General features: G+C 39.0%; 1 protein-coding gene across 1 annotated transcript; it reads left to right on the top strand.

Moving 5' to 3' along the window:
- The first annotated feature begins 1988 nt into the window (after positions 1–1988).
- Positions 1989–118455, top strand: LOC149312289 (cystic fibrosis transmembrane conductance regulator-like). Its single transcript, XM_089527187.1, has 27 exons — positions 1989–2041; positions 25275–25385; positions 32832–32940; positions 42160–42375; positions 45128–45217; positions 47683–47846; positions 51703–51828; positions 56955–57201; positions 61117–61209; positions 62068–62250; positions 65382–65573; positions 69216–69310; positions 73134–73220; positions 75262–75982; positions 77389–77517; positions 80685–80719; positions 82477–82730; positions 85119–85198; positions 91158–91308; positions 92541–92768; positions 94296–94396; positions 99608–99850; positions 100670–100825; positions 109702–109791; positions 112903–113075; positions 114061–114166; positions 117690–118455. Exons 1-27 carry the CDS (start codon positions 1989–1991, stop codon positions 117894–117896), a joined length of 4440 nt encoding a protein of 1479 aa, XP_089383313.1. The 3' UTR covers positions 117897–118455.
- Positions 118456–118826: the final 371 nt, after the last annotated feature.

The raw sequence follows: 118826 nt of genomic DNA on the forward strand, positions 1-118826 counted from the left end.
GGGACATACTAAAACAAATGACAGTACTTGCCTATAGGGAAACCATACTTACCCACAGAGAGTCATTGGAGAATACTTGTCCATAGGGATTCATTGGAGAATACTTGCCCATAGGGAAACATAGGGCAAGTATTCACCACTGATTCCCTATGGGCAAGTATTCCCCTATGTTTCCCTATGAGCAAGTATTCTCCAATGTTTCCCAACAGGCAATTATTCCCCTATGTTTCTCTATGGGCAGTTATTCCCCTATGTTTCTCTATGGGCAAGTATTCACCTATGTTTCCCTATGGGTAATTATTCCTCTATGTTTCCCAATGGGCAAGTATTCCCCTATGTTTCCCTATGAGCAAGTATTCTCCAATGTTTCCCAACAGGCAATTATTCCCCTATGTTTCTCTATGGGCAGTTATTCCCCTATGTTTCTCTATGGGCAAGTATTCACCTATGTTTCCCTATGGGTAATTATTCCTCTATGTTTCCCAATGGGCAAGTATTCCCCTATGTTTCCCTATGAGCAAGTATTCTCCAATGTTTCCCAACAGGCAATTATTCCCCTATGTTTCTCTATGGGCAAGTATTCACCTATGTTTCCCTATGGGTAATTATTCCTCTATGTTTCTCAATGGGCAAGTATTCCCCTATGTTTCTCCATGGGCAATTATTCTCCAATGTTTCCCAACGGGCAAGTAATCCCCTATGTTTCTCTATGGGCAAATATTCCCCTATGTTTCCCTATGGGTAATTATTCCTCTATGTTTCCCAATGGGCAAGTATTCCCCTATGTTTCCCAATGGGCAAGTATTCCCCTATGTTTCCCTATGGGCAAGTATTCCCCTATGTTTCCCTATGGGCAAATATTCCCCTATGTTTCCCTATGGGTAATTATTCCTCTATGTTTCCCAATGGGCAAGTATTCCCCTATGTTTCCCTATGAGCATGCATTCTCCAATGATTCTCTATGGACATTGAATCTCTCTGCTCTGGGCTCCACAACAAACTCCCAACTCCCAGAAGTCCATAGCCTTGAGCCAGACAAAGAGTTAAAGCGGTGCCAAAACCGGGTTATTTCTCCAGTGTGGACGCAGCCGCTGAGGACACCGCTCCACCAAGTTGGAGAAGGAGGAGGAAAGGACCAGGCACCGAGGAAGGCAACCTGCTGCCCTGGGCAATCTCCCCAGGACTCAGGGGGCACACGAAGCAGAAGAAGGAGAAAGCGAAGGAGGAGGAAGAGAAGAGGCCCCTGGCGCGAAGGCGCTTGTGAGGCAGAGGATTATGTATAGAATGGGGTCCCCTTATATAAAATGGCAATAGCAGGGTTTGCTTTTTTGGTGTGTGTGTGTGTGTGTGTATTTTAAAAGCCGTGGATAAAATAAATAAATAGAGTCAGTGGATAGGGAAGGCTGCCTGCCTCAAGCCTTTTTGGTTCCTCATTCTTTACTGCACTATCCAGCCTTTAATACATGGAAAAATGGGGACTGAGGGCAGCCTCTTGCCTCCAGCCTGAGGGAGAAGGAGAGCTCTGCTTGGCAATATCCCTCGCTTGGCAAGGCTGGCCATCCTCCTCCTCAGAGGGAGGCTGGGCTGGGCACCTTCAAGGCTGGAGGAGGAAAGGGCCGGGCACCGAGTAACCTGCCCAGGGGAGCCTTCCCTGGGATTCAGGGAAGCTCTTGTGCGCGCCTCAAAGGAGAAGGAGGAGGAGGAGAAAGGCCAGGGAAGGCGAAGGGCCGTCTTCTGAAGGCGGGGAGAGGGGCAGGAGGAAAGAGGGAGGCGGTGGCCTCGGAGGGGAATAAGGGGGCAAAGACAACGGGACACAGAGGGAGAACCCTCCACTTGGGAATACAGGGCTCCGGGGGCTTTGAAGTTTGGGGTGTCTTTGGGGTCCTCCCCCTCCAAGGCTCTCTTCTTGAGGCAGCCTCCCTCCTTTGCTCCCCCTCTTTCCTTCTCTGCCCGAAGGAGCCCCCCTCGACGGCGGAGGGGAAGCCACCATGCAGAGGTCGCCGCTGGAGAAGGCGAACGTGTTCTCCAAGCTCTTCTTCAGGTAAGGCTGAAGGAGGCGGACGAAGGATGAGGAGGAGCCGGCGCCGCCGAATGTCGGGGAATGAATGCGCAAGAGCCCCAAAGAAATGGGGGGCTTGGCTCAAAGTAGAGAAAACATTCAGAGAACTAGGGCTGCTTCAGCCCTGAGGATGGAGGACGCCCGGGGATGCCTCCCGGATTGGAGGACGCGTCCTGGAAAAGGAGGACGAGGCGACAAGGAGGCGGCGGGGAGGCGAAAAGGGGAATGCGCAACTTTGCGCGCCCTTTTCCCTTCAGCCTCTTTCCCGAGGCAAGAATAAAAACCCCTCAGGGACCCCCTCTGGGCACCTGCTTCCTCTTGGCTGGAAGGAAGAGGTGATCTATTCCAGATTTTAAACACGCAACAACAACAAAATCCCTCCCGACAAAGCCGTGGTTAACGCCTGGCTTCTCGCGGGGGCCGTCGAAGCGCTGGAGGCGTCCTCCTTTTCCAGGACAGGCCCTACATTGCATCCTCCCTTCCCCTGGGCCCCACAACAACAAACTCCAACTCCCAGGATTCCATAGCCTTGAGCCAAGGCAATGAAAAGCGGTGCCAAACCGGGTTATTTCCCCAGTGTGGATGCAGCCCTAGGAATGTTTTGATAGGAATAGCAAATGGGGGCTTCTTCGCCCCGTTCCAAGAGGGTTTGGAGCTTTTATTGGGTCATGATCTCTTCCATTTCTCTGGGACGACCTCAATTTTGGGGTGAAAAGGAGAAGGCAATAGAGAGGGGTTCCCCCCCCCCAGAGGAAATTGCTCTTGTTCCCTTCTCTCTCTTCTGGGGCAATGGCCCCAAGATCCCCAGCTCAAGCAGATCCTCCTCCTCCCCCTCGATTAGTTAACCTTTGACGGAGGCGTCTTTGCTCACTTGCGGGATCTGCTCCTTGCTCATTCCGGGACAAGCCCTCGGAGGAGAGAGGAGAGGTTGCTGGATGCCGGTCTTCCCGCCCAGCCAGGTTCCCCGAAGCCTCTTGTTTGCTCACAGAGTCAAAGAGGACCGCTATGTCCACTCTAAGGAAGCTGCATGGCAGGCTTCAGAGAGAACTTGCCTGTATATATACTCGACTAAAAGTCAAACTCATGTATAAGTCAAGGGGCCAAAATTATGGATTTTGATCCAACTCATGGATAAGTTGAAGGGAAAACTTAGGCACATTAATGTAAAGAAGGATGAAAGAAGGAAGGAAAGGGAGAAATGTAAAGTACTGCACTTAGGGCGAAACAATGAAATGAACAGATATAGGATGGGGGACACCTGGCTGAATGAGAAAGGGATCTAGGAGTCCAAGTAGACCACAAATTGAACATGGGCCAACAGCTGAAAAGGCCAATGCGATTTTAGGCTGCATCAATAGAAGTATAGTGTCTAGATCAAGAGAAGTAATAGTGCCACTGTATTCTGCTCTGGTCAGACCCCCACCTGGAATATTGTGTCCAGTTCTGGGCCCCACAATTCAAAAAGGACATTGAGAAACTGGAGCGTGTCCAAAGGAGGGCAACTAAAATGGTGAAGGGTCTGGAAACCATGCCCTATGAGAAACGACTTAGGGAGCTGGGGGTGTTTAGCCTGGAGAAGAGGAGGTTAAGAAGTGATATGATAGCCTTGTTTAAATACGTGAAGGGATGTCATATTGAGGAGGCAGCAAACTTTTTTTCTGCTTCCCCAGAGACTAGAAATCGGAAAAATGGATGCAATCTACAGGAAAAGAGATTCCACCTCAACATTAGGAAGAACCTCCTGACAGTAAGGGCTGTTCAACAGTGGAACAAACTCCCTTGAAGTGTAGTGGAATCTCCTTCCCTGGAGGTCTTTAAACAGAGGCTGTATGGCCATCTGTCGGGGGTACTTTGAGATTTCCTGCATGGCAGAATGGGGTTGGACTGAATGGCCCTTGTGGGTCTCTTCCAGCTCTATGATTCTATGAAAGGAAAACGATGTCAAAGAACGATGCCAAAGAACAAAATTCCAGCAGGTGTAACTATTGGTGCACATACTAAAGGCTGCATGGATGAGAGAGTAGAATGAGTTGGTGCTTCCAGGTAGATTAAACTCTTGCCTTTCAATATATATATATATATATATATATATATATATATACTGTATATACTCAGGTATAAGTCTAAAAATTTAGACCAAAAATTTACCCCAAAAAACTGAATTAACTTATCCATGGGTCAATGGAAGTACAGTGGGGCCTCCGCATACGCGGACTTTTTAAAGTGGCTTTGAGCATACACGCTCAAGCCGCTGGGCACGCGCGGGGTGGAAGGGGCGGCGCGTCCCATTCAGTTGAATGGGTGCGCGCGCCCGTTGCGCCCCGCGCACCTCCGCGCCGCCGTCCATGAGCCCCATTGTTTACAATGGGGCTCGAGCATAGGCGGAAATCGCCATACGCGGTGGGATCCGGAACGGATCCCCCGCGTATGGCGAGGTTCCACTGTACAGTATTTTAACTCATTATATATATGGTGAAAGGCAAGTTTAATCTGCCCTGGAAGCACTCATACACCTCTACTGTCTCATCCATCAGGTCTTTAGCACAAATAGTTATGCCTGCAGGAATTTTGTTAGGTTCTTTGGCATTTTTTTTACCGTTGTTTCATCCTTTAGATCCTTTATTACATGACCCTAAGTTTTAAGTTTTACCCTCGACTTATCCACAGGTCATATCAAAATCCATAGTTTTGGCCCCAAAACTTGCACCAACTTATATATGAGTTTAACTTATAATCGAGTATAAATGGTATATATAATATGCATGTTAATATACAGTATTTACATTGACACATGGATAAGTCGACCCAGATTTTTGGGGTCAATTTTTTAACCTAAATTTCTAAACTTATACATGAGTATATTCAGTATGATCAATAAGGCCATGGGACCTTATGACACACAAGGCAAAGCGTCATCCAAACATCATGGAAACATGGCAGAAACGTTGCGGAAGCTCCAGGGATGTGATCATCTGTGGTGCTTCTAAAGTGTAATTGAGGCTTCCCGCTATGTTCCTTTTGCAGATAAGCTGGGAGGAGCCATTTTCTGAATAACGGGATATCCAGAAAATGGCATCCCTGCAAACGATTCCATGACAGGAACATAGCAGGAAGCCTAAATTTAGGCTTTAGAAGCTCCACGGATGATTACATCCCTGGTATTTCCACAATGTTTCCATGACATTTGGACCACATGTGATAAGGTCCATGAATTCAAAGATATCACCCTGTTAGTCTGTGGAATCAGTCTGGAGAGGGATCTTGTAGCAACTTTGAGACTCACTGAAAGAAAGACTAGTCTACGAAAGCTCACACTGTCACCTTCTTTCTTTAAGTAATTAGAGTTTGTCACACTGGGGCTGATTTCAGCATTAAAGAGAGATTAGAGCACATTTAAAGCATCCCGCAAATGAAGCGCAAAAATCATTGTCACTGAAATCCTGAAAGTAAAAAGGTGCACATTAATGCTTCTTGTGACCACTTTAATGGCAGGACTTGTGCGACGTCATGTGAAATTGTTATGTGTAATTACGTGATTTTTACTCCTGATCTCTTTCGTGTGATAAACTCCTTAGTATCAATGGTGCTACAAGATCTCTCTACATAATAATTACATGAGTTAGCTATTAGTTAGTATATTATTATTATTGTTATTATTTCAGAAGATAGCAATGGCAAACCCCATCTGAAGAAACTTATCAATAAAACCCCAAGATAGGTGCACCTTAGGGTCAGAATCAACTTATATTATAATAAAATAATAATAATAAGTATTATTACTGTGTGCCTTCAAGTCATTTCTAATTTATGACGAACCTATCACAGGCTTTTCTTGGCAAGTTTTGTCAGAGGGCGATTTATCACTTTGAGGCTGAGAGAGTGTGCTTTGCCCAAGGTCTGAGCAGTGATTTGAACCCTGGTCTCCAGAATCCTATTCCAGTGCTCAAACAACTACACCACACTGGCTCTCCATCATCATCATCATCATCATCATCATCATCATCATCATCATCATCAATTATATTCATTTATATCCTGCTTTCCCCCCACATTTGGGACTCAAAGTGCCTCACAGTTTAAATACAATTAAAAACGTATAAAAATTAGCATGAAAATAGAATCAAACTGTTACAGTATTTAAATCACCACAGATTAAAAGTCTAGATGCAGTTAAAAAGGATGAAAGCACTTTAAACAGTTCAGTTAAAACTGTGCATTACCCCCAACTCATTCTTTAAAAACTTTCTGTGTTATTCAGACCAACTGAATAAAAAGGAGGATGTATAGTGGCTTGAGTGTTAGACTGTGACTCTGGAGAATAGGGTTGGAATCTCCACTTGACCATGAAACCTCTGGGTGACTTTGAGCAAGTCACACACTCTCAGCCTGAGAGGATAGCAATGGCAAACTGCCTCTGAAGAAACTTGCCAAGAAAACCCATTAAAGGTTTGCCTTAGGGTTGTCATAAGTCGGAAACAACTTGAAAGCACACAACAACAATGAATAAAAAAGACACCTAGGAGGGGGCCATTCTGTCCTCCCTGGGAAGGGAGTTCCAGAGTCTAGGGCCAGCCACCGAAGAGGCCCTTTTTTCTGTCCCCACCAACCATGCCTGCAATAATAGAAGAGAAGGGCCTCTTCTAATAATATCAGAACCTGGGCCATCTCATACAGGGAGAATTTATCTCCCATCTTCCATCTGTCAGGGACATGAAGGTAAGACTGAGAGCAAGGAGCTCTCAGGTGTTCTCCCATCACTCCAGCACCCAGCTCAGGGCAAACTTAATTCCAGAAGAGTGGATCTCAGATCATGGTCCTTACAATAAATTCCCTAACTCTCCCCCATAATTTCTGTTTTAAACTAGAAGTGGGAATCATATATCTACCAATACAGCAGGTTCCATGGACCCCAGAATAGATGGAGCAGGAGGGGTTTGACCTCCCTGCTCCCACTAAGCTGATTCAAGTGGTCTGGAAACATTGTACTACTAAGAGCCCTATAAAAATGCTCAGAAGCTCCTTTCATGAATTCAGAGTAGCTTACTCCTAAGCAAGTATGCACAGGATATATCACAGGCAGGCTTTATTATTCTGTAAAAGGATGCAGTTGCTTAGTGGTTAAGATGCGAATTCTGACGATCGTAAGGTCAGCAGGTTGGCAGTTCGAGGCCTTGAGTACCACATGGTGGGGTGAGCTCCTTTCACTAGTCCCAGTTTCTGCCAACCTAGCAGTTCAAAAGCATGCAAATGCAAATAGATAAATAGGTATGATTTCAGTGGGAAGGTAAAAGTGTTCAGTGCAGTCATGCTGGCCACATGAACAGCAGAGCAGTCCTTGGACAACACTGGCTCTTTGGCTTAGTAAGGGAGATGAGCACTGCCCACTACAGTCAGTTACAACTAGACATTTGTGTCAAGGGTCTACAGGGCTCGACAGACCACCCCTAAGGAGCAGCCTGCAGGCGTCCTTTTTAGCACCAAATTGGGGCCGTGGCAACTACATGCTATGGCCCTGATCTGGCCTTTCCGTGACACAAAAAGCAGCTCCTTTTTGCGCCATGGAAAGGGCACTGTACTTGCTGGTGCCATTACTTTTTGGCACTTCTTTGGTGCTGTGTCATCTTGATGGAACACCAGAGGAGTGCCATGACATTGCCCACTGTTTGGTGCAGTGTGTGGCATCACGCTGGCATGGGGGTGGAGTTGGGGCATGCGTTGTTTGAACACTAGGCCCCACTCTGCCCCAGACTGGCCTTTATCACCAGTCTGTACACCCTGTACCTTATTACCTTTACCTAAAATTTCTGTGTAGATGAACATTCTCAGGAACTGTCAGTCAGAAGTGTACTAAACAAGCAAGCACTAAACTATTAAGATGGCTATTGTAGTTGAACCCTCTCAGAAATAATAAAGCCTGCCTATATGTCCTGAGCATACTTGCTTAGGATAAGCTACACTTAATTCATGGAGGGCACTTTTAAGCATGCATTGAGTCTTCATAGTGAAGGATATTTCAGTGATAGTTTATCCTCTTCCAGCAAGTAAACAAAAGTAATACCAACCAGCCTGCCAATGTTGAGATCCTCCTCATCTTATAAACATTTCTGGGGTTCTTGGCTGTAACTTCCAGCATTTTTCATCATTGGTTACTCTGGTTAGAGTTGCAGGGAGTTGTAGTCCAACATTGTCTGGTGGACCGTCTGGCTTCCACTCCTACATCAGTGCCAAAATACTTTGAACAAGATGGTGTCTTGTGGTGGGGAGAGGTAACTTGAGTATTTCTTCCTCTCTGGTTTGGAGGAAGAGAGAAGTATTTCTCATTCTGCCATAACTCTAGAACTCAGGGTTATGCAGTGAAATTGATTGGCAGTACATTCAAGATGGACTTGTACTACTCTATACAATACTGTGTTAATTTGTGGAATTCACTGCCACAAAGTATGGTGATGGTCACAAGATTGACATCCTTAAAAGGGGATAAATTCAGAGCTTGGGAAAATGCTCTTTGGGACTACTACAACATCCAGAATCCCTAGTTGGGTTGAATACTGTCCATGCTTGTTGGAGGATTATAGAATTTATGGTCCAAAAATGATCACGCCAAAAGAATTCTGAACAAGATAAGTTAATTAAGGAAAGCACTATCTATAGATCTTGGTAATATTGACTATATGCAATCAATATGTTGCTAAATACAAGTTCCTGGAGAGTACACAATGGTAGAGGCCACCTGTTGCTTTGAAGAGCTGAAGACATCTGGTTTGCCTCTGTGGAAATTTTGATGCTGGACTAGAAAGACCTCTGGTTTGACATAGTCCTCTAGTGTCCTTTAGATGATTTTAAAAATTTTAACAGCTGTCCTTTCCAGGCAATTTGTTTTCTGCTTGTGTGTAAATGTGGGGCGACAGAAATGCAACCCCTTGATTAGTTTTGCCCTCCAGACACACTGAACAACTGGTCTGCCCATATGTGCCAAGTTAAAGGGTGGCAAAGGAACAAGATGTGACTTAAGGGCACATTTATATGATAACAATCTTTATTAACTCAAAACAACTATCATCCCCAGTTCTGTGCTCACACAATTAAAGATTAGAATCATTATTCCACACACAAACATGCATTGAAAGAAAGGGGAAAATATCCACCTGTTTACTTCTGTTTTATGATCAACTATGCCTGTATGGAAAGGCTAAAATGCATGATCAGTGAACAACATAACAGGTGCAACAACAAATTCAAATGCCAAGTACAAAACCCAACCTAATGAACTAACACAAAAAATGATAAAATACAGAAAATTTAGAACCTGAAACCTGACAAGAAATAAAACAGAAGTTAATAGTAACATGTAATATGCAGTAAAATAGCAAAGATGCAAAAGGTTTTTCTGGGAAGGGGGAAAACAATGTTGACATTAGGCATGTTTCCCTGTGAAAGATATTTCATAACCAGGCTCTGCCACAGAGAAGGTCCTTTCTCTAACAGCCAACACTGAGAAGGAGGACTTCATAGGAGGTTCTCCATAGATGATCTTAAGGCACAAGTAGGCACTTACGGAAGGATTCAGGATTGAGGTCCAAAGTCATGAAGAACTTTATAGATGAAAGCCAGTGCTTTGAATTTCAACAAACTGGGAGCTAGGCAAATGAAAGAGGACTGGCACAATATTCAAACTGTCATGTTCTGCAGCAGCAATAGTTTCCAGATCTTCAAAGGCAGCTTTATATTCAACACATGGCAGTTTTCCTAATAGAAATGTACTAAATCATAGATTGCAGCTGTCCAATAATTAATTCCAGATAAGGCTGTGAGTGGGATACCAGCCTAAGCTGGTAGGATGTGCCATGCAACAGAGGCCACTTTAACATCTTACTACATTATTTGATCCAGAAGTATTTCTAAACTACAAACATGGTGGAATATTTCCAAAAGAAATTGATTCTCCAACATCCAGACCTAGAAACCAGCAGTGAGCTGTGCTACCATTTCATTTGGACTGAACCTCAGCTTGTTTGATATAGGTATGGAGTAATACAGAGAATAAGAGGGAACTGTGCAAACTTCAAAGCAAAGATGACATGAAACTGAACAGGAATCCTCCATTATTACCTTCTGGAATCAGCTATTCAATTAGGTGTAGAAGCAACACAAAATATTCTCATCCACACGTGCATTTGAGGATACAGAGTATTCAGATCTCACCTGCATCTTCTCTATGGTCAGGAACAGATGCAGTATCACCAGCAAAAACAACAGAGAGTTCTGTGGTATTTTACTAACAGATATATTATAGTACAAGCTTTTGTGAACTACAGCCAACTTTACTGGATTTGTTTTTCAAATTATAACCTGCCTTAAATCTCAGTATCATCATCATCATTGTTGTTGTTGTTGCCATTCAAAGATATAAAGGAATTTTGTAGTACCTTTGAGACTGGAAAACATAATTTTCTAGCATACATTTTGCAGACTTCAGTCCAAGTCATCAAATGCATCCTTTTCTCAATTTCAAAGAGGCTACAGGATTTAAATATATATATATATTAGGTAGAAACATCTAAAATGGCTATGTGTTTGAATGCTGTCATCTTCCAGAATCATACAGTACACATGATTGGGAATGTGATAGTAGAGACTGAAATTGAGGAAAATTAAATGAAGGAAGTACTGATAGTGACAATTATATTATTAATACTGGCCATGTAAGCTGTTATTCTGTAGAGTCTTATTCATGTGTAAGTTCCTTATCGAAGCAACTGGACATTTTTGACCAAGGTGGAACATTGACATTTAGTTCAGGTTTGTGTAAAAGTGGAATTGCACATGTGGTGTCATGGGCATTCTCTTCTGCCTTTGCTTGCACATTTGGTTGTATATTGGGCAATGTTGGCATTCAGCACAAGGGTTGCATAGCCCAATAAATGTGTAACTCCACATTTGGAGATTTATGTTATGCATCTCCAATGTAGGATCTCAACTACAATGAAATAATAATAATAATAATAGTAATAATAATTTCTTACCCACTTCTCCCCATGGATTAAGGCAGGGCACAATGACTGAGAAACAAACAACATCAGTTAAAACAAACATCAGTGTAAAAAGACAAATAAAATGTACACTTTATTAAAACAATCCACATTTAAATTCATCATTTAAAACTCACAATTTAAAAATCATCCATTACTAAGAATTTTGTATGGTGTGAAATGGGAGGAGGTCAATTGGAGGGTAGGGGTGACACCATGAGTTACCGCACTGGGTGACACCAGCCCTAGGGACGCTGAATTAATTGACAAAAACTCAAATGATTTGTTACTAGTTGACTATCCTTATTTATATTTTGTTATTCATGCCTTAGAACAGGGGTAGGCAACCTTTTTGAGCCGGGGGCCGGGTTGCTGTCCCTCAGACAACTGGGGGGCCGAAACCAAAAAATAAATAATGAAACAATTTTTTAAAAATTTAAATAAATAAATAAATAAACCGGGACAAATGTAGGACAACATTTTTCAAATGGTGGACACTTTTTTTAAAAATGTGGAGGACACGCAAAAAAAAATTGCTGATTTTTTAAAAAAATGTTAATATAAATGCATGTTTCTGAGGCATCTATAGACAATTGCCCCCCTTGCCCCTGCGCACGAGAGGCCAAAGGCCCCGGCGGCAATCGGCGGCAGGACCAGGCTGGGGCCGGTCCCAAGGCCTCGCCGGGCCGCATCCAGCCCGCGGGCCGCAGGTTGCCTACCCCTGCCTTAGAATAATATGTTTTAAACAAGCTAACATTGACACTTACTTACTTGGAATTAAATCCCATTCAGTAATGTGACTTCTTTGAACAAATGTATAGTGTCCTTCCCTTCGTCCTTAGAGGAATAAGACAAACCAGGGAACAGTGGATTTTCTTGGCAAGTTTAGAATGCTAAAGTCAAGATAGGCACTCTTGCAGTAAGTCAGGTATCTAAGAATATTTAGGACACTGAAGTCAAGACAGTAAACAGGTATCCAAAATATGTTAACTTTTTCTATAACAGAAGACAGCAACTTCCAATCATCCAGGAACCATTTTTTCACTCCTGGGACCTACTGAGGCCTCACCAGTCTGCAGCTTGTTTGGGGAGGGTAATCCTAGCCTTTTCATCCTCTTTCTCTATCCATCCTAATATCTCTATATTTGTAAGTCTTTCCCCAGAATTGGTTGAAAAATTAAAACATAAATTTGTGTCTAGGAGTCTTTAAAAAGAATACATAAATGTCATCCTTTTCTGTATTTTGACAATTTGACTGCAGGAAGAGATTGTGGGGCACTCCATTTTGCCATAAAAACACTGTTCCTGGCAGGATGAAAAGCAAGGTTTTTGATTTAAAAGACTCACCATACAACTTATCATTTGGCCACAAAAAAACTTTGGGGGCTGCATCCTTCCTGTTGGCCCAGATTTTGCCCCATGGAAAAGGTCAGTTCTAATGGATGGGGAGGAAATGTTTACATGCTACAGCTTCTCTTTTTTCAACTTCTCAAAGATGGACTACCAATTAACAATACATGTGAACATTTCCCCCTCAAAAACATAAATAATGAATTTACATAATAAACATTACACTGCATGAAACCAAAACTGCTCTTGCGTATGGGTTGATTGTTTTCATGTATACACTTTCCTTTTTTCCATTTCTAAAAATGACAACATGATGTACAAGGTACAAAATACATTAATAAACTAGAATATATTTGTTGTATCATTGGTCTCAAGTAGTTTGTAGCCAACATTTCCATTCGCTATCTCTGATTCACAGCTTAAACATATTACGTTTGTGTGAAACCGAACTTGGGAGGTGAAACAGACTCCCCATTCTCTGTTCAGCCTTCTTTGTTTATATTAAACAAGCTTTTTGTCCATCAAGGATGAGCTGTCGGTTAGTCTGGATACAACTGGTCCTATGCATAAAAGGCTGAGCCAGTGTAAACCTCTTCCTGCACATGAGAGAGAATACATCTTTTAGTTCAAGTACCTTCTGAATCTCAAGTTCCAGTACTAGATATATGTAGCTGCATCTGGAAGAAGGTCCTCAATGGCATCACTAGGGTTGTCATCACCTGGTGCAGTATTTTATGGTGTCACCCCGCATTGACTTCCTCCCATTCCACACCATAAAGGCATGCAGGCGAATGCCACTGCCTGTTTCTGCCAAAAGTCAGATGTTTGGGGAACAATGGTGTCATCCACCCCTAAGGTGTCACTTGATGCAGTGTGCGCCCCCCCCCCCCAACCCCTCTAGTCATTCCCTGGGAGTACTGGCAGGAGAACCATTTGAGTACATATCTTTTTTGACTCTCAAAGAATACTACTAAATGGATAGTAATTTGATAATTTAGGGTGGAAATGCTTCACGATAGGAGTAGTTTAATAGTCACTGGGAATTTTGAAACTGATAATCTTTCATTGAGAATTAATGTTTAATGGTAGTTTGTTCTTATATATAGTCGTAATGGAACTCCATTCAGAGCAAAGTACTAAAGTCTCAGTGAAAGTTTCACATCTTCCTTTACTTTTAATGGAATCTAAGTGACATGTTTTTGCCTTCTGCAGGCCTATTTGTGTTCATATAAGGTAACCAAATATGTTCCTTGATCCTTTTTTAAAACCTAGATATTAGCAGAGCTCTTCTGACTTTTGTTTATATAACTGCATTTCAGTATTGCAAATGAGACCTCACAAATTTCTTACATAAATATATTAAAATAGGACTGGAAAAGTCCTAAGATTTCAAATTACTAGAAGCTATAATTAGCATTGAACTGAAACACCTCTGTGTTGAAAAAGAAACTGTGGGCTATATCTAATTGTTAGTTCTTACTAGAATAGACGAGACTAATCAATGGGATTTACAAGTTTTGATTTGAGCAATTGTATTCACTTAATGAGTCTGCTTGAGCTATGACTTCCAGTCAGGATAATATTGTATGTAAGCCTCCAGTGTGTCATTTGTAGGTGGCTAGGGCAACTGGTTACTTGGAATATTGATTAGTTCTTTTGTAAGATATCCTAGTTGATTCCAGAATGTGTGTTGAAATGTATGTGGTAATCATCTTGTGCAGGAGTATTTCCTTGTTTGTTTGTAGTTCCTCATTCCTAGCTTCCCCTGAGACTGTCAGATTCTAAACTATTAGATTGAGTTCAGAAACTGTTTTACATTTTTTTTTGCCTAGCATACCTAACCATATGATGATCACATAAGCATAGGGTTCAAATGCAAGAACTGCAAAAATTATGAATAGCAGGGAACTAGTTTAATGCATCAGTGTTTTTGGTGAAATTACCATGGCAGATAAAATGGATCTGTTCCTTGTTGTTCTAACATCAAAGCCAAAGATACTCCCCCAGTGGAAAGCTTCAGCTGGATGCATCTGTTGCAGGTAGTTTGCTGGAATGGAAAACCAGCAGTTTTATTGTTGTGTACAACCCTGCACCAGCTTCACGGAGATAAAAATATGGATGAGGATGAGGCAAATGCTTTATCTGATTACCATGCTATGCATATTAGTCTGATAACTCTATTTTATGTTAGAAATTCCAGACTGCCAGTGCATCAGCTTGCATTTTGCAAGTAGTGTGCAAAATAAGACTATACATTGCCATTCTGCAAAAGCAACTGCAGATGTTGCTGCTTGGTTTATATTCATGAACTATGACTAAAATACTCTTTTAGTGTAAACTTGTTCTACCTAGAATTAGATTTGCATAATGCAAACTTTGATACAGTGAAAACTTGCTGAAGATCACTGCTTGAAATAAATTTCCCAAAATGTATAATGTATTAATCATAACATTTCATAATTGAGCTTCTTTGCTAGCTAAAGATAGCAATATACTTATGCTTTGCAGATCACGTGACAGATGTCTTTGCTTACAGCTAACATGTGCACAAGCAAAATTAATGTTTCTGATGGTCATTTTAGAAAACAAGTAGGCATTTGATGAGGTCATATATGAAATCAAACCACTGGTTTTTTGGGAGACCTGCCATGCTGCAGAAATAAAGCAAATTGACACCACTTTAACTTCATGGCTGTATCCTGTGGAATCGTGGGTTTTGTAGTTTGATGAGGTATTCAGTGTAGTCTATCAGAGAGCTCTGATGCCTCACCAAACTACAAATCTCAGGATTCTGTAGGATAGAATTATAGCAGTTAAAGTGGTGTCAAACTGCTTTATTTCTGCAGTGTAGATAGAGCCACAGTTTACTATAATGGATGGAAGTTATCCTTTTGTTTATTTGGCCAGCTTCTGTACTAGTGTTGTGAAAAACAGAGTCATTCTTGTTGTGCCTGAAGAAGGGTGGGTAATAAAATTACTTTTCTCTCCGCTTGAAAAGTGTGAGATAATTACATTGTCTTGTCTCTCACAATGGCCAGGGATCAGCCATTCCAATCAGGGACGGGAAATTCCTTTTGAAGCTCGTTCTTCCAAATGTCAGTGCTTTATAGCATCATTGCAGTAAAACCGCAGGGGTGCAAGAGGGTGTGAATTTTCGCACACTAGTGAAGCTGTTTTGCCAATGAGGTGTTGAGATTGTGTATTGTTGTTCTTTTTGTGATGAGTGGATTCAAATTTGCTAAGCTAAAACAGAAACTGTCACACAAAGGAGGGGGAGGAAGAGGTAGCTTGGTGTAGTTTATGAGGAAGAAGAGTGAAGAAGAAAAACTGGGATCAGTTTTGTCTACGAGTCCCATAGTTAGAAGGGGGATTGTGGGAGCTGTCCAAAATTTTTCCCAGCTTTGATTTTCTTTCTCTACCCTGCTCTCTCCAGCACAAACTAAAATGCACTGAACTCAGTGAAGTTTGCAAAGTTCCAGCAGCCCCTACCTGGTTTAGCCAGTGCTGAGAAATGCTGGGAGCTGCAGTCCTCCAACTACATCCAGAACTTGGAAGTCATGCAGGGTCAGTCAGACCTGGTTAGTACTTGGATGTGAGACTGCCAGGGGATACTAGGTGTCGTAGGCTAGCTTTCAGAGGAAGGAATCCACCTTTGAGGATTCCTTGCCTGAGAAAAGCCTAGGAAATTCACAGGACCACCCATACATTGATGGGCTTTTTGAAGATGCATGTGGACACACACAGTTCTCTCTCAGCCCCTGTAGCCTGGTCCTGTGGCATATCTGACCCAAGGCACCAGAGGAGGAGCAAAGGGAGAGTCTTAGAGTTGGAAGGGTCCCTCAAGGGCCATCCAGTCCCACCCCATTCTGCCATGCAGGAATACAGAGAATCCTAGAATTGGAAGGGCCCCTCAAGGGCCATCAAAGATCCAGTAGCTTAACAAAAGACCAGCTCCTGGAAATGTTAATAAAAGGGGATAAGAAATATTAAATCTTCCATGATTACCTGCTTCCGATTTATGGCAACCTTATTTTGAAGTCTTCTTGGCAAGGCTTGTTCAAAGGGAGGAGGCTTAGAAAGTGGGACTTTTGCTCATGGTCATTTCCCTCTCCTTCTGCCCTCCCACTGAAATTATCACAGAAGAGAATGGGGGTGGGGATGGGGTGAGGTAGCAATTCTCTTTACCAAGCAGAAATTCTGCAATGTATCCCAGTGGTCATCTAGTCCATCCCCTTCTGACATGAATACCTAAGATTCTAGAGTTCGAAGGGACTCATTGCCTTTCCCTGAGGCTGAGAGCCTGTGACTTCCCCAAGGTCACCCAGTGGGTTTCTATGGTAGATTGGGAGGCTAGGGTTCTAATCCCTGCTCAGCCATATAAACCCACTGGATGATCATGGTCAGGTCCATTTACTTAGCCTCAGGGACATTATGAACCATCCTTGCCAAGCAAACCCCATGATAGGTTTGCCTTAGGATCACTATGGGAGAGTATGACTTTGAAGGCTGTTGCTGCATGCCTTTGAGTCATTTTCATGACAACCCTAAAGCAAATCAATCATAGAGTTTTCTTGGCAAGGTTTCTTCAGAGGGTGTTTGCCTTTCTCTTCCCCGAGGCTGAGAGAGTGTGACTAAGACTATTGAGTGCCTTCGAGGTGTTTTTGACTCATGGCAACCCTAAGGCAATGTCCCTATCAGGGGGTTCTCTTGGCAAGGCTTGTTCAGAGGGTTTTTTGCCATGACCTTCCCCTGAAGCTGAGAGACTGTGACTTTGTACATAGTTGTTGTGATTGTATGCAGTGGCATTTCCAGCTGGGGTGTCACCCGGTGTGGGAGGTGGGACTTCCAAGGGGTGAGGCTTATGGAGGTGCTGCTGGATTTCAGAGCAAGGAACTGTCAAAACAACTTATTCCTTGACTAAGAGGCTGTACACACAGCTCGTAAGGGGCGGCTGTATACTGCCCCTAGAAGTGTTGGGTTGAGGACGCAGAGACTGCATGCCACACCCCCAACCTGGTGCAAAAAGTACATGCAAGTTGTGGGTTCTTTTTATGCCCCAGAAAGGACATCATAATTGCGGCGGCATGGCTTTTGGATGGCCTTTTGGCTCTGCATCATCTAGGTGCAGTGCCAGGGCTGCACCATGATGCCACATGCCATCTAGAAGGGTGCACGGTGTCATGGCACAAAAGGGCAGAGCTACAGTGTCCAGCGTTTGGATGCCGTGTCATGGCTCTACTTACAGGCTGGCACAAAGTGCCGGTTTGTAGAGCCCCTAAGAAACCCTAATTGTGTTGAACTACAACTCCCTTCATCTTCAGACAGTTTGATGATGCTTCATCTTGTAGTTGTTGTGTCCATCTAAATCATTACCAATTTATGTTGATTCTTAGGCAAACCAATCACAGGGTTTTCTAGGCAAGTTTCAGAGGGGATTTGCCATTCACATCCTCTGAGGCTGAAACAGTGTGACTTGTCCAAGGTCTCCCCATGACCAAGATGGAATTCAGACCTGGTCTCCAGAGTCCTACTGTTGCTTTCAGAGACTATAACTCTGTGCAAGTAGCACAGGGGCCAATTACTTTGTGCGAGATTAAATTCAACATTCCTTAATCTGAAAAGGGTGTAAAAAAACTAGTTTAACATACTCCACATACAATTGATTTTAGCATGTACAGTCAAAGGTTTTCTTGCTATAGATTTAGTTCTACATTACCAAAGGAAAGTAAAAACGTGTCTAGAAAAGAAAATTGCACTGGTATATGGCATTACTCATTGATCAACAAACAAAGTAAAACAAAACACTGATTACTTGCCTAGACTTTTCCATGAATATGTCTTATAAAGGTTAGCTGTTAAGTTCCTGGAGCTTTAAGCAGAACATTGATTCTTCCTTTATAAAGGGCTCAGTCTGCATTAGTACAGCTAAAGCTTTTCATTGTCAGATAGTAATTGACATTTGGAAAGAAAAATACAGTATTGCGCATTTTGATATTTTTGTAGCATATTTTGCAATGGTTTATTGCTTAGATTAGCCTGTACCACTTCAGATTTTGATGACAGATTTAGTAGCCATTTATAAAATAGTTCTTGAGAGGTAATAGGCAGTCAGAATTCTGAGTAGTGGCCTCTGTTCTCCTATGTAAAATAGTTGACTAGTATATCATTTTTTCATATAATTATACATTTGGAAAGGACCAAAATGCTACTTGCTTCAGTCTGTCACCTATCATGCACGTCCTGCTTTCCCCCCATATAATCTTGTCTGTCCCAATCCAGACCTCAATGTGCTACAAGTAGTCTCATAGAATAATCTTGAATAGAATATTCAAGAGTCTCATAGAATAATCTTGAATAGAATAATGACTTAACTTAAGTGAACAGAATCTTCCATAATCCCTTGAATATCCCTTAGGGAATATAGGAAAATCAGAATATGAATGAATGAATGAATGAATGAATGAATGAATGATAAAATCCACTGTGATAAAGCAGAATGACCAAATTGACCAGTGTTAGCCTGTAATGCTTTGTATATCTGAAATGCAGGCTTGGGAATTACCAAACCAATGTGAATATGTTTAATATAATTATTCTATTTATAAGATCAATAAATCTGAGAGCACTGAGGTAACTGCTAGAGAATTAATGTTATAGGAAGAAGGCATACTTACAATTGGTACATTTAATTGTGATATTCCCAGAGCAAAAACTACTGCTTTGGCCGGCATCCATAGTTTTTTGTGGGTTTTTCGGACTATGTGGCCATGTTCTAGAAAAGTTTCTTCCTGAAGTTTTGCCAGCATTCGCCACAGATGCTGGCGAAATGTCAGGAAGAAACTCATCTAGAACATGGCCACATAGCCCGAAAAACCCACAATAAACTATAGCTGAATATTATTTCAAAACTGTGACAAGATTGTGTTTTTGATTTCACTTGACATTTCAGCATACTCTCTCTTCTCTGCATGCACTCATGCATTGTGTGCATCATATGCAGATAATAGGTCATAAGACACATTCACCTTTGTCCACTCCTTGCCCCCCCCCCCCCAAAGATCTGCTAGCTAAAATAGTTGTCTCACTCTGCCATCTGGCCCAGCTAGTTACGATGACATTGGGGTGAAGCAGATGAGCCAAAAGGAATGGCCAGAGGCTGTTCCAGCTATGATTGCTCTGGGACTATGGTGACCAGACAGCCCATTCCCAAAACGGTCCACCACTGCAGTCCCAAACAGACTTCTGGCTGGAATGGATTTAATCAGCTCTTTTTGCCAGTGGCTTCGGGCTGCCTTAGGTGATCTCGGAATCACTTCCAGCCATGTCAGGGGCATGTGTAATCTAAACACCATGCCCCCGAAGTGTCTGGAAGTCACTCTGTTTGGCCTGTCTGTTTCAGGCCATTGAAAACTAAACTGGACTTAATCAGAAGTAAATGTGTTAAATATCTCCTTGTTCAATTTGTTGTGAAGCATCAGGCACAGTATTTTAAAGAAGAGACACTGGCTATAGCTAATCTTGGGATATATCAGCACTAATGTATGATAAATTCTGAAATGTAGGCATGGAAGTCCCCATAGCTATGCCTTTAAGGAGTGAGAAAGTTCGTGAAGCTGTATTGATCCATGTCTACAATCCAGTAGTAGCAGTTTTGATCTGCACCAGGGACAAGTTTTTTGTAAAGCTAATGGGTCTATATTACCCATTCACCAAAAACTTACAACAGAGATAACACAATAATATACAGTTGCTGGAATAATCCATTTCCTCAAGATCTACTTTGAGGCTTGAAGCTTAGCTGTGTGGAAATAGGGAAAGCCAAGAGGTATGGTATACTGTCCATGGTAATCAGTACGTCCCAGGGTTTCTTCCCTGCAAAACCTGGTCCCATAACCCAAATGGATATCAGATATTTTAAAAAGATGAGCAAGGTAGGAAGTTGCTATACCATATATAATTTAGAGCACTGATGAGAATTTATTTTAAAACTCCAAGCTTGTTAGAATTAGATTTCCTCATTCAACATTTCCTAGGAAAACACTGCTGCACTTTTTATGGATCAGGTTCTGTGAATAAAAGATCTGGCACAATAGCATTCCTGGCACACTTCTTTCTATGTCAAGCATTTTCATCGCCCAGAAGAAAAGGGAAGCTATCAGTCTGCCTGCATTACCTTTCTGACAATTAATTATTCTCATGTTAGGACAGTCTTCCAACAATCATTTATGTCAGTTATGTGAAGATTCATACTTAGCACTGATTATTGGTTCTCAGAGAGAGAGAAATTGACCTTGCTGGGATGAGAGATTTGCAGCTGCAAATGTCACAAGATAAAAACCTAAAGAGGAGGAGGAGGAGGAGGAGGAGGAGGAAAGGGAGGAGGAGAAAATTCTTGCTAAAGAAAATAGAATGTGTTTCAATTTGTTACACAGCAGGATCATCTGTTCTATTTTTAAGATGTGCATGTGGAGAGGGTTCATCATTGGCAGGCAGGTCATTATTAATTTTACCTACTTGCAGGTATGTTTTTATAAAACAACGAAAGCACCCAGTACCTTGCATTAAAATTACAATCCCAACCAGCAAAACTGTGTCAAAATAATAACTGAAGCATTACAAAGCTGATTTTTTTTAAAAAAATAGAATAAACATAATTAATATGTCAAGCAACTGAAAAAAATATGTAAGACTCTATTAAGTGAATGCCAACGTGCCTACACTGTTTCTTAACTTTTCTCTCCCCCCCCCCCCCCAACCATCACTTTAAAATCAAAAGCTGTGCAGATACGTTAGGACATAGAGGATCACACACATTGCATATACAGGAAAGGACACCAAAATGACCAAAGGAGTGGAGCAGCTTGCCTATGAAGAGAGATTTCATTGTTTATGGTTGTTTACTTTAGGGAAAAGTAAAGGGAGTAAAGGGAGACATGATAAAAAGGTATAAAAGTGTGTGATTCTCATAACCCTAGAGCTCAAGGACATACACTGAAAATGGTTCAATACAGAACATGGTTAAAACAGATTATAGTTTAAGTGTGGAATTCTCTGCTACAAGATATAGTGATGATTACTGAAAGAGAGTATAGATGTTTCCTAGGCCATCTGAGGGTCTACCTCCTGCTGCAATCTAGATTTTCCAGCCAGGCCATCACAATTGCTGTCAAAGTGCTTGAGAACACAGTCAGGAGCAGTTTTCTCCCATCTGTTATGCAATTATCCACAAATATCAAGTCTTTTGTAAGCACAATGTGTATTTAGAAATCCTCTTTATGGTCAGTGTAGCTAACTCCCTATTTATAGGACAGATTTTTTGCAGACTTTGGTATTCCTGAGAGAGTTCAGCTACAATAGTTGTCTTAATTTTTTTGTGTTAGCATGTGTTTTTCTTGATCATTTGCCAGAGTTCTGATTGATAATTTCTAAAGGGAATCAACTATATAGTAATCATGATGGTCCAATTTTGCATGATAATTTTTGCAAAGGATCAGCTCCCCCATCCTAGTATGTGGAGGAGGTGACTTAAGATCCAATCCTATTCTGGAGTCCATGTTATGTAGGATGGAGGCTGAGAAATCCTGGAACAGGCAGCACCAAAGATAGCAATAAAAGAAGGAAATGTTTCAAAGAAAAGAAAACTCATAGCTGCAAAGCAAATAAGAGAAAAGTTAAGACAATACCCCATGTACGTGGGAGCCTTGTATCATTCTTATGAGTGGTATTTTGTTACCAGACAGTGAAAAGAAGAGGTGGAACTTGTTTTCCTTCTTTTACCTATATAACTCCCTTGTTCCCTGTTGAGTTCTCTGAGTATGTGCCCATAATAACATCCCTAGTCATTGGCAAGACTCTGATGGCACTGATGTTTTCTCCGTTAAAATGTTTCTTTAAATGCCAGCTGGTAATCTGAAGAAATGTGCTATTTTAATGCATTAAAGGCGATCTTTGCATCTGACCCCCCCCCCCAAATGTGTGTGTGTCTTTGATTAATTGATTTGCCATTGGTACAAGGACCAAAAAAAAAAAAAAAAAAAAGTAAACGTAGGGCTGATATTTATAATTCTTTGCCAAGGGTGAAATTTAGAGAGTAATTGACACAATGATATAATGCTGATTGTTTCCTCTCTCACCACCTCATAATATCCAGCCTCCTAATGTCATTATCTCTTGAATTAGAATTGTACCTGATTTCGTATTACAAAACAGTAAAGATACATCATTAACTCTTTAATTTTCTTTTGCTTAGCCTTGTATTTACACTGTAGATATGCTCTATAAGAGTATCATCCAATTCATGTTCCGGGGTCATTCATGTTCTGAGGCTTTACTTTTAGAATCAATGGGAACTTTCCATTAGGAATGGACCTTGGAACTCAAAAAATCTAACTTTCCTAGTTAGACTGTGACTAGCAGGGGGAGACATTATAACTGTGACCATGATGGAGTCAAAGTTTTAAACCCTTTGCAAACCAAGTGATAAATGTAACATTTAGTTTCACATTTAGTGTAGCTATGCCTGGGCAGCAGATTGTACCTTTTCCTCATCCACTCCCCTATCTCAAACAAAAGATAATAGTAGTGAGTCTCTGCTCCTGATTTTTGGTATAAACCTGAAAGTTTCTTTGCAGAAATAGAGATGACTTGCTACATAACGACAAGCAGCTTTTAAACCATGATTGCACTAGGAAAGGAGGGACATTGGCCATACTCACTGAATGATGCTGCCTCTGACCCATAGCTAAAGCTGTCCCTGACATTCCTTTTCATTGATGGGGGAAACCGTCACTGCCCGTTTTTGCCCAAAGATAGGCGTTTGAAGAGCAGTGGTGTCACACTCCCCTTAGGATGTCACCTGGTGCAGCCCACACCCCCTTAGTGACACCACTGGCAAAAGGTACAGGTACTTGGACCACAAAACTGGCAAGGAAGGAGTCCACCTTGTGGCTGAATAAGCAATAAATGACCAAAGCTTACTAGAATTCAGGACATACTTTGGCATACTAAATCATTTTCACCTGGAGTGTCTGCCTTTTTAGAAATCTTGCACATTGTGGAATAGGCAAAGAGGTGAGAAGATCATTCCAAGAATCGCATATGACTTTAAATGTCCAGAGCAATATGACTATTTCTATTCCACAGTAGAGAAAGGACCTTTTACTGTTAAATTCCATCTCATGGAATAAGGATGGTTCTGTTCCTGTACATCAGCAAACAATCTGCTTTTGTTAATGTGCATATGACTAGAAGGTTTTGTGTTTTTTTTTGTAAGAATATTCCTTTACAAAGCATGAAACCCCCCTGCTCTCTTTTATCAAATACAATTTAGTAGAGTAATAACAACATGCCAGCATCATGCCTATAGCTGTGCCTGTCCAAACCTGTTATGTTATAATGGGACAATGTATATTAGGCACATAATTTGATGTACATCCAAGTTCTGCATCAAATTGCTTGTGAAATTACAGTCTTGGATGAATTGGGAGGGAACATAGTGTGTTCCTAGATAGATGTAAGAGTCACTTCGTAATTCATTTCGTCTTCAAGCTGGCAACTGTCTAGTTATATTCTAATGATAGAGGGAAACAAAGACAGTAACAATTAAGTGGAGAATGATGCTATAAAATATATGTAATGAAATGGTTAAGGCTAATTTATGCCCTTCCCAAAATATTGCTGAAAGTCTTAGTTTTATGTGCTGGCACCATGTTGGGGAATTACAGTGGAGTAAATTGGACGTGTACCATTACAACTCACTTTTTTGGTTGCTGTGGAATTAGGAATTTAGTTTTGATCATGCAACAAACAGAGCATAGCTGTGTTAGTCTGGCATATGAGTATGCAAAGGGATATTGTAGCATGTTTGGGACTCTCAAAGGTAGTTTAAAGGTGCTACAAGATGCCTTTGCATACATACAACAACCAAACTACCATTCCCCAAAACTTACCTTGTAAGCAACATAGCCCTTCAACATGGCTATTTCGATATTGCTGGAGAGTGAGAGCTTCAGTGGGGACATGCTCAGCTATTTTTCTGTATTTGGATAGCTGCAAGAATGTCATCCGTAGGACCTCCCAAAGACCCTTGTATGTCCCTCTAGATGCTGTCTACAGCACTCTAGCTACAGGAGAATACCCACTGATTCCTGTGCTGTTTGACAACATGGAAATGACTGTATGTGTGAGTGTATATGTGCACATATACAAGGTGGGTTTTATTGGATGGTATGACATTAGGAGATGTAGTTCCATGATGCATGTACATCTCTTTATTTTGTCTTCATTTTGCATTAGTTGCAGAAGCATATCATGTATTCCCTATATCTGTTTTATAAATGCTGCCATTATGCAGTTGCTTTTGTTATAGGAAATGTTAGAACATTTCCATATTTGAAGGACATGGATTATACTTTTTTTTGTACAGTGTCAACAGCTAACATGTTCCTCCACCACCTTTCATCCTTTTACAATTATAATACAACTACACACAAATATTTTAGTTGCATAATTATGAATTATATTTTAGGCTTTACGTATAAAATTTGTAAAATAGCTTGTTTTACATTCAAAGAATTATGCAGCTAAGGACTTGGTCATGCTCAAAAGTGACAGTGATGTTTCTTTCTTCGAGGAATAAATCTCCCATACTTTTGAACATCAGCTCAATTTCAAAACTAGTTCGTCCCTCAGAATTAGTATTTGTCCTGTGTTTGTCTGAGAAAGTCAAGGGCTTGCTAATCCAAACTAGTTACATAAGAAAATGTTTTCTTTCTGTTCTAGTCTATATTTTTTCTATGCTTGAAGATTAATTTCGGAAACTTGTTATTGTTTATTAGGTGGACAAAGCCTATTTTGAAGAAAGGTTACAGACAGCGCCTAGAACTATCGGACATTTATCAAATCCCTGCCACAGATTCTGCAAATAATCTTTCTGAAAAATTGGAAAGGTATGTATTAATGTTATTCTATGTTTTCTAAGGCAAGCAACTATAGAGGTTCAATGACTATTAGAAGCAGTTCAGTACAAGATGTACAGTAACCCCACAGATCTGGACTGGTATGTGCTTCATGTAGGAATTGGTATCAAGTGCACTGTAATTCAATTTATTTACTCAGGTGTAAGTCCTACTTGAGTTACTGTATACTTCAGCATCAGTTCTTCCACAGAACTAATTGGTTTGGTTAATCAACATTTCAGACTTCTTCTTCAATAAGGCATGCACAGGATAATATTACAAATCTCTTGTCCATATTATTTTACAATAGTCCATACATTTTCAGATTATATATTCTATGTAATTGTGAAAATTGCTTTCTTTGACAATTTTTTAAAATGGCACCCCTTTTAAAGCATTTCCAAAAGGGTAGTTACATTAGTTTGTTTCAACAGAAACAGTACAGCAGAACATAATGGCTCGCTTGAACAAAATACAGCACAATAGGGAAAGCACAAGACGTGCCTAAACCAAAAATTAGCAGTTATGAGAGTATTAGGCCATGTCTACATAGGCTGTTTAAACCTGTTTCTTCTTGCCTTGGCCATGACCTGTTTTCATGACAGGGGACCAAAACCCTGATTTGACTGCAGACTGTCTTCACCACGTGAGGCCAGTTCGGCACTGAATCTTGCTCATCCCTGCCTTAACCCTGTTTAAAATAACTTTTCTTTTGCTCTGGAATTTTCTGGAAAATCTGGACCACTCTGGAGTGATTCCAGGTGGCTGTTTACATAATGTCCCACTGTGCTGATTGGCATTGTTGCTGCTGGCACAAGTTGCTCCCAGTGAGGTCACAACCAGACGTTCAGCCATGTGATCGATGCTGTGCCTCTTTTTCAACTCCATAAGGAGTGACTTATGCCAGTGGTAGCCAGCAACCTGGCATCACCTCCGAGTGCACAGGTAATGGGGGAATTCGGGGATATTTTGAGGTTGTAATACTCTGGGAACAGGCCAGAATTTTCTGGCTAATGTAGACCTGTCCTTAGTGAAATAAAGGCTTCCTCTCAGAAATGGTTGCTGGGAATATTCTTTATTCTTTGAAAAAGTCCCTTTCCCCCAAAAAACAGATATGATCTGGAAATATGTTGTGCCGTATATATGTTTTGATTACATCATTCTTTATGTTACATATGCTTTGAATACATTATTCTATTCATACAATACTGCCTGTTTTTTTGGTTTTGACACTTCTGGTAGCTCTATTGTGGTTTGAGGATACTGACATCATAGCAATGGCCTCTTGTAGAATTTCTCATAAATGCCATCATGAGCCAAAAATGAATTGTTAATCTTTATCACAAAAGATTTATTACATTCACAGAACAAAATAGCATTTATTATTTAGAATATTTATTTAATTAGAATATTTATAACTCAACTTTCAGCTAAGAAGGTTCCCAGAGCAGCTTGCAGCAGGACATATAGTTCTCCATATCATCTTCTGTGCTAAATTTAATATCTGTCTAATAAAGAATTCCTATGAAAATACATTTGAACTTCACTCAAATGTATTCATTCCAAGAAATTTTTTAAAAAACTTAGTCTTAATTTTTCTTTCATAAAGGACTAGCGCTCTCCCCTGAAATATAGTATTAAAGCTTAGGCACTTAGCCTCCCGTGTGATAAACTCAAGGTGGATACATTCAGAGTATTAGGGACTTTACTGTTCAGCTCTTATATGATTGGGACTAATGGTATTCCTGATCTAGTTGGTTCTTCCTTCCTTCAGTTGAAAGCCTTCCATTAGGATATTGGAGAGGGGGGAGAGAAAAAAAATGAAAGAAAGAAACTGAACCGATATTCTAAACTGGGGCAGGCAAGTGTGGTGGATACAGTTGACAATATTTTTACCCTGTGGTCCTCCCCTTCCCATTTCTACCCCTCAAATATCCCTTGGAAGTTTTCCCTTTTCTGGAATTTTAAACCAAATTTAAGTGCTTTTGTGGGGGGTTGGGTTTAGGGTCTGTTGTGTTTGGAGCTAAATTGGTTATCAATTGGAGGTATTTTTTATCCCAGTTACATTTGGGGGTGGGGGCTGTGAGTTTCTGGGACCTTGAGTGTACACAAAGGGGGTTTGAGGTGGCGTGAAATAAGTGGTCTGCACTCTTCCATCCCTGTCCTTAAGTGCTCTCCCTGTATTAAATGCTTCCAGTACCCCAAAGTTAGCATAAGCTAATTTGAAAAAATAGTATCACCTCAAAGTAACAGACATTTGTAGAATTCTTAGAAATCTTAACATAATTTGTTTAAGACTAATTGCTCACTGGACATTACTCATTGGATTCCTGCCTGAGGTATAACCACATATATATGGAGCCATCTGTTTATCCTGTTAATTAATAAAAAATACGGGTTGATAAGACTCCAGACTCCAGGTTTTTACCATCTTCCATCATCTAAGTGACCTTGGCTTTATTTCAGAATTTTGGATTTTTGTTTGGTTGTCTTGAAACAATTAAACAGTCTGACAAAAACTGATGCCAAACAAATGCCTCCCAACTTGATAAATTGCAACCATAAAGCCATCTAACACTGGTGCTTTTATATTTCTTGGGAACCTAAACTGAAGTACTACTTCATTGGGAAAAATAGAGGCATGTTTAATTTTTATTTGTCTTCTAATAGAGGTTTGTCAGTTATTTAGCGAACCAAACTAGTGGAGCGATTTGAGTGTTGGAGTATTAATCAGAAGACAGGGTTCAATTCCCCACTGGGTCATGGAAATCCACTGGTCAAACACTCTCAGCCCCAGAAAAATGCACGATAACCTTAGGTATCTGTTAAATAATTCTGGGTGATACTGGAGACTGTTTTATACTCTCTGTTCAACCAGCAAATTACTCTATAGACTTTTTTACAAGGAGATTTTCCTTCTGTTTTCCCTTTGACTTAATTGCCTGCTGTTTATCTACTTTGGCTCTTGTCTCATGTATGTATGATATTATGATCGAGCCCATTATTTATGCTTTTAAATTTAATTGGGCACTATACTGGGCTCCTTTTGAAAATAGTAATTCACATTGACTATAATTCTCTTGGAGAGCCAGCATGGTGTAGTAGTTTGAACATTGGACTACAATTCAGCTTCATCTACCCGCTGGGCCATGGAAACCCACTGGGTGACCTTGAGCAAGTCACACATGCTCAGGTTTGCATGTCAGAAGTGACTTGAACACACACAACAGTAATTCTCTTGCTTTAATTTTTTATGTTGTAACAGAAGAGAATGTAGGAAAAGACTTTTACAGACATATCTCAGGCCCTAAGCAGATGGGCAGGATAGCACAGGCTAAGCCTGTGTCCTGCTCTAGATCAGTCTCCTGGCTGCTGCAGCAGTGGGCAGCTGTCTATATACCCAACTGCCACTGCACCATGGAGCCACTACCACTGTGTGCCCACTGTCTGCCTTGCTATCATGTTATCTGAGAAGACCCTTGTTGCATCCTGTCAGGGTGGAAATGGGGTATCTTGCTATACCCACATGGCCAGGTGTCCCCATCTGAATTCATAGACCATGACAGGGGTCTTCTCATCAGATGTGTCAATGAGGCAGGTTTGGGTCTATCAGCTCTCACCGGTGTGTCAGCTCTCGCCATGGAATTTCCTAGAAATTCCATGGCAAACAGCCTGTCTTTTTAGACTGTGGAGATTATCACATGATGGCCCTGGTGGCGCAGTGGGTAAATGCCTGTACTGCAGCCATTAACTTGAAACCACAAGGTTGCAAGTTCAAGACCAGCAAAAGGGCCCAAGCTCAACTCAGGCTTGCATCCTTCCGAGGTCACTAAAATGAGTACCCAGACTGTTGGGGGCAAATTAGCTTACTTGCTAATTAGCTTACTTGCTGTTCACCGCTATGATCTTTGGAATAGCGGTATATAAATAAAACAAATTATTATTATTATTATTATTATTATTATTAATTCAGCAGTAATCACAGCAGTGAAAATAATGAAAATAAAAAACAACAATAGTGCTATAGTGCTTGATGGTTTCACACAACCATGCAATTGTGCAGTTAGAAGTAATATCACAATGATGTTTCACACACAATTGTAAATGAATTTTTAGTATATGGCAATTGATTGTTTTGTGCATGCGCTGTTTCGCAAATCCTGTTTCCGGCAGCACAGAATAAAGACCACAAAATAAAATTTATTACTTCAGCACAGTGTTTTAATCCAGTGTTAACTAAGAGGCAAAACAGGCTGGCAATAAGAGTCGGCGTGGGGGTGTGGCAACCGAACACAATGCCCAGATTCTGCCCCCAATCTGGCCTCACACTGCCTGCCCAAGCAGATGGCAGGCAGCCTGGAACTGCTCCTGTGGCACAGTGACCAGACGCTACATGCTACAAGAGTGGAGAAGAGCCATGGAGGCAGTGAAAGGGGCGCCCTTTCCCTGACACAAAAAAGAGGTGCTTTGTGCTGCTCCTTTTTTCACTGGGAAGAGGTCAAATTGGGGCCACAGTGTGCAGTTGCTGTGGCCCTGATCTGACGCACAAAGGGGCGGCATGATGCCACCTCTTTAGAGCTGTCTGTTTACATCCTAAATTATGCCCCATATCTCAAGAAAAGACAGAAATCCACCGCAAAACTGATCCTGGCAGTGAGAACAGATTATGACCACAGCAATGTATTCAGTTCTTTGTGCTGTAGCGGTAATGAAGTGTGATTGAATTTTACGCTATCACAATCATACTTCATTCCCGCCATCGTTAATGCATTCATGAGATGTTGCCAGAGCATTGCAGATTATTCATTGGGGAACTCCTGAATGCACATGACGTCGTGTGAAAATCTTCCTCGCAATTGTGCGATTTAGCTGGGATTGTGCCTGTTTCTTCCCTCTTTGTGGTTATAAAGTGCTGGATTAAGGCTCCCTTGGGCCAGGATCACACTGGATCCACCAGATCCTTATTTGGTCTGTGAGATCTTGGCCTGGGGTTAATGGCCTGCATTGTCCAGACAGGACGATACAAGGCCAGAGGGAACATGGATCTTTTGGCCTGTGTGTATAGGCCCTCAGTTAGCAAGGCCTTTTTACAAAGTCTTTTTATGCCTGTCCAGTCCTCTTTTATTCCTTGTGTCTGTCTATCTAGAAGTTTTGTTTTTTTAAAACCAGCATCGCCTTGGGAAGATGGTGAAGGAGAAACAGTGACTTATAGTGTTAGATTGCAAGAGTAAATAAAGCTTAAGCTTGAAAGGATGGGATTTTGCTCTAACAAATCCTGTTGTAGCTGTGTGTATGCCTATAAATGCAAGGCAAATAGCAGCTTCCTTCAAAATCCCTTACTTGGCATGTATGAACAGCAAGATTGAGATTTTATTAATGGAGGTATATCTGCACTTATTCTTTATATCATGCCAAAATAACTGGAGGCTGCTCTTTGTCATAGATAGCGCACAGTTAATTTCCATGCTGTTGTGATATAATCATATTTTTCCTGAAATAATAATCTAAATCTTGGATTTTGATCTGTTCACGTAAGAATTAACATTTCTCATGTCAGAGCACTGTCAGATGGCACTTTCTTTATCTTCCTTTCCTTTCCTTTCCTTCTACACGTTTGTCTGTCATCCCAAATTTTATCTCAAAGGTTTTCCAGCTCTCCAGAGCAGATTCTGAGAGTGAATGGAATGATGTAGAAGCAGGAAGAACTCATTCCTTTTCTGATTGCACTGATAGAAACTCCCCTGTCAGTTCCATTAGTGGAAGCACGCTACTGGATTCTGGCCCTTTTCAAAACAAACAAACAAACAGACAGACAAACAAAACAAAAACAAAACGCCTTTTCTGTCACCACTCCAAAAACTTGGAATGACCTGTCGGAAGAGATTCGCCAATTATCCTCACTCGAGGCTTTTAAAAAGGCGACAAAAACCTTTCTGTTCCAGCAGGCCTTCCCCGATTGATAATGTCCAGAACCAATTGAATCCCCTTTTTATTATTTTTCTTACTTGCGATTTGTTTTTAACTTTGATGTATTGTATGTATTTTTTAAACTTCTTTTTACTGTTTAATTTTATAGTTGGGAGGGAGGGTTGGGTCGGGGTTTTGTGGGGCTTGTTGTTTTTATTGTTGTATATCGTATTTTCTCTGTTGTTACCCGCCTTGATCCTCAATCGGAAGAGGCGGGATATAAATAAATATTTATTATGATTATTTTATTAATACTTCCTAGTGATTAGTGAACCCCATCTTCTGCTTTGCTGGCTGCCCAATTTAGCATCTCCTGACAGCTTTGCCAGATAGCTAGTGTTAGGAGTAGAATCTTCCATATTCAAAAACAGTGGGAGACATATGCATAGTTTTTTGCTTTACCAAGAAGAGGAAGAAGAAGAGAAAGGGATAGCAACAGCTAGAAAGTGTAGAAACTAAGGAATGTAGTAGTGGCAAAATGACAGCAGCAACAGAAGTGTGTCTTCATGGGCCCAACAGTTCCCACGTCAGCTAATAAAGGAGAAGGGAGTTACATGGTGCCATGCATAAACCAATAATGTGGAAAGACCTGACATGTATTGGGGGGGGGCATGTTCAGATAATTCTTAGAGATTACAGCTCTTAGAGGTACAGCTGGAGGGCTGTTTGGAGATGAGGTTTGTGCTACTTACTTGTGGCTGGGGTATTGTGCCTTCAGTGGTATTTACTAAAGAGACTTTCTTATACTGGACCAAAATGGATAAATATTTCTTGTACAGTGGAATGACATATGAAGTTTCTATTGACTTCATTGAGATGATAGTTGCAATTTGCAGCCAAAAGCTGCAAGTTTATATCATCCTCATTTTTGAAACATGACACAAAATTAAACACAAATTTAGTTTGTAACACAGTTAGAAATCTTACAAAGCAATTAGATAATGACTTTACAGGGATATGTTAAATCTGGTTTGGCATTTTCCTTGATTACTGGGTTATCTATGTGATCCAAATGTCTTTTCAGTACTGGCTGACAAGCTTTATATTCAGCACAATGAAAAAGTCACAAAATAAAATAGTTTAGCATAGTCTGTCTTTGTCCCTCCCCCCTTTCTCTTGGAATTGGAGGAAGTCCAAAACTTTTATTTGCCTATTATTTGTTTATTGGACTTAAGAAGTACAACAGGTTTCTTTAAAACATACTGTGTGACCTTTTTAATGAATTAACTCCCTGCAGAATGATGTATAGTCCGATATTTAAATCTGCCAAATACGTGGCTGAACTACACTTGAACTTTTATTGAGCTATCAAGACACTGAAGATCAAATCTTCAGGGTCTTTGCAAAGCCTTTATTCCATTAATCACTATAGCTAAATCTCCTTGGATATACTTGAGTGAAAGGAACTATGCTAGAGACTCAGAATGCTGTATTTGGTTACAATCTTAATGGTCTTTTTTCTCCCACCAGAGAATGGGACAGAGAATTGGCTTCAAAGAAAAAACCTAGACTTGTCAATGCTCTCAGACGATGTTTTTTCTGGAAATTTACATTCTATGGAATATTGATGTATCTAGGGGTAAGATATACTATAATATTAGTAAACTTTTTACTGTCTTCTATTGTCTTATCACATGCTTGGGAAATTCTAAAGAGTGAGGTAATATACTTTCAGTTTCTTTCAATCCTGTGGGATATTCAGCACAAGAGTCAAGTTAAATAAAACACCTGGGTCTATATCAATTAACTTATCAAGTCATGGTTGTGTATTCACATGCATCTCCTTAAAATATGTTTTCAACAGAACTTTTTCTCTTCGCTCTATTCACAGCAGGCATAGGACACAATATTAATTAGAAAATTGTCTGTCTAATTTTTCTCATCTGACAAGGCAAATAAGGAGGTTGATTTTAGTTCGATATAAGCAATATGAAACCTCATTCAACATGTTTAAGCTAAACCTTTACAGTAGGGGTAGTGGAGCTTTTATCAAGCAGATTTTGAAGGAATCTACTTCCCATGAAGCCCAGACAGGAAGACGAATGGCCAATAATTGTGGGAGTGTAGGCTAACAACATTTGGAAGGCCAGAAGTTTCCACCTCTTTCTCAGAAAACATTGAACAAGTAAAAGGTTGACTTTAAGAATGTAGTGCATGTTTTTAAAACACAGTAAATTTTTGATAGGAGACAAAAGAAAAATACAATTGTACAGCAAATATTATTTACTTGTAATTCCCACTGTGATCACACTAGGAATACTGTAAACAGGCTTGGTAACCACACGTGAAAAAGGATATTCCAGCTCTAGAAAAGATGCATAAAATGGCAATCAAAATGCTTAAGGAGCTGGAACAATTTCCTTATGGGAAAAGATGACAATATTTGGATTAGAAAAGATTAGAAAAATGGAAAGTGTATAAAATTTTGAGGTTTGTAAAATTATAAGGTGCCAGATCCTGTCTGATCTTGGAAGTAAAGTAAGGTCAGCTCTGGTTAGTTCTTGAATGAGAGACTACTAAGGAATTCCAGGTGCTATAGGCTATATCTTAGAGGAAGGCAATGGCAAACCACCATTGAGTATTCCTTGCCTAGTAAGCCACATGAAATTCATTGGTTTGTGTAAATTGACAGGCAGCCTGAAGGCGCGCACACACACACACACAGGGAAGAGAATGGCTAGGGAGAAACCTTTCCTCCTCACATAGAAATAGAACCTAAAGTCATCCACTGAAGCTGAATGATAGGAGATTCAGAACAGATAAAACATGTAGCAAGTTAAGAACAAACATCACACAGGCTGTATCCACATTGCAAAAATAATCCCGTTTGATAGCATTTACTGCTATGTTTCAGTGCTATGGAATTATGGGAATTGTTGTGAAATGTTTAACCTTTTCTGTTAAAGAGCTCTGGTGCCACAATGAAAGGCAGTTCCATAACATTGAGCTGTGGCAGTTAAACTGGTGTCATACTGGATTATTATCCATAGGAGAAAAAAGGGAAATACGTCTTCAAGTGCTCAGTGGATGAATCATAGAATCATAGAATCATAGAGTTGGAAGAGACCACAAGGGCCATCCAGTCCAACCCCCTGCCATGCAGGAAATCACAATCAAAGCATCCCCGACAGATGGCCATCCAGCCTCTGCTTGAAGACCTCCAAGGAAGGAGACTCCACCACATTCCAGGGGAGTTTGTTCCACTGGTTGGTTTTATTTTTTATTTTGGAAAAAAACCAACGTGTTTTGGCTTATGTATATATCCCAATGGCCTTTTTCAGGTACCACATGAAAACAGAAAAATACAAATATAAATGCAAAATTAAAAATCAAAAGGACAACAAATAATTATATAATTATGCACTTGTACTGCATCATACAGCTTACATGTCCTTCTTCCCTAACTGTGTTTCCACTCGCTTGTGTATATAAAGTATGGGAAACTACAGAAGGGTAAGGGGCAGCATCAGGAGTCTTGGGAGGTCTGCAGCCCTCACCTTATGCAGGAAAATGGTCTTTCGTTTTTTCTCTAAAGTTTTACTGTATTGAAATTAGAGGCATTTCTCTGCCATGCACTTAAAAAGGCACAAAAGTGTTCCTCCTTACTTCTTTCATCTTTTATTTTTATTTCCTCACACAAACAAAATTCTGCTCAAAATTCTGCGGCATAGACTGCAGTCATATATGGAGAGAGAAATCCCAGAGGTGCAAGAGGCACTAGGGACCACACTGCAAACATACAGTAGAAAATGGAACATACAAAAGAATTCCAGAACAAAATCAGTATGAGTTTTATAGATCATAGCAAAGCCTTTGACTGCATGGATGATGAAAAGCTATGGAATGCTCTTAAAGACATAGGAGTGCCAGTATATTTGGTAATCCTGATCTGTACCTACATTAAGAGACTACTGTTATAACAGAATATGAAGAAACAAAATGGTTCCTAATTGGCAAAGGGGCCAGGGAAGGCTATATTCTGTCACCCTGTTTGTTCAACGTGTATGTAGAAAATGTCATGCAAAGATCACATTTAGACTCAGAGGAAGGAGGTGTGAAGATAGGAGAAAGGAACATCAACAATCTGAGATATGCAGATGACACCATACTACTAGCAGAAAACATCATAGACTTGGAACAATTACTAAGGAAAGTTAAAGAAGAAGGTGTAAAGGCAGGCTTACTGCTGAATATAAATAAAACAAAAATAATGACCACAGAGGATTTATATAAATTGAACCCAAATAACGAGGAAGTCAAAATAGTTAAAGATTTCCCATAACTTGGATTAAACATTGATCAGAATGGAAACTGCTATCAAGAAATCAGAAGAAGACTAGGAATGGGAAGGGCAGCTATGAAAGAACTAGACAAGAGCTTAACGTGTAATGATATACAGCTGAGCACTAAAGTCAAAATTGTCCAAGCCATGGTATTCTTCATCACCATGTACAGATATGAGAGCTGAACAGAAAGCAAACAGAAGGACAGTCAGCTCATTTGAGATGTGGTTCTGGAGAGGAATGCTGAGGATACTGTTGATGGCCAAAAAGATAAACAAATGGGTGTCCTAGAACAAATTAAGCTTGAACTCTCCCTGGAAGCAAAAGTTGATGAAACTGAGACTGTCCTTTAACCACATCGTGAGAACCACATCACAACTCATTAGAAAAGACAACAGTGCTAGGAAAGGTAGAAAGTAGTAGAAAGAGAGGAAGACCACATACCAGCTGACTAGACTCAATCAGGGAGGTCACACGCCTAACCTGCAGGACCTGAGCAAAGTGGTAGAGAATAGGAAGTTTTGGAGATGTCACCATGAATTGAGGTTAACTTGAAGTCAGTTAACAACAAGAAGAATAAACAGCATCATCTATAATAGGGCTATGTTCATGTTGAACAAAGAATCTGCAGTGTTTTTCAAAGAAACACGTTATAAATTGTAATATACATTTTACGTAAAGACATTGCCTGTTCACAAAGAAAGCCTAGATCTGATTGGAAGTCTCTGGATGTTATCAGACAAGGGAAATTGGAAGTATAATCGAATGGCAATCCGAACGCAATCATGGAGGTTTCACGTTATCGCGTGATAGACTCCCACACGCAATTTTGGGCGATAGGAAGTCAGTCTGAACGCAATCATGGGTTTTCACATTATTGCGTGATAGACTACCACACACAATTTCGGGCAATGGCAAGCTATTTTTGTGAAATGGGAAGTCAGTTTGAGCACAATTTGAATTCAAGTAAATTAACTGAACTAGCGACTTTAAGTGAATGCGTTCTGGCCCCACTTTCTTTTCATTCAAAATTAAGAGAAATTCCTCCCGTGTGATAAACTCCTCTGTCTGATTGTATCAGCTGCTGTTTTTGAAAGGTGGTGTAGTCATGTAGAGAGGTCTGTTCCAACCTGCTCTAAATGCCATGGCCTTCTTGCCTGGTCACATACATTCTTACACTGTATCAGCATGGAGATTCTTGCCACATCATTAAAAAACTTGTTCATCTACATGCAAATACATCTGTCTGGAAACAATATTGTTTTAATTTCTCCCACTGCTCATTCTTTTCAGGTCAGTAAGTAAAGTGATGTATTATTTACAGTTACTCCTTGGGTATTTCTGTAAATGCTATAAATCACTTCACTACAATAATCTGTCAACATGTTTCTTATCTCTGTGTAGTATACACAACAAACAGTAGCAAAGAGTGGTGTTCTCAGTGTTACACTGACGAGTATAATTTGTAAATACCAGAGCACACCACTAGATTCTTGACTTTGAATCTATCAGAGGAAGATGTTCTTCTACCATGTTATGAAAGTTTCACTTCTTTGAAACACTAGATAATTCTACACAGATTGACTTCAGATTCAATCCAACCCTGCTTCTCATGCACCATTTAAAATTTATCTACAATTTTGTTGTCCCATTTCTGTCTGCTCTCTGCCTACCCTAAATTAGATGTGCTTCACTCAAAGTAGAGAAAGCTGTAACACCTCCACATTATTATTTTTTTTAAAAAAAATATTGGGTCAGCGATTGGTTCCCTCCCAGAGTCTTATGTGTGTCTAGCAATAACTAACTCAGGCCCCATACAGATAGGCCAAAATAAAGCTGCTTCGGGTCACTTTGGAGGTATGCTGTTTAAATGTTGCATGCATCCTAAGCCATGATCCAGTCTTAAGGACTGGAGCGCAGCTATGGCGCAGCTTCCGGACTCTTAGGATGCATGCATCATTTTAACGGCATACCTCCAAAGTGACCCGAAGCAGCTTTATTTTGGCAGTCTGTATGGGGCCTCATTTAGCTTTCAGTCACTGTCTTGAGATTGGATCTAAAACTTAAACCTGAACCTATGGACCAATTTTTATGATTTTTCCTTCTTTCCAATCTTCATCTTGTTTTGTTTTGTTTTGCTGGTCAAGTCTGCTATGAACTGTTGCTTTGAAGTAAGTTCAATGTTTGTTCTGAATTATCCTAAATTATCCTGAATTGGCCTGATGAGCACCTCTACTGAAGAGTTCTGAAACTATTCTTCAACAAAAGGATTGCAATGGCTGTGAACCAAGAGTATAAATCAGCCAAACACTGCAAAACACAGCATACATGAAGATGCAACTGCTCACACATCCAGTGTCAAGGATATAAGGCCAGATATAAGAAAATATAATAATAATAATAATAATAATAATAATAATAATTGTAATAATTGTAACATCTACGTTAATGATGAACAGTTCTATCTAGGCTGATGGAAAACTAAATGCCTTGCTCATTATTTTGTGATGTTTTTAGGTGTTGAAATAGAGAAATATTAGTGAAATTCTATGTGACTCTTGCACTTGAGTTCTACAGGCATTTATAAACTAATACAGAACAGCTTTCACTATGATTTTGATTTTAACCTTTTGTTTTTGATCTTACAAATGGATGGACTCAACACACCTGCTCAATTTTTAATTTTTTTTTTAATATAAATACAATTGCTTGTGTACTAAAAACACTGCTGTGTTGGTCAAACATGAGTCTGTTGTATTGGTCTTTCAGTAAAATTATATATACTCATGTAAAATTATGTGGGTACCTAAAACAGAAGCTATATGATTCAGTGTGTAAGCTTTAGACCATTTCTGAAAACACTGGATAAATAGCAACTCCCTCCCACCAAACTATTAGGGAGTGATTACACATAATAGTGAGACATCAATTAACAATGCAAACTCCAGGTCATTTAAAGGACAGACAGTAAAGGACACTCACAGCCTGACATGATTGTTCTTGGAAAAACTCTGTCAAATTCCCTTTTCATCAACAATCAGAAATGGGTAATACCTTTGGTTCATTTAAGATTAGCACCAGTTATACAGTTTGCATGTCTAATTACCTTCTTCCCCTGCAATGATTTTATCTTCTGTAAGTTTAATACCTTGCATAAGATCTGCCTACCATTACCTTTAAACCACTATACATGGGACTGTTATCTCTAAATATTCTTTTGATTTGTGCTAATGGTTGGCTATCTGCCATTTTTCCCACTTCATCGGAATCTAGGCTAGGATGAAGGGCATGAAGGACATAAGGAAGGATGAGAACAGGCATTGTGTGCTAAATAATGCAACTATTATATATAGATGGGGTGGGAGACAGTGTGAGTATAGATGTGCATATGCTTGTATTATTAAGTCATGAAATTGTCTAAAATTGTCTGAAATGTATTCCAACGAAGGAGAAAATCTTTAGACTTATCTAATTAATTATGCTTATTTCTTCATGAAACAAGTGAAAACGTTTTCCTGTCTTTGTGGCAACATTATGGATAATGATGTCATCATTCCAGTATCTGATACATTCACTCTTTTTAGTTTGCTCTGGTGAGGAGGGACAGAACACTGAGAAGATCTGGATTTGTGGTGGATCATCAGAGGGCATTTTATCTTGCTTAGAAGAAAGACTAAATGTAGCCCATTACAGTTAGTGAATGATCTAGTATTCACATACTATAACAATGCAATTTCAACATTTTTGAAACATTCTGCTATACTGAATTAAATGCTGGCAGGGCTCACCCAAATCACTAGCAGTTTATGGTCCTAGTACCTTGCAGCACTATCTAAGGGTGATTCCTTCCCTGGTTCAGGCCATGGACCACCACAATCCAAACAAATTTGCTTTCATCTTTTTCAATATCTGAGAAGGGTTTGAATTCAATGGAATGCTTAAATTTGCTAGTGATGTGAATTTGGAGGTTGGGTATTTTCGATACTGATGGTATCTCCATGGAACTGAGAATTTGCAATGTGAAATGAAATAATTTCGATGACTCTAAATGTTTTGTGATCTATGAACATTTTTTCTAATGCATTCCCCTCCCCCCATTTGTGAGTAATTACAATGAAAAGTGAAGGCCTCCTTGACACTGGAAGTGTGAGCAGTTGCATCTTCATGTATGCTGTGTTCAGTGTTTGGCTGATTTATACTCTTGGTTCACAGCCATTGCAATCCTTTTGTTGAAGAATAGTTTCAGAACTCTTCAGTACAGGTGCTCATCAGGCCAATTCAGGATAATTTAGGATAATTCAGAACAAACATTGAACTTACTTCAAAGCAACAGTTCATAGCAGACTTGACCAGCAAGATGCAGTGAAATGTACTGAAATGTTTTATTTACGCATCTCTGAAGATGTTGAACATTTTGTTGAAATGATCATAGTTTTAGCCATGACAAGAGCACACATCTGTGCCATTGTGAGAGAGTAAATTGAGTAGATACAAAATGATTTCTAGATTTCTAGTAATGCAGTAACTTAAAACTTTTTTCCGTATTTAAAAATATATTGTTTAATTTTTGTTTTGAATTATACTAAGAATATACAAGTTTGCCTCTGAATCATCCAGTTGTTGGATAAATTTTAGAAACTCACTATGCAGTGGAAAGTAAACACAGAAATGAGGCAGTCAAAGTTACCAAGGGAATGTGAACACAGCAAATCTAACAGTTATTAGGCATGAACAATTTTAAGTGTCCCAGTCTCAGGAGATTATCATGTGATGCTAAGAAGTGGAATTTTAACAGAATAAATGCCTTTTTGGCAGGTATGTCATGTCTGTCTTGCTGCTGCCATGCATTCCATTTGTTACTGTAGTGTACCTTGTCCCAGATGGGCAAAAGCCATCAATAGGCTCTCAATCTTGCTGCTATTCCATTTCTGCCTTTGTGCAGTAGGTCTCTTCTGTTTCAGTTCTGCTTCTCAGGCAGTCATGTGGTGTGAGTGGACATGATTCTGCTCCTCTTCTCCTCTACCCATCATGCAGTGATCACAGCTGACAGTACCTTCCGGAACCAGCAGCTGTGCACACAGCAGCCATCTTCGGGAAGGTTTTGGCATCTGGGACTGCTTGTCTCCCCACTCCCTTCTGAAGTACGGGGCTACTGTGTGAATGTGCATGCAGCAGTCCCAAGCTTCAGGAGGAGGAGGAGGAGGAGGAGGAGGAGGAGGAGGAGGAGGAGGAGGAGGAGGAGTGGTCCTAGCTGCTAATATCTTCAGGATCTGAACTGCTGTCTCCACTGCCGGATCTCTCTTCTACCCACCCACTGCCACCTGATCTCTCTTCTCCAGGCCTCCGCTGCCTGACCTCTCTTTCTCCTTTTCCCCTGCTTGATCTCTCTTTCCCCAACCCTTGCTGCCCTATCTGTCTTCCCCCACCACCTGATCACTCTTTCCAACACTTCACTCTGCTATCTCTGTTCCCCTCACCCCTGCTGCTTGATCTCTCTTCTCCCCCACTTTCCCAAACTGATCTGTAGTTTTACTAATTTCAGTGTCCTAATTAGTCGCTTTAAATTTTAGAATTAGGATTTGGAAATATTTAATTATTAATATGTTGTACTTACTTTTTAATCTCTTTAATCTCCTGTATCATATCAGGCATCACTTGTAAAATAGGCTAAAAATGGGATTTCAGGCTGCAGGCACATCTCAGCTACCCTTTCTTTTAGGAAAGAGAAAATCACCTGAATCTACAGGATAGTAATATCCATTTTTTGTTCTCTTTCTTTCTGTCGCTTCTGAAAGACAAAGCCCACTTTTTCACAGGAAAGAGAGAAAAATCTACCCAGTTAATTGCATTTTAGGAAGTACTTGTCTTGAGGGTAGAAGGGTTTTTTAAAAATTAAAATAAAATGACATACCACTTTTCATTATTGAATTGGTTCAGTGTTTTGGTAAATCACACTGTTTGATTATTCCATATAAAATGCTCCAAGTTTCCCCAAGGGAACATTACAATCACTTAATGAGGATTAAGGCTTAATATGCTTTAACTCCCTTTTGTGTATTATAAGAGTGATTCAAGATGGTAAAAGGGTGGAATTTCCCCATTCTTTTAAAGCATGTTCACATGAAGAGTAATAATTTAACCAGCTATACAAACTGTAAGTAGGGATGATAATTATGAAAGACTGATTAATCTAGAGTAAAAATAATCTAAGAAATATGAGATCCTGTCTTCTCCTTTCAAGAACATGGAACCATGAAAAATAAACGTTTGTTTGGATCAAATACTGGTGCATGTCTGTCAAAATGGTTAAACAGTATAAAGGTTCATAACCACCTACTGATTCTCACCATTATTGTATTATTGGTAACTGAGTCATCCCAAATGTGGCTTTCATTATAAAAAAGGCATCTGTTTAAGTCTTGAGGAGGTAAAATACAACTGATAGTGGACTACAAAAGTCAGTGGATTTGAGATGTTGGGGGAAATTATATTTCACTTTTTTTTTCTTCCCACAGGAAGTTACTAAATCTGTGCAGCCCCTTTTACTGGGAAAAATAATAGCTTCTTATGATCCCGACAATTCACTTGAACGATCCATTGCTTATTATTTAGCCATAGGGCTATGCCTTCTTTTCGTTGCACGGATGTTGCTCCTCCACCCAGCTATATTTGGCCTCCATCACATTGGAATGCAAATAAGAATAGCCATGTTTAGCTTAATTTATAAAAAGGTAGGTTTTCAATTTTTGTTTAAATAAACTACAACTTCAGGTAAGCCTCATAAAAGACTTGTATTTTCAAAATAGCCCCACATTGATAATGAGAAAACAATCCAGACCTTGGAAAGAATCATATTTCTAGATGCTGTTTAATAACTTTGTGACTGATATACAATGTGGCGCTTGAATTTTTAGGGTTTAGTTTTTGATTTATATAAGCATTTTTTAAAGAAAAGATATCATTGATACTTATTTCAGATTTTACTATGGTGATTTTTTTTATTACTGAAACTTTTTCATAATTTGTTGTACATGCATGTGTTGACTCTTGAGTTTTAAATAATTAAATATATAACTACCACATCAACATTATTTAAAATGTGATAAATTGGCTTATAAATCAATTCTATTGATCTGATTCACTTTTGTGATGCCATTAAACCATATCAGAATTTCTGAGAATTTCCATATTTTATAATATCAGTGGGAAATTCATTTCAGCTTCAATGGTATCCTTACATTAAGCAATTAAATGAGATGGCCTACATTTGTGCCAACAATGGTAGGAATTTCTTTGGGCTCATGTGCTCTCTTCTCTCCTTGCACCTTCAGTTTCCATTCCCTGACTTCCTTGTTTAAGCAAACAAGATCTTCAGCCAGGAATCCTGCATTGTGCTTGGCAACAATTGGTAGCAGGGGAGGAATGGACACAGGAGAAGGGGTTATGTCATTTGTAGGGTGCAGCTACACAGGTGCAAAATGAAGGCATTGCAGACAAGTATTTTGTTCCTCAGTGGAATTTACCTTCAGTCCACAAATTTCTAGCATAACAGAAACTTAACATTTTAGTTGGCTCTTTAGAAATACAATTTAGGCATCCAAAGAAAAGTGGCAGGCAAAATTACCGAGGGAACATGAACATTACAAAAATAGAATGCTTAGCCAAGGGAATCTGTGTAGGCTATATAACAAAATATAATAACAACCCAAATCCACAAAACAGTGATATCTTTATTGGCCAACCTAAATGCACAAAATACACGATGTAAGCACTCAAAGCACAACTGGCTTCTTCATCAGGCAAAAGTGTTAATAATCAAACAGGAGGAAAAAAATGACAGTGTTGGAGTCATATGCCTGCATTTTATCAAGGTGTTATTATAATTGTTCTTCATTAAGATGGTACAGAGGGATGTCCATGTAAGCTGAGGCCATTACTCCTTCTTGTCCATGTGGGCTCTGGGAGACAAAGAGTAAAATCCAGGAGTGTGAGGCTACCAACTCCCTCCTTTGACAGAGAACGCTGAATTTCTCAGGAACTTGGTATGTTGTTGCATCTGGAAACCTTTTAGATGTATTTAGGTAAAACATGTCATATACAATTCTAATTTTAAAAACAAAATTGCCATCATTGGAGGTGAAAACCTCAAAGAGTTAAGTCCCAGTTCCCCTTCTTTAGGATTCCCTTGTTGCAGTTAAAATAAGGTACAGTATCCTCAAATCTACAAAGCATATCCAGGGGTAAGTACTGTACTCTAGGTGTGAATGATTTTCAGTATTTCTCTATCTGCAAATACAGAAATCTAGGGACTGGAGGAAAATTGCACTCATTTTGTCCTTAACTCTGTGACTATATGCTCTGTAACTATTAGCTTCTTAAGTTATCTGCCTGACCTGCTATTCTCTTGCCCAGTCTATTACTCTATTCTTCTACTTCCTCAGGAAGTGACTAGAAAACCTTGCATGAGAGTGTTTTCTTGTCACTAATTGTCAGGTCTGAGAAGAAATTATTTTCCTTGCTTTTCTGACTTTCACTTTGATTCCAAGATTTTCACTTTCCTCATAGCAGCCCACCTATTCTGTATTAACACTTCTAGTTCACAAAATTTTTCTGGTGCTGCAGTTTTGGGAGATCACCAATAAATACCAGGCACTCTATAGGCTATATTTCAGAGGAAGGAACTGGCAGAACTACCAGTGAATAGGATTACCTTACATTGACAAGCGACTTGAAGACACATACATACCCACACACATCACTGGTAGAAAATGCTATGGTATTTGGACAATTTGGCCCCTTGCCAAGTTGTACTACTTTTGGAAACTACAACATAGTAAAACTGTGACCTGATTTGTACACTGATTTATGTTGTTCTTTCCTTGGCCACTCTGACTAAAATGTAAACCATCTTCTAGGTTTTTTATTACCAGGAAACCATCAAACTGGTTCATTCTTGCCTTCCAAAGGAGGCTTAGAAAACATAGCTTGAAATAATTGGATTATGATTTGAAGTGGATTTCAAAATTTGGTTTCGAAAGCAAATACAAACCAGGGAGGTAACCAGATTGTGCAATTAGAGGAAGATGCCTGTGAGCCCAAGGCTGAGACCTGATAGGTGGATGATTTGGCCATCACATCCGAATCTGTTCAGTTATGTGTGAATACTGCAACATCTTGTCCTATATAAATGTTTGATACAGAATTAGCCATTGGAAAATTAGCCAATGAAGTTAGCCAGTGAAAAGGTCAATATTTGTTGAGTGTACAATAACTATAGATTGTACTCCTAAAACACTTACTAGAATGTAAACCCAATTGTATACAGAGGGACTGTAGTCCTAACATTTTCCTGTGTAAGAAATGTTATATATTAATCCAATGGCAATTACCAGCACAGGGCTACTAATAATTATGTTACATTTTAACTTTCTATTAATGTCATATGAATCTCTGTTATAATTTTGTTTCATTTTTGTTTTACAGACCTTAAAATTGTCAAGCAGAGTCCTAGATAAAATAAGTACCGGGCAACTTGTTAGTCTCCTTTCAAACAATCTGAATAAATTTGATGAAGTATGTTGGTGCTAATATAATCATATGTTCATAAAACCCATTAAAGAAAATTGGTATTTAAATATTGCATACTATGTATTAGTGTTCAGTGTTACCCGAATCAAAGTTAACTGACAGCAATTAATTGTAGAGTTGAAGCTCATTACAAAAACAAAGCAAGACAAAAATCTCAGTGTATTAGAGATGATTTTAAAACTTTAAAATATCTATATTCTACTACTCTGGCTGTTTGGAGTGATGTATAAAACAAGAAATGGTGAAATAATCATATAATAGCCAGCTCCCAACATTTATCTCCCTTGGCATGTTCCATTCTCAACATTCCATCACATTCTAGCATAATTTAGGGCGTGTATTACTACTGATTTACTGCTGGAACAACTCTTATATGTAATTCTAATGCCACAAGTTTTGTACTTGACAGTAACTAGCAATTATTAAATTACTATTTAGCAGTAATTAAATAATTGCTTGATGACATAGCAGTTGATCACTGATCTTTTCTGTAGGGTATTTGAAAAGGACAGTAAGACAGCTCTGGGGTGCAGTGCATTGTGCCCTTCTGGGAGGAAATTAACTTGGCAGAATGACATGTTGAAGCTTCTTTCCTGCCTTGCTTATCACATAGGATTCTGGGATATAATTTGTTTACTGTTTGGTTACTATTGGAAAAAATAGCTGCTGTTCTAGAAGTTAAGTGCAGGTGCAATGTAGACAGAACCTAAGGTAAAGACAGAGTCTGGCTGTGATAGGATCAGTGGGTTCAAGTAATTAGATGCATTGCGGGACACAGTTCAGACTAAAGATAAACAAAGGCAGATGTATCTCCTCCCAGCAGCTGATGCTGATGTTCCTGAATACATGCCATTTATACCCATGGCAAAAGTGAGATGCTCCATTTATCATGTCAGGGTTGCCAGCAGGATTTTCTGGTCGTGGTATGTTATTTGTATTAAATTCCCATTCAGACAGTGTATCCCTATCCATATGACAAGCCCTTGAATTCTGCTCTGGAAAGAGTTGAGGAGACTTGTATGTATGATAGTAGGTTTGTATAGACTGAAAAATGGTCATAAGTTTGCATGTACAGTCTTGTGTATAGTCTGGGAGAAAGTCTGCCAGTGAAATCAAAATCTGCCCACTATCTTTGGGAGTTACACTAATAGGGCTGTGAGGATGGATTGGGGCAGCTGGGTTCCTTCTCCTATCATTGCCCCCTGCATATATTTGCGTAATCTCCATTTATCTGTTCATCCAACAGGGAGAAAATGGGAAAGCAAAATTGCTCTTTGTCCTCCTGAATTTTCATTTGTTTCTTTAACTTATAAATAACATGAGACCTAGTCTGCTTATAGTACAAGTTAAAACAGAATACAGTTAAAACAAAGCATGAAAACATTTAAAAAGGCCAAATAATTATATTAAAGATGTTGATTTACAATAGTTTAAAAAACAATTAAGACATAATAATGATAATTAAAAAAATACAGCAAACATCCCATTAAAAGATCATCTGCAAGAGCTAGTTTAGAAAAAAAGCCAGGTTAAACAAAGAGGTCTTTCTTTTCTAGAGAAAAGAGAGCAGAGAGGAGCCCTATTTATTAGCACCACAAAGTGAGAGGGTTCCATAGCCTGGAAGCACCTACTAAAAAGTCACGTTCAGAATTGATAGCCAGTGGTGTGGTGCAGTGCAGTGGGAATGTTCATATTTAATATTTAAATGTTAAAGTTTGTATTTAAATACTCTAAGGGCTCATCCAGACTGATGGAAATGTCCCAGATTTTGTTTCTGTTCTTTTTGATTTTATACTGGGTTTAAAAAAAGTGGACCTGGAAGAGCTGATTTAAAAAAAAAGTATCTGATTGTATTGATAGCTGACAGAAAATATTCTGGGATAAACAAGATATGTATGGATTTTCAAAATAAAGTTTAAAAAAAGGAACAAAATGTGGGACTTTCTGATCTTTTTAATTAGTCTGGACTGATAAGACATTGGGCTTATTATTGTCTCTCAATGTATCTCATCTGGTACATTTGTTGTGAGGACAAAATTGTGGCAGAAGAACATACACTAGCTATAGTTGTTTGTGTGTGGAAGAAAAAGAATAAAGTTCCAAAGGAATGGACATGGGGGAGGTTTTTTGTTTTTTTTTTAAACTTCATTTCCACTAAATTGCTTGAATTGGGGATGGCTTGGAGAAGATCTCTGACAGCTTCTCAAAGTCTGAAGACTTTATTGAGATCAGCAGCTCAAATAACATGACTGAGTCTGGGAAAGCAAGGCCAACTCATCCCCTTACTTTAGTTGAAACAATTGGTTCAACAACGGGTGGGAGGGTAAGCAATGAGTATTGAGTGGTAACAGGGCGGGGAAAAGTCTCCATTTCACTTGCCCACCCACTTTTTCATGTTGCTTCATTGAATATAATTTCTGATTGCATTTACTTTCAATTTGCTATCCCAGGGTCTAGCCTTGGCTCATTTTGTGTGGATTGTACCTTTGCAAGTGCTGCTGGTGATGGGACTTCTCTGGGAGATGTTGCAGGCTTCAGCATTTTGTGGACTTGGTCTCCTAATTCTTGTAGCTCTTTTCCAATCCTGGCTTGGACGAATGATGATGAAATACAGGTGACAAAGCAAATTATGGTTATTTCTTTCAAATATTAAGGTTGTTGATTAAAGGTTCTAAATAGACACTGGCAAGAACTTACAAATAACAGATTGTCATATTGCCTAGAAACTATTTATTATCCAGACTGTAGATGTCAATAGTGCAATTGTTTACTAAATTGTTTTTCAAAATACAGGTTCTGTAACTATATCTATATCTTTGTTGTTGTTATGTGCCTTCAAGTTGTTTCCAACATACAGCGACCCTAAAGCAAACCTATCATAGATTTTTCTGGGGCTGAGCATGCGACTCGCCCAAGGTCACCCAGTGGATTTCCATAGTTGAGTGGGGATTTGTAGTCTGATGCTCAAACCACTAGCCTATGCTGAATGGATATATATATATATATATATATATATATATATATGGAAATAATTGTAATGTTTAATTTAGTTACATTCTGAGAAATGGGAAATTGCAAAAAATCTTCTTGAAGTTGTAGATATTGATGGATTTCTTTCAAATGTAGTTTGAAAGTTTTGCCTGCACATATGCCTGGTTTTTGAAAAATAAAATAATAATATTCAGTGACATTATTTAACCTGTTTTTTATTTATTTGAACATTAATATGCAGGCTTTTTTATCAGTTCACTAGAGTAGTTTATAGTGTAAAATGTTTACCATAAAAAGACAATTTGATCTCACTATATTATCACCACACCCTTTGAATCAATCTGATAAAAGGAGAAAATAAGTCCAGCTCCCATTTTTATATAATGTTGCACAGTGACCTGGTGGAATGACGATTGCAGGAGATAGTTCTGGCAAGAGACGACTCAGATTACAGGTAGTTTCAGTCCATCTGATGGGATCAGCCTCAATGCCCAAGCCTCTCTTTCACTGAGATACAAACTGATGGAATGGAACTGATGAAGACAGTTTTTTTGCAGATATTTGGAAACATTAACTTATGTTTAAACTTCCGGGATCTCAGAAGTATTCTTTTACAAAGCAATAAGTGGCTGCCATATTTCAGTAGGCATGTCTGTTTTAGTTTCCCCTCTAAGATGACCCCTCCAGGAGCCCTGGTGATGCAGTGGTTAAATGCTGGTAATGCAGCCAAAATGCTGTTACTTCGATCCTGCAGGACTCGAGGTTGATTCAGGTTTTCATCCTTTCATAAATTGGTAAAATAAGCACCCAGTTTGTTGAGGGCGATTAGCTAACATATTGTAAACTGCTTAGAGAATGCTTAGCACTATAAAGCGGTATAGAAATGTAAGTGTTATTGCCAAGACCTTTACACTTAGGACTTTATCACACAAGGCACTTACTGCACTGGAATCATGGCTCACATGCTTCAGAAGCATGGAGGTGGGATTGCTGGTTCTGCTTCTGAAGCATCACTGAAGTGCATCTTGCTCTTCTCCCGTTGACGAATCATTCGCGGAACAGCCATTTCTGTTATAACAGGATCTTCCATTATGCAGAAAATGGCTGTTCCATGAATGCTTTGACAACGGAACAACAACGAAATGCCTCATTGATGTTTGAGAAATGCAATCGACAATCCCACCTCTGCACTTCTGAAGCGTTTGGGCCACGATTCTAGCCTGGTAAGTCCCTGTGTAATAATGTCCATGGTTGTTATTTTCTCATTTAATGCCATATCCTACAGCCTCCTTCACCATATAGAAATATCTGCTTCCTCACCATCTTTACTTAACAATAACCATTTTGCCATTGATAATAAAAAATATAAGATTTTTATTATGCATATGCTCAGTATTATTTGTGAATACGGATAGAAATAATATGTGCCATCATTGTTAACATGCTGGGATGTGATTTTACCTATTGCATTCAATACATATTCCCAGAAATCTCTTATTTTATGTCAGTATAGCCACATATGAATTAATGTGTCCCTTTGTTCACATCCTGACAGGAAGAATAAACATGTTTATTAATTAATGATAGCTGAGAAGGAGTAAAATGCCATCTAAATACTATTTTATTTATATCAGCCAAATCCTGCATGGGAGACATGGTAACAGTGCTGTAGGTATGACCATTTCCTGATCCAGCCTGCTAAGACTGACCTTAAAAGCCAGGATAATAAACCCCTTGTTGTATTTATTGAGGCAACATAATAATCCTCATAAAAAGTACTATTTCATGTGGCTTCAGTAAGTACTAGCCTTTTTACAAAAGCACGAGGAACAAGCATGGCGTAGTGGTTTGAGCATTGGACTACAACTCTGGAGACCAGGGTTCGAATCCCAGTTTGGCCATGGGAAGCCTCTGAGTGACCTTAGGCAAATCACACACTCAGTCTCAGAATGCCCCATGATAGGTTAACTTTAGGGCTAGCATACATCAGAGAGGCACAGAACAGCAACAACATGAGCTTGAAATATTCTGAATTATCATTTTTCAGTTTCACCTAGAATATAGTGTATCTGTTTGACAGCCAACTGAATACCTCTTTTAAAAAGCAATCTTTACCTTAACCAGATTTGAAAATGTTCATCTGCCTCAGCTTCTTTAAAAGAATTAATATTTAACAAATTATTTTCAAAAACTGATTTTTGGAGCAGAGAAGGTCCAGCAAAGAGGTGCCAGCAAAGAGGACACTCTGATGTAGTCAGGTGAAAGGTCCTTTGATGGAGACAGTTCTACAAAAGATGTGAAATCAACGGCCATTTGGTCTGGTGGAACTTGTAAAAAGTGAATCTGCTAAAGAATAAAATGTTCCCAAATTATATCAGCTGGCCATTGGAGTTTCTAAGATAGCCACTTAAGCTAGCTCGCATCTAATCTCATGGCAGGGGGCGTTACGGTGCTCCATTGGTGCAGCATTTAGATACACTGCACCAAAGGAGTGCTAAAAAGTCACTGCCACAGTGACAAGGGCGCATTTTTGCCGCCGCTAAAAGCTGTATTTTGCCATTTTTGTTATTGCCAGCAAAGCACCAGATTGGGGCCGTAGTGTGCAGTTGCAGCAGCCCCACTCCAGTGAGGAAAGGGGCAGCGGGACACCGCTCCAAAGGGGCAGTCTGTTTTGCTCCTAAGAGGGGATGTGGTGGCTTAGTGGTTAAGATGCCAGTTCTGATGATCAGAAGATTGGAGGGTTGGTAGTTCGAGGCCTGAGTGCTGTATGATGGGGTGAACTCCCACCACTAGTCCCAGCTTCTGCCAACCTAACAGTTTGAATATATACAAAAACAAGTAGATAAATAGGTACCACTTAAATGAGAAGGTAACAGTGTTCAGTGCAGTCATGCTGGCCACATGACCACTAGAGTAGTCCTTGGACAATGCTGGTTCTTCGAAGGGCTTAGAAACAAAAATGAGCACCGCCCCATACAGTCAGTTACAACTAGTCATTCATGTCAAGGGACTACCTTTACCTTTCACCTCATTAATAGAAGTGGAATGCACAAGAAGGATAATTCCTGATGTAGAGTATTGTTGGGAAAATACAAACCTAAGGCTGCATTACTCTTATCGGGGATTAAATCTAATTGATTTTCTTTGAACTTTTCAGTAAGTCTGCATAGATGTGCATTGCACTGTTTCTACTGAAATCAATATGAAACAGTTCATCAATGGATCATACCTTATGAATTTTTCACAGAGGCACCACAGTGCCAGTGCCATTTCATAAATTACAAATGTAAAGATAATTTGAATTAGCATTAGGTTGTACTAGTCTAAATATTTGTAGAAATGTGCTGCTAGTTTGAGTAAACCACTTAATTTATGTAAGCCTTTATTTATGGGTTGAATAGGTAATTCTATTTTATAGTAAAGTATATAGATTGTTGGTGTTCCAATAGGGCTGTTACTAAGTGTTATCTGTTTTGCAGAGATCAGAGAGGAGGAAAGATCAATGAAAGACTTGTCATCACTGCAGAAATGATTGAAAACATACAGTCAGTCAAGGCATATTGTTGGGAAAATGCAATGGAAAATATGATTGAAAACCTGCGAAAGTAAGTACTATAAATGTTTTGACATGTAAACAAGATTCTGGCATGTGGTTTTATTAGACCATTTTTTATTCCCTGAAAACACTATCAAAACGCTTGGTTTCAAATAAAATAAATAAATGGCAGCTCAATCTTTCCTCCAATAAAAGCAGTTGAACTATTCTGGATGATAGTTTTAAGTGTCCATCTGGCTTATTAGGTACATGTTATATGCTATGCTTGACTGTTTATGGAAGAGACACCTGTTTGAATATGACCTGTATATAAAGTGCTACACATGCCAGTTTCAACTGCATGGTCAATTTTTATCTTCATGAGAGAATGCAACTTACATGTTTAGGCAATATTTTAAGACACTATTCTTATGTAATTTTAACCTAATACTGTATAGCATTTTATTGTTTTATAACTTTGATTGTTTAATTGTAGTTTTAATTTTGGGGAGGGGATCAGTTAGTATTTTATTGTATTTTTAATGCATTTTTACTGTTGTAACCTGCCTGGATTTCTAGTGATTGGGTGGGCTAGATGATGATGATGATGATGATGATGATGATGATGATGATGATGTAGGTGTATGAAAATAGTGTGCAGGCTCTGTGACATCCAAAATGACACATTTATACATATTAATGAGAGAAATATGTTTGGAAGTCTATGTAGCAAATCATTAACCATTTACCACTAAGACAGAGCCATGCTAAGTGATGTAAATTGAGCATATTTTAATTTAATTCCTTATCTGTCCTTTTCCATTCATCTCCATATTTTTGTTGCTGTCGGACTGTTGTGGGGATTGTGAGAAGACTCTAGATCAGGAAGGCAGATTCTACTCTACAGTGGTCCCTCCACATTTGCTGGGGTTAGGGGTGAAGGACCCCCGTGAATGTGGGAAAATTGCAACTAAAACCCCCCACTATTCTTTTTACCTAAGAGTCTTTCCTGACTCTCAAGGAATCTCCAAGTCCTCCAGTGCAACTTTGTGGTCAACATCTACAAGAGGCTGATTATAGAATCATGCTGGAGGAATTACAAATACCCGGAGAAGTGTCTTCTCTAGGAACTTCTAGGTTTTCCAGCACAACCATGTGGTCAACTTCCAGCATAATTGTGCTGGAGGATTTAAGAGATTCCTAGAGAGAACATATTAATCAAAACTGCAAATAATTATATCTGCAAAAGTGAAGGCTGTGAATGTGGAGGGACAACTTTACTTGTGATTTGCAGAAGATCAGAAAGGATTTCCGGGCTCCCAAGGGTATAAAAACAAAGGAGCTTTCTGCACCCTTCAAAATTAGAAAAGAAAGCTTGGAAGAAAACAGAAGTAGATTTGAGCATGAAATAATTTGTCAATGGTCTTAATTTTTGGTACTGAAAACAAATTACTGGGTTGAACATGCATTTAGAGACATCCACTTCAGCAAATATGGCCACAATTTTCTGGGCCACTATTTTCCCCACCTAATGGGGACTTTAATGGTCACATGAAAAATAGAATCATAGAATCATAGGGTTGGAAGAGACTGCAAGGGCCATCCAGTCCAACCCCCTGCCATGCAGGAAATCTAAATCAAAGCATCCGTGACAGATGGCCATCCAGCCTCTGTTTAAAGACCTCTAAGGAAGGAGACTCCACTACACTCCAAGGGAGTGTGTTCCACTGTCGAACAGCCCTTACTGTCAGGACGTTCCTCCTAATATTCAGGTGGAATCTCTTTTCCTGCAGCTTGCATCCATTGCTCCGGGTCATAGTCTCTGGAGCAGCAGAAAACAAGCTTGTTCCCTCCTCAATATGACATCCCTTCAAATATTTAAACAGAGCTATCATATCACCTCCTAACCTTCTTTTCTCCAGGCTAAACATCCCCAGCTCCCTAAGTCGTTCCTCATAGGGCATGGTTTCCAGACCCTTCACCATTTTAGTCACCCTCCTTTGGGCACGCTCCAGTTTTTCAACATCCTTTTAAAATTGTGGTGCCCAGAACTGGACACAGTATTTCAGGTGGGGCCTGACCAGAGCAGAATAGAGTGGCACTATTACTTCCCTTGATCTAGACACTATACTTCTATTGATGCAGCCTAAAATCGCATTGGCCTTGTTAGCTGCTGCATCACACTGTTGACTCATGTTTAATTTGTGGTCTACTTGGACTCCCAGATCCCTTTCACACATAGTTTAATTCAGCCAGGTGTCCCCATCCTATATCTGTGCATTTCATTTTTCCACTCTAAGTGCAGTACCTTACATTTCTCCCTGTTGAAGTTCATTTTGTTAGCCTTGGCCCAGCTTTCCAATCTATCAAGGTCATTTTGAATCTTGATCCTGTCCTCTGGGGTATTAGCTACTCCTCCTAATTTGGTGTCATCTGCAAATTTGATAAGTATGCTCCCAATTCTGTCATCCAAGTCATTGATAAAGATGTTGAATAGTATTGAGCCCAGGACAGAGCCCTGTGGGACCCCACTGGTCACTTCTCTCCAGGATGAAAAGGAGCCATTATTGAGCACCCTTTGGGTTCGGCCAGTCAACCAATTACAAATTCATGTAACATTTACATTGTCTAGCCCACATTCCACTGGTTTGTTTGCAAGAATGTCATGGGAAACCCTATTAAAAGCCTTACTGAAATCAAGATATACTATATCCACATCATTCCCTTCATCTATTAAGCTGGTAATTTTATCAGAGAGAGAGAGAGAGAGAGATTAAAATTACCAGCTTGTTAGATGAATGGAATGCTGTGGATATAGTATATCTTGATTTCAGTAAGGCTTTTTGACAGGGCTCCCCATGACATTCTTGCAAACAAACTAGTGGAATGTGGGCTAGACAACGTAACTGTTAAATGGATTTTTAATTGGTTGACTGGCCGAACCCAAAGGGTGCTCAACAATGGCTCCTCACACAGGCCTGAAGCCTGACTATCCCCTACTTGCAGACTACAAGAGATAACTAACATCACTTCTTTCTTAAGAAGGCTTGGATTCTGCATTTTATTTATTCCATATGATGTGGCATGATGGGAAAATATTTAAAATTCCAAGATGCTGGTTGGTGGTGAACAGAAATGAATAATTAGTTCAGATTCCTAGGCCAGCACCCTTATTTTATATTCCAGCCATGTACAGACCTTTACTTATCAAATGCTAGATATCATCATCAAAGTTTTAGAGGCACTGGGCAGTTAGGTAACTGGGTAGTTTTCTCATCTCTTCCATCTGGAATCAATATATATGCAACTTATATAATGCTGGAGATAATTTTATGCTTCCTTAAATATTACAGTATATGATTACTATATGTTTTCCTTAACAAATATTTTTTGTTCAATACACAGAAATGATTGTACCAATGAATGTGTCATTATATTTTATTTTTGAGAAAGCCAGTCTGTAAGCTTAATTTCTGAGACAATTTGTGGAAACTTTAAATTGGTTCGTTAATGTAACATTTCTGTTTAAATTTAGTGGGGTTCTAAATGTTTAGAAATCAAAAACAATTGCATTGTGTCAGACCCAGCTTAAAGAAATGTTCTGAACTGAAGGGCATTTACATGCCTAGGTCCATACTTCACTGTTTCCTGGAAATGTACTACTGAGATATAGACTACACAAATGGGGCAGGGAAAGAATAAGGAGAAATATATGCATGTTCACTAACCCAAGATTGGTGTAGTTAATTGATGTTGGAAGATTCAGATGTTGGGAAGAAGAAAAGGATATTAAGACATTAATTGATCTTAATGAAATTTAGTATTGTATTAGATTTGGAAACACCATTTAAAATTGTAATTCATTTATTTTTTATTTTTAACTGTCTTTTCTAATGAGAAAATTCTTCTCATGATGTGGCCAAAGTATGACAGTAATGATTAACCTTTCGTCTACCTTCTTCAAATTATTACCTTAATTTCTCATAATTTGTACTTCTTTGCTATTTCTTTTCAAGTTGGCCATTCCTATTCTAAGCATATTTGCTGAAAACAACCCTTCCATATATTCCAGGTCATCCCAGAGACTTGTCCAATTTCTGTCAGGAAACTATAAATTTGACGTCCAACCTCTTGTATCTTTAAGCTGTCCTTTACCTAAGATTTCCACCTATTAAAATCCTATAAAATTCATGCTTAATTGCCACTTGCTAAACTTTAAATTGGAACCAAAGAGTTCTCCCCATCCCAACATAGTGTGCATTATGTTCCAGCTGTCAACACTGGGTTTGATTTGCTGTCTTCTTGCTAAGGTAATTCCTAGCCAAGAGTCTTTTGCAACTCTTTTCATTCTGTTTCAGTGTCAGACCGTTTTTCCCATGCTACTGCCAAACAATTTAGAGGGCATAGAGCTCCCTGGGAACAGAGTTCTCCTTCCCAGTGCAAAAGTGATGATATATATTCCTTGAATGATTAACCTCCTATTGCTGTAGCATTGAAGTGGGGTAAAGGGTGCTCCAAAGCTCAATTCACTGCTATCACTTTATTACATTGTTGTATGGAATCTTGCTTCAGTCTGGAGTAATGCTGATAAGAAGCACCATAATTTCCCAATGTCTTTCAGATAACATTTCCATACCAATAAACAGTTTTGCAGACACATAGAGCTCTAAACTTTTTATGGGGTGCCATTTTTTCATTAATATGTACCTCAGGGCATTTTTTTCCTTTCCTTTTAAAAAAATAGCTCTACATGTTTATACCCCAGTAAATCCTATTAATTTAAATTGAACATACTCAAAAGTAAGCCTGTATTGAATTGAATGTGGAAGGACACGTGTATTGCCATAGCTTTGTAATCCAGATGTAGATATGGTTTGTATTCCATTGTTTTAGAGAATGCTGTACTTTTGCAAAATGCAGTGTAGTAGTTAGAAGTTTGGACTGAAGGTTGAATAAGCATTCAGTGGGTGAACTTGGGCCAGTCACTGTTTCTTGGTTTAACTTGCTTCCGAAGATTGATGTGACAATAAAACTGGAGAGCAGACAACTATCTGACTTCAGGTTCATATCACCCTGACCCACATCTTGAGCGCCATCTCATACTGCATTGTTCTTTATAAAATGGACCACTTCTTATTTTAGGATGACACTAGGTACTGTACAAAAATTTCCATATTTTGCCTTTCTTTTTGACAGAACTGAACTGAAATTGACCCAAAAAGCTGCTTATGTGAGATATTTCAATAGCTCAGCATTCTTCTTCTCTGGATTTTTTGTGGTTTTTTTGGCTGTGCTTCCACATGCACTGATCCATGGAATTATCCTTAGGAAAATATTTACCACCATCTCATACTGCATTGTTCTTCGGATGGCAATCACTAGGCAGTTTCCTTGGTCTGTGCAGACATGGTATGATTCTCTTGGAGCAATAAACAAAATACAGGTATAGTATATAAATCTAGTTCCCAGAGGAATTATAAAGTAATCCTTTGTAGTATATTATCTTGCTAGTTTATCACTGAAACTCTGTTATGGTATTTTTATTGCCATATTATTACATCTATTTGTAGAACCAGTTTTGAAGTATTTTCTACTGATGTTATGACTAACATGTCAATTGGTTGAGGTCACTGCTGTCACTTCAGCTGCAGTAATCCAAACATTTGCGAGATAGCTGTTAAGATTAGATGAATATACTTATATACAGATATTCAGAGGATTGCAGCTTGTATCTGAAACACAGTGCTTGGGCAAGAAGCAGTCCTCAGTAAGTGCTGATTTTTAAGGTAAATCTCATTTAACAAAATATGAACAATCCTGTCACAGTTATTCAGCATTTTTAAATCATAGTGAAATTTTCAATCAGGCTGGTTTAGTTTAGGACTGGGTTGTCTCCATAGTGAAATTTCCCAATCTTTGTAATATTTGCTTACTCCACAAAAGTTGGTTATGGGTATTCTCTTCATGTAGTGTCATTTTATAAAAAGGATCCCATGGACTATTTAACAAGGCATGGTGCTGTGGTAAATGAAAGGTGCACTGGCTGCAGGAGGTATAGAAGCCTTTTCAGCTGTCTGAAACATCTTCGTCTGCTGGATGGTTTCAGCAATTACTGTATACAGTGGTACCCCGGGATACGAATTGATCGCGTTACGAAATTTCCGGGGTACGAAAAAGTTAGATTGGAAAAAACTGTTCCGGGTAACGAAAGATTTTTCGGGTTACGAAATTCATTTCGGCGCGAAATTCAAATCCGAAGCGCGGCTAGCGGCTTTCCAGCGCTAACGGAAAGCCTTTTCGGGTTGCGAAATGTATCGGGTTACGAACGGCGCCGCGGAACGAATTAATTTCGTAACCCGAGGTAGCACTGTATACTTGATTGTAAGTTGACCTCATGCATAAGTTGAGGGCATATTTTGGGCCAAAAATGATGGATTTTGATATGACCTGTGGGTAAGTCGAGGGTAAAATGGGCAGGTTACAAAGGATTTAAAGGATAAAGCAAAGGAAAACAGTGCCAAAGAATTTACAAAAATTCTGGCTGGTATTACTGTTTGTGCTCACACTACATGGATGAGAGAGTAGAGGGGGGTTTGGTCAGACAGAGTACACTCTTGCCTTTTACCTGGGGGTGGTTCTTTTTAAAAAAAATAAATGTTAAAGTACAGTACTTACATTGACCCATGGATAAGTTGACTCAGTTTTTTGGGTCAATTTTTTGACTAAAATTTTTAGACTTATACATGAATACAGTTGCCCCTCCATTTTCACAGGGGACCCATTCCAGACCCCTCCCCCCGAAAAAACAGAAATCCGCCGATATTCAAGCTCTATTGGCTTGAATGGCAGCATGCCCCCACAGGCACATGCGGGCATACACCCCATTTTAAGTCCCTCCATATGCCCCCCGCGAGTAAGTGAGGGATGCAGACTTGAAGTCTGCACAAACAGGGACAACTATATATACAGTAACCAAAAGAGCAGCCTTACAGGAGAACTACTTTACCAGCAGAAGAGCCAAAAAATGGGGGATAGGATTTGGAAGGCGGTGAGTTACATTTGATCCAAACCTCTTCCAGCCCAGGACACTTCCACAGTACTGGTGCAAGGTAGGCCAAGGAAAGAACAATGATAAGTAGTTTCCAACATCTATTGGCGGAAACCACTGGATTCAGCACATCTTCAGCTTTCCTAATTGTTAATTTAGCTAGACCCTGGTCATCTTCAGCAGTTAAGAATACACTATAAAGCAGTAATCCTGTGGTCTTGAAGATAGTATCCCATTGCTCATAAAATAGATCTGCTTTCTTTCTTTTAGGGTGGAAAGAGAGGTCAGCTCCTGGAGCTTCCTCCACACAGAGAGAGAGATCAGTGTGTGTATGCTTCATCCCAGCAGCCACAGAAACCTTCAGGGCAAAAAAAGTGGCAGATTAGGAAGCATGTAATGGGTGGATCAGGGAACACCTTGCCTGCACATGATGGAAAGCCCTTGCAGTTCTAAGACATGATCCCAGAATTTAAGGAAATGTAAATCAGCCCTAGATCTGGCACACGTAATTTCCCTCCCATTGCTTCCAGTGGATGGGAAATCATTTTTAAAAAAGCAAAACAAAGGAGTAAGGGGAAAATGTTCCTCCTTCTTTCCTCTCTCCTGCTATTGCAAGCCCAGTAGGGCATTGGATCAGGTGGATCCTTGGTCTACAGATCTCTCCTGCTCCATCTTTCTGGTAGGATTGTTCTTTAAATGTTTCCAGTATTTTTTTTTTTTAAAGAAAGGGTGCTTCTTGTTCAAAGATCAAAAGTTTTGTTTTGTTGGAAGGAAATTGGTGCTATCATCATTTTGTTTAACTAGCAGTGCCTAAGAGCATCTGGGGACATACACATGATAAGCAGATATTAAATGACAGCCTAGATCAAGGAAAATTATTGGGAAGCTTACCATTCATTTCAGCAGGGATGTAGCCAAGGGGGGGGGATCTTGGGGTCCGGACCCCCCCCTTCCGTTAGAAAAATGGTGTGTGCTGCTGCGCCACCGCACTCAAGCCCCATTATAATGGTGGCACTTAGTCTGGACCCCCCCCCCCCCCTTTCCTAAAATCCTGGCTACGTCCCTGATTTCAGAGTGAATTGCATCATGTTACTAGTACATATATATTCAATGCAGGATAAAAATGTTAAAACTACAGATGTAGAAAACATGAGGAGTAGACCAAGCCAAGATATTGTATCCCACATTGACAATTGTTGCTTTGTGAGTGGAACAAGAATGGACATTACCAATTCTTGTGGTGGGTTGTGATAATGTTCTTGCTATGTTGCCATATTTCTTAGTGGGCCACGTTTGAAGCATGTAAGTGCTGGGTCATCAAGTTGATGACTGGGCAGTAAGCCTTTATTACTGCAAAATGATGTTTGTATATTCTGTTTAAAATAGGTTAACAGGGGATGTTAAGTATGATACAAGTATGTAGAGGCATGTGGACCACAAACAAGTAATATATTAACATGGGAAATGATTTGAGTGTTGGATTATGTCTCTGGAGACAAAGGTTTGACTCCCTGTTTGGCCATGAAACCCATTGGGTGACTTAGGACAAGTCATACGCTCTCAACCTGACGGGAAAGCCATGGCAAACCTCCCATGAACAAATCTTGCCAAGAAAATCCCATGATTTGCCTTAGGGTTGCCAGAGGTCAGAAACAACTTGAAGACATACAACAACAAAGAATTTATAGCACATCTCCTTGATTCTTTAAACCAAGCATATACATTCAATATAAAGGTGCTTCCATGTAAAAAACATGAATTCAGAAGTGGTGCAGTAGGAGTGGGAATTACACAATCCTCCAAATGTTAAACTGCAACTCCCAGCATTCTTTACCATTAGCTAGACTAGCTAGGTTTGCTAGCTAGGAGCTGCAGTCCCACAACATCTGATTTATGTTTCTGGACATCTTAATTGACTCTAAATTACAAGTTTAAAATCTTGTTTGTTGGTATTTTTGGTTGGTTGTCTATTAATACATAAGAAGAACTTGGGAATGGGTAACGTTATGTAATCCAAAGCAAAGGGTGACATATGAATTATTTAAATGACACTTAGGAGGTACACATGCAGTCACTTTGTCATTTTCGTTTTGTGAGTTTTCATTTGATGCTCACTCTGGATGAAAAACAGTAGAACTTACCCTGTTAGAAGAATGCTTTCAATATGCATTTTCACTGGCAAGGACAGAATTTATGTTTCTATTAATAAGTTTTATAAGAGAAGAAAAGAAAGTTAAGTTTCATGGCCTAACATCAGTATACTGTTTGTATGTCTTTGTGCTTCAAAAGCTATCCTGATTAAATTTGCAGGATTTCTTGCAAAAGGAGGAATACAAAACATTGGAATATAATTTGACAACTACTGGCCTTGAACTGGATAAAGTAACAGCTTTCTGGGATGAGGTAACACTATGATTTTAATAAATTTTGATGAGTTCTTGGATTTTTTAAGTAAAGATTTTCTTTTTAAGGGATTTTAATTTATTAGATTCTCAAAAGTTGATACTGCTCCAGGTTTTAGTCTTACCGTATTTCTGCTAGGAACAAGTTCATTCAGTAAATTTCTGCATCTTTTACAAGCACAGATTTTATTTTATTTTAATCCCACTTTCCTCCCAATATGGAACCCAAGGTGGATAACAATTTGAGTTAAAACTATGACTAGTACAGAAGTAAACCCCACCCCCACAAATAAACCATCACATTAAAACATTAATTTAAAACAGTTTTGAAAGGCTGTTAAAAACACACCCAAGGTTAAAAGAACTTTTGCCACATACAGTTAACACTCAAAGATCTGAGTAAACAGAAAGGTATTTTCCTGTTGGCAGAAGAAGAGCTGAGAAGGGGTTGCCTAGCTTTCAATAGTAGGGAATTCTACAGTTAGAGAGCAGCCATTGAGAAGGCTCTCGTCTGTGTCCTCACCATTACATGTCTGACATGGTGGTTGGACTGAGAGAAAGTCCTCCCAAGGATAATAAAACTTGGACAGGTTCATATTGGGAGATATTGTATTTCAGACAGTCTACATCCAAGCTCTTTGAGCTAAATAGATTTTCCCAATATTAAAAAAGAAGCTGACACAGTTGGTGGGGACTTATTAAGAACTATTAGAACATGGCAATTCTTTGTACATATAAAATGAAAGGAAGCTTAGAGGAATGGAGGTATCAACTGAGAACTGCAATTTCACAGTAATGTGTAAACATGGATCCACTTTTTAGTGTTGCCTAAGTTTGGGTTTCCTTTCTTTTTTTGCAGGGAACTGGGGAGCTCTTTACAAAAGCAAAACTGGAAAATGGCAGCACAAATATATCAACTGCTGGTGATGGTCTCTTCTTCAGTAACTTCCCACTTCATTTTACTCCTGTCCTTAAGGACATCAACTTCAAAATTGAGAAGGGACAGCTACTAGCTGTTGCTGGATCAACCGGGGCAGGCAAGGTACAGGCATCAGATTGCTAAAGCACAAAACTCTCCTTTTCAGGGAAATATTCATAAATAGCAATAAACAATAAATAATAGCAGAGATCTTTTTACCTGTAGGAATTCAGTAGGGCAGAAGTAGAAGTGATGGCACATATATCCTTCCTATTGGTAGCAGCAGTAGTGATTTGTCTCTTTCTCTCTCTCTTAAAGCCTAGCCATGCAAAATTCCCCCAAATTGCCAGTCCATATAGCCCAGAATACTCTAGGTGTAGCCAGAGCTTCCTCAACATCTGTCCATTACCTCAGGCATTCTGTTGCAATGTTGGGCAGCTGTTTGCATGTGCATTCAACTGTGCTACCTGCCGCTGCTGGCAAGTATCTCCTGGGGTTAGAACGAGGCACTCAGTGTCGATCACATGGCTGGACACCTTGTTTTGACATCATAGTGAATAGCATGTGCCAGCAGCAGCACCACTGGGTGGCACAATGGGACACATTGTCAACTGCCACTTGACCTTGCAAGAGAAGGCTCTGGATCTTCTGGGAAGATCTGGAACAAACCCTAAGCCTAAGGTTTTTTACTCCGTTTTAAAGAGGGCATATTCAGTGCTGAAGTGGCCAGACCTCATCTGGAATGTTTGCCCCCAGAATTGGCTACTCATCATGGGACTGTGGGGAGCACATTTTATTTGGCCTATCTTGTGTATGTTTTTATCTTTCCATATAGTATCATTATTTGTCAATTTATTTTGTTATCCATTGTAAAACTGGTAAATTCAAAGCAAACAATAATGATATACAACATTTGAAATCCTATGTAAAGATTTTTTGCTAATCCGCCAGGGGCTCAAACTGGAATAGCAGAAGAGGAAGCCTTGCAATTGCCAAGTGTGGCATCCTGAACATGGGAGCAAAGTCTTTCTGTCTCCAAATGAGACAGGGAGGGTAGTTGCAAAGAGCCCTTCCTTGGATCCCTACTTCATATGCAGCTGGAAGCCTCTTTCCCAAAGGTGCTTACCTGGCCAACTTGCTTGCTCTCAGTCACTCACTTTTGGCCTTGCCTGTAATACATAGCTACTTCTGGCAAATAGCTGTGGGGACATCTGGAAAATAATTTCAGCTGGGTCCCAAACCACTCTTGGTGGTCCTGTCTTTTTAATTCAGGTATGGGAAACATTTTGTCCCTGAAAGTTTTACAGCTCTACTCCCAAGAGCCACAGCCAGTATGGCCAGTGGTAAGGTATTATGGGGTTTATAAAATAGCTGGAGAGCAAAAGATTTCTAGCTCTGTTTTAAAAGAACATGTCAGGGATAGAAGCCAGGACCATTTGCATGGAAATCACATGGTCTGTTTCAGAGGTATGGCGATTCCTTCCTTTTAAAAGTTACTTTCCAAATATTAGAATTATTCCAACTCAATAATAGCATAAATAATTCCTCAATAGATTTATGTTGAATTACTGAAGATTCTCACATACTAAGTTCTAATTCATGTTTTTACATCTCTATTTTTTAAAAGCAATTTGGCTTGAGGATATTGACCTTGACAGTTATCAACACTCAGTTTGTGGGTATTGCAGTTTGAAAGAAATTTGGCGGTGTTTTCCAAAAGTGCAGCTGAATCAAAAGCCAGACGTTGGTGATTCTTTCAGAAAATAAAGGAAATTTGAAGTGTCAGTAGTAGTATCCCTTCTGGCAAAGCTAAACCACAGGAATTGACAGTTTTCTCCTAACCTGGTATGTCAAAATGCTGCCCTAGAAGAGGGGACCAAGGAAACCTGCTCAGGGTATAGGCTACATCCAGCACTAGGGCTTCTGCTCATGATCCTGGAGAATGGATGCCATTTCCACAGGTCTGTTTCAGAGCATGGAACCAATGAGTTAGGTGTATAATAGAATCATGGGATTTGTAGTTTGGTGGGAAAAAAATTCTACCACATTCCCCCACATTACAGTATTATAGCTCTCTAGCAGTAAGTTCTATCTATGTTCGTGACCAAGCTAAAAATTCCAGGAGTCTGTAAGATAGAACCACGTCAATTAAGGTGTTTCAGGTTGCTATAATTACAGAGTGTGGATATGCTGAATGGGACATTTAAATGTAACACAGCAAGTGGGAATACAGTGTCTCCATTGGTGTAATGAGTTAAGAGTTTATAGCTACCCTTTACAACAAACAAGCAATAAGCAATCTAATATGTTATGTTTAAAAGTGCAACAAGTAACAGTTATGTATTACTTTCTAAACACTATAATGAATAATAAGGAGTTTTAAAAACAAGTTTTCACATTCTGATCTATTTCTGATAGATATAATTCAAACACCAGTCCTGACACTGTCTGTAGTTTCTGTTATTACATTTCATATTTTAAAGAACGTAGATATTTAAAGAGAGTATGAGAGATTTTTAATTTTTTTCTCTAGGGGCAAAGAGTGACAAGTTACAATCTCTTTAAAATGAGTCTTTCTGCTAATTTCTGAAGATGGGATGCGTTTACTTTTGACAACATACATAATATTTTCTTGTATTTCTCATCTCTTTGATGTTCAGTAATTGCCATGAGGGTACTACTGCCTTTTAGTAAAAGGTTACTACTACCTTTTTATTACCACAATAGAAATTGCAGATAGGATTTGAATTTCAGTCAATAGCTTTTGTGATAGGCTTTTAAAGTATTATAAAAATGAATCACAGCCTGTGCTTCTATTGTGATTTGGAGAGAAAAATATCAGGAAATGGAAGATCAAACCAAGTTCTTATTATGACCAATTAAAAACGAATCAATAATACATCTCAAGATAACCATAACTTTAAGTTTATAATTAATGTATGTCTCACATCCTGCTATGCTTCCATAGTTGTCAGTTTCATAGTTTCAATTTTGCCCTGTGAACATGAAAGAAAATGATTGAGAGGCTAAGATTTCTGTTATTTTCCATCATTTTATATTTTGAGCTGAGTTGGAATGAATATGCTGCCATGCATTTAATGGTTGTTGAATTTGTTGATGTCAATATCATTTATGCCCTTTGTAGGCACTAATAATCCGAGAGTAACTATGGCCAGTAGAACTTCTATGTGTTTTGAAAACCTCCTTGACATTAATTAACTGACATTAAATAACATTAATAAAATCAATTACAGACTTCTCTCCTGATGTTGATCATGGGTGAGTTGGAGCCTTTGGAAGGCAAAGTAAAACACAGTGGAAGGATTTCCTTCTGCCCTCAAGTATCATGGATCATGCCTGGAACAATTAAAGACAATATCATCTTTGGAGTTTCCTATGATGAATTCCGATATAAGAATGTCATCAAAGCCTGTCAGTTGGAAGAAGTAAGTCTTCAGTTTTTGATATTTTCCTTCTTGTGTGTATGTGCCTTGAGGTCATCTGTCAACTTATAGTATGACAACCTATGAATTTCATAGGATCTTTTAAGACAAGGAATACCGAGAGGGGTTTTTGCCAGTTCCTTCCTCTGAAATGTAGCCTACAGTACCTGGTATTCATTGTTGGTCTCCCATACAAGTACTAACTATGACTGATCCTGCTCAGTTTCCAAGATCAGATGGGATCTGGTGCCTTTGGAAGTTTCAGGTCATATTTTCTTTATTACCTGTGGCAAATGATTGTTGTTAAAACAGATGGCAGATGGATACAAGTAATGAGAGCCCCATATAACAATCGTTACATGAAATCCAAAGATACATAATTTACCTCACTGTGTGAACTCTAATGTGTGGAGGATTTTGTACTACATATTAGCATCCCACTTTGTGAAAAAAAAGTCTTCCAAAAAATCCTCACAAAGATAGTAATTAGAGAATAAGGAGTCAATATCATGTTCATTTTCCAGGATTTACAAAACATCTGTCATAATTTTTATACACCAAATATACCATATGGATTATTTTAGAAATGCAAGACACAGTTCATTGTTACTTTCATCAACTCTCTTGCATATTGAACTATTTAGTAGTGAAGGAACTCACAGAAAATCATTGTTGGGTCATTTCCATTTCCGTTGTTTTCTTGTTCATCTGTGTAGAGCATGAAAGTGAACAGTAAAATGTGGAAGAAAATAGCAGTAGCATTGGAACTTTTTTGAAAATGATAAATCATTATTTTTGGATGCTACTGGTTGCATATATTTTAGACATCAGACTAGATGGTGCCAGGTTAAGAGCATTGTATCTCCTCCACTCATGTCCTTGTTGGTCTAGTATTGTCAAGTTAAAAAGCTCATATGTTAATATCCCCTATCTTAGTGGTTCCCATACTTTTGACCCTATTTTGTTTTATTAGTGTGCATATTTTCGTTCATACATTCATGTATACTAATATTTTAATATGTTATAAGGAAATAACTCTCCTCCTCTTTCTTCTCCTCATCCCTTGGGCAGAGGCTCCAATGACCCTCCTTGCCTTTCTCTTCCCTTCCAAGACAGACATGATTTGTGAAGAAGAAGAGGAGGAGGAATCAGGGCCTCCCAGTCTCATGCCCCCTTGAACAATTCTCTCATCCCTCCCCGGGGTTCCTGCCCCACAGTTTGAGAACCACCACCCTATTTCCTTTGACTGATCTGTAATCCATTCCTGACAAATTTATCACCAAAGTTCACTTGAGGAATTATAGATGTGTGTGGTAACTTTATCAAGCAATTATGTAGAGATGGATGAGAAAGCACATAGTTTACATAACTTTCTAAGTTTGAGAAATTGGAATAAAATGCTCACTCTATAGGACGGCATGAAGAACACTGAGCAGGGTGTAACATTTTATTTGTTAGTTTCTGATTTAGTACATTGAGAGCTGAAAGACCTACCTGATAGTAATTTGCTGTCCAAAAATATTTTAGATGGAACCAGGAATATATATCTCTGTTGGGAAAACTATTGTGGTACCAGGCCCATGATATTTTAAATCCATTACATTCACACTGAATTATATTTCCCAAATAAATATAATAACATAACATCAAAGCAATCCATAACCAAGAAGAGTCCCACACCAATATCCTGTCACTACTTAGTTATGGATGGTTTTGGTGAACATTCATTTTTATATTCATTACATTTATTTTTCATTCTTCCCCAAAGTAACATTGCAGGCTTTGGCTACCGGGATGTAGATTCTAATTGGAATGCAACAGGACCTCAGCTTTCTCCCTAAAAAACAATACAAAAAGCATGAATAAGCTGTTCAAATGTCAAAGAGTTGGCAAGGCATAACACTAGAAGGCAAGTTAGGAAATATCTCCAGGAAATTAGTTCACAAGGGCTGCATCTGCTCTGCAAAAATAATCCAGTTTGACATCACTTTAACTGACATGTCTTAATGCTGTGGAATTCTGGGATCTGTGGCACCAGAGTTCTCTGAAAGAGGAGGCTAAATCACAAAATTACAGTTCCCAGAATTCCATAGCACTGAGTCATGGCAGTTAAAGAGCTGCCAAACTGGATTATTTCTGCAGTATAGATGCAACCAATGTTAACTTCTCTTTAAAAAGCTTTTCTCCTTTGTCTCTGCTCCTCTGGTCTTTTAATCTAATTTCCCTCCTCCTCACTTTTATTCGTTCAATAACTTACATTTAATTTGGTCATATACTGTACATATTATTTGAGACTAAGGGGCAAAGCAGTTGGTGGTTAAGGAGCAGCTTGCTGCAGCCCCTTTGCTCGCCGGGTTGGGGCCTGGACAACCTTACGCCATACCCTCAACCTGGCCTTTTCCTGGCTCAAAAAGGAGAGAAAGAAAGCCACTCCTTTTAGCACCGGGAAAAGGGTGCCTTTGCCATTGTGGCAGTGTTTTTTCAGCGTAGCATGTGTAAATGCTGCGCTGCCAAAATGCCCTCGATCCACCACATGTGTGGTCAGCCATGCAGCTTCCTGACAGACTGGGAGTGTGCTGCTGTCTGAATGCCATGCCCCCAAATCTGCTGGGAAGCTGGCTCTTTTTGACTGTCTGTTTCACCCCTATGTCCCACTGAACCCTTCTGAGTTAACCCAACCTGCAACTGGACTATTGATCAATAGGTTAGACCTGTGTTGTGCAGTTTGCTATCATAGTGCTACAGGTGATCACCTTCCCTCTCCTACATCCCTTGTTGACTTCCTACTCTTGATTTAGTTTCCCATCTGGTCAGGTAAAATATGCTACTAAGATTACTGGTAATGTTAGTAAGATGACTGGTAAATTTTTTGAAGATCAGCTGATACTCAGACCTCTGAACAGTTGGCCAGATGGGTCATTACCCTGTTTCCATTTGCTTCAGGGATTTTTGTTAAGATTATGGCAGAGAGAAAAAAGTCCCTTCCCAGCTGTCATGTCCTGAAGTTTTTTCTTCATGTTATTTTGCACAAATGATTTTTTCTTTTTCTTTTTTTGCACAACATAAATGCTGAAATATATATTTAAAAAATCTTGTAGTGTTTGGCCATTTGCTCTACAGGTTGTCTCATTGAGTTTCAGAGTTCAGACGCCTTTTATCAGCAACAAAAATAAAAGTTCTGAGTTTTCTTTACATCCCTAACAGGGACAGCTAGGCATTTCTGCCAAGGTTCTTGCATCAAAGGCTACAGCTACACCTCATAAACTGATCATTGTGGAAGATGAGGGCTGTTCTTCCTCTTGATTAGTAACTTGCTGAATAGTAGGAAAGCACAAGGCAGAAATAATTGAACACTTGTTAAGGAAGGAAGCAACATGTTCCAAAAGAATCTAATAATATGAGAGAAGCCAGTTGCCTTCTGCATACATTCTTAGGAGCAAGAGGTTAACTACAAAGTGACAGAATTCTGTTTATGACTATGGCTATAAATACCTTGATGGACCACAGAGTGTGTGTAAAATAGATGCCTCCCAATGGTTAGTTACCAAATGCGGATCAAACTCAAGCGCACAATTTGAGAAAAGCAAAATACTACAATACAATAAAATACACCATAAATGAAAAAATCATGCATTTCTTAACTAGGACATTTCAAAGTTTCCAGAAAAAGATGACACTGTTTTGGGAGAAGGTGGAATCACTCTCAGTGGTGGACAGCGAGCCAGAATTTCCCTGGCCAGGTGAGCTGAAATAATTGCATGAACATTTTTAAAATCAAATATCGCTCATTCTGGTACATTTTGATACCAGCATGTTATTTGGGGGGTGTGTGTGTGTGTGTCTTCAATAGAATTGTCATTCATTCACAAGATAAGATTTATTTATTTTTTGCTGATGCTTTTTCTTGCAATTAATTTCTTAATGTTGTCAAAAATAACTGTAGAATTCATGGTATGGAATCGTGGCCTTTCTCCTAAGTTTTGCTGTTTGCTGTATTTCTCTATTTTTCATCCATAACAATTTCCAATAAGCAGAGAATGCAGACAACAGAGGCACTCAGACCCCTGTAGTTCTAATGTCTGATGCATCCCTGCTTTGGAAAATTGGTGTAAATGTGAAGTATAGTTGCCTCTGGGTTATTTATGCTGCATTATTCATGCAGCAGAGCCATTTTCATTATGAACTCAACCAGGCATTTCATCAGCACGTTTGGAAAAAATTTAGGAGATAGTTGTCCATGTTTAAACAAGAATTTGCTTTTGAGGCTTTCTTTTCAGCTAACATTAAAACACTAGAGTTTGGGCTGTACGCTGCATATACAGCTGGCCCTCCATATCCATGGAATATGCATCTCTGGATTCAACAACCCAGGCTTGAAAATATATATTTTTTAAAAATCTAAAAAGCCATTTTGCCATGTTATATAAGGACACTATTTTACTACACCAATACATATAATGGGACTTGCGTATCTACAGATTGTGATGTCCACATTGGGGGCCTGAAATGAAGCCCCAGTACATACCAAGAGCCCACTGTATTATAGGGTTTCATGATCCATGTTATTATGTGTGTGTTGGGCTGTAGAAGGAAGTCTTTGACCAGAACATATTCTAAAAATCTTTATATGAATTTCAACAAGAACCAGACATCTATGGTCTAATCTGCGCTACAGAAATAATACAGTTTGACACAGCTTTAACTGCCATGATTGAATGCTATGGAATTCTGGGATTTGTAGTTTTGTGAGATATTTAGCCTTTTCTGTCAAAGAGCTCTGGTGCAATAAGAAATCCCAGGATTCCATAGCATCAAGCTATGGCAGTTAAAGTGTTGTCAAATTGTATTATTTTTGTAGTATAGATTAGACTTATGTGCAAAGACTCTTCACTATCTTCATGCACCACTTTTCGACAGTGGAGAAATAGTGGAAATGACAACAACAACAACATATTTATATCCCACCTTTCTCCTGGTGGAGGGACTCAAGGCAGCTGTGCTTGGTGCTTAGCTGCATGTGTGCTGGATCTCATTAGAAGTGAACATGTGTGATGCTTGCTTGTTTGACTCTTTTTACATATATTATGTATATATTCTTCCATATATTAATTTGCTGCTAGTCCGAAGAACTCAGTTCACAACTTGCTTTATTCCTCTTTCAGATAAATTCTTCACACACAACAAAATACTACAATTCAATAAAACACACCAAAAATTTCCATAGAAGTAAATAGGGAATTCCCTTGTTGGGTAACTTGGCACCCTGGTGGTGGAGTCTGGTGTGCATCATGTGGATGTGATGCCCCAACTCTGCCCCCAGGCTGACCTTAATGGCCGGTCTGAACAGGGCCTGAAGCAGAGAGTATTAGGTCTTACACTATGGAGGACCTTTTGAACTAAAATTACCAGTTCAAGTTGGTAAAGGATTACAACCTAAGATTATTTTCTGCCTAGTATTTTTTATATTTAATAATGAGAATTTGATTTTTCATAGAGAAGTTTATGGTTTGATAGAACAACACAGTATGGTATCCCTCAGATTACAAGAAAGATGCTCCCTTATGCTCAGCTGAAGCTAAGGCAACAGTTGAATTTTCTTGTAAGGAAAATATTTTTGATGTGTTGTATATCACAGGTTTCTCAATTCTCAGGCTGGCTTGGAAGAAAATGCAGAACCATTATACAAACTAAAAATAAACAAATATAACTCCCAAATAAATGTGTAAATACATAAATAAATAAAACTGAGCAGCAGAACAATGAACTGACAAACAAACAGTAAAATGAGCAGAGTGCATAAGAGAATATAGTAGCATTTAAAAATCGCTGAAATGGCCACCTGAAAATCTTGCAAATAGGAAAGTCGTTTTCTGCTGCTTCTGCTGTTGAACAGATATCAACTGTGCTGCACATGTGTTTCCCTGAGGAAGGTATATAAAACAGAGTGAACCATAACAAGATGTCACTCTTTCTGAAATCAAAGGCTTAGCTCAAACACCCCCCAAAAAACTATGTCCCTCTTTCTGATTACCTAATTTAGAGACTCTTGCAGAAGGGCTTCTCAATGAAGATGGCTTTAGGCTTCTGGGATGCTCATGTGGTAGAAAGTGATTGTATAGCTTTAAAAGTGAGCATCAGCACATTTAATTGTGCTTGGAAACAGACTGGAAGTTACTGCAGCTATTTAAGGATTGTTAGATGTTTTCAGTGTGGGTGTTTTCAGTCAGAACTCTTCAAAGACCCATATGTAACAGTTGCTATTGGAGAGTCTCTGGTAGAGTAGATCCATTAAATTAATTGTTGAATGATGACTCAATGCATAGATAAATATAATGGAGTCCATAGCTGTATTCTAGTTGGAACTAATAGGATTTAGATCAGCATATAGGAAAAATTCCACAACAGAAAATGACCAGGCTATTTCTGTCCAGGAGGGGCCACATCTACCATACCATGTGTTTCAAGCTATAGATACCATTGGATCTAGTACCCTAAGCCTGGACCAATAGAGCATAAGTAGCAAACTGTCATACCATGGGTTGTATCCCAGCCATAACCTGTTCTCCAGTCCTTGCCTGTATGTGACAGTTATATAGCCCATCGCTTGCCCCTTCCAGAGTAATTGTTACAAGAGAAAGATCTTTCTTGAGCTGCAGACAGAATAGAAAGATTAGTTATCACCATAAGATCATAATGATTGCCACCTTACCTCTCCCTCCAGCATTGGTACAAGTTAGAAAAAACTTAAAGTATCTCTTCAGAACTTGGGGATGCAGAATCTTTGTATCTAAAGTGAAAATGTGTGGAGAGTAATGTGGGAAAATGGATGTATATCTATACAATCTGTAGTTTGTTCACTAGTGACCTGTGTTTCAAGTAGGTGGATTGGATGTGTGTATTTGTATGCATGTGTATGGATAGATGTATATGAGTGACTATTCACTAGTGCCTTGTGGCCTTTATAAGGTTAAGTATGAATACAAGTGCTTCTCTTGGGCCAAATGAGGGAAAGGTAACCAGAACTGTTTGAACAACTCCTCTAAAGTCAGAAAAACAAAAACAAACCATGAACCAGCATTTTCCATCTTGTCACTTTTGGCTCTTGTCCAATCCATTACTTATTGCTGATAGCAATTCATTACTTCTGTAATCTTGATTACCACTCTGCAAATTTCTGGACAATCTATGTTGCATATGTCTTATATGTCTTGTTTATGTTTTGAACTTATTCCACAAAAGCATAATCAAACCAATGCTCGAGAAAAATAGCCAAGGAACGAATAACCAAGAATGTAAGTTCCAAGGAAAACATAATGCTTTGTGTGGCCAGCTCAGCAGAAACGAGCTTTTGGGAACATGCCTAAGACATTCATTGTATACAGTTAAATATGAATATGGTGGGTTATATGAGCCTACATGTTTGTAACCATGGAAGCACTGGATGCAGTTTGCTTTAGTCTATAATAAAACATCTGGGGGGAAAACTGTAAATTAAATCTGGATTTCTTGTGCTAGTACTTACTTTTCATCAAAGTTAATTTCATTTCTTTGTCTTTTATATAGAGCAGTGTATAAGGATGCTGATTTATATCTCCTGGATTCCCCTTTTGGTTATTTAGACATGTTAACAGAAAAAGAAATATTTGAAAGGTATGGTATATTGTGACTTTTTATTATTATTAAAGGGTATGATGTTAGTGAGGCAGAAAAAGCTTCATGCAGAGCAATGGCCATATCTAAAAAATACATTTGTTAATATAATATGTATTTTTATGTAAATTTATGCAAATACATAATGTTTTTAGGAATAATTTTAGGGCCTCTGTGCAATACTCATTAGAAATCAGTTAGTATTATACTAAAACCTGATAGTCAAATTCATTTCGTCTGAATCAAGAAACAAGCCAAGATATTAAATCAGCTTTGAACCAGAACTAAATATCCTGGCTTGTATCAAAATGGTAAACTGTAATTTCATGATATGGACAAAATGGGAAAATACAGATAATGGAGGTCTTCCTGCTTTGAAGCTTGGTTGTTTGCAGAAAAGAGCTGTGTGGATACATAGTCCAGGAGTGGGGCAACTTCTTTCGTTCCAGGGTTGGTTTCAAACACAGCTGCACAGCAGCTAGAGGGGGACTGGCTGAGTGGGCAAGGGGAGTGGTGAATGCTTCACTACAGCAAGGTAGATTGCCACCCTATCTAAAGGAGGCTGTGGTGAAGCCATTGCGGAAAAAGACCTCCCTGGATCCCGCCATCCTGGAGAACTATTGGCCAGTCTCTAATATTCCAGTCTGAGGCAAGGTTCTGGAGTGAGTAGTGGTCTCTTAGCTCCAGGGGTTTCTGGATGAAACATATTTTCTAGATCCATTTCAATCTAGCTTCAGGCCTGGCTATGGGACAGAGACAGCTTTTGTCACCTTGGTGGATGACATCTGCAGGGAAATGGATAGGGGGAGTGTGTCCCTGCTGGTCCTGCTAGATCTCTCAGATGTTTTCGATACCATCGACCATGGTATCCCTCTGAGCTGCCTCTCTGACATGGGACTTAGGGGCACTGTTATGCAGTGGTTCCAGTCCTTCTTGGAGGAGCGGACTCAAAAGGTGGTGTTGGGGGACTCCTGTTCGACTCCTTGGCCACTGGCCTGTGGAGTCCTACAGGGTTCCATTTTGTCCCCCATGTTATAAAACATCTAGATGAAACCTCTGGGAGAGCTCATCCAGAGTTTCAGGGTGAGGTGTCACCATGATGCAGATGACACCCAACTCTATCTCTCCTTTTCATCTGATTCCAAGGAAACTGTCTCTGTATGGAACTACGGTCAGTAATGGACTGGATGAGGGCAAACAAATTGAAACTTAATCTAGCAAGGGCAAGACAGAGGTGCTCCTGATCAGTCGTAAGGCAGATCAGGGAATAGGGACCTTGCCTATGCTGGATGGGGTTACACTCCCCCTGAAATCTCAGGTTCGCACCTTGGGTGTGCTCCTGGACTCCACTCTGTGCCTGGATGGCCAGGTTTCAGCAGTGGCCAGGAGTGCATTTGCACAATTAAAACTTCTGTGCCAGCTGCACCCATTCCTTGAGACATCAGATCTGGCTACAGTGACACATGTCTTGCTTACATCCCGTTTGGGCTACAGCAATGCACTACATGGGGCTGCCTTTGGAAACTGTTCAGAAACTTCAGCATGTGCAAAATGCCTGTGCCAGAATGCTGATTGGGGCCAGTTATAGGGACCACACAACTCCCTTGCTGAAACAACTCCACTGGCTATCAGTTCGTTTCGAGGCACAATTCAAAGTGCTGCTTATGACTTATAGAGCCCTACATGGCATAGGTCCAGATTATTTGAGAGACCATATCTCCCCATACAAACCTGCTAGGGCCCTAAGATCTCCCGGGTAAGGCTTTTTCTCGGTCCCTCTACCATAACAGGTTCATCTGATGAGGACACGAGAGAGAGCCTTCTCAGTGGCTGCTCCTGCCCTCTGGAATGCCCTTCCTCAAGAAAGAAGGCTGGCCCCCTCATTGTGACAAGGTGTGAAAAATAGTATAAGTCAAGTATAAATAAAGAAATGATTCATTAAATATATTATCTATATTATAGATATTATAGATATATAGCACACTTATTTTTAAAATCTTTTTGTAATGATGTTTTGCTTATTGTTCCTTGCTTTTCACAGTTGTGTATGTAAGCTTATTGTCAACAAAACAAGAATTCTTGTCACTTCAAAACTGGAACATTTAAAGATAGCAGACAAGATATTAATTTTACATGAGGGAACATGCTATTTCTATGGAACATTTTCTGAGCTTCAGGGTCAACGGCCCAACTTCAGCTCTGAGCTGATGGGATTTGATGCTTTTGATCACTTCAGTCCAGACAGAAGGAATTCCATTCTGACTGAAGCACTGAGAAGGCTCTCTATTGACAGTGATGGATTGGGTTCACGAAATGAAAAGAAAAAAGCTTCCTTTAAGCAAACTTCAGATTTTACTGAGAAAAGGAAGAATTCTGTGATGAATGCACTGAATTCAAGCCGAAAGTTTTCTCTCATACAAAAAACACCATTGCAGGCTAATGGTATAGAAGACGGTCTTGGAGAACCAGTTGAAAGAAGGTTGTCTTTGGTGCCCGACTCTGAACAAGGGGAGGCAATTTTGCCACGAAGCAATGTATTTAATCCTGGCCCCACATTCAGAGGACAGAGAAGGCAGTCTGTGCTTAACTTGATGACCCGAACCTCAGTTCATCCTGGACAAAGCCTTTACAAAAAGGGCAGTGTATCAGTACGTAAAATGTCAGTAGTCCACCAGTCTTCTGAGATAGATATCTATGCCAGGCGTTTGTCTCGGGACAGTGTGCTAGAAATAACTGAAGAACTTAATGAAGAGGATTTAAAGGTATGTGTTTCAGACTACTGTTGTTGGTTGTGATTCAGATACCAATATCTATTTTGGATGCTTCCCTCTTATTGAACATGTTGCAATGTAATTTCTATATTACACCTACCTTTAATTTCGTGTTTCATATGTAATTTTTTATATGTCAAAACAATGATCTCATAGCAATTCTTCTTGCAGTAATGTTGGCCTAAGTTTAATTAATTGTGACTCCCAGCCAGAGTAGACTCATTAAATCAATGAGACTTTGCTGTGTGAACACCGATGTAGTTTTTATTAATTTGGTGATTGTTACCCGCCTCGATCCTTTGGGGAGAGGCAGGCTATAAATAAATCATATTATTATTATTGGCGGCTTACAGACCGCCCTTTTGGGGTGGCCTGTTCCCGCCCCTTTCCCCCCCCCCGGATCGGGGCCTCAGCTGCCACAGCGGCAGCCTCTGAGGCCTCAATCCGCCGCTTTCCAGGCTGCCGGGAAATGGCAAAAGGCCACTTCCCCGCGACCTGGAAAGGGGTGTCCTTGGGGCTTCATGCCCCAAGGACACCCGACAGCAGCGGGGACGAAGAGAAAGGGGCCGCTTGGCCCCTTTCTCATTTGTGTCGCTGGCGCAGCCATGTAAAGGCTGCGCCAGCGACACAAACCTGGAAGGAGCTCCATTTCGGAGCTCCTTCTGGCGCCACAGAAAGGGCGCCCCGACGCTTTTGCGCGGCACCAGGATGTCATTTCCATGCCGCTCCGTTTGGATTGAATTTTAGCTATTGAATCAATCGTAATGCTTCAGTAGGGATGAGGTGTAATTTTGCTTGGTCTATGTCCTTAAACAACCCAATTTGCACATGCTGGTGTATGATGAGTTGAACATAGTTATAAATTGGACTGTTACCCCCCCCCCCCCAATTTTTGACTTGTCCAAAGGGCATTCAAGTAGGGGGACTATTGTAGAACCATACCGTACATATTTTATGGGCAAAATGTGTACATTTTAAGCAATGTTTTGTGCATACGCACACACACATATTAAGAGGGGGAAAAGATGGAGCAGAGTTGCAACTGAATACATGTGAACGAGCCATAAACTGGAAATGATTTGATTATCCCTTTGCTTCAGATAGTTAAAAAACTTATAATATTTTTTACTTTATAAAAATATTCAGGGAAAGTTTCAAAATTGTCAGAACTCATCCTGTGCTTTTGAAAATAAAAAAAGAATCATGAATACAATGGGTATGCATAGAATTTATAACAATGCTAGGAAGTAAGCATCAGAGTTTATAGATATCTCAGTGATAGAATTGATTCTGATTCATATAGGTAAAGTGTGAGCAGTACTGATACATTATGGATATGCAGGAACAAATAATTGTTGGGATCATTCTAACTGTGTCCTTGTCCATTGTTTTACCAGGAATGTTTCTTTGATGATTCTGAAACAATGAACACTGTTACTACATGGAACACATACTTCCGATATATTAGTGTCCACAAAGCGTTGATTGTTGTGTTAATTATGTGCGTAGTTATCTTTTCAATTGAGGTAAGAATGGTGACCTTATAATCTTGGTCTTCAATCTGTATAGCAACTATAAATGAAAGTAGGATTTCAAGTAAGACAAATTAAATCGTCTGCTGAGGGTGAGGATAATAGAACCTCCACATTTTAAATAGCTGTGTAGAGAATGGAATTTTAGTGGGTACACTTTGTTACAGTAGGCAAATCTGCTGAAATTGCCTCTTCTATGGAACTATTAAATGTGCTGGAGCCCAGTTATTCTTTGATCTGGCTACCCTAATTGCAAGCGTAGCAGTGGAACTCTAATTCTTAGGGACACTGCATGTATGCTCATCTGACTTTTAGTTGTTAGTTACGGTATGTCCATTATTTATAAACATCTGCATCAGAATGCTTACCAGCAACAACTATGTACTAATAATACTTGTAATATGACATACTGTGCTGTTGCAAATACTGTCCTGTTGCAAATTGAGAAATGGTTCAATTAAAGCTAAATATCGTACTTGGATAGATGTGGGTATGCAATTCTTACACTGTAGGCCAGAGGTGGGCAACATGTGGCTCTACAGATGTTGTTGGAGTCTCTAGCTCCCATCAGCCATAGCCAGCATAGCCAGTAGTGAACAAAGATGGAAGTTATAATTCAACATCTAGAGGGCCAGATACTGTGTATTTCCTTTCTAGGCTGGATTAGGAGAGGTGGGGAAAGTGTGGTTTGTGGGCTGCATGTGGTCTTTAAAACTTTTTTTTTTTGCACCCAAAGATTTTTTTTTAAAAGAATGTGTTATTTGTACCAGCAAACTGCTAAATGCAGTTAAACATAGTGCAGTTGACTAATATCATCAATTACATTTCCAATTACCAGTCTGAATGCAAAAACCACAGTGCTATTAACTCAGTCAATTACCTTGTCAATTACCAGTCAAGCAGAAAGCTTGGTTTTGCAGATTTTTCAAAGCATTTCAAAATGTTTTCCAAGTTGGCTCACTGGTATGGAATTCTGAGAACTGTAGTTTTGTGAGACATTTAGCCTTCTCTGTCAGAGAGCTCTGGTGCCACAACAATCTACAGTTCCCAGAATTCCGTAGCATTGAGCCATGGCAGTTAAAGTGGTGTTAAACTGGATTATTTCTGTAGTGCGGTTGCAGGCTCAATAGACTTATTTTTGAGTAGGTGTGCATAGGATTGCTTTGTAAGTTATGCATGAAGATACAGAAGGGAAAGATAAGGTTGGAAAATATAGCCAAAAAACTTCAGAAGAATAATCTTACAACATGATAATGGTAGTAAATGATGGGTAAGGAACTGTGATTGGCAATGGTGGAGGTTACATACTTGGTACAGAAAATTAACATAAGCACAAAGAAAGGTGATAAGAAAAAAATTACTTCACTTTCACTTTACTTTTAATTTTCTCTGATACACTGTAACCAAACTTTCTGAACATTTTCTGAATAAATGGAAGTATGAAAAGAAATAATTGTCAAAGATCTAGTAATAAAGAAAAGGAGTTAAATGAAATAACAATCACAAAGACACTTAAGACCTTATCATATGGAAGGGAAGCTCTCAAATCCCATGGATAAACAGGGTTTAGATCCTGGGAATATCCCGCAAAAGTGGTTATTTTCAGACACGTCAGGCTAATTGAGCTTTAACGTGACATTAATCCATGCAGAATGTCACAAAATCATGCAGCTTTTTACTTTTGGGAAAATCCCAATGTTGCATTAATGATCAATTAGCCCGACGTGTCTGAAAACAATCCCACTTCTGCAGGATATTTTCAGAATCTAAACCCCATTTATCCATGGGATTTGGGCACTTTGCCTCCCGTGTGATAAGGTCCTTACTGTGGAACACTAGAATCCTCTTTCCGCTACTTGGGCAGCTGCCACACTGCAAAATTAATGCAGTTTGACACTACTTCAACTGTCATGGTCCCATCCTATGTAATCCTGGGATTTGTAGTCTGTTGTGGCCCTAGAACTCTTGGCAGAGAAGGATAAATATCTCATAAAACTACAAACCCCAGAATTCCTTAGCATTGAGCCAAGGCAGTTAATGAGGTGTCAAAGTGCATTATTTCTACAGTGCAGATGTAGCCCTAGTTAAGTATACTTAAGTAAGCAACTAAGGCCTGTGAAAGATTGGGGTGGCATCTGGGCTCTCCAGGGACATGGCGTTTATATGACGCACGCCCTTGGAGTGCCTGGAAGCCACCTGGGGCCTCCTAAGGTAGCCCAAAACCAGCACCAGAAGGAGAAGATCGTTTCCACTCCTATTTGGGCTGGCAGCAGGAGGTGCCTTCACGGAAGTGGCATGCCAAGGCCCTGGGGCGATCGGGCTGCGAGCAGCTTCTGGCCACTCCTTCCTGTCCATCTGCTTTGCCCCTAAGTTATATACACTTAGCTAAGCAAATGACTCAGTAGCAATTGTAAGTACAAAAAGTATGGATGAGTATATCTGTGTAACTCTTTCATATTCATGATTGGTACTTGATCATGATTGTGACACTGTTGCCACTACTGTAAACCTACCTTACTGGGCATCAGTGTAAATTTACAGCGCTTCATAAATAAAGGTTAATAATAATAATAATCAGCTGCATGAGGAAAAGGAAATCCATTCTTTGGCAGTTGGAACACAGGTAAATGATGTTTCTGTCAGGGTTTTTTGTGGGATGGGTAGGGTAGGTTGGGCTTGGAGAAGTTAAGGCTTCTGGCCATACTGTACTACAGTGCTACTCAAGTGGTGGTCTGTGGATTGGTGGTGGCCTGCAACCGACTGGTTGCCAACTTGCCAGTTCACGAGGCGTTTCCAAGAAAGAAAAGTATAGTTATAATCAATGGACATAATTATGGTGCCAGTCCCTGGCTCACTGGGGAAAACAACTTGTCAATCCCCACCATCAGATAGTTTAAGAAACCCTACTCTGGTAGATCTGGAGAGACCTGTGTTCCAGTACAGTTCAGCTGTGTATCTCAGTGGATTACTTTGGGGCACTCACTGTCTCAAAGCTTGATGAGCCTCACAGCATTATTGTTGGAATAAAATTGCATAAGGAAGAGAGGAGAACCCACATTATGCCACCCTTCCCTTGGAGAAAGATTAGACAAAACAAAGATATTATAATAATAAGCAACAACAGTAACAGTAATCATTAAATATGTATTGTCTATTTGCAGGTGGTGGCTTCTCTCATTGGAGTATTGTGCATCAAGTGAGTACCACTTTGATTATATCATTTAAAATGTAGCAAGTTAAGTAATGTTTTCATAGGACTTTAAAAAATTTAATAGCGTTTTAATTCTCTAATAGTTCAGTTGTGTTTTAGTACTAGCTTTGTTGTTGTTGTGTACTTCAAGCTGTTTTCAATTTATAGTGACCATATCACCAGGTTTTCTTGGCAAGTTTCTTTAGAGGAAGTTTGTCATTGCCACCTTCTGAGGCTGAGTGTGACTTGCTCAAGGTCACCCACTGGGTTTAATGGCTGAGCCAGAAATTGAACTCTAGTCTCCTGACTCATAGTCTAGCACTCAAACCATGACACCACCCTGGCTTTCTGCTTTGTTTATATATATACCTTTTTAATTTGCTTTTACTTGAACCCATTTTTATCTGTTGCGAGATGTCTTGAGTCCCAGCTCTCGAAGAAAGGTGGCTTTAATTCAAAACAACAACAGCAACATCAGCAACTAGTTTTTATCAGAGTGCCAATTGATGATGATGATGATGATGATGATGATGATGATGTCAGGACCAAGGAGAAGGAAAAAGAATCATCTTCCTCATCATCTTTCCCTCTCCATTCTGAAAGCACTCTGACTTCCTAGTAACTAATATTATAGAACAAACACTCTTATGTTAATTTATTTAGTTGGACCCTGAGTTATAACTACAAACAAGCATGATGCATTTTTATGGGTTATAATCCAATCCTGTGATAATTTTTCCCCTCAGAAATGAATTCTGTTCAGTGGGCCTTTTCCACAAGTTTACACAGATAGGATTGCTCTTCTACACAAATGCCTAAAAATGGTTATTTAGAAGTCCTGCAGGTGTTACCACTCAGGAAAGTGCAATGTGCATAATGTAGTCAGCATGGTGTTATGGTCGTCCAGAGACTCATCTGAACTTGAGTGAGTTACAATCTCTCAGCTTCAGAGGAAGGCAAAGGCAATGCCACCACCCCAAACGAATCTTGCCAAAAAAACTTTGTGATAGGTTCACCTTAGGATTGCCATAACTTGGAAATCACTTGAAGGTGCGCAACAACTAATTTCAAATGAATTGAAATATCAGAATGCAAGATTCCCAGTCACAGCAAACCCTCAGATACATAATAGACAACTGTGGAAGGTTGGGGGCACTAGCCCCCTGGGAGCTCTTGGAGAGCCATACCTGTTGCTGTAAACAATAAAAATAAAAAAAAAGATTTTTGCCCCCAAACACCTGTAGCACAAGCATGGGGCATTTTCACCATGCTTTGAGTTTTGAAAAAGGCTTCTCCTGGGCCTAAATTGGCCCATGGAAGTCCACAAATTGTGGTAGGAATGCACCCCACATCCTCGGTTCATACTAGGGCAAGGGTGGGGGATTTTTCTGGAAAAATTATTTTTGACTGCTGAGGAGCCCAGGGAGCCTGAAACATGGCGGAAATGTCCTCTGCATCCTCTAGAGTGTGTTTGGGAACATTCTGAAGCATTCTGAGATGTGTGTGTATGGATAGATTCTCCTCCACGGTCCCAAAATTTCATTGGTCCATTGAGCGCCACATGTGACCCACTGGCTAAACTTTGCTCACCCGTGTTTTAAAATGAACTTTTTCTGTCTAATGAAAACTCTTTTTAAAAAACATGTTTTCCAAAAAGGGAAATGTCTTCAAATCAGTTATGATTTATTCTCCAACTTGACATACTAAAGCAAGATAAAATGATTATATTGACAATATAACAATTTCTGTGTGTTTTCTTATAGTGCTGCTGTTTCACGTTCAGCTACTCAAAATGTAACAAATGCTACCTCTGATGTTGGTGTTATTGTTACTCAGACTAGCACCTATTACATCTTTTACATTTATGTGGGAGTGGCAGATACTCTGTTGGCCCTGGGAATCCTCAGAGGCTTGCCCCTGGTGCATACTCTAATAACAGTTTCTAAAACTCTACATCATAAGATGTTGCATGCAGTCCTTCAAGCACCCATGTCTTCCTTCAACAAGCTGAAAGCAGGTAGAATTAGCCTACTCAATAAGCAGAAAGTTTATGGGTTTTGAACAACAGTACTCTTGTGTTAAAAGGAACTGTTACAAGGCTCTTCCCATTAGTGCCTCAATGCTACCTTTTTACCTGAGATATATCAGAAGACTCTACATGAATGACACTTGCCCAATATCAACCCTTGATACATGTTCCCTAAATGTATAAGGGCTAAGGTCCCCAGTGTCCTCCTCTTATAACTTTGATATTTTTGGTAGCATGTTTCCTGTGTCTATATGGTTGTGGATTCACTCAGGCAGAAGCTTCTCTTGAAACAAACAAGCAAACAAACAAACCTTAACTTTATTTAGGCCCTGTGCAGTCTGGCCCGAAAGGTCGGCTGAGGGTGGAGTCAGGGTATCACCTCCACACTACGCACGCCCCGAATCCAACCCTAGGGTGCCATGATGCCACGCACCGCTCCACATGGTGTGTGGCATCACGACACTCGTCCAGCACTTCGGCACGATGCAGCATTGAAAGAGCTGCATATAGCCATGGCACTGCGGCTATGGCACCCTTTCCAGGGTGCAAAAAGGAGTCACTTTTTGCGGCTCCTTTTTGTGCCCTGGAAAGGCCAGATTGGGGCCATGACATGCCGGTTGCTGTGGCCCCAATCTGGCTGTAAAAGGGGCAGCTGGAGGTTGCCCCTTCAGGGCGGTCTGCATAGCCACTAAGTAACATGTATGAAGCTTATGTAGAACAGTTTCACAGATGGTATGGTTACACTGATTACAAAAAATCAACAGTTGCAGGCAATTCCCCACTCAAATTCTATCCACTAAACTTCCCTGAATAGATCTCTGATTTCACTCAATGCCTAATTCTCAATGGAGCTCCAACTGAACATTCCACTGAACTTTTCTACATTAAACTATTCTCTTCTCCCCTGAACTATTTTCTTTTCCCTTTTATATCCCATGGCAGCCCTCACCTACAGCCAACCTTAAACAGAATTGGCTGTTGGGAAATCAAGTCTGCCCAGTGACTCTGTCACAGGAACACTTTAGGATTTTGCTAGGATTGAAGAAAACAATGAAATCTCTCACCATCTGTCTTTCTTAGAACTTTCTTTCATAGTGGAGTTAGAAATTTAGGGCCAATTCTTTGGGTGTGTGTAGAGACAGAAGTATCTTCCAGCACTGGGAGTTGAACTAGTCATTTATTCTCCTCCCTTCTATCTGCCCTGAGGCAGCTGGATTGAATTGTTGGGGGATACACTACTCTCCCATGTGTTTTGGAAATGGGGTTATAAATGTAGCTGAGAAAACACTTGTTGATGATACTGTGTTGTTCTCAAACAGGGGGGAAAGATTGACCCAGGCCAGACCAGGCCCTGAGATGCTTAGAAGCAGCCCTTTTTGGTACCTCAACATCCTCATTGGCATGGCTAGTGGGGATGTGAAATAGGGCTGACCCTAAGCTATAGTACTGCCTTCTTAGGGAGGCCAGAATGCCCTTCTCCTTGCTGATGTTTGTTGGTTAGAAGGAGGTTCTGTTTTTTGATTTTTAAAAATTCTGACAGGTTTTTAGAACTGAAGGTTTTTGCAGAAATGACTTTAGTGGATGGTATATTATTTTTATTGAACTGCTTATTTAAATGTATTTAAATTGATTAATTCTGAGTAGTTTAATTCTGTTTTAATGTTGACTTTTGTATGTTTTAGCTATATTGGACTTGTTTTAAACTGTAAGCTGTATCGTCTCAACTTTGGAAGATGGAGATAGTAATAAATTTTGGGAACGGGGAGTTCAATCATTATCATCAACAACAACAATGGTGGCCGTGGTGGTTGTCCTCAGATACACACACAGCAGTTAAAAGGCTGGGTGTGTGTGGGGGGGGGGGTACAGAACTCAGAAGCTGTAGACAGTACACCACTGGACCCAAACATTCTGTTGGTCATAACAAAACAATGCTTTTACAGTGGACTTAAATATAGCTTTGTGCTCAGAGGAATTCTGCTCCACAGTAATGATTCAGAGACGCTAAGAGGGAGACACTTTCCATGGTGATTCAGGAAGCATGCCTGGCTTTCAGGTACTTCCTCCACCTTTTAGGGATGTTTGGGGGACGTTTTAGCAGCGGTGCAGCCACATATGAAAATCTTCAGTAAGAGCTGTTTGATGGTGGAACAAACTCCCTCAGAGATTGGGGCAGCCTCCTTCTATGGAGGTCTTTAAACAGTGGCTGGATGGCCATCTGTTGGGAGTGCTTTAATTGTGTATTCCTACATGGCAGGGGGTTGGACTGGATGGCCCTTATGGTCTCTTGCAACTCAGACTGCTTCCTACTCAGGAAAGCTCACTTCTCTATTGTGTCCTGAAGTCCTGCTCTGTTATTTTTTTTCCAACATGCAGGTGGAATACTAAACAGATTTTCAAAGGATATAGCAATATTGGATGACTTACTGCCACTTACAATATTTGACTTCGTCCAGGTTTGTAGAAACCGAATATATTTTGCAGTGTGTAAAGTGTGTAACTTGCTTGTTTTCTATAAGACAAACTGTGTTTTGAAGATCAGATTTTGTAACAAATTCAATAGAATTTTAAAAATATAATATGTGTTAAATTTCATACAACTTGTCTTCAAACTGCTTTTTCCACTAGTCTGCTGGGTGCCATCTATGTGCATCTGAACTTAAGTCACACTGTAAAGTCAAAGGCTTTCATGGCCGGTATCCATAGTTTTTTGTGGGTTTTTTGGGCTATGTGGCCATGTTCTAGCAGAGTTTCTTTCTGACGTTTCGCCAGCATCTGTGGCTGGCATCAGATGCTGGCGAAATGTCAGAAAGAAACTCTGCTAGAACATAGCCACATAGCCCAAAAAACCCACAAAAAACTTAAGTCACACTGTCCATCCAATGAGATAAGGTCAAATTAACCACTTTGGCCAAATAGAACATTCTCTTTCTACTTATTAAAGTTATAACGAGTGTTCTACATTTGCAAAATTATAACCAGTCATGTGCGTAAATGATATTCTGGGAGCATTTACACTGTAGAAATAATAGTTTGACACCACTTTACCTGCTGTGGCTCCCTTCTACAGAATCCTGAGATTTGTCATTTTGTGATGCACCAGCACTCTTTTGCACAGAAGTCTAAAGACCTTGTAAAACGACAAATCTCAGGATTCCAGAGGATGGAGCTATAGCACTCAAAGGAGTGTCAAACTGCATTATTTTTATACTGTACTTGCATCCTCTATTACATAGAACAATGCACATTAAGTCATCTCCTAAAGTGTATAGGGAGCATAATGTTGCAGACTAGGTTTAATAGCAAAATAAATACATTTAAATCAATTAGTGTAAAACAATAATAATAATAATAATAATAATAATAATAATAATATTTATTTATACCCAGCTCTTCAGCCAAGGCTATCAGAGAGGCTTACAATTTGTTAATTAGACATTTCCCTGCCCTCAGGCTTACAATCTAAAAAAAGACAAGACACAAAAGGAGAAGGGAATGGCAGTAGGGAAGGGGAAAAGTCCAGCAGATCTGCTCTCCCTTGGAGGCCTGTTGGAGCTGGCTTGTCTTTCTCTCCTTCACGATGGTGGATAAAAGGAGGACTCTTCTTTTCAGGCAAGGCCTGAACTGGCTAAACCATGAAAAAAAGTGAATTTAAGCAAAAAATACATTTAAATTGAAGAGTTACTTTGCATGAAATGAATGATTATTTTATTTTGGTATTATGAACACAATACCAATCTTGTATAATTTCTCCACATTGATAGATTTACATTCTGTATAGAAAGGACAGTTCTGTTTCTATGGTGCTCAAACTCTCAGCTGCTGATAAAATTGCAAATTGTGGCATTCTAGAAAATGCAGATATACGCTTGCTAGGAACTATGCCAAAGATAACCCATTTTAAAATGGAGAAGCTTTCTGCAGTGTGCATAACACTGTTTAGTAGGCAGATGGTTTCTTAAGTGCATAACCAGCATTGTAGACAGTGTTGTGAAGGTGGTTATTGTGTATTTTGTAGTACGATTTTGCTTTAGCTGTCTTTCTTTTCCTATTTCCATAGCCTTTAAAATATAGGAAGGGGCTTGAGCTTGTGTGTTTAGATATTTCTTCAGATGGGTTTTCACCAGAAAAGCCTTCCTCTGTTGGTAGGGTTGCAATACCATCTGGTCTGTTGGGTTTCATTCAGTTTCTAGTTATGCCACCATAGGACTATCAAGTGGTCCAGATTCTATGCCTTTTTTAAGGCAAGTATCTAGCCCTTGTAGTAGCAGAATTATGGGGGGAAATATACAGTCACACTTCTTTCCAGTTGTTATGTGAGAAACAAGTGTGTCTTTGCTTTTGAATGTGTTTAGCCTAAGAGGAAAGTCTCATACATTATGACTGAGATTGTGAACCCTCCTCTCTCAGTTCTGATTTCCAGTTCTCTGAGTAAATGTTATAGCTCAGCAGGAAATTCTTAGCTTTTGCAGGAAAGTTTAGCTGAAGTCTGATTTGCAGAGCCCCTTGTAAAGATTGTACAGAAAACAGTGGAGCCATTGGATGAAGGATGAGAGTTGCAACAATGACTAGTATTTAAGGTTTCATTGAATCTGTTGTTTTTCATACCTTGCTAGATGTAGCAATATTATATATTTTTATTAGATGTACAGAAAAAAACAAACTGAGTTCCATTTTATGAGGGGAAGTTGGATTCTCTTACCGCCTGATGTGATTATTGCTACCTTCTCTTCATCCCTCCTATATTCATCTCCCCACTGCTGCCCCTTGTACCATTTCCCTGCACCTCGATTTATTTCTCTTTCCCCCTGCTCCTTTTCTTGCAGCAGTGGCATCATGTCTGCTTTCAAGTGGGGGAGGGTGAGAGATAGGATTGGAGGTGCAGCTGTGGCTGCAAGAGAGGGCAACGTGATACAAAGGCAAGGTTAAACAAATGGGGCAAGAGGAAGTGCAAGAATGAGTGCAAGGTGCAAGAGAGGGAAAGTGTGGCTTCCTGGGATGAAAGAAAGGCAGGGAGGAAGGATTAAATGTGCAAGAGCAACAAGAATATCAAAGTATGAGGTGAGGATGCTGAACATGCGGAAGAAGAACAGCAGCTACTTTTTATAGTGGATTGCCAACAACCTAAAGATGTCTGTCTGCAACATTCCTCCCTGTGACCTCAAGATGTCTGCCACTTTCACCACAACAGCACTGCCATCAAAAAGCTGCTTAACTCCAACTTTTGAGGAGTTCACAGCCATTTTCCACTAAAAGGCTTTCTTGCACTGGTACAAGGGGGAGAGCTTGGATGAGATGAAGCATGCTACAGGTAGGAGGTAGGCAAGGAAGGGATAGAAATGCAACTTCAAACTAAGGGGGGGAGCACTGTAAAGTCATGAGCTGAGGCAAGAGAGGGAGGAAAGAAAGAGGGGGGAAAAGATGGAGAGATGCAGTGGGCGAGTTCAAGAAAAAAAAAAGAAATAGGTACATGGTGCAAATTTGTCTTTACTTTCCTGGCAGTAACTCTAAGATGCTTCCTCAAAATCCTCCCGTGATCTGCTGAGACTAACATTAGAACTGCCATAAACTTTGTATGTTTTTGTTATTAATTCCAACAACAAATGTGTAAAGCAGATTTATGTGCAGGGGTGTCATTAGGGATGTGTGATGAGTATGGGCCGCACCAAGTGAAACCCTAATGGTGGATGACACCATTACTCCCCAAACATATGCCTTTGGACAGAAACAAGCTGTGGCATTTGCCTGCATCCCTTTAAAAGGCTGTTGAGAAGTGGGAAGAGAAAGGAGAGGCCCCAGATTTTTTTAAAAAATTAAATTTTAAAGTTTACTTTGAAATTTTTTTTATTCTTTTTAAAATAAATTAATTTTTAAAATTCTTTAAATTTTTTAAAAAACATCATATCTTACCATTTTTTTTACTTTAATCACATTAAATTATTTTTACTTTAACCATATTAAACTATATACCTGTAAATATATTTAGGGTGTGCATATACTATTGTAATTGAAAAGTATAATTTTAATTTAAAAGTAATTTAGTAATTTAAAAGTATAATTTTAATTTACTATTACCATTACATTCAGTGATATAAAGGAATTGCAATTTATGAGTCACTAAGTATGCTGTATGGTATGGGAGGAGGTCATTTGGGGATGATACCAAGAGTTACTGCAGTGGATGATGCTAACCCTAATCCTAGTGATGCCACTGGATTTACTGAGATAATGATGGTCCATGGTTTCACAGTATTTTCACAGCTACGTAGGCACTTTACAGCACTTTAAACATTTCCACTGCACTTTAAACAGTTCTCTTGGATGAATAGCAGTTATAAAAACTGGTAGCAATGTTGAAACATATCAGGGAAAAAAACCCAACAATTAATGTGTAATTTGCATTATCAGAATGCAAATTAATGATATATGTTAATAATAATTTGAATAATATGGACATTAGATGCCCAGGTTTGAGAGGATGAAATATAGCAACCTTCCCTGTTGGCAACACATTGGATCTAGCCACAGGGATGTACAAACTCTGGGTTGTGGGGGAGGGTTGAGAGCTTTTGGACTCTTCCTCTGTACCTTTGGAGTCCAGCTATGTTCATGTAGGGGGCTGTAAGTATTTCCTGCATCTATAAATCATCAGTACAGCTGTTTCATTGTGGTCGTGTATTTGTTTCAGCTGCCCTAATCAAGCCCTGATTCTGGAAAGTCACCAATACAGAGTAACCAAATGTAGGTTTTCTGTTGAATTAACAAAAATACTGTCAAAATTGTAAATACTTACTGGATTCCAAAAACTTCTTAAAACCTAATTGATCCACTTTAAGTATTATATGGGCCCAAACAGACAGGCTAAAATAAAGCTGCTTTGGGCCACTTTGGAGGTATGCTGTTTAAATGATGAGTGCATCCTAAGAGGCCAGAAGCTGCACCAAGGCCACACTCCAGTCCTGAGCTTCTGGCCTTTTAAGATGTGTGTCATTTAAACAGCATACCTCCAAAGTGACCTGAAGCAGCTTTATTTTGGCCTGTCTGTTTGGGCCCATATCTCCCTTTGTTCTGTCAGCTGTTACAATCGTGTATCTCCCTTTTCCTTTTTTTAAAAAAAATATTTTCTGCCTTTGATGGTAAATTGCAATAATTATGTCTAAACAAAGTGTGGATGGCTCGATAGGTGTTTTTCCCTTCAAGAAGTTCAAGATAGTGATTGTATTGTAGGTGATATTCTGATACGTTTACCTTCTAAGGATGAATATTGATGGGGCAGTGAAAATGCAAAAATGTTATCTCAGTGCAGAACCGGTGTGGTGAGATCCACAAAGAAGGAATCATCTCCATTCAGGGACTATCCTGCAGAGTAGATGTAGATTTGGATTTTCATTAGCACAGTGTTCACATTTATTTCTTCACAGATTCATGGAGGAAAAATGTTTCATTTCTCTTGCAAGCACTTATACTTTATTTGACTTGATTGTACAGACAAGGACTTTAAAACAATATAAATTCATTTGATGCATTATTAATGGCCACTTGATTTAGAAAGTCATGCAATCAATTATTAATCTCGGAGAGCTCTAGCTCCAAATATGGGTGATTTATTTTTGTTCTTGTATGGATCTCTTATTTGAGAGGGAACTTCTAGGATGCTGGAATTACATACATTAATTTCCTCACTAGAAATGATGAATTTCTAATTGTCAGGGATGATGGGAGTTGTTGCTCTTCACCTCTGGCTCGAACTCACCACCTTGTTATGCACCGGCGCTGACCAGTTTTGGCCAGTGGTTAAAGCTTTGCTCTAAAGCAGCAGAGTTACAGAGAATAGGCTGAAGACCCTGACAAACTCTCCAAGCCTTCTCACTCTTGCTTCCACAGAAGTCTTCACACTTCTTCAGGATCCAGCTGGCTCTTGTATCTTCACTCAAGACACCAGACAACTCAGTAGTCTTATATAAAAGATCTACTTTATTCTACTATATACAGCTCCAAAACTCCTCACTACTACCCACAAAATACATTGGGATTCATAGCCATTATTATAGTCATTGCAAAATACCACCCACTGTTGTCTGTTTCCACCCAGTGGGCGTGTACAACCACTCTCATTGGTTCTCTTGGTTCAACCCACAATTAATGATTTCATCATTTCACCTTGTCCACTTAACAATTCTCAGGTGTGTTCAATTATCCACTTTACATTTCTGTCCTTGGCATTTAGGACTTGCTAATTCCATTACCTTTTACACCTGTGTGGCTTCTAATTGCTTCTGCTGAGTCATCCTGACTCTCACATACATGTTTTATTGCATTCACTGTATATCCCATGTTGCTTTTTCCTTAACACTAATTTGTAAAATTGGGGTTGAGTGTTTACTGTGTCAACTGTGTTTTTCTGTCTTCCCTCAGTTAATATTCATTGTGATTGGTGCTATAATAGTAGTATCAGCTGTTGAACCATACATCTTCCTGGCATCTGTGCCTGTGATAGCAGCCTTTGTAATGTTAAGAGCATACTTCCTGCACACTTCTCAGCAGCTGAAACAACTGGAATCTGAAGGTATGACAAGGATAATTAATAGATTTACTATTAACATAATAATAGACATTTGGGTGCGAAACAAACAGCCAGGAAGAAATGGCGAGAAGCCACTCCAGGCCCGATCACCCTGGGGCTGTGGCACATACATGTTGTGGCCCTGAGGGTGCCTCCTGCCGCTGTCCCAAATGGACCGCGGTGGGGCAAAGTCTTCATCACAGAATGTTTCCCATGGTTATTATTTTTGCCATGTAATGACAATGCTAAAGTATGGAGCTAAAATTATCATGACATTTCAAATGGATGACATTATCACTATGAATCTGTTTCATAGAAATTTACTTTTAGCACACAGTGGTTAAAATTTTGTTAATGTTTCAGGTCCTTGAGCCACTATAGGCACAGAACTGACAGCAAGATCGCACCTGAGATCGACATCCTGTCACAGGTGCAGCATTTGTAAATATTTACAAGATGATGACCATAAACATTATGGCTTGATATCAGCCTGCAAATATTTGCAAATAGTTCTTTGTATAGTAAATATATTATTGTATTAATTTTGTTGTTATTACACTTTTATCTCCTTGTAATCTTTAACAAATAATTTAAACATAATCAACATAATAAAAAATATCATTATCATCATCTATTGCCTGGTTAGTGAAATAGCCTTACTGGTTAGTGAAATACATTTATGATTGTTCTGTGACCTGATAAAGCTACAAAAGAAAGCAAACACATTAGTAATAGAAATGAACAATATTTGTGCTATTTGGGTTTCTATACAAGGGCCATTTAATTTCAGATGATACTGTCTAAGTTCTGAGATCAAAGACAAAACACTTACCTTTGTTCTACCACCCTCACAAGTGTGTCTTGGTGGCTGCCCATAGGGTTTCGTAGTCTTCTCCTAATGACGTTGGGCTGCGTACCAGTTGCTTTCTGTCCATCAGCAGGTCAAAAAATTCTTGCTCCAATGGACTTTTGGGGACTGAATGCATTTGGCTTTTAACAGTGTGCTTTTCATTATTATTTTTGATATGTTTAATGCTACAGATAAGTTAATATTTCAACTTTAAAAAATGTTTTTCCATATATGTTTTTATTTGTGTTTATTTTAACTTTTGTAAGCGGTCTTGAATCCCAGCTCTGGGAAAAGGGCAGGATGCAAAGGAATAAAATAAATAAATAAATGTCTGTTGTAAAAAGTACTTCTCACCATCATAATTGATTTTTTTTGTTCTTTGTAGCTAGAAGTCCAATTTTCACACATCTTGTTACAAGCTTAAAGGGGCTTTGGACACTGAGAGCTTTTGGACGGCAACCATATTTTGAGACTCTATTTCATAAAGCCTTGAACTTGCATACAGCAAATTGGTTCCTATACCTGTCCACATTACGTTGGTTCCAGATGAGGATAGAAATGATTTTTGTCATCTTCTTCATCATTGTGACATTTGTTTCTATTGCTACTACAGGTATATAATTTCTGTTTTGAACTGAACTGAAATAAAAGGTCTTGCTGTGCACTTAAATCTCCTTAAATATGAAGAATTAATAGGCTTGTTAATTGGAAAAAGATTCAGATTAGTTATGTCTGTTACTTATTGCAGCCTCTAAAAGGGAACACTTCTTCTGGAGAGCCTTTTAAGCAAGGATAAGCAACCGTGGGAAATTACTTTGGAGAGCTACACCCCCACCCTGGAAAAAAGTCAAAATGGATTTTCCCCCTTCTGGGGTATGGGGGCATTTTTGCCATGTTACACCCCCCCCCCCGGACTATTTTAGGCCAGGGGGAGGCCTTTAAAAAACAACAGGAAGTGACTTGGGTCATTTACTGTTGATCCTGTTCCTCTTTTTTCGCAGAGGCCTCTTCTGAACCTAAAACGGCCTAACCAGGGAGGAAGCGTGGCAAAAATGCTCCTTTGTGCCCACTGGAGGGCATTTTGGGGCCAAAATCATTTGTAACTAGTGGCCCTGTGGCCACCAAAACAGTTCTTAGGTGAGGCATGTTGCTCAAAGGATACAATTTACCCATCCTTCCTTTTAGGATTCTATGTACTGCAGTGAAGAATGGCTTTTTAGGTTTGGTTTTTTGTAACAGTGCTAAATGTGCTTATACAGAGTTTTCTTGACCTTACAGTGTGCTTCCCTCCTACTGCAAACTTATCATCGCAAAAAACTAATCTCTCAGAGTTTAGGCCTTGTCAAATTTGATTGAAATGCCTAGCACACCTTTGCTACCAAAAAGAAGTTAACTTTAGGGAGAATTTCATTCTGGAGTACAGCCGCTCCCATGTTCTAGTTCAAACACTGTTCAAATTATGTGCCAGCTAGTACTGTGACTGCAGAATCTGAATATGGGTAACTTTTCTGATATTATTTTTGTAATTCTTTGCCACTGCTGGTTATAATGTTTAAAAAATATCCTTTGATTGTTCTTTGTTATAATGATGATGAAGTAACTCATTATTATTTGATGCATTGTTCATTTTCTATTGCTTTCTCAGTTTTTTCTTTGAAGGAAAAGTTGTAGGACTGATATGAAAATGCCATAAAACTTGAAAACCTTCTGCCAAAATGACTCTAAAAACAAATTTTTAAAAGTAATTTTTGACTCTAGCCAAATCCAGTTAGCTAACTTTACTCTCTCTTGTGACATAATTTTGTTATATAACACTTTATATAATTTTTGAAATATAACTTCATTATCCAGCCATACCAAAAAGTAATTAGTTATGGGTAGCTATGTTACTTGCAATTTGTTATTTCCAAACTCAACTGAAAAACCATGGTGCTTTCCACAGTCTGGTAAGTTTCCTCTAGATAACTTAGACTTACTGCAACATCATCTCTTGTTATGTGGCATTTTAATTCAATTTCTCTTTTATTTTGCACCTTTCTTATATTTTGGTATAGATGCATCACTTCAGAGAGGATTTACTTTAAATATATAAGAATTAATAAGTGTGCTGGGATCTTAAAAAATTGTTTTATCCTGACAGGTAATGGGGAAGGAGAAGTTGGCATTGTTCTTACACTAGCCATGAATATTATGGGAACCTTGCAATGGGCAGTAAACTCAAGCATAGATGTAGACAGTCTGGTAAGAATCACAGCATTCCTTGCACACTAGATGTCTTTTTTTAAATTCCAAATTGTTACGTTCACATGCTTCATGTGCATATTCTTTTGTCTGAAGAATAATCATTTCTACGTATGCATGTACCTATAAATCAATATTAATAATTATTCCATAATTCAGTTACCATTGGTTATGATTTTTGGAGTCTTGTGATTAGCCTTGTCACAATCATATTTTCCCCAAAGGATTCATACTTAATTTTTCTGTTCCTTCATAATATCTTCTTTCTGATCAGGTACAATGCACAGTTTCCATTGTTTAGCCATATAATTTTGTCTGCAGCCAATAGTTTAATTATATATTTAGGATATTTCCACTTACCTCCTTCCAAAATAATAATGTTAACATTAATAATCGGCTCGTTGGCAAGTCTGCATCCCATAATAATATATTCATTTCATACCATTTGTGTAATAATTCTGAATTTGGGAATGGCAAAATATACTTTCATCATTACAACCCACAAAAGCTGCCATTACACTCACATTTCCTTTCCTCTTTGTTTTTCAAATCCACCTCTCTAGCCTTGTGTTTGCTACTTGCTTCTGGCACATCTTTAATCTTTTCTGCTTCAGAGGTTTCCCTTTCCACACAGGCTGCTACAGTTAAGAGGACTGCTGGAAACTACTAGCATGCATGCCAGGGAATCTTCTCAAATTGAAGCTTCTCAAAATGGTGGACAGGGAAAGGGCTATCACAGAGGCAGAAGGTGGGCATATAGGATATTCAATATTAATAATAGCGGAACTTCACCATATATTTGCATTATATAATACAGCCAGGTTACTCAACCGTTGTTGTCTACCACAGTAAATAGGTCTTAATATGTAGGCTGTTCACACATGTCTACATAGATTTTAGGGGTAAAAATGCTGTTGTAACTTCACATCACAATTGTATTGAGAACTCCATTGGAGCTGGAAGACCTGCAGGGGTACAACACTAGGATGATTTTTGGAATATAGTCACTGGAATGTTATGGCTGTTTTGGTTTTTTATACATGTGTACAGAGTGCATACAGCTCACCATTCCAGAAGACATACCAGTAGTTCTTCATCAGATTTCTAGAGTTAATATAAATTTCTGGGAATTCTTGAAGAAAGCAACCTTTAGGCCTTCTCGTTGTCTCTCCAATTTTTCCTGCTTCTCTTTTTTCTTCTGCTTTCTTTAGACTTCAGTCCCTCATCCCAGCCTGTCTAGTTGGGCAAGATAATGATGAATTATCTCTGCTTATGTCTTCTTAGACTTTTAAAAAAATTTCCACAGAGACACATCACCTGGATACACAAATATATTATTACATAAATACTGTGAAATAATACATTGTAATAACACACACACATTTGTTTTCATTAACACAGGAGATGCTATGGGCCTCTGTAGTTAATTGCTCAAGAAATGAGGTGGTGTTTTTTTTTCCTTTCAATTTTGAGAAAATAAGCTGTTCAGTAGTGATGGTTAATGCTTTCCTATTGCTCATTAAAATTGCTTCACAGATGTAAACTAAAGAAGTACATTAAATATGAAGTCTGTTGTATTCCTTAATTATAAGAATATCAGACTGAAAAAGAAATGTAGCACTATTCTGTGAAGAACTGCTGACACAAAGAAGATATTAGATTTTAGCCCTCAGCCAGCCAATGACAGTTCAATACCCTTATCCCTCCATTTGCATCATGAGCTTTTAAGAATATCTTTGTGTGTGTATGGTCTCTTTGGGGCATTCTGCCCTCTCTGGAGATTATCAGATGGGGAAAAGGATGCTCTTGCCACATCCTTTTCACATCCTTGTTGGGGGGAAATGTCCGCACTGATCTGGACATTTTCCAATCCATAAAGTGCTAGTGACCATGATGGCATGAAAGACTTCTATACGACATCACTGTCTGTCAGTGAGATGGAATTGTCCCGTCATTGCTCTTCAGTTTGTAACAATGGAAGAACCTGTTAATACAATTCCACTTTGCTAACAGGATAATTACAGGAACAGCACGAGACATATGAATGTCTTTCATGTGATCATGGTTATGGATGGGATAAGGACGGGAGAGGGATTCTCTTTGCTCCTGTCCCCGTCTGATAATCTCCTTTGTCAGCATAGTGTCCAATCTGGTTAGATGTTTACCTGCATATAAGTGTGGTTTATGCAAACAGGTGTCCCTTTTCTGGATGGACACAGTATAACAGACTTCTACCCTCTTGCCCACCCCATCCACAACTGTCAAGCCAAGGGTGGGGATCAGCTGCTCCTCCTTACTAGTGTGAAAAATTGGCAAGGGGAGGCAATACAAAGGAGGAAGTATTTGTTCTGAGGGGCAGGAAAAGAACAGTTTATTCCATCTGGGAGTGCACCTTCATTTATTCTCCCCCCCCCCCCCAAGCTTGAACCAGTTTCATCTTCTTCCTCTAAATTGCCTCCCCATCCCCTCTCCATGAGTAAGAAACCACAGTGGCTCCTCCCAGGATTTGACAGCTAACAGGGCAGGAAGGAAGGACATGAAACTGTTATACTACACTCCTATTATTTCAACCACTGGAGACCCCACTCAGAGATGAAGGTCTCCAGATCTTTGGTTTTTTAGAGATTCTTCTTTAACTGGTATTCTCTTCCTTGGCATGCTTGCACCAATGGGTGCACTTATTTTTGAGCTAACTGTCTTAGCCAACTTCATACACTTGACTGCACACTGTACACACTGTACACATAGACAGAACCCCCCTCTGAAAGTACATGCACTTATTAATTATTTTCCCCATAATTTTGTGCAGGATGACTATGACAGAAATTGGCACATCTTATTCCATTAATTTGTATGTATTTTTTTGCTAGTTTGTTTTCTTTTAGAATCTTGGTTATAATATGAATAATATGAGCAACAGGTGAAATATTATCTTGACTCACCATTTTGGGCATCTTGACTTAAGATAATGAATTGAAAGTGTCAGTTCGTTAATCTCCTACATTGTTAGAAATAAAATATTTTCAGTCGTGCTCAGAAGAAACTTGGTGAAATCAGTTGTTGCTTAACCCAGGCTGAAATTACAATTATTTTGCTTTTCTTAAAATATTAAATCTAGATTGAGTACTATTTTTCAGAAGTCACTGCAAGTATGACAGACTTCTGAAGATGAATACATACAGAAGAATAACTAGTTAATCACAAAGTCTTGCTCTGTTTTCCCACCATTAACACACAAATAATAATAATAATAAATTTTATTTTTACCCCGCCTTTCCAAAAAGATGATCAAGGCGGCTTACAAAGGATAAAAGCAGTTACAATACAAAATAAAACAATTACAGTATAAAAGTTAAAACATTACTACGTAAAATGGGAACAGGAGTCAGGAAAAATTACACATGTCCAGGGTAATAACAATCAAATCACAATAATCCGGGGTCAAAAAAGGAAAACATGGGGCAGAGAAAAAACAATTAACTAAATTGAGAAGGCCAACCGAAATAAGTATGTTTTTAAATTCTTTTTAAAAGAATCTAATGAGGCGGCGGAGCGGAGCTCTACAGGGAGCTTATTCCAGGAGGATGGGGCAACGATGGCAAAAGCCCTCTGAGAGGTCCTCCCAAGATGAGATCTGGGGACCTCCAACAAATTAGTCCCGGATGTTCTAAGTGTGCGGGGCGGATTATGATGATGAAGACTCTTCATCATAAAGTTTACTTTCCCTTGGTTGACAATTTATATTGTTGCCCTCAGATCTGAAAGGTCAGCATAAACTAATAAAAGAGTGCTTCAGAAAGCATCATTAGCTTCCCTACAGAATAAGGTTTGGTAGGAATAAAATATGTCTTAATAGTGTATCATTTACACTATTGTAAATAGTGACTAGATGGAAAGGCAGTATAGTAATACATATAATTTTTCTTTTTTTCTTAAGAAACCTGGTTTAGAATGTGATCTGAAATGGTTGATTTCATTTTATATGTTTGTATGCAAGGATTACACATTATGTTTTATGAGCCTTGTTACATTATCATATATTTGTCAATGTTGTTCAGTAGAAAAATATTAGGATCTAATATAGGTAACTTATGCCTAAATCTGGCCCTGGGTGCATGGAGCTATTCTGAATGTTACTGAAATAAAATGTATAAAGTATCCCCCTTCTAAGCATCCCTATTTTGTTTAAGAACTGATCCAAATATGGCTTTTAGTTACTGATTTATGTATCTGTGCCCCTTGATTATTTGTGGAAAGTATAGGCATAGAGTGCATTCATTTCCTGTGATTTCTATAGCTTCTCTAACTGCACAATCACAGGAATTTCTATGGTTAGGCATAAAAAATAAACCTATATGACTAACCTAGTACATGTCCTACATTGCCTTCTCCAAACACAAACTCTGTCATGCATACACTTGAATTGGTTCTCATCCCCTCTCCCCACATTTTTGAAATCTTTATATATTCTATTCCTATTGTCTTGACTCAAGCACATTGACAGTAAAATAGTGTAAATACATGAAATGAATAAAAACATTATAGATCTGCATTACATTAAAATTTACAAGTTTACATTGGGAAATGTAAACAATTGGTCAGAATTAAAAACAAACCAGTAAAAGAAAAAATGAAGTACCAATCCAACAAGCCTGGTCATTTGTCAAAGCCTGTTTGAATAAAAAGGTCTTTGTCTGCAGAACAAAAGACATCAGGGTAGAAGGCATCCTGTAGCAGATTTCAAAGCCTGAAAATCAAGAAAATGCTCTCTCACATCTACAGCAGAGTTGCCCCAGAAGGTGAAAGGACTGAAAGTAGAGCTTTCTCCAAAGATCTCAAAAACCAGACTGGTTCCTATGGGAGACTATGGTCCTTCAGATAGCCTACATCCAAACTGAGTAACACTAAGATTCATGGACCAAAACCTCATAGGGACAGTGAGATGTTATGACAGAAGGAACTGTACATATGATGAAGAAAAATGTCAGAGGTGCAAATAATTTTTATTCAGAATTTGTATACTGCAGAATAAAGATTAATTTTTAATATTAGGTTTCAATTTTCTGTTGCTCTTGAGAGAAAAATTATAACATTTCAGTAGGATGAAGTTTTCTTTGGGATCAAATAATATATTAGGGGGAAATCATGTTTTTACCTAATATTTGATATAGTTGTGACAATTACTTCAGTGGTGTCTGCTCTGATTTTCAGATGCGGTCTGTCAGCCGAATATTTAAATTCATTGATATGCCAACAGAAGAAACCAAAACCTCACCACCATCAAAGGATGATGGATTTTCCCATGCCCTTATAATTGAGAACAAGCATGCAGTGGGAAAGAATACCTGGCCATCTGGCGGGCAAATGATTGTGAAGGATCTCACTGCCAAGTATGTAGATGGAGGACTGGCTATCCTTGAAAACATTTCCTTTTCAATAAGTCCAGGACAAAGGGTGAGAATATTTTAATCTAAACTGTTTACAGTTCCTCAAACACATTGCAGCAACACTGCTAAACAGAAAGTCAAATAGTCCTTCATTTCTAACTGTAAAAATTCAGTATAAATATTTCATTATTCTAATATGCAGCACATTCTGCAAAAACAGTGAGGGGAACCTGTTTACCTAGTATTTGAGAGACCAGAATTCAAAATGGATCTAAAATTGCTAAAATGGATCTAAGAATGTGCTATGATATTCCTCCAAATAATTTTTATTGATTTGACATATGAGTTAACAAACTTGGAAAACAAAAAAACAAACAAACATACAAAATTAAAGACACACAAGCCTACCTATACATAAAATACATTCCCACTATCCCACATATTTAACATATTTAACATCAAACCATGCCAAGAACATGTTGCGATTTTAAAAGTATGGGGGGTGGGGGGTGGGGGGAGAGAATCAGGAAAGAGTTCTAAGTAATTTCTTTTTGTATTATGAGTTCATGGTATAGTTTACATACAGACATATAGAGTTCCAGACTGGCCTTTGGGTCTAAAGCAGAATATAACGCTTTTTTGTGTGTTTAAAAAATGACAGGTTATATTATTGGTTAGTTGATGGCTGTTATATGATTGCTTCCCTTTGTCAGAATCTGTCTTGGCCTTTTTATGTTCCTACTGTTCTATTAATATTTATAATTTCAGTACCATTTCAGTACAGTACATTTCTACCCTGAACTGCTATTTTGTTAATTTCTAACATGCATATTATTAATTTATAGGCAAGAGTTTCTTCATTAATTTATGTTTATAAATATTGCAGGTGGGCCTTTTAGGAAGAACTGGCTCAGGGAAAAGTACTTTGCTGTTTGCTTTTTTGAGACTCCTGAATACCGAAGGGGATATTCAAATTGACAATGTTTCGTGGAACACTGTTTCTGTGCAGCAGTGGAGAAAAGCATTTGGAGTTATACCTCAGGTAAATTGACACTGGCCTGTAAAATTAATTTCTTTATAAATTATCTTGCTTAAAAGTCTATTTTTGATAGAGTTCAAATTCTGTTTAAGTAGTGCAGAAGGGAAACAAGATTAAATGTAACAGTAGGATAGAGCATATGTCTGTGCTCACCTGTCTTCTCTGCAGCCAGGCTCAGATACAACCAAACAACCACCAAGAAAACCCTGTTACCTGTTCCCACTGCCACAGATGATCTCAAAATAAGGGAGGTTCATATGGGAGAATACAGTCCTTTAAACAACCTGGATTTGAATAATATGGGGTTTATAGATCAGCACCGGCACTTTGAATTGTGCCCAGAAATAGACTGCCACCCAGCAGTGTTGTTGCAACGCAGGATTTGTGTGCTCTCTGTAGTTAGTCCCAGTTAAAAATCTAGCTGCAGCTCTTTGGACCTGCTTAAGTTTCTAGACACTCTTCAAAGGAAGGCTCCTACAGAGAATATTACAGCAATTCAAATGGAATATAACAAGGCATATGTCACTCTCACTGTGGTCAGGTCCATTGTCTCTAGGATCTATGCAAATGCACATTTGGCCACCACTAAAACTGGAGATCCCAGACTTAGTGTTGAATGTAGAAGTACTCCTAAGGTATAAACCTGCATCTTCAAAGGGAATGTAACCCCATCCAGCACAGGCTGAATCCCTATTTCCTTATCTGCCTTTTGTCCCATCAGGAGCATTTTAATTTGTTTGTCCCCATACAGTCCATTACTGCAACAAGCACCAGTTTGGAAACCAGTTTGGAACGATTATTTGGACTGATGTGGAAAAGAGTAATAGAGTTTGATCTAATCCATGTATAGACTCTAGAACTCCAGATAAGTTCTTACGTTAAATAGTATGGGGGACAAAACCAACATGAGAGAGTCCACAGGCCAATGGCTAAGGGGTCAACAGGCTTAGCTCAGTACCACCTTCTGAGTTTGCCCCTCAAGGAAGGAGTGGGTCCACTGTAAGACAATACATTCTGCCCTTGCCTTATGCGGGGGATCCATTCTGGACACCCCCCCCTGCATAAGGTAAAAAGTGTGTATGCTTGGGCTCCGTTACATATAATGGGGCTCGTGCAAGTTGCGCAGTTGTGTGTGTGCGCCACAGTTGTGTGCACCATTCTCTCAATCTCCCACCGGCTTCCACGTAAGCTGGAAGCTGCCTATAATGAGCTCGCATATGGAAGCTGGAAGCTGCTGAAAGATCCAACAGAACAAACAAAGAAATACTTCCCATATCTACTTCCTGGTGTATGTTACCCACCAAGCTTCTATGATTCTATTCCTTCTTTGGAGGTCTTTAAACAGAGGCTGAATGGCCTTCTGTCGGGGATGCTTTGATTTGGATTTCCTGCATGGCAGTGGGATGGACTGTCTATCTGTCTATTTACCAGCTGGATGAGTTTGTGTTCAGTAAGCCCTACCTTTTTTATTTATTCATTGTTTGTATTCTGTGTATTTACATTGGTGTAAGAACTGCGGAACATACTGGATTCAGTGACCTGACTTTTTTGTATCATCCTTATTCGTTCAATTTTTGTACCATGTGATGTAGGCTGATACAGAATTCTGCAGAACTCAGTAGTTTGTGATGTTCATGACATTTTAGCAATTCCAATAAATCCTATTTTCAGTACATCATTCTGAAATTTATTTTACTAATGTATGATACAATTGCATTGTTTTTTATATGCCCAGACACAGGTTATCTTACTGTTTCAACTCCTAGAAGTCATAAGATTGCATCTCAGTGAAGTCAGTTACAGTTTTGAATTACAGCTACATATTACAGAGCCTGTGACAAGGGTTATTGCATAGTAGGAAATCCTGCAGGGAACAAAACAAGAACAAAATATTATTACAATAAATGGAGCCATCTGATGACCTTTATCCATGAGCAGAACCCCTAGGGTGATCAATAACAGCTTTAAATGTCAGGCCTAGGGAGCAATTTTATCCTGAAAGAACATAGTCCTGCTATTTGCTCCTTCACCTAAGCTTTCATTAATACCCAATCCATAAGAGTCAGCATGTTCACATGATGATTCCTTTATATCAGGATCATACCCCAAGAAACCCTGGAGAGAGTCAGATAGTTTCCAGCTATGTTGTGTTCCAATTTGCTGTTATAAATATTTTCCAGTTAATGACAGCATCCTCTGATGACTTGAGGACCTCAAAGTCTTCACTTAAAAACTATTACAATAATACTGAAATGATGTGAATGAGTGGCAATATTTATTTAAACTTTAGGCTGCTGAAATCATCCACAGATTGAGTGTCCTTTAAAAATGTCTGCCACGCAGAAAGCTCCTTGCATGCAGTAACCTAAAGCATTGGAGTGAAAGTTTTTAGCATGCAAAATTTATTATATGCTGCAGGCTTTTATTTATTCCTTTGATTGTGTGTGCACTTGCATGCATGTATAGCCACTTATACACTACCATCTGAATATTAGTATGTTAGGATAAACATTTTAACACTATTGGATAAGCAGTAAGTATCATGAGTTCCTATCCTGCTGCCACAACGAATATTTACAATTCTTTCTGGAGCCTTCTGATGAATCATGGTCCTTTTAGCTCCTAGGAGAGGTAATTGAGTTGAGACTTTCCTGAAAGCTTTTCAGAGCAAAAGCTACCACTACTTACAGATTTGTAGTGAACAATAGGTTTCTTATTCTAATAAGAAAGCTGCATATTTAATAGCCAGAGCATGAGGTGTGATATGTTAGTCTTTAAAGCCATCCATACTAGAGCACATGATTTAATGCAGGGGTAGGCAACCTTTTTGAGCCGGGGGCCGGGTTGCTGTCCCTCAGACAACTGGGGGGCCGAAGCCAATAAATAAATAAATAAATAAATAAATAAATAAATAAAATAATGTTTTAAAAATTAAATAAATAAATAAACCGGGACAAATATAGGACAAAATGTTCAAATGGAGGCCACTTTTTTATAAAAAAAAATGGAGGACATGCGAAAAAAATTGCTGATTTTTTAAAAAATGTTAAGATAAATGCATGTTTCTGAGGCTTCTATAGACAATTGCCCCTCAAAGGCCCCGGCGGCAATCGGCGGCAGGACCAGGCTGGGGCCGGTCCCAAGGCCTCACCGGGCCGCATCCGGCCCACGGGCCGCACGTTGCCTACCCCTAATTTAATGAGACTTAACGTATTTATTTAACACGTCAACATCCAAAATAAGCAATCATCAGGAAGAAGTAATCATGCTAAATACCTGACATATTTATGCTTTCAGTTCTCTGTCTTTCCTAATCCACCTCTTTTCTCTCACTCCTTTACTTTTCTTTCACTTACTTCAATCACCCAGCATTTTAATTTGGCTTGTATTCATGCATCTGTGACAGAGCTACTTTTGCAAATCCCACAGTGGTGGAAGAGGGAGCTCAAGAGTGTGTGAAGGAGTATCTGTCTGGCCATGTTCCCACTGGCCATCATTGCTGGGTTTTTGTGTTTTATATGTCAACAGAAGGGAAATTTGGGGATTTACAAACTTTGAAAATGTCAAGTTGTAAAAATGTTGTCTTCCCTTGTGTCTTTAATCAGATCATGGTAGGGCACATCACTTTTAAATGCTGACTTCCTATACTTTTGTAGGATCTCAAAAGAAAGTGCACAGATACTCCACTAGAGAATTCAAAATAGGTGTTTAAAACTCACCAAGCATAGTGGTTGGACCCAGACTTAGTCATACTTAGAACATACCCATTGAAATAAATGGGATTTAAGTTAGCCTTAGCATTTGGGTGAAGCAGGATGGGGAACTTATGGCTCCACTCTGCAGATATTGGATACCAGTTTGCATCAGGCCCTACCAGAATGACCAGTGATCAGGGATGATGGGAAATGCAATCCAACATCTACAGGGCCATAGCATTCCCATGCTAGGATAAAATACTCAAAATGTTAGTACTGAACTATTAATGTTATATTGTTGTTATACTGTTGTTAGTGTTATATTGATTACACAGTGGCATTGTTTGCTATAACACTGAAGAAATTATGGGTGCACTTTATCAATTACTGATTCAGTTGAATTTGGTTGACATGGAAAGTAGTCATTGCTGATACAGACTTTAACCTATGATATCATAATTTTTCTTTTAAGCCTGATAAATTTTGTGACTATGTATTGTAGTCAGCCCACCATATCCATGGATTCAACTATCCACTGCTGGAAAATATTCCAACAATATATACATTCCAAAACGCAAAGTTAGATTTTTCTATTCTATATAACAAACACCATTTTACAATGTTATTATATTTTTTTTATTTATTTTATTTATATATATTATAGGACTTGAGCATCCACAGATTTGGGCATCCAGAAACGAAACCTCAGCTACTACCAAGGGCACACTGTATAACGTTTGATAGTCCATTTATTTAGTGAATGGACTGGAATAAAGGCTGTGTTCACTGTAACTTTTAATCAATGGCTTCTAATTCCTACATTTTGCTTTAGCTAAAAGATTGGTCAGATTAAAAAGCTAAAATGAGAAAACTGTTCTGAATTCATCTTTAAAAGGGGCAATTAACAGTGCTAGTAGGAAAGTCAGCTGATTCAGAACAAGAATCCACATTTCATGCATCGGTGGTTAGCAATTGTTAAGACATATTATTGGTATTATGAAGGTGTCTCTTTCTTTTATGAAAACTGGTTTGTTCAGTTATGTTTTCATTGCCGTCACAGGACTCAGAAATATTTAGTTCTTTACTATAATACATTGAACACCAAGCGTAAACAGAGCTATGCCAGACTTAGTTTCCTCTGTGTATTAATGCCACCACACCCAGTAATCTTGAGAAGCTAATCCCAAGACAGAGAACATTGCAGGTATCACTAACTTTAAGGAATCAGTGATAAATGTAAAAGAACAAAGGCCTTATTGTACATGCCCTGCCTCAAGAAAGGTATTTTTCCGCTAACCAGGGATACATATGCAAGCAATGCACCACACATACTTCAAAGAAGAAGAATCTGATATATTTATTGCTGAATAAACAATGTATAGTATCTTTTGCAGTTTAGGATTTCTGTTCAAGCCATTTAAAAACCAGTTGTTTTGGAGCAGAGGAGTATTTTTAGACTACAAACCTGTCCATCTTTATTGAGACTAAGGCTACTGAACACAGTAAAAAATAGGACTGAGTTGCAAGTGTACACAGGTGCTCCATTAATATACTTGGTATACTTGATAAAAGGTAATCACACATATGAAAAATAGGAGGCAAACCCAGTTGTTAATTTGTGTATGTAGATATATATAAAAATAGTCTCACAAATCACCTTATAATAAACTTTGGTATAATGCAACAAACAAATTACAGTAAAATTGAAAGGAAAGATTAAATCAGCCACAGTTTAATCAACATTATAGAGAAACACTTAAACTCCAAATCAAAGCTGAACAATTATAAACAACAACAACTTGAGAGTTTCTTGCTGTTGCCTCACAAATCTACCAATCCCAGGATTCTGTAGAATACACCCATGGCAGTTAAAGTGGTGTTAAAATGCATTATTTTTACAGTGTGGCTGCAGTCCAGAAAGGGTGTGTTGTGTATACATATGTGCTTTCAAGTTGCCTGTCTGGGTAGCCACTTCAACTTAAATTCACACTATTGTATTGATTGTATGCAAAATTTTGTTTCAAAATCAAAGCTTTAAGGACAAAAGTAAGTAAATAAATAAATCTAAAGTTTTGAAGTGTCTTTTTTGTTACTTGACTGATTAATATCAGCATTCTGACTAGTCCTTGAATTCATTTTTTAATCCCATTACAAAAAACATTAATCACAGTGATGTTAAGAATGTTAAAGAACATGAAATGGGTGCAAATATAGAATGTCTTAAATTACATTAGTCCATATACATCAATAGTTCTATATTTAACATATCACTCTATATGTATATGCTTTCAAGTTGCCTGTTCACTTATAGTGCCCCATGAATTTCATGGGGTTTTCTTAGGCAAGGAATTTTCAGAGGTGGTTTGCCAGTTCCTTCCTCTGAAATATAGCCTACAGCACCTGGTAGTCATTGGCAGTCTCCCATCCAAGTACTAGCCAAGGCTGACCCTGCTTTGCTTCAAGATTAGATAGGATCTGGTGCCTTTATGGTATTAAGGTCCAACAGAGTGGGTATCAGTTTAATATCTCTTGGGATAAAATACTGCAATAGCTTCCCAATAATTGAGCCTCTGAGGGTTGTGCAGTACTCAGTACTTCTGAGTACCTCAATCCAATTGTTTTTCTAGACATAATTAATACAGTAGAAACTTTGTAACTCAGCACTTATGTAAGTTTCATTGATTCAAGGGGTTCATTCTGTTTGGGTCCAACAATTGAATTTAGTCCTTATTGTTATGCCCAATGGCTGGGTAAGACTGTGCTAACTTGGTTCTTCAGATATTCTAGTCCCCAATTGTAGGTTATTATTGACTTAATAAAGCCCTAAATGGTTTGGGTTCAGGATCCAAAAGGACACCTCCACTCATATGAACCTCCCGAAAACTTGAGATTTCCAGCAGGTAACCTGATGCATGTCCAAACACATTGTGAGATTAGTCGGTATGCTCAAGTAACAGGAGTTTTTCTGTAGAAGAACCCTATCTTTGGAACTCCCTGCCAAGGGAATTTAGGCTGTCCACTCGTTTTGAGCTTCCAGCAGGCAGTTAAAATGGTGGTGTTATAAATGGACTTTGCTGTTCGAAACTGCTCTGTCTGTTTTAATGATTTATTTTACAATTATTTTTAGAGTCTTTACAGTTCTTAAAGATTATTTTAATTTGTTTTTAAAGCTTTCATCTCCGTATTGTTTTAGATGTCTTTACCTGTTGTGCCTTTGAGCTCTCCTGGTGGGTTGGGAGGCAGTATAGAAATACAATAGGTAGGTAGGTAAATAGACAGACAGTCTCAGGCTCAAGAGGAAGTTGTAAAGTTGTGGGAATCTCTACAGCATTAACCACTTTGAAAGGAGTGAAACAAATATTTGCTCTGTCCAGCTTCTTCACTTTTTTAGTTCACACATTACTTTAGTTCACAAATTACTTCTCCCAGGATAATGCCCCCCCCCCCCAGGGTAGTATAAAAACGCTGAGAAGTCTTGTGAAGCATTAAAAATATGTTTCACTAGTGCAGTTACATTCTAGATTATTAGTGTTATGATCAGGCCAATTCCTGTATGAGCTGACGGGAGATTTGTTATGTTTTTAACAATATGAAAGGGATGAGGAAATGGGAGAAATAATTAACTGCCAGACTTTTTCTTCAAACACTGTTTATTCAACATGTACATGTTTTCTTCATGGCTTGGAGGAAAAGCCAACAAGTAACCATTATTCTCTGAAAGAAAAATCTCCCAAGTGTTCTTAGTGTGCACTAAGTGTCACATTTGTTTCACCTTTTCAGAATAGTTGTGAAAGAGTTACTGTCACTTGAAGCAGACTAAATCGTCCCTGTCAGAGGGATACAGAGGCTCACACTTGTCTAATGTTCAAAGAGATTAAACAAATATTGGATTTGGGCAGTGTCCCTCCTTTCCTCTGCAAGCCACAGTCTAATGCATGTGACTAAGAGGTATCCATTTCTAAGTGTGAGACTCAGGGAAGAGAAAATAAAGGTTTTGGCTTTCTTTAAAATGATTGATAAAATTGGCAACACTTTAACCAGCTTTAGGAAAAGCTGAGAAGGGGAAAAGAAAGTGATTAGATGTAACTGTTAAGAAATCTAACCCATCCACTCCCTGCTGTTCCCATGTATATGTTAACAAGGAGCAAAGGAAAGAGTAGATACAGTAAGCAGGAATTTTGTATTTTTTTAAAAAATAGTAGTATCATTATTCTAATAAAAAAGTAGACCACTAATATTAATACAACAGAAACAATCAGTACATGTTACTATAGCAAACATAATGAATAATAACAATAGAGGTACAGTACAACCGCATTCAATCCAAAATGGAGTTTTCCCTAACTTATTTTTGTAATTCATAATCATTTATATGGGTAGAGTAATCCCTTAAACTGCCTCTTCTTCAGCAGGTCCTCTGGGGCAGGAGAGTAAAGCTCTCTCTGAATATCTGAAATATGGTAATATGGTAATGGGTTGTTTTTACTACTTTCATCGGTCAAAATGTGGAAGTTGCATTCTGGTTTGCATCCTGTTTGAAGAAAAGACCTCTTTTCAGTTTAAAATAACTCAGGAGGATCCAAAAATATGGCAGAATTGGTCCCTATGGTCCCTAGGGCCTTTGATGGGTATGTTTTTTTAAAGAAGATAAAAATTGCTTCCTCAGAGATGTGGAGAGAGTGTGGATGTCCAAGATCTCAGGAGTGGTTAACACTCCCCTCAACCTCTTGCAGTTGCATACCTGCAATTTAAAGCAGGCAGAAAAACAAGGACATATTTGGAGAAAAGGGGGAAAGTGTTGGACAGAAATATTCAGTATTATAAAACATAACCACAAACTCATAAGGGAACTGGGTACAGACCAGGTTTAGAAGTGGGAAAGATGTCTAGGGATGCGGACTTTACAAGGGTTTTCGTACAGACATACACATTTTCCTTAGATTGTATCCCAGTGAAAACAGTCAGGCTTACTTCTGAGTAGAAATAGAATGTAAGTCTATAGTGTTTTGTTCAGAAAAAGAAACCAAACCAACTTCTTGCTATAATATTTCTAAATTATGCAACAAATACCAAAGACCATATTTGCTAATTGGCATGTTTTTAAAATGTTATTTAATTTTGTGAATTTTTGGCTTATGACATTCTGTCAACATTTTTTTTATCTTGTCTTTTCTGCTTGTACAGAAAGTATTCATATTCTCTGGATCTTTTCGGAAGAACTTGGATCCTTATGGACAATGGAGTGATGAAGAACTTTGGAAAGTTGCTGAGGAGGTAAATGCCTGTTTTCCTTGTTTACATTTTCAGTAAGGTCAGTATAAGTTCCAGGTAATCATAGTGAGGGAGCGTTATCACAAACTGAAGCACAACTTGGGCCAATAACTGTGTTACTTACATCTGATAAGGATGTGTAGAATAGACTCTTTTTTTTCCCTTGTGAAACTAGTCATGTTAAGAAAAGCATTGGGCAGGCAACAAAAATGTAGTTACTCATTTCTATTTAGTTATGTCTTGCTTATGCACTTAGAAATGTTCACCATTTTGTAAATGACATTCTGTTCTTGAGATAAGTCCACTTCTGCAGGGACTAATGTAGGCAGGCCAAGACATAAAATGGGGAATAGCTGATCACCCTTTCATTAATTCCCCAAAGGTGTGCTTCTCAAGTATTTGCAAGGCGGTGACCACTTGACTCTGTTAAATACATCCTATCCCACCTTTCTCCATGGCTGTATGTCATTTCCCAGGTGTATACCCAATGGAGATTTACCCTTTATGTGTCAGTGTAGTGAGTTGGGCCTCTACTGACACACAGATGGATTTTTGAGTCCTTGTCAGCATTGTGGGCAATTATGAACATGGTCCAGTGGCATGAAAGTATTCATTTGTTTCAGTGGCCTTGTTAGATATAAGTTCCTCAAAGCAAATCTTGATTTTAGCATTTTATGTAAGGGACACCATTTTACTATGTCATTGTATTCAATGGGACTTGAGCATCCATGGATTTTGTTATCCATGGTGCGGTCCTGGAACCAAACCTCAGCAGATACCAATTGCCCACTGTATTTTGCATTCGCTTTGATAGCTAAGGCTGGGAAAAGATGTAAAGGTTGAGAACCAACTGTGGGAGTGGATTTTTTCTCTGTTGCTAACCTGCTTGCATAGTTCTCATAGCTATTGAGGAGAGAGATGGGTTACGCTTGCTCATTTTGATTTTCCACTGTAAAACTTTTGGAGCTCATCTGCCATGGACCTTGGCCTGGGGAGAGTACACCCCAATTCAGGTTCTCCATGGCCTGTTACAGACTGCCAAAATAAAGCTGCTTTGGGTCTCTTTGGAGGTATGCTGTTTAAATGATGCATGCATCCGAAGAATCCGGAAGCTGCACCAAAGCTGCCCTCCAGTGCTTAGGAATGGAGTGTGGCTTTGGTGCGACCTCCGGACTCTTAGGACCCATGCATCATTTAAATAGCATACCTCCAAAGAAACCTGAAGCAGCTTTATTTTGGCAGTCTGTAACAGGCCCATATGTCCAGCAATGGGTATTTTGAGTGCCAACTGAGAGATTATCTGGATAGAATTTATTGGGGTCCTAATTCTGCCATTTCCTGTGTAGGGATGCTGGATCCCATCAGTGGAAGGGCTGGAATGCTTCTCTTCTGTGTGCTATCTGCTGAATCAATTATCATCAGTAAGCCACAGCAGTAGTGTGCATCAGAGTTCAGCAACAAAAGAACTCTTTGAGAGACCTAGAACTACATCCGGTTCTGTCACAAGATAATTTCCCACAAAGGATTATGGAATGTGTACTCCTAGAAAATTAGGAGAATGGGATTACCAGTTCCTGCATGTGCTTGTTTTAATTATACTGTAAGCAACTTTGGGTCCCACAGTCAGAGAAAGGTGTAATATAAGTAAAATACAGTTCAATACAAATAAATCCTGTTTCCAGACTGGAATTCTCTGGGTGCTAGTGATATTTCTGAAGAAGTCAGGCCTAGAGCATGGAATTAGGACCCTGGTCAGCTCCCTGTGGAACAAATCTTGCAGGCTCCACCCACAGCAAGTGAAGGATGTTGTTGCAGTGGAACCAACCATGTATTTTTATATTCCCATAATCAAAAGTCTGCTTTTAGCCATTTTCCCTTTTTGGCATTAAGGAACTGTACACTGTTTTTGAAGTGACAACCTTGGTGTTAGGGAGCCCCCAGTTACCTTTGGTTGTTCAGTGGCAGTGGTAGGGTTCCCTTCTAGAATTCTGAGAATCCTGTGGAAAAATGAGAGCTTGCAGTCACAGAATGGGTACCTCCATGGCTAGAGCAGTTGCTGGCCCATGGTACTTCCCTCTCATGGGAGAATCTCATGAAGAAACACATGTTCACAGGTCTACACCTGTGGAGAAACATCTGTGGTTCCTGACTACAATCTTTCCCCTTCCTGGAGATATCAGGGAACCTGGAACCATGATACTACTGTGTTTTGTTTTCAGGCCAGTTAAAGGGGAGGTGGCTGACCAAAACTGTGATGAATAAGACCATCTTGAATCTGCTTGCCATAATGTCAGTTGCATCCATACATACCCTTCGATATTAAAGAGAAAGTAACCAGAAGTGGGATCAGGGCAGGCCAGGAGTCAAGAGGTTAGATGGATCATTGAGATCTAATGAAGAGTTCATTGTCAGAATGACCATTTAAGGACAGAAATGTGATGAAGACTGTGGCCTTTTCAGCTCTTGATAGTAGGCTGTCTTCCTGCCCAGCTGTTAATACACCTAGTCCTTTACATTGCTGGAACACTTGAAAGACATCACTGCATCACTAGTTTTCTTCATCACTAGTTTTCTAACAGTGACCAGCTATAGAAATGGGGGAAAGAACATGAACACTATCTATAGACATTTCTGGTACCTCTCAACATGAACAAAGGACAGTCCTGAAATATGTCTCCATCTTCTAGTTTCTAGACTTTCCCCAAAATGTTTGCTAACCTTCTTTGTAAAAATTTTCAGGGCAACAGTGGTTGGATTAATTACAAGCCAAAGTTAGGACAGATATTTATCATTACATCTTAACATGGCCAGTGAGTTCCATGTGCTGAACCAGTTTTGGTTTGTATGTTTGGGAGAATGACTTCCCCTAGCCACAGCTGTAGAACAAACCAGACTGTTGGTTACAAGTCAGACAGCTTTTAAAAGGCAAGTTCCCCAAACAGTTTGTTACGCAATATGAGAGGCATCCAAGAATGAAATCTCCTGTAGCCTTTGATATGTGTAACTCACTGCATGAATCTTTGGATTGTGACCAAATTTTTGTAATAAAGTAAATCAATTTGTATGATAAAATGTTTGTCCCCTCCCCACTGCACCTGAATTTTTCTCCTTCAGGTTGGACTGAAATCTATAATAGAGCAGTTTCCAGGTCAGCTTGATTTTGTACTTGTGGATGGTGGCTGTGTCCTCAGCCATGGACATAAACAGTTAATGTGTCTTGCCAGGTCAATCCTCAGTAAAGCTAAAATTCTTCTTCTTGATGAACCAAGTGCCCATCTTGATCCTATGTAAGTACTGTAAGAACATTTTAATTTGATTGTTTTCTCACTGGGACATCATTAAAAAGTGATTGTGAGGGTCATAAAATGTTTTAATTTTATATTTGCAATAGTGATAGAATTCTGATTTTGACTGTATGGAGGTTTTTAAACTATAAAATATAGCACTTGCACAACTGAACTGAAGAGTTTTCGTGTTTGTGCTTTTCCATATTTTGCAGAATAAAACATTTCCTTTGAAAACCATGTAGTATTTTACGAGTTGTCCACATGGGTCAAATGGCCCAACTTCCCCCAGCCTCATGTCATCTGTTTAGACGATTGCGCCTGATTCCATCAGTACAGACATGGACCCATCCTGATGCCAACCCAGGGACTAACCTGGATGAGCACTGGAGGCAGGATAGAACAGGCTCAGCCCCTGCTATCCTGCCCATCTGCTTAGGTCCCTAGAGTGCCTTCATCCATCGGTGGTTTCATTATATGTTTTCACTCTTACAAATCTAAAAAAAACCAGAATTCCATAGCACTGAGCCATTGCAGTTACAGTGGTGTCAAACTGCACTAATTTTGCAGTGTGCAGCAGTCTGAGTCTTTGTCCAGTGGCCAGTCCCTACGTTTGTTTCCATAAAGCAAATGGCTATTAAACCAATTTAACTTGGCATTGTCAGTGTACCCTTGATTGTTTGCTACAGCAAATATTATCTTTCTCGAACCTTCTCTGGTTAAGGTAAAAAACTAATGAAAATAATGGCTGCATCAGAATCATTGATCTATAACTTCATAATTATTAATTGCGGTTTATAATTGTAATACCTGTTTAGGCCTGACTCTAGCTGTTGAGCAGTATATGTGATGGTACTATTTCATCTGAACTGTCAATGTCCTGTTATAATGCTGTAAAAGTTTGGCAAACATTATAAAAGTGCTTATTCAGTGTAATTAAATCCGTGCACTGTAATCATTCACATATTAAAAATTATTTATCTTTCAGGACCTTCCAAGTGATTAAAAAAACTCTCAAGCAGGCTTTTGCAAACTGTACAGTAATACTCTCAGAGCATAGACTGGAAGCACTATTAGAATGCCAGCGGTTTTTGGTAAGTGCCCTTCAAATATTAAATGAAATGTTTAAGATCCAAATCAGTATTTTAAAGTGGACCAATCTCTGACATCAGAACTACTTTTGAAGCCTCCTCAGTATCAAAAGTGGCCCAGCTTCTATTTGAAAAATCCAAACCAAAAGGACCATTGGGTCTTCTGGGTGCTTTAACAGGTCTAATTTATATATCTTGTGTTTGGTTTAATTCTGCATGGAATGGCCTGGGTTAGTGCATCTTTGCAGCCAGTATTATTTAGAATTTTTTAAAAATCCAAAGGTACATATTTTTCAGAAGACTTACTTTATATCACACAGTGCTTGCTTTCTGTGATACCCCTTAATTATTTCTCTTTAAAATGAGACAATAGGTGTCAGTACTTTGTTCCTGTAAATAAAAAAGCCATACATTCCAAAAACTAACCAGTTAGCAGTAACAAGAGTTGGATTGTATAGCATGAGATTTAATGAATTTGGCAACTAGTTGGAGAATACTATTTTTTGTAAGTCATGAACAGTCTGAGGATCTTGAACAATATTTCTCAAAACCAGCATGTGGACAATAGGAGACATATCTGACACACCCTAGTTTGCTCTGTAAGCTGTAGAGGGGCCCAAAGACTCCTTAGTATTTGCCCTGTTCCAAACTCTTCAGTTGTTCCTTACACCTTGAATACAAGATTTTATCAGCTTTATAAAATCTTGAAATCAAGATATAAGGAAGAACTGAAAAGTCTGGCACAGGGCAAATAGTCCTTGGGCTCCTCTGCAGCTTACAGGGCAAACTAAGGTGTGTCTTCTTCCTTTATAGCAGAAGAGAGTTTTTAAAGATCCCATTGTTAAATCAAGGCATGCTAGAGATAAGCCTGAGAGTTTTGCTCAGTTTGTTTTTCAAACTGTTTGTTCTTGTATTTCAAACTGAACTTAGCAAATTTTCACTTCCTGAACCTAAACATAAACTGAAATACATTTGGACCTCAAAATGCATACCTTTCTGAAGTTTGCAATGGAGTTTGCAAATATTAAAATATGTTCAGAGTGTGTGCATTTGGAAAAGTGGGAACAGAAGCACAAACAATGTGTATAAAAATTGATATATAGAATGTTAAAAATTAGTACAGAAATACTTTATTAAATGGAAATTTATTTATTTCATTTATTTCAAGTATTTATATCCCACTTTTCTCCCACAGTGGGATTCAAGGCATAGTCACTGGTGGGTTTCATGAAAATGTGTATTGTGTGCCTGCAAATCATTTCTGACTTATGGTGACCCTAAGGCCATAAAGGGGGTTTCTTGGCATGATTTGTTCAGAGGAGGTTTGCCATTGCCTTCCCCTGAAGCTGAGAGCATGTAACTTGCCCAAGGTCACCCAGTGGATTTCATGGCCAAGCAGGGAGTTGTCTAGTCTCCAGAGTCACAGTCAACACTCAAACCACGATGCCACATATTGCTTGGAAATACATATATTTGAAAAAGTAAGCAAAGATGTGTATTTTGAAAAATATACATGCAAATATTAATTATCACAAAGACAAAAATAAAATACAACCCCAAATAGAAGCCAACTCAGCCCAAAGTAACTTAATTCATAATTTGATGCTAAAGCAGAATGGAACAAGCAAACACTGGAATAATGATAATCTGAGTAAAATCATGACTGACAGATTTTTCCTTCTCTCAGCTAGGAATTAAGATTATGGAAGTGTAGAAAGAAACAGGTTAACATTTTGCCAATATTTACTGACCTAAAACTGCAGATCTTCAAAATATATTCAGTCTTATAACAGGGAGCTATGTAGAAGGAAACACTCATATCAAAGTACTAACTGTACTATGACTTTTTATTTCATAATTTTAAATTATGGTAGCAAAAGTATAATACACATAAATCAACCACAGCACAAATTGTTTCATGAACTTATTTCACACAGGGTTATTTTTAATTGCAGCAGCAATGTAATTCAATTATATAGCTAGGACAGCTGCACAGGTACACATCAGTGTGAGTACATTTTTTACTGTGTGCGTGTATTCTACAAATCTTCCAAGTTTTAATGTTATTTCACTGTTATTTCCCTTTCTTCACTGCACATACAAACCTCTTTAGGGTAGCACTCCATTTGGAAGTTCCTAATCAGCCTCACTGGTTGGGATCCTTGGCAGCAGTCTATTGCTCTTCCCCACTACTGCAAGTGGAAGAAGTAGAGAAATTCATGAGATCACCCCTGTTCCTGTTCCCTGAACAGTTGTAAAAAAAGGGAGGGGGCAGTGGGCTATGGAGAAGTGAAGTCTTCTCTCCCCAACAGCAATAGGAGTATGGCTATTGTTTATTCCAATCACCCCCTTCTCATAAAGGATGTAGTAGTAGAAAAAAGAGGTCAGAATATTTCTGCTATTATGCTATTTAACCTACCATTTAAATTTCCCCACAGTGCATTTGGATTTCTGATAGAACATTGATTTGGAGTATGACGCTCTGTTGGGGACTCTGAAGCACTTGCTTGATGACATGCATCTGGAGACATCTGTGTATCACTTAGCTTTGTCTCTGTAGCCATGCCTCCCAATGTTAGCCCCCCAAAGCTCACCCTTTAAGCACCCCAGCACCCCAATATTGCCATTTCTGTGCTCTTAGTGAAAGAAGGGATGAGTGGGGATGCATCCACCTGTTTTCCTGTAGCTGGACACAATGCAAGAGGCATCTGTGGAAACCTCTAAGGGGGATTTTGATAATTGTATGGTTGGAGCAGAATGTTGATCTCTGTAACAACCAAAAGATTCCAGCCTTTGAGGTGAAATACAGATGGTGGGTACAGAAGGAATTGTTTTTTGCTTGTCTTAATATATGCAATTCAAAGAATGAGAGTTGGGGTGGGTGGGATCATAGCTTTCTGCAGGCCTTGGGCTCTCAGCAAATGCAGAGTCATGGTGAACTTTCACAGTGCAATGCGTAATTATGGGTGCTCAATCAGTTAATAATCTTTTCTTCGATCTTCTGGTCTCTGATCTACAGTATAATAGGCTATACTTCACAACAGAAAGGATGACTAATATTCATGTATAGAAAAGAAGTAGATTCTGCTTCCTGAAAATGTATATCATTATATATTTTGTTAGTCTTTAAGGTATCATGAGACTCTTTATGAATGTTGTACAATAAAACTGTTAATGTACAAACTGAATAATAGAAATCTGGTATTGGCCCATAGGAATGCTCTTAACTGTTACAGTCAATATAGTCCTATAAATGTCTACTCAGAAGTTTCCAACTCTCATGCAGTTCCATGAAGCATACTCCCAGCCAAGTTGATAATGGGATTTTAGTCTAATATGGCTGTTTATAACATTAAGCTAGTTTGAAGCTGGGCAATATGTAGCCAGCTATGTAAAAGATTTCCCAGGATCATGAAATCACATTCTTCCCCAAACAGTTGAATAAAAATGATGGAAATGTTATTGTTGTTATTCATTAAAATGAGGTTGTTACCTAATTCTGATTTAGCTAAATTATTTTTACTAGGTGATAGAAGATAATAAAGTCAGACAATATGAATCAATCCAGAAGCTGCTGAGTGAAAAGAATTCCTTCCGACAAGCCATCAGCCATTCAGACCGAGTCAGACTCTTCCCAGGACATCCTAGGGACTCAAGCAAGCGCAGGTCCAGGCCAAAAATAGGTGCCTTGCAAGAAGAAACAGAAGAAGAAGTACAGGAAACTCGGCTGTGAAGATGTATTTGATATGTGGTTGGATTAGTAACTAGGAAGGATTGTGGAGAAAAAATATCAGACCAGGGAATATTGTAAAAGAACCACTGAAAAAATATGGGAGCAAGTATAGATTTAAGGATTACAGTTACTCTATGAACATGCAAAACAACTTTCCTGGGTAAAATAAGTTATCAAGAACAAATATGGCAGATGATACTCTTTCTGAAGATCCCAAGCAAAAGTCTTCTATTAACAAACATATGAGACCCTTTCATCATGATATATAAACTGGATTTTTCAACACTTCTGACATTTCCCCTTTAAAAACTGTGTGGATTAAAATATCCTAATATACGGTAGTACCAAACAAGCTATGCCTTATTAACCAGTGCACTGAGTTTAAAGACTAGTATTCTTTGAAAGAATCAGCCGGGGAAAAAAAACACATGACTGTTCGGGTCTAAGTCCAGAATTACTGTATTATGGCACAATAGGTCATGAATTAAATTTATTAGATACGTACACTACAAAGCAAAAAGGTATAGACATTTAATTTCTATGTGACTAGGAGAGTACAAAAGGGCTAACCTTTAGTTCTGGAAAGTGCTGTGTATTTAAACCTTTTAAGAATGTTATTGTGGTTAGTCTTTACATGTGGAAAGAGAGGATGAAAGTTGAGCCAAAAAATTTAATTACATAATTGCTCCCATTAACAGGTAACAGTTTTGTAATGCAAAAGGCATAGGGCTTGCAAGTCTGGGATTATTCTGTGGTGCAATACATAGGCTAAATTTCATGTTGTGGTATCCATGCTTGTAAAGGAGGGGGAAAATGAGTCAGAGACATTGAAAGTACTTTTAAATCAGTTACTTTAAATGTCTTGGTATGAATCAATCCACAATTATGCAAAGCTACAATTATGACCTTATTGTAGATGATGAGCAAATA

This window comes from Sceloporus occidentalis, unplaced genomic scaffold, assembly GCF_023333645.1.
Source record: "Sceloporus occidentalis isolate IW3139 unplaced genomic scaffold, rSceOcc1.0.p SCAF_5, whole genome shotgun sequence".
In the NCBI taxonomy this organism is placed as follows: domain Eukaryota; kingdom Metazoa; phylum Chordata; class Lepidosauria; order Squamata; family Phrynosomatidae; genus Sceloporus; species Sceloporus occidentalis.

Excerpts from the sequence above, each read along its gene's own strand:
- LOC149312289 (XM_089527187.1), top strand. The coding sequence starts at position 1,989 with ATGCAGAGGTCGCCGCTGGAGAAGGCGAACGTGTTCTCCAAGCTCTTC. Across the intron at positions 73,221-75,261 it reads GAAAAAGAAATATTTGAAAG|TTGTGTATGTAAGCTTATTG; the intron begins GTATGGTATATT and ends TGCTTTTCACAG. Across the intron at positions 80,720-82,476 it reads ATTGGAGTATTGTGCATCAA|TGCTGCTGTTTCACGTTCAG; the intron begins GTGAGTACCACT and ends GTTTTCTTATAG.